General features: G+C 37.9%; 23 protein-coding genes and 1 long non-coding RNA gene across 61 annotated transcripts; 11 read left to right on the top strand and 13 right to left on the bottom strand.

Annotated features, from left to right (window-relative positions):
* Positions 1–1,224: 1,224 nt before the first annotated feature.
* On the top strand, positions 1,225–7,390 carry LOC113731848 (monocopper oxidase-like protein SKU5). Its single transcript, XM_027257330.2, has 9 exons — positions 1,225–1,932; positions 3,304–3,413; positions 3,488–3,758; positions 3,856–3,994; positions 4,542–4,905; positions 5,225–5,590; positions 5,678–5,756; positions 6,353–6,549; positions 6,930–7,390. The coding sequence occupies exons 1-9, from the start codon at positions 1,768–1,770 to the stop codon at positions 7,036–7,038; spliced, it is 1,800 nt and encodes a 599-aa protein (XP_027113131.2). The 5' UTR covers positions 1,225–1,767; the 3' UTR covers positions 7,039–7,390.
* Positions 7,391–8,286: 896 nt separating this feature from the next.
* On the top strand, positions 8,287–13,694 carry LOC113731874 (serine carboxypeptidase 1-like). The gene is made up of 14 exons (XM_027257369.2): positions 8,287–8,508; positions 8,636–8,781; positions 9,354–9,430; positions 9,672–9,794; positions 9,930–10,032; positions 10,107–10,144; positions 10,210–10,311; positions 10,657–10,737; positions 10,820–11,062; positions 11,969–12,034; positions 12,102–12,223; positions 12,743–12,856; positions 13,031–13,076; positions 13,207–13,694. Exons 1-14 carry the CDS (start codon positions 8,357–8,359, stop codon positions 13,288–13,290), a joined length of 1,497 nt encoding a protein of 498 aa, XP_027113170.2. The 5' UTR covers positions 8,287–8,356; the 3' UTR covers positions 13,291–13,694.
* Positions 13,695–13,857: 163 nt separating this feature from the next.
* On the bottom strand, positions 13,858–16,956 carry LOC113731859 (transcription factor bHLH90). The gene is made up of 8 exons (XM_027257341.2): positions 16,576–16,956; positions 16,249–16,431; positions 16,079–16,153; positions 15,636–15,699; positions 14,998–15,549; positions 14,674–14,910; positions 14,356–14,532; positions 13,858–14,172 (listed from the first exon to the last, which is right to left on the bottom strand). The coding sequence occupies exons 1-8, from the start codon at positions 16,791–16,793 to the stop codon at positions 14,080–14,082; spliced, it is 1,599 nt and encodes a 532-aa protein (XP_027113142.2). The 5' UTR covers positions 16,794–16,956; the 3' UTR covers positions 13,858–14,079.
* A 1,130-nt stretch (positions 16,957–18,086) lies between these two features.
* Positions 18,087–22,206, top strand: LOC113731868 (uncharacterized). The gene is made up of 9 exons (XM_027257354.2): positions 18,087–18,650; positions 18,781–18,930; positions 19,653–19,867; positions 19,972–20,042; positions 20,127–20,289; positions 20,549–20,738; positions 20,991–21,149; positions 21,262–21,350; positions 21,547–22,206. The coding sequence occupies exons 1-9, from the start codon at positions 18,191–18,193 to the stop codon at positions 21,640–21,642; spliced, it is 1,593 nt and encodes a 530-aa protein (XP_027113155.1). The 5' UTR covers positions 18,087–18,190; the 3' UTR covers positions 21,643–22,206.
* An 877-nt stretch (positions 22,207–23,083) lies between these two features.
* LOC113731888 (uncharacterized) lies at positions 23,084–23,933 on the top strand. The gene has a single exon (XM_072080888.1). It carries the CDS (start codon positions 23,168–23,170, stop codon positions 23,648–23,650), a length of 483 nt encoding a protein of 160 aa, XP_071936989.1. The 5' UTR covers positions 23,084–23,167; the 3' UTR covers positions 23,651–23,933.
* Positions 23,934–26,619: 2,686 nt separating this feature from the next.
* On the top strand, positions 26,620–34,010 carry LOC113731893 (serine/threonine-protein phosphatase 7 long form homolog). Of its 6 annotated transcripts, none has more exons than XM_072080807.1 (7): positions 26,620–26,777; positions 28,051–28,245; positions 29,143–30,754; positions 30,851–31,021; positions 31,108–31,551; positions 31,655–31,863; positions 33,812–34,010. In XM_072080807.1, the coding sequence occupies exons 1-7, from the start codon at positions 26,686–26,688 to the stop codon at positions 33,828–33,830; spliced, it is 2,742 nt and encodes a 913-aa protein (XP_071936908.1). In that variant the 5' UTR covers positions 26,620–26,685; the 3' UTR covers positions 33,831–34,010. The 6 variants fall into 6 exon arrangements, with proteins under 6 accessions (XP_071936908.1, XP_071936903.1, XP_071936934.1 ...); XM_072080802.1 differs by lacking the exon at positions 33,812–34,010 and adding an exon at positions 32,400–32,595; XM_072080833.1 differs by lacking the exon at positions 33,812–34,010 and adding an exon at positions 32,400–32,595 and having other exon boundaries at positions 26,682–27,131; positions 29,138–30,754.
* LOC113712964 (calmodulin-like protein 3) lies at positions 33,878–34,803 on the top strand. Its single transcript, XM_072080881.1, has one exon. The coding sequence runs from the start codon at positions 33,878–33,880 to the stop codon at positions 34,328–34,330; it is 453 nt and encodes a 150-aa protein (XP_071936982.1). The 3' UTR covers positions 34,331–34,803.
* Positions 34,804–34,932: 129 nt separating this feature from the next.
* LOC140004204 (uncharacterized CRM domain-containing protein At3g25440, chloroplastic-like) lies at positions 34,933–38,412 on the top strand. 3 transcript variants are annotated; one of them, XM_072080842.1, is made up of 4 exons: positions 34,933–35,626; positions 35,740–36,055; positions 36,435–36,842; positions 36,983–38,412. In XM_072080842.1, the coding sequence occupies exons 1-4, from the start codon at positions 35,391–35,393 to the stop codon at positions 37,523–37,525; spliced, it is 1,503 nt and encodes a 500-aa protein (XP_071936943.1). In that variant the 5' UTR covers positions 34,933–35,390; the 3' UTR covers positions 37,526–38,412. The 3 variants fall into 3 exon arrangements, with proteins under 3 accessions (XP_071936943.1, XP_071936945.1, XP_071936950.1); XM_072080844.1 differs by having other exon boundaries at positions 34,934–35,626; positions 35,743–36,055; XM_072080849.1 differs by having other exon boundaries at positions 34,952–35,626; positions 35,765–36,055.
* Positions 38,413–38,793: 381 nt separating this feature from the next.
* LOC113731944 (protein FAR1-RELATED SEQUENCE 3-like) lies at positions 38,794–41,886 on the bottom strand. Of its 2 annotated transcripts, XM_072080861.1 has the most exons (4): positions 41,554–41,886; positions 40,032–40,624; positions 39,460–39,673; positions 38,794–39,096 (listed from the first exon to the last, which is right to left on the bottom strand). In XM_072080861.1, exons 2-3 carry the CDS (start codon positions 40,578–40,580, stop codon positions 39,464–39,466), a joined length of 759 nt encoding a protein of 252 aa, XP_071936962.1. In that variant the 5' UTR covers positions 40,581–40,624; positions 41,554–41,886; the 3' UTR covers positions 38,794–39,096; positions 39,460–39,463. The 2 variants fall into 2 exon arrangements, with proteins under 2 accessions (XP_071936962.1, XP_071936956.1); XM_072080855.1 differs by lacking the exon at positions 38,794–39,096 and having other exon boundaries at positions 39,211–39,673.
* Positions 41,887–42,309: 423 nt separating this feature from the next.
* Positions 42,310–44,877, bottom strand: LOC113731951 (protein FAR1-RELATED SEQUENCE 5). Its single transcript, XM_027257504.2, has 4 exons — positions 44,648–44,877; positions 43,585–44,006; positions 42,919–43,141; positions 42,310–42,719 (listed from the first exon to the last, which is right to left on the bottom strand). Exons 2-3 carry the CDS (start codon positions 43,912–43,914, stop codon positions 42,923–42,925), a joined length of 549 nt encoding a protein of 182 aa, XP_027113305.2. The 5' UTR covers positions 43,915–44,006; positions 44,648–44,877; the 3' UTR covers positions 42,310–42,719; positions 42,919–42,922.
* Positions 44,878–45,480: 603 nt separating this feature from the next.
* Positions 45,481–48,555, bottom strand: LOC113731912 (protein FAR1-RELATED SEQUENCE 5). Of its 7 annotated transcripts, none has more exons than XM_027257461.2 (3): positions 48,352–48,555; positions 46,656–47,158; positions 45,481–45,916 (listed from the first exon to the last, which is right to left on the bottom strand). In XM_027257461.2, coding segments are annotated over exons 1-3 (705 nt in total). In that variant the 5' UTR covers positions 48,353–48,555; the 3' UTR covers positions 45,481–45,715. The 7 variants fall into 7 exon arrangements, with proteins under 7 accessions (XP_027113262.1, XP_027113254.1, XP_027113230.1 ...); XM_027257453.2 differs by having other exon boundaries at positions 46,638–47,158; positions 48,352–48,550; XM_027257429.2 differs by having other exon boundaries at positions 46,638–47,158; positions 48,277–48,542.
* Positions 48,556–54,947: 6,392 nt separating this feature from the next.
* On the bottom strand, positions 54,948–58,625 carry LOC113729799 (uncharacterized). Of its 5 annotated transcripts, XR_003458238.2 has the most exons (8): positions 58,226–58,624; positions 57,996–58,095; positions 57,876–57,917; positions 57,669–57,746; positions 57,176–57,238; positions 57,006–57,098; positions 55,511–55,568; positions 54,948–55,227 (listed from the first exon to the last, which is right to left on the bottom strand). It is a non-coding gene; the product is annotated as an uncharacterized lncRNA (long non-coding RNA). The 5 variants fall into 5 exon arrangements; XR_011840907.1 differs by having other exon boundaries at positions 55,511–55,596; positions 57,996–58,625; XR_011840913.1 differs by having other exon boundaries at positions 58,029–58,624.
* A 2,123-nt stretch (positions 58,626–60,748) lies between these two features.
* On the top strand, positions 60,749–64,031 carry LOC113731972 (probable 3-beta-hydroxysteroid-Delta(8),Delta(7)-isomerase). Its single transcript, XM_027257541.2, has 5 exons — positions 60,749–61,003; positions 61,145–61,340; positions 62,769–62,915; positions 63,004–63,112; positions 63,262–64,031. The coding sequence occupies exons 2-5, from the start codon at positions 61,190–61,192 to the stop codon at positions 63,524–63,526; spliced, it is 672 nt and encodes a 223-aa protein (XP_027113342.1). The 5' UTR covers positions 60,749–61,003; positions 61,145–61,189; the 3' UTR covers positions 63,527–64,031.
* Positions 64,032–65,491: 1,460 nt separating this feature from the next.
* Positions 65,492–67,894, bottom strand: LOC113731960 (uncharacterized). The gene is made up of 2 exons (XM_027257516.2): positions 66,548–67,894; positions 65,492–65,995 (listed from the first exon to the last, which is right to left on the bottom strand). The coding sequence occupies exons 1-2, from the start codon at positions 67,775–67,777 to the stop codon at positions 65,837–65,839; spliced, it is 1,389 nt and encodes a 462-aa protein (XP_027113317.1). The 5' UTR covers positions 67,778–67,894; the 3' UTR covers positions 65,492–65,836.
* Positions 67,895–71,600: 3,706 nt separating this feature from the next.
* LOC113731980 (uncharacterized) lies at positions 71,601–72,713 on the bottom strand. The gene is made up of 2 exons (XM_027257552.2): positions 72,498–72,713; positions 71,601–72,340 (listed from the first exon to the last, which is right to left on the bottom strand). Exons 1-2 carry the CDS (start codon positions 72,503–72,505, stop codon positions 71,755–71,757), a joined length of 594 nt encoding a protein of 197 aa, XP_027113353.1. The 5' UTR covers positions 72,506–72,713; the 3' UTR covers positions 71,601–71,754.
* A 1,169-nt stretch (positions 72,714–73,882) lies between these two features.
* On the bottom strand, positions 73,883–77,908 carry LOC113731987 (putative pentatricopeptide repeat-containing protein At5g59200, chloroplastic). 2 transcript variants are annotated; one of them, XM_027257561.2, is made up of 2 exons: positions 75,634–77,908; positions 73,883–75,485 (listed from the first exon to the last, which is right to left on the bottom strand). In XM_027257561.2, exon 1 carries the CDS (start codon positions 77,761–77,763, stop codon positions 75,856–75,858), a length of 1,908 nt encoding a protein of 635 aa, XP_027113362.1. In that variant the 5' UTR covers positions 77,764–77,908; the 3' UTR covers positions 73,883–75,485; positions 75,634–75,855. The 2 variants fall into 2 exon arrangements, with proteins under 2 accessions (XP_027113362.1, XP_027113369.1); XM_027257568.2 differs by having other exon boundaries at positions 75,644–77,908.
* An 86-nt stretch (positions 77,909–77,994) lies between these two features.
* Positions 77,995–81,907, top strand: LOC113732033 (uncharacterized). 6 transcript variants are annotated; one of them, XM_027257626.2, is made up of 15 exons: positions 78,004–78,235; positions 78,378–78,523; positions 78,625–78,687; positions 78,801–78,902; positions 79,043–79,123; positions 79,200–79,318; positions 79,433–79,534; positions 79,821–79,937; positions 80,075–80,143; positions 80,275–80,341; positions 80,524–80,577; positions 80,695–80,784; positions 81,298–81,357; positions 81,441–81,479; positions 81,623–81,907. In XM_027257626.2, exons 2-15 carry the CDS (start codon positions 78,401–78,403, stop codon positions 81,716–81,718), a joined length of 1,182 nt encoding a protein of 393 aa, XP_027113427.1. In that variant the 5' UTR covers positions 78,004–78,235; positions 78,378–78,400; the 3' UTR covers positions 81,719–81,907. The 6 variants fall into 6 exon arrangements, 5 of the variants coding, with proteins under 5 accessions (XP_071936866.1, XP_071936863.1, XP_027113427.1 ...); XM_072080762.1 differs by having other exon boundaries at positions 78,000–78,235; positions 78,625–78,901; positions 79,041–79,123; XM_027257636.2 differs by lacking the exon at positions 78,625–78,687.
* Positions 81,908–81,986: 79 nt separating this feature from the next.
* On the bottom strand, positions 81,987–85,974 carry LOC113732001 (uncharacterized). 7 transcript variants are annotated; one of them, XM_027257604.2, is made up of 13 exons: positions 85,506–85,947; positions 85,342–85,396; positions 85,169–85,224; positions 84,923–85,023; positions 84,672–84,741; positions 84,203–84,272; positions 83,876–83,932; positions 83,685–83,752; positions 83,500–83,580; positions 83,221–83,298; positions 82,947–83,102; positions 82,386–82,538; positions 81,987–82,201 (listed from the first exon to the last, which is right to left on the bottom strand). In XM_027257604.2, exons 1-13 carry the CDS (start codon positions 85,698–85,700, stop codon positions 82,130–82,132), a joined length of 1,212 nt encoding a protein of 403 aa, XP_027113405.1. In that variant the 5' UTR covers positions 85,701–85,947; the 3' UTR covers positions 81,987–82,129. The 7 variants fall into 7 exon arrangements, with proteins under 7 accessions (XP_027113405.1, XP_071936855.1, XP_027113388.1 ...); XM_072080754.1 differs by lacking the exon at positions 83,500–83,580 and having other exon boundaries at positions 85,506–85,952; XM_027257587.2 differs by having other exon boundaries at positions 82,307–82,538; positions 83,685–83,932; positions 85,506–85,948.
* Positions 85,975–87,396: 1,422 nt separating this feature from the next.
* On the bottom strand, positions 87,397–88,709 carry LOC113732043 (photosystem I reaction center subunit XI, chloroplastic-like). Its single transcript, XM_027257649.2, has 2 exons — positions 88,424–88,709; positions 87,397–88,020 (listed from the first exon to the last, which is right to left on the bottom strand). The coding sequence occupies exons 1-2, from the start codon at positions 88,589–88,591 to the stop codon at positions 87,529–87,531; spliced, it is 660 nt and encodes a 219-aa protein (XP_027113450.1). The 5' UTR covers positions 88,592–88,709; the 3' UTR covers positions 87,397–87,528.
* Positions 88,710–94,385: 5,676 nt separating this feature from the next.
* LOC113732071 (uncharacterized) lies at positions 94,386–98,384 on the top strand. The gene is given in 10 exon segments (XM_027257678.2): positions 94,386–94,782; positions 95,228–95,309; positions 95,728–95,807; positions 96,021–96,123; positions 96,224–96,380; positions 96,843–96,971; positions 97,085–97,145; positions 97,148–97,167; positions 97,638–97,682; positions 97,904–98,384. Coding segments are annotated over 10 exon segments (954 nt in total). The 5' UTR covers positions 94,386–94,634; the 3' UTR covers positions 98,033–98,384.
* A 74-nt stretch (positions 98,385–98,458) lies between these two features.
* On the bottom strand, positions 98,459–101,763 carry LOC113732085 (ubiquitin-like-conjugating enzyme ATG10). Of its 4 annotated transcripts, XR_003458655.2 has the most exons (7): positions 101,405–101,763; positions 101,244–101,297; positions 101,021–101,113; positions 99,457–99,668; positions 99,285–99,384; positions 99,098–99,195; positions 98,459–98,866 (listed from the first exon to the last, which is right to left on the bottom strand). XR_003458655.2 is itself a non-coding variant. In XM_027257700.2 (6 exons), the coding sequence occupies exons 1-6, from the start codon at positions 101,585–101,587 to the stop codon at positions 98,663–98,665; spliced, it is 732 nt and encodes a 243-aa protein (XP_027113501.1). In that variant the 5' UTR covers positions 101,588–101,751; the 3' UTR covers positions 98,459–98,662. The 4 variants fall into 4 exon arrangements, 2 of the variants coding, with proteins under 2 accessions (XP_027113501.1, XP_027113509.1); XR_003458658.2 differs by lacking the exon at positions 101,244–101,297; XM_027257700.2 differs by lacking the exon at positions 99,457–99,668 and having other exon boundaries at positions 101,405–101,751.
* On the top strand, positions 101,756–107,144 carry LOC113732053 (uncharacterized). 4 transcript variants are annotated; one of them, XR_003458639.2, is made up of 7 exons: positions 101,756–102,542; positions 103,468–103,570; positions 104,298–104,537; positions 105,448–105,825; positions 106,175–106,334; positions 106,546–106,727; positions 106,809–107,144. XR_003458639.2 is itself a non-coding variant. In XM_027257669.2 (4 exons), the coding sequence occupies exons 1-4, from the start codon at positions 101,824–101,826 to the stop codon at positions 105,499–105,501; spliced, it is 1,116 nt and encodes a 371-aa protein (XP_027113470.1). In that variant the 5' UTR covers positions 101,756–101,823; the 3' UTR covers positions 105,502–106,048. The 4 variants fall into 4 exon arrangements, 1 of the variants encoding a protein (XP_027113470.1); XR_003458640.2 differs by lacking the exon at positions 106,175–106,334 and having other exon boundaries at positions 106,835–107,144; XR_003458638.2 differs by lacking the exon at positions 106,175–106,334.
* Positions 106,304–110,854, bottom strand: LOC113732126 (TPR repeat-containing protein ZIP4-like). The gene is made up of 5 exons (XM_072080679.1): positions 108,858–110,854; positions 108,155–108,344; positions 108,034–108,066; positions 107,317–107,937; positions 106,304–107,126 (listed from the first exon to the last, which is right to left on the bottom strand). The coding sequence occupies exons 1-5, from the start codon at positions 110,273–110,275 to the stop codon at positions 106,461–106,463; spliced, it is 2,928 nt and encodes a 975-aa protein (XP_071936780.1). The 5' UTR covers positions 110,276–110,854; the 3' UTR covers positions 106,304–106,460.
* A 136-nt stretch (positions 110,855–110,990) lies between these two features.
* On the bottom strand, positions 110,991–115,259 carry LOC113732103 (FRIGIDA-like protein 3). Of its 2 annotated transcripts, none has more exons than XM_072080689.1 (4): positions 114,792–115,259; positions 112,266–113,327; positions 111,974–112,146; positions 110,991–111,603 (listed from the first exon to the last, which is right to left on the bottom strand). In XM_072080689.1, the coding sequence occupies exons 2-4, from the start codon at positions 113,314–113,316 to the stop codon at positions 111,184–111,186; spliced, it is 1,644 nt and encodes a 547-aa protein (XP_071936790.1). In that variant the 5' UTR covers positions 113,317–113,327; positions 114,792–115,259; the 3' UTR covers positions 110,991–111,183. The 2 variants fall into 2 exon arrangements, with proteins under 2 accessions (XP_071936790.1, XP_027113535.2); XM_027257734.2 differs by having other exon boundaries at positions 114,932–115,255.
* Between the last annotated feature and the right edge of the window lie 3,785 nt (positions 115,260–119,044).

The following is a 119,044-nucleotide window of genomic DNA, read 5'->3' as shown; positions in this document are numbered from 1 at the left end:
AGAAAGAAAAGAAGAAAAGCATATTCATGGTAAAGTTTTTGATAATCTGTTTGTACAGCAATGGAAAAGAGAATTAAGATGCTCCAAAAAAATATACACTATATTGGAGGAAGAGGATAGCTCAACAGGGCTGCCAACGATCAAACCTCGTAAAGATACAAAAATCCAACCCACTCCCAGATCCGAAACACTCCTCCTGATATTCGCACATTTTTTGACATTATTGTGCGCTCCATTGGGCCAGAGTTCCAAACTTTTACTTGCTATATCGGGATCGTGTGGCTCATTTTAAACTTTCAAGCCGATTCCGATACGAAATTGCAAGGAATATTTTTTATTAATTAAAAATATAAAATATAACATCTAAATTAATTAAATAGCATGAAACTTCCTAGAAAAAACTTGATCTCAACAAAAAGTAATAGCTTATTACTTAACAATTTGGTATCTTACGGAATTCAGATTTCAAATTTTAGTTTTTATTTTTCATATTTCAATTTTATTAGACACACCTTGAATGTGTTTATTTTGTTTAATGCTACAAAAAAGAATCTTTTCACAGCTCTCTTCCTAATCACCATTTTGACACCTACTTTTCTAATTCCTTCATAGTTGATGACAATGATGTTTAGGGTTACAAGTTGACCAAATTACTCTACTTGAATTCGCATACTCGAACTTGCAAGTAGCTCGATCAACTACTCGATTCGAGTTCAACGTTAACAAGGCTCAAGTTAAGTTCAAGTTGTACGATAATACACACGAGTCGAGTTAGAGTATTATATTCTTAATTTCGTAGGTTCAACGGGTTTAATCGAGCTTTCAATATATATATATTTGTTAGTGTGAATGTCAATTATATCATTGTTTAAAATTATAAATAAAATATTAAATTTTATTAGGTGAGATTGATTAGGTTAAAATAGATTCAATCGAACTTGGTTATATTCTATCAGTCTTGATTTGACTCAAACTCAAGTAAAATGAATTGAAGTCGAGCTAAAGATTCGACAAGTTCAAACTCGAATTCAAAATATTATTTTAACTTAAATTGAACTCCAGCAATGCACTGTTCCAACTTGGCTTAACTCAAATATAGCTCTGCTCGTATCCTCGTTAAACTTTCCTGAACCAGGGTGATGTAGGTAAAAAATTTCTACTGGCATAATCAAAGCACAGCAGCATAAAACAGACGAACGAACAAAGCCTAACGGCTCGGGGGGGTTTGGGGTTTGGGTTTATTAAGGTCTGCGGGAGCCTTCAAAAGTTGCCGGCTTTTGAAGGTTTCTCGCAGGTCAACTTTAGTAACGAAAAAGTCTGAGTTTCTCAGTCATCGGAAAAAGAACAAAGCCTAACGGCTCAAAATTCAAGAAGATAGGGGGCCGGAACTGAGAAGTGAGGACTGGCGTCTGAGGCCAAGAGACGGTCCCGCTAAGCTGTCTCCAACGCCACCACCACGTGCTCCTTTCCACCGCACATTCGCACAAACAACAGGCACACTCACTTCGCTACTACTCCACTGTACTACTACTTGTTACGACATTTGCTGCTTGCATTTCTTCGCCAAACTACGGCTACAGCAATTTGCCACTTTTTGCCACCTCCCAAAAATCCCACCAAGATTCTGTCTTGGGATCGCTAAAACAAAAGCCATTCTAATTCGTCAAAGAAGTCTAAAGAACAGCTCTGCAAAAGTGTTGGCCGAGAAAGAAGAACAGAGGGAAATTCTTAGAGTCTCTCTCTTGTTCTTTTGGACAACCAATTCCCATGTACATTTCCTCCTCCTCCTCCTCCTCCAGCTGCTATTGCTGTATCTTTTGGTTTAATTGGGTTCTCTGCTTGATTAGCTTTAGCTCAGCAACAGATCCTTATGTCTTCTTTGATTGGACTGTCTCTTATGTCACTGCTTCACCTCTTGGAGTTAAACAACAGGTTCTTTATCCCCTTATACTACTGTTTCAGATCTTCTTTTAGTTGTTTTTCAGATAAGGCAGTTGGTAGTATTATTTGTTTTGCAAATGAGTTTAAAGTTCTTGTTTTAGCAAGAATTCAACTTAATTATTTTTTTAGCACAACAATTGGGGAAATTGGAAAATTTTCCCCCTCGTTTTTTCCTTCTTGCATTGTAATTTGTTTTCTTACTTGGAAAGGTTCTTCAAGTGTGGGTGCAGGAGTAATAGTACCGAGTTCTTACTGGTCGTTGATCATTAAAAAGATTGTATAATTTTATCCTCTTGAAAACATCAAGATTGTGTTTATAGTTGTAGCACTATAGTGTTTAATCACCCCTGCTATATTCGGTGGAGAAATAGAGTTCTGGATGTGTTGTTTGAAAGATATATTGCTGAAACTCGCTAACGTTGCCCTTTAGGAGATTAAATGAATCGTTGGACACTGGTTAAAGTAATCAACTTTTTGCTATTTGACTGCCCACTCATGCTCCTGCTGCAATAATTAGTTGCTAGTAAATAATTAGCTAAACACAAGGCATCAAGCTAAACTATCCTAAGAAAAATTTGTTTCACGAGAGAATTGTTTCAGGGCAGGATGTGAAAATTGGTGTGCTTTCGGATGTTAGTCGATTGGCATCTTTCATTAGGTTTCAAAATTCATAATTGAAGTTCATTAATTGTTGGTCTGATAAGGTTGGACATCTTTAACTTTCTTTGAATGTTGGTACTGGTTGCATGGGTGTGCTGGGCTGTCAATAGCAATAGGCTTCGGTTTTGAGTTCGCTTGAATTTCAATGTACACCTTAGGTTTATATTTAAATGGAGCATTCATCCATCCGAGCAACCAAGAAAGGTCTCATAAAAGCTTAATGCATGAGCTTTTCCTTCTCTTCTTTTTATTATTTTGGAAGAAAATAAAAGTAAACAAACATGCAGTCTGGGTGTTAATCATCTAATTTGTACTTCTTTAAGCATAGTATAAAACTTGCAATATGCTATTTCTCGGTAGAGTACTTTGATGATCAGTTGATGTCATTACCTTCGCCCTAACTATATTGGCACAAAGTCTTGCTTCCAATGAAGTTGAATTGCTATCCACATTCATACTTGCTAGTTGGTTATCCTAAATATGCGGAAAAAAGACCCTGTAGATAAGTATTTATTGTTTACTCATTTTTCTTATTCCTTTCATGCCAAAAAATAGTGAGTGAACGATCTGAACTGATAGCTGACTTTGGTTTCCCTGCTATTACACATTATCTTTGGGGACTGCCTTCTTTTGGCTTTCCTTTTTCACTCTTATTTGTCCAAATCTGATGATTGTTTTACTAACATTTAGACCCAATTTTAGGTGATTGGAGTCGAGGGACAGTTTCCTGGACCAATTCTCAATGTCACCACCAACTGGAATGTTGTTGTCAATGTCAAGAATAATCTTGACGAACCTTTGCTTCTCACATGGTATAACATGAAATTATTAAATATATCAAATTAATGACAGTGATTCTGATTCAACTGAATGAATTTAACTGCAGGAATGGTATTCAACAGCGGAAAAATGCTTGGCAAGACGGAGTCTCTGGCACAAACTGTCCCATTCCTGCTGGATGGAATTGGACATATCAGTTTCAGGTCAAAGATCAGATTGGCAGTTTCTTTTATTTCCCTTCCCTATACTTCCAGAGAGCTGCTGGTGGATATGGGGGAATTGTTATCAACAATAGAGATGTTATTGCAGTCCCATTTGAAACACCAGATGGAGATATCACTCTGTTTATTAGTGACTGGTATATCAAAAGCCACAAGGTTGGTGCTAAATTCTAAATCTTTTTCAGCCTCTCTATACAATTAGGTATGCTCTTTTGCTGATTGTTGTTTACTTGGGGGTATTTTTGGGCTATAGGAACTCAGAGAGCAGGTTGAAAGTGGAGTTGGCCTTGGTGGACCTGACGGTATCTTAATTAATGGATTTGGTCCGTACCGCTATGATAGTGCAGTTGTCCCAGATGGTATTGCTTTCCAGACAATATATGTGGATCCAGGTATTTTTCATATCTCTATGTTGTGCAATAATATGTTCAGTGACACATGCTTTGCATTAGTTACAACCTTGACGTAGGGCATCACCCTTACTTACGAGTCACGAACCAATCATTTTGTAATGGAATCATTTGAAGAGCTGGGATCGTTTGAAGAGCAGGACCTTGAAGACTAGTCTTACCTAGATAGTTTCCTCCTCATATGCCACGGGCATTGTGCAGTATCTATGGACATAAAATGCAACTGAAATCATTTATTTAAATGTTGCAACAATGCCCTGGTCCACTCCTGAAGGTGTCCATACGATAGTCCTTTTACATTTCACTTTAGGTGATTCAAGCTTCGAAGCCTCTCTGAAAACCTATAGAATCAACATGCCATGGCGGGTTTATATAAAAGGATATCTATAGGAGTTCCAGAGAGGATGGAGAACATAAAAAGATATTGATTTTTTAATCATCTGCAGAAGTGACATTGTGTTTGTTTTGAGTTATGTTTATTACGTTGAGTTTTTGACGAAGTGTGCATTCTCATCATGCAATGCAACAGGGAAAACATACCGTATACGTGTACACAATATTGGTATATCTACTAGCTTGAATTTCAGAGTCCAGAACCACAACTTGCTTCTTGTGGAGACCGAAGGATCATACACAGTACAACAGAACTACACAAACATGGATATCCATGTTGGTCAGTCGTATTCATTCTTGGTCACGATGGATCAAAATGCTAGCAGTGATTACTACATTGTTGCCAGCCCACGTTTTGTGAATTCCTCTGCTTGGACCAAGGCTATTGGGGTTTCTATCTTGCACTACTCAAATTCACTTGGACCTGCATCAGGTCCTCTTCCAGACCCTCCTAATGAATATGACACGTATTTCTCAATGAATCAAGCAAGATCCATAAGGTTGTAGTGAAACATGGATTTAGATATTAGAATTTTTTCTGAGACTTTGCTTCATTTTAATATTACACTCAATTACTAACCAGCAACGTTTATTGGAAAGGCCCTTCACAATCACCAGCAATGCACATTTTTGCAGCTCTTTTATGCAATGCTTACTAAAACCAGTATCCAGAGGAAATGTTTTTATCCTCCCAACTTTATCTGCTTCATACCTTCTCCATCTTGGCATTCTCTTGTTTATATCTTATGTTGGTACTCTGACTTTCGTCCTTGTTTTATGGTCTTATTGTTCTTGCAATATATCGACAATCTTTTATAGATGGAATGTTTCTGCTGGCGCTGCTCGCCCAAACCCTCAAGGATCTTTCAAATATGGCCAGATCACCGTGACTGATGTGTATGTGATCCTTAATAGGCCTCCTGAGCTTATAGATGGAAAGTGGCGTACAACTCTTAATGGTATTTCTTACTTAGCACCTTCAACACCTCTCAAGCTTGCCCAGCAATTTAACATTCCGGGGGTGTTCAAGCTTGACTTCCCAAATAGACTGATGAATAGACCTGCAAAAGTTGACACATCTGTAATCAACGGCACTTTCAAAGGGTTTATGGAAATAATATTCCAGAACAATGACACAACTGTCCAGAGTTACCACTTGGATGGATATGCTTTCTTTGTTGTAGGGTAAGCATGCAGGTTTGATGAATATGACCTTTTTCTAGTTTTTAGAATACTAAAGATTGAGCAGTATTGTCTTTCCATGAACTGCAGGATGGATAATGGTGTGTGGACGGAGAACAGTAGAAGCACTTACAACAAGTGGGATGGTGTAGCTCGCTGCACTACCCAGGTATTCCTAGTCTGAAAATTTTGACTTTGAAGTGTCTTAGATTTCATGACTTGGCGTATATTAGAGACTCAAGTTCAAAAGCTTTTCCGCTGCTGGATTATAGTTTTACTGTTGCATAAAGAAAATGAAGTCTTTGACAAGGGAACTGGAAAATTGCCACTTTCATTGTTAGGCCGTTGGGGGTTCTGGGCATGGTTATAGCGGGCTTCCAAAGATGCCACGTATCTATACATGCCATGTAGTATTTGGAAAAAAAATCCTCAATGCAGATTTAATAAGTCTTTTGCTTCTGATTATGTCAAGAAATATATATATATATATATATATATATATATATATATAATTTTTTTTTTTTGTTTTTTAGCATTGGCAGTGCATGAGAATTTCTGCCCAGACTTGTTGCATCTGGACTAATTAGTGGTTAAAAGATTTTAATCTTAGTATGAAACTATCCCCCCTGCCACCCCTTATTTGGTTGATATGTGTTTGATAAATATAGTTGCAGTGGCTAAAATTAAAATCTTCCCTGTCCAATATTGGTGTATGACAATTTCTGGATGACTTGGAATTCCGATAAATGGGTGACTTCGGAACAGGTTTTTCCGGGAGCTTGGACAGCCATATTAGTTTCTTTGGACAATGCTGGTATTTGGAATCTTCGTGCACAGAATCTTGACTCGTGGCACCTAGGTCAGGAAGTTTATCTTAGCGTGGTGAATCCAGAGATGGACAAGAACGAGCTTCCTTTGCCAGATAATACAATATATTGTGGTGCACTCTCATCTTTACAGAAGTAAGATGAACACCTTTACGTTTTCCTTGCCTCTGCTTAAATTCCATCACTTTTGTTTTTGGGCCATTGATCTTCAGAAAGGTTAGAGGCTAGTATATTTGGGTATAGAATATAGATAGCTACTGGATAGCCTTGATTTCAGTTCTGGTCTCAAAAGATGTTTACTCTTACAGTGCATGCATTACATCCCTTTTAATTTGCTTGTTTACTTCATCCCGTCTTCTAATCAGAATCCTAGTCACATTGAGCTGGCTGCTCAATGGTTTGAAGAACAATACTGAGTTCAGTTTATCAAGAGAACACATGAGCAGGCATGGTATAGAAACTTATGGCAAATATTTTGCTCTGATAGTACCACCGTCTGCATTTGGGTTTTGCAGAGACCAGGCCCAGAGGGTCAACTTCTCTCGTGCATCTCGCTGTCCTGTGGCAATGAAAACCATTCTGGCTGCAGTTTTTTTGGCACTACTCGGTACCTGCTTCACGTAGTAAGTTTGCAGCAAAGTAGAAGCAAGCAAATCAAGCCCAATAGCACAATGGCTAGCACAGATGCATTCTGCAACTTAACTTCCATGGGAAAAGAGGAGGAATCACACGAGTAGTCGCGCTCTTAACAATTTTTTCTCGAAGAGTTTCTTTTGACTTTATCATATTTACATTTTCAGTTTCTTGTATATCTTGTATAATCCAACCTACCTCTACCTGTGAGCAGCATAATGAGGGATGAGTTTTGAGTGTCATGGCACAGGTTGATTTCTTTGAAAAGGCAAATGAGAGCTGATAAATTGATAATTAATCTTCAGGAACTCTGGAAGAAATATGAAGGTCTTGATTACTGATAGTACTGTTGAGTAATTTACATATATTGACTTATCAGAAGAAAGTACTTAAAACTACCGCTTCCTTCCGTCTTCAGTCCTCCTCCTCCTCATTATTATTTTTCACTTGCTTCACCCGCCATTAAAATGTCGAGCTGGAAGCTCGGTTCGGTCAGTCCAGTCGTTGATTGCGCATGCAGTCATCACAACTTGGACGAAAGTTAAGATGGCGGGAGAGAGTGGGCCCGCCATCATCGTTGGCCTACACATGCTGCCAACTTTAACTTTTGCTACCTTGGGGCTTGGGTTGGGCCCATTCCCCCGCTTCAATCATCGTCACTCACTCATATTGTACTATTAATATTAATAAAGGGGAGCTAGCTGACCAAACTCAACCTCCTGTGGGCCCTCTCTCCCTCTAGTACTGGACACGTCCTCCTTAGTCAGTTGGGCCCTGCCCATTTTTCAGGCCCCTTAAAATAAAAAGGCTATTCGCTCTTTCTTTTTAATTTTACTTTTACTTCAAGTTGGTGGCGGAGAAGGATCCTTCCCCTAAAATTGGGAAAGAAAAGCAAGGCATGTACATTTTCCTGTCTTAAAAGGCAATTACTTCCATCTTTGATGTAAAATGAATAACGAAAGAAAGTTTTTTGTTGGGGGTGGGGGGGGGGGGGGGGGGGTAAATATCTATTCTGTATTGTCCTCCATGCTTCGCTTTGCGCAAAACAATAGCAAAATGGTTTTAAATGTTAAGAGTGCCTTAACTAACTGCCGAATAAAACCCAAACCACTTTATAAAAGCTCAGCTGGTTTTCCAACTATTTTATTCTTCCTAGAAATCTACGTCCGTAATTTTTGTAGTTTAAAAAAGAAAAAGAAAAATCTTCATATTGGACCCACTGGTACGAATTATTTAAGGCACTCAGTACTAGCACCCACTGGTACAAATTGCCCCGGAGATCACCAGACCACGAGCTCCTGAAATCAATATGGCTGGGAATGCTGTCGTCTTCCGCTGCTTCACATTGCTACTCATCTGTGTAGCGGTTAGCTTTGTGAGAACACAATCAGCGCCTGAAAGTGCACTCATAACATCTATTCCTGGTTTCAATGGCACTCTACCTTCTAAACACTATGCAGGGTACGACTCTTTTTCACCATTTCTCTTGTATTGTATTGCAACTGTCAAAGTAAGTTTCTTGAAAATACTTTGATGGGATTATGCTGGTTCTTGGTTTTCTCGAATGGGGTTTTTTTTTTCCTTACAGGTATGTGACAGTTGATGAGAGTTGTGGGAGAAAATTGTATTATTACTTTGTTGTTTCTGAGAGGAATCCGTCACAGGATCCAGTAGTTCTGTGGCTCAATGGTGGTCCTGGTTGTTCGAGCTTTGATGGATTCGTCTATGAACACGGTATTGATTGAATTGTTATATCTTCTTCGAGTTGAGATTAGCACGTCTTAATTACTTACTTTGATAGTTAATTAATTGAAGACTGAATTGAATTCTGACACTGGCAAATAAGCCATGTCTTGTAAAATGCTCATATGGTACTTCTTTTTCTAACTTGACATACTTTTATTGGAAGGCAAGCATATATGATATTTTACGGTCTAATTTCTGTTTCCATTCGTTGATTCTTATGCTCTCTAATTCTGCTTCTTGACCCGGTGAAGTAAAGGGGTGTAGATTTTTCATATTATCTTTTCCCCTGTTTGTAACCATGATGGCTAATGGAACTTCCCTGCAGTTTTCGAATGTAATGGTTATCTGTTATAACGAGACATAAATTGGCACTGTATATATGGGCGATGTAACGATTTAGTTCTGCATATTCCTTGCATACTTTTGGTTTTTATGATCTTAACTATCTGAAGAAAAGAAAAAAGAATAAGGAGACGAACATAAGGAAAAAGGGGAGAAGATGACATTATCTTTATCTTATGTCCGTGACTTGATATCAAGAATTTTCAATTGTCTTTCAGGTCCCTTCAATTTTGAGGCAGGAAAGACCCCCGATAGCCTGCCCACCTTGCATCTCAATCCATACAGCTGGTCGAAGGTTGTGATTCATGTCTCTGAAGCATACATATCCATATATAGGAAATTCAGTGTGTTTAATTCCATAAGACTCAAATAAAAATGATAATGCTTGTTCCTAAAAGGAAGAATACACACACACACACACACATACATATATATATATATATATAGAGAGAGAGAGAGAGAGAGAGAGAGAGTATTTTAGGCATTTCCTTGCATGTTATCAGTTGAGATCAACAAAGATCAGTCTTACTCATCAGGTTTCCAACATCGTGTATTTGGACTCTCCTGCTGGTGTTGGATTTTCTTACTCTGGGAACGAATCTGATTATATAACAGGAGACCTAAAGACTGCTTCTGATTCTCACACATTTCTATTCAAGGTATTAACTTGAAATAATTCCTTTATCTGACAACACTGAATACTCACTCTGTGGTCTTATCCGATTGTTGCTATACAGTTATTCTTTGGTCCACTAAATTTTTCATATTTTAAAAAGTTGTTGCTGTATTGCCAGTGGTTTGAGCTCTATCCAGAGTTCCTCTCTAACCCATTTTATATTGTTGGGGAGTCATATGCTGGAGTATATGTGCCAACTCTGTCTTATGAAGTTGCAAAAGGTATATCTTATGATATCTGAACTGCATACATTTCAAGGATGAAGGCTAATTTGCTCATTCATTATAATCTTCAGGAATAGATGAAGGTGTAAAGCCTGTTCTCAATTTTAAGGTACAACATTCCCCGTACTTAAGACACTGTTATTATTCTTCGTAAAATAATTGCACAGCCTGCAGGGTTATATGGTGGGAAATGGAGTTACAGATGATGAGTTTGATGGCAATGCTCTTGTTCCTTTTGCGCATGGGATGGGCCTAATCTCAGATGACCTATACAAGGTATATATGAGTATAATAGTGCCGATAAGGCCTGTCTAGTGGCTAAAGTTGAGGCCCCAGAATTTAGAGATCTTGGGTTTAAATCCTCGTTCCCCTCCCCACTCCTTAAATCCCATCACTCTCCCGCTAAAAAATAAAAATAAAAAAATAATTGTATCAGCACTGCACATTTTAATTCCCTACTCTTGCAGAAATCTTTCTTTCCTACTAAATATGTCAGGCTGTGGAAATAGATAAAAAAGATCATTATCTGGTTTGTGATAATCTATTTCTGCTTTTCTTATGATATCCTTCTTAGTCTTCCTTTATATTTTTTTTATTAACTTTTTTCTTCTTCTGATGCAGGAAGTTATATCTGAGTGCCGTGGAAACTATTATAACCCTGCAAGTGACAGTTGTGAAAGCAAGCTTGAAAAAGTTGATGAAGTAGGATAGTTACTTTCTATGATTTTGCATAAAGAGTTTGTACTTATTTATTTTGAGGATTCTAATTCTTCTTTTTAATCAGGATCTTGAGGGATTAAACATATATGACATTCTGGAACCATGTTATCATGGTCCAGCTACGATTAAAATGGTAAATGGCAATACTAAGTTGCCAGTGAGCTTCAGGATGTTAGGTGAGACTGAAAGGCCTCTTCCTGTGAGAACAAGAATGTTTGGCCGTGCATGGCCTCTCAGATCTCCAGTGAGAGATGGACTTGTCCCAACTTGGCCCCAGCTTCTCAAAACCACGAGTGTTCTATGCACCGTGAGTGAATCTTACTACTAGTATTTCCCTCTATACTTTTTTTGTGCTGCAGCTTTTTATTGGACCGATAAACATTGGCAGGAAATTCATATCATCTCAAAATGTGACACATTACACCCCGCTAAGATTAGATATTTCAGTATTTTACCACCACTACTTCATGTTTGCAAAGTATTTTTTCTGCTTCCTTCCAGGCATGGCTTATTAATTTCTCAATCATCTAACTATTATAAACAGAGAGTTAGGTGTATTAAAAAATTTTTTTGACCAACAGATAGTTTGGTATATTGAATGCTTCGATAATTGCGAGGTGGTCGAACTTTTATGTTGTTCTAATTGCAAACTCTGATACATTAATATGTGGTATATTTAGGACTTGCAATTACAGTCATCAGCTTAAAATTTCCACTCAGTGAAAGTATTGAAAGAATAGGAGGTGGTCTGGACATATACTGTCCAGCTCAATCTGTTTCCTGCACCATCATCTTCTGCGAAAGCATAAACAAGAGAAGGCATCCAACCTTGACAAGAACCTACTAATTTGATTATTTACTTGTGTAAATCTAGGTAATTATGGTGGCACCAGTTGGCATGGCAATTGCCCTTTGCTTTTCAGGGATGAAAAATGCAAAATCTTGTGTGTTTGTGTGTGTGTGTTTTTGGGGGTTGGGGGGAGGATGAGGAGATGCGGGGGGTGAGGGAGAGTAGGGATGATATCCTGAATCTAGCTTATCAGATTCTAAATGAATATAGCATCCTTCATTTTTCAAAATTTGATTCTTTAATTTCCTAATTAGCCTTCCTAAATTCTAATTCCTATATATTGAGGTGCTTGCATCATTTGTTCCTCAACTAGCTGCCTTGTTTGAGTTATTGACATGATTGATATTGAAATGGAAACTGCAGAACGATGAAGTTGCTACAGCATGGCTAAATAATGAAGTAGTTCGGCAAGCAATTCATGCTGAATCCGTAAGATTTCTTGTCTACCTTCGTCATGCCTTTTGAAGCAGAGATTTATGATCTTGTGCTGCTTTAGGTAAATGTGGCAGACACTTGGGAGTTATGCACAGGCAGAATTCAGTTTCATCATGATGCTGGGAGCATGATCAAGTATCACAAGAACCTAACCTCCAAGGGGTATCGAGCACTTATATTCAGGTATAAAAGCATGAGTACTGTGTCCTAGTATCATTGCTGGTATTTTTATCTTCTCAAGAATAATTGTTGTACTTTAGCCTTGCTTGATCAACTAGCTATCAGCATACATGGTCAAATGCCATTACTTAATGCCGTAACAATAGCTCAAATCCTGAAGCATGTCAATGTACACTTGGTTCTAACCTTCCAGTGTACAAATCTATATATGATGGGTCACAGGATTGAAAAAATTTTGTAAGCGGTGATTAGTTGCAAATAATATCCATAAATTTCTTTTGTAGAAATGAATCCTTAACAAGTGTTACGTTCCTCTCTCTCTCTCTCAATTGCTTGGAAACTCATGGTATTCTGGGCTTGAATGGTTGCAAGACTCCGTCTTGACTAGAAGAGGTCTAATAATTCAGGCTTGTTTCGTATACTTAATGTGATGATGGTGATGCTGCTTTTATCATGTTGGAATCAATGTGCATACCATGTCTACAAATGCGTCAGTGATTAATGGAAATTATGTTGTGGCAGCGGAGATCATGATATGTGCGTTCCATTTACCGGGAGTCAAGCATGGACAAGATCAGTTGGATATAAGATTGTCGACGAGTGGAGGCCTTGGATTGTGAATGATCAGGTTGCTGGGTATGTTCTTGCTGATTAAATTGATTCTTAATGAATTCAAAGTAACTAGAAAATTACTCTCTTTGATTTTTAGCATAAAGGTTATATTTGTCAATCGTCAAAGTGCAGGCATTTGCCATCTTCATTTCTGCTGCCATGTGCAACTCACTGTAACTGCTCTTTTGCACTCTGCAGATTCTTACAGGGTTATGACTATAATCTCACTTTTATCACCATCAAGGTTAGTACAAGCAAAAGCTTTTCGGCCCTGATTGTTGCTGGACTCGCTAAATCAGTCTCTAAAAGAATATATTTCTTCATGTGTTTGAGTCTTCTACGAAAAGATTATTTAGTTCTTCATGATGATGCAGGGTGCTGGACATACCGTCGCAGAGTACAAGCCACGTGAAGCTCTGGAATTTTATACTCGGTGGTTGGATGGGAGGAAAATTTGAAGCTTAGACTGGTCGATAACATGTGAGGAGGGAAGGGAAACTAAAGAATAGTGCATTAGAATGTTTTAGGCTACTCCAAGTTTGCCTTCAACGAGGTCAGAATGAGGTTTGCTTGTATTGATGGTCCCCTCACAGTCAGAGACGAGAGATACAAGGGGGCACAAAGACTGGTAGAACAATGGTTAGGACACCGGAAATGTATTCTTTTATGAAATATGCCCATGGTCTGTGATGCTCCGTTTCTTCCTTGCTTTTCTTAGTGTAACAATAATAACTTGCTTAGTTACATGCTGCTAGTAGAAACAACCAACAAAATACATGGATAAGGCTGCATGTCGAATGAATAATAGAATTTCCTGGTTTTAGCTTGCACAGATACGTATGCAGGCATAGCCACTCCCCAATATTCATATTGCACTTGTGTATGAATCATAGGCCCATCTCGCAAATTTAGCTATTGATTTGTTAGTTCTCGTACACATAATCAAGAATATAAAGTAAATTTGCAGAAGATTTATGTACTATTGACCAGTGGGGTTGCAGGAAGAAAATTTCAGAACTGGTCCAGATATTTAGAGGAAGTATTAACCTGGAGTAACAGCTAATACTTCTGATTTTCAAGCATTGCCTTAAACTAACAATGTTTCTACAATACCCTTATTTGGGCTGATATTTTGGCTAAGTTTACCTTGTATATGGAGTTATTTAGCTACAAAAGTAATGCATCATAGATAATTAAGGACAAGCATGGTGAAGCTCTGTAAATTTCAGTTTCAGTATCCTGTATTCTCAGGCCAGCTGTGTTTTTCCTTGGCCATCTTGAAGAAATAACTCCATTAATGAATTCTTCAGAGTTGTCGCCTGGATTTCCTCGCTGAAAGCCTTTCAGGGGAAAAAAATATATAAAATTAAACATGTTACCATTCCATATATCTCATGAAAGGAGATGAAGGATCAACTAATTGGGTTCTTTCGTTGTTAAATTGTTTGGCTGGATTACCAATGATAAATTAATATTGAGTTAACCATGCTTAGCAATAGATGCAATATTTCAAAAAGTATCACCTCTGCTTTGAGAACGTTCAAGACCAAGCCATTAGAAGTTGTGACATTGGCATCAGTCACTTGAAGTCCAAAAGAATCCATAGCCTGCATTAACCTCAAAAAGCAACCTCTTTTTTGTGTGCATATGATCTTCACCAAGAAATCCCTTGTGCCAATCTGGCTCACTTCAATTTTCACCTACGCTCATCGAAACAATTGCGGAAAGGGATAAACTTAAGCAAACTTGGGATGATAGTCTCAAACTTTTATGATTCCTAAAAAAATACAAGCTGTTTAGAGATCAACATCTATACTTTGAATGTTAAGGGACCTTCTCACCTTCCCTTGTTTTTTGTCATTGGTGCTGGAATGGCGTCTGCTGTCACCTTGCTCAATTGTTGGTTGATAATCAGTTCTTTGAATTTCTCTGCACGACCTTGGGACCTCTTGTTCTGAACTGTACATGTTGGCCTCCTGCTCTGCCAAATCTCGGAGTTTACCTTGATACTCTTCCACACTTTTCTGCAACTCTTGTATGTAATCATATGCATCCGCAAGCGTTGAAGCTTTATCCATCTAAGTAAAACAAAAAGATCATTATGAAAACATGTAGAGCAGGAAAAAGTCTTTGCTTTTGGCGTTTAAAGGATATCACCGCAGAACCTTGGAAATATTGGGAACTAATGAACGAAGAGTTAAGAGACCATGGTTTATCCTGTGCCTTCTATTCCTCTCTGTTATGAGGTTCTTGGAGTGGTAATTGTCTCTTTCTGTCTTGTTTCTGCCTCTCAGATTTTCATTTGTCTCAGCAGCCCATTTAGCACTTCCAAAACCACAACTAGGATCTTTCATTCTTCTTGAATCCAAATTTCCTGGATGTCTTCCACTCGATTTTTCAGGTGAAGTGGAACAAGATGCTGAACCTGAACATACATTAAGCAGTTGGTAATCCTTGGGGAGATCGGAACTGATGGAAGATCCTTCAAAGCTAGGATGATTGCTCGAATTGGGTATAAAGGTAGGATACTGAAGATTAGGGACAGATATCATGTGGCAAACAGATGCTGGCAAGTTATTGAAGCAATCATCAAGAAACGGTCTGTGCGATGGTTCTGCGGCATTTAATTCTGTACGCCGATGAGAAGCCATGGTTTCCAGTTCAACAGGAACGTACTGAGCCAAGATAAAATCAATTATCTGTTGAGTTTCCTGTACCTACAGAATCACAATAACGTAATTTGCAGATTAGAAAGAAGAATTCAGTTTGTTATTGAGAAATGGTAAGCAAGATAAACTCTTACCAGGTTTGTGCTGAAGAGTTCAATCAAACCACCCGCAACCGGTACTAAAACTTGGGTTCCAATCCTGCGGTGCCAGACACAACTATGCTTAAATTCCTATTAGCCTTGTAATTTGTTTTAGTTAGAATTCTAAAAGTTAAGGAGTGTCTAGATCACAAGCATGAAGTCCAATTGCTCCCAAGATGATACCCTGACTTGAAAGCAAATTCACCAATTGCGACTGTTGTCTTTCATCAATCATGCCCAGGTAAAGGGGAAAAAAAATTCTTTATGATGGTGATGTTGGAAAAGAAGTGATATCCTCTGTTGCATTTGACTACGATTAAAGAGCAAGACCTAGAGAGCTGCAGGCTTTTTAGTTTTTACAACAAAAGACCGCGATCATTAGAGAGGAAAAGAGATTAAAGGGCCAAAAGAAAAGAAAAAAAAAGAAAAAAACTCACGCTTCATCCGAAGAAGTGTTGTTGGAATTCACGTGCCACCTTGCTCGATTTGACATTACTACTTCCCCATGAATCCTGCTTTGATTCCCACATATTAGAAGAATGGTTCATCTTAGGCTCTAAACAGGCAGTAATTAGAAAGAAGTAGTTTTTATCTTTGCAAAAAATACCCAGAGTACAGTGGTATTGATAAAGGAAATTTGGCGAGTTTTTCACAAGCCTTGGTTCTTATTGGATGCTTAAAATGTCCATCCCTGCATTGAGCAAACAAATACTGATCTTTGCCACTTTCCTCTTTCACATTCTCGAGCCAATTCCCACCACTGCAACAGCAACCTCTCCATTCAATGAAACTGCAATCAATAAAAAGATCCACAAATCGATAAGCAAGAAGGCTTCTTTTCAAGCAGAACAGAAAAAAGCGTAGAGGGCAACTGGAATTTCTAGAGGATAAGAGTGAAAATTGTAGTACGAATTGCGATAATTTTACATTTAACCTTGAAGGGTCATCTCCCAATTTCCAGACAATACAATAGTCCCATACATTGTTCTTAACAAGGACCCTTAGTCTCTCCAGTGCCTGGTCCAAAGCTGCCATGTCCTTGAACCTTTCGAACACTTCTTTGTATCTATCTGGGGCTTGCCCCTGCTGGCTGGTGCCTCTGATGGTTTTGCTGCTGCAGCTGCTCTTAGTACCCTTCTGTTGTTGAAGCATTTCGGGGGGCTATGTATTAATTGCACTTCCACACGACAATCCTAACCGACTTTACCAATGCATTGTACTCCTCCCTCAGCACCACATCTGTGTCAGAAGAATCAAATACGAGCAGCTTTTTACCCAGAGTAAGGGCCTACGATTATGAGTTACAATTGCCTACTACTTGTATCAGTTGTATGCACCAGCACAACAATTGTATACGCTAACACGATAATTGTACACACAAAATAGCTGTGTACGAAGGACTTGCGCTAAAAGACAAAGAAAGAAAGAAAAAAGAATAAAAGGAAATACGGGGAAAAGAATCGTTCAAAAGTTCAAGAATGGTCCAATAACTGCAATGAAAATGCTGACTCCGTTTTGATACCCCTTTTGTGGAAAGCTTATTACCACTTTGCTTTATTTTGCTGTCTAGCCTGTCTTTCATATTAGTTCTAGCAACTTCACAGTAAATTTTTCTCTTCTTCTTTTTTCCGGTTACTTTCTCCTCTAACAATTTCTGATGTTGCTGCTTACGCTGACCGAATCAAAAAGGAAATTGCTTTGGATAGTTGTTTTATTTGGGCGTGGTAAATGTGGAGATTAGCCAACAACAATATCAGGGTACGGAATATTTGCAGTGTCAGGGGCTCAAGGATCAGGGTATATGATGTTGCCACTTTCATCTCATTATTGTATTCTTCTTTCCTTCTTAACCCTTTGTGATATTTCTCCGTAAGATGATGACTTAGATACTGTATGTAAATATGTAGAAATATTTACAAAGGGCTAAAACTAGAAAAGGAAAAAAAATGGAGATGTAATTGAGCTCAATTTTTGATTGATAAGAGGAGGAAAAAGTAGGAAAGCAATCCATTTCCAGTTAGTTGTAAAAGTGAAAATGATGTTCCAAACTCCATATTGATTTTGTGGAAGCATTAATCTTACAGCTTGATGAAGAAAATAATATCAAAGATGTAACAAACGCGAAAAAATGTAAAACAATAAGTATGTTTTTTCACGGGCAAGTCATACTGTAATTTCGTATAAATTATAAAATTTTACGAGTTTGACATCAAAAATTCACTCTAATAAAGTTTTTATTCACTAGCAAGTGTGAATGTATGTTATTATGTAAAAAATAAATTTGTAATTAGGTAGATAGGTGGTGCAACTAGACGATATAAATTCAATGTGTATAGTTCTAACAGGATATTCATAGTTATTTTGCAATTGATCCTAAGGTATCCCCTAATCCGTTTCAATTCTCATCAAAGTATTTGGCAGCACTCCCGTAAATGTAATAGCCCAAACCCACCAGCAACATAACCAATCATTTCCCGCGATCCTTTGGAAAGCTCCAGGTCCAGCCAGCTGAGACTTCGGTTTTGATTTTATAACGTACGTAACCTTCCATGTTCCATCATCAGCCGGCATCATACCTTTCCGCTTCCCTCACTCCCAACAGTAGCAGTCTTCACTCTGCTGCCTTCAAACACATGGCTTCGATGCCTCTAAGAATCGCCTCAAACTCCTTTTCGAGTCTTCTAAATCTAACATTTGATGGCCCTTGTCGTTTAGCTTCGAATTCAGGTTTTTATGGTCTCCCGGACCAGCCGCTGAATAATATACCTCTGTCTACTTCAGCTTCAGCTAATAGAAGGACTCGTAGATTTCTGTCCCAAGTTCCGCTCCATGCTACCAATGCGCCCAACCGGGAAACTATTAAGTCCCAATCCTCCCTTTCCTTCGACGTCGTCATCATTGGCGCCGGAATCATCGGGTTGACCATCGCCCGACAGTTCCTCCTCTTTTCGGATCTCTCCGTCGCCATACTTGATGCTGCCGTCCCTTGTGCTGGTGCCACTGGAGCTGGTACACCTCTTTTTTTTTTTTTTTCCTTAAGATGATAGAGCATGTGTCGTGTATCTATTTCCGGTGCGGCTTGATGATTGGTTGTAGCTAGCAGTCTCTTTGGTGATGTTAACGTTGAGGGTGGTTCTAGGGCAGGGGTACATATGGAGGATAAACAAGACACCTGGAGCTGAAAAATGGGAACTAGCATCTAGAAGCCATCAATTGTGGGTTAATCTGGCTGAGAGCTTGCAACATCAGGGCTTGAATCCTTTGCAGATTCTTGGATGGATGAAGACTGGTACTAATTTTAACTCCCATCCTTCCCTTCCCCATTGGAAATGACTCCACAATGGTGGCCTGCAGGCATTTTTCTTTATAAAGTCTTTTCTGTTTTTGTGTTTTCTATGACATTTTAATGTTTCTGCTTTAAGTTAATTGTGCTCGATTTCACTCTTTTGCCCATTTCTACTGTATTTTTTCGAGATTACTGAATGCACTGACGACATAATAGGCGTAAAAGTTGAAAGGTGGTATAACAATGTTTGTTGTGGATGGTGGAATTGACTAGCTTTTTGAATCGTCAACTGAATCGAATGATGTGCTGCATTTAGCTGGCATGCCCCATCCAATGAGAATTAGTAGGGTTCAACTCTAAATTAATGAGTTACTATGGTGAAGCTTATTAGTGCTCGCTTGGTCATTTCTCCTATCTAATAAGTTGTTATATTTAGTGAGCATTTGTTGCACTCAACCCTATTTTCTGGATTTCTAAGGTGAAGCTTCTCTGTGCTCACTTGGCTCATTCCTCGTATGTGGCATAGTACATAAATCTAATTGGATCATATTGTTTGTGAATTGGACACTTAGAGGGAACATTACCTGTCTTCACTCGTGCATGAACCAGTTTTCATGAAATATAAAGGAGGATAAGAAAAACTTGTTATGCATTAACAAACATATTGCTTCTTTGAATTATCCTCAAGTGCTAATTATCTATAGAACATTGCTGATGTTTGATAGGAAGTTTATTGGTTGGTAAAACGAAGGAGGAATCTACCTTGTTGAAGGCGAAGGTGAAGCAACTATGTGATGCTGGGTTGGAGGCAGTGTTCTTGTCCAACCAAGATTTGCTGTTGAAAGAACCTGCGCTTGTGCTCGGAAAGGAAGGTACGGCGGCTTATTTACCTGATGACTGCCAATTAGATGCTCGATGTGCAGTTGCATTCCTTGAGAAGGTTCTTTTTTTCTCTCACACTCAGTGCTTCTGTTTTTCCCCCCTTTTTATTTTGGGTTAGACAGCTTCATTGGATTTATTGTGTACTTAATGTTTTATGCGTAGGAGAACAGGCATTTTGCCTCTGAAGGGAGATATGCTGAATTTTATCATGAGCCGGCAACCTATTTGTTGAGGTTTGTTGGTAGAGTACTCTCTATTTTGCAGAACTTTCTCCCAGATTTAACTGATGAGTTTTTAGTTAACCGGAACTTGAACAGATCTGGCAGCAGTGGAGAGGTTGATGCCGTTCAGACTTCGAAGAATACAATTTTCAGCAAGAAGGCTGTTGTTATGGCAGCTGGTTGTTGGACTGGAACTCTGATGCATGAGTTGATTAAGAGTACAAACATTAAATTGGATATCCCCGTAAAGCCTCGAAAGGTCAGAATAAGATATGTGATGCAGATTTAAAAGCTTGGAAACTGAGTGATTAAAAGTAGGTTCTGCTGTAGAATTAGGCACAATGTAAGAGCAGTGGTGGTAGATGTGCATTAACTAGATTTGCAGTGAATGATCTTCAAAGCAAATGCAAATTTTGCTAGCAAAGTTGATTATATAATGTAGCAGTACTGGTGCTTCTTTTTTTTCTTTCCTCCAGAATCTGTTGTGAAGTCAAACATCTTTCTAATGTGTTTGACAGGGCCACCTGCTTGTGGTTGAGAATTTTAATTCCTTCAAACTAAATCATGGTCTCATGGAGGCCGGATATGTTAATCACCAATCTGCATCTCTGCCATCCACTGCTTCTCATAAAAGGCCCCTCTATGATGCCCAGGCTACATCTGTCTCAATGACAGCCACTATGGATACCTCAGGAAACCTAGTTCTCGGTACTTTCAACTTCAACTTCAACTTCATTCTACTTCTTGATTCCTTCTCTCTGTATCTGTCTGTGCCCATCTGCATAGGAGCATTGAATTCCTTTGAGTGTCTTTGTTACAGGTAAAGTAAGTTTATTGATGCTACTGATGGTGCACCCAAAAGATTATACTTAAAAGCTGCATATTCTGATTGATAGTAAGAGAACATCCCTAAGTCAACCAAAATATATAACAACATCCCTGCCTCTTGTGTTGTCCCAGGAAGCAGCCGGCAGCTTTTAGGGTTCAATGTGGACGTAGATGAGTCCATCATCAACCGCATTTGGCAGAGGGCTGCAGAGTTCTTTCCTGCATTGACAGAAAAATCTCTGGATGAGTTGAAGAAAAATAGAGCAGTGAGAGTTGGACTAAGACCTTACAGTAAGTACCAATGAAAAAAAATAATATAGAATTCTTATTATTGTAAATGTGTACAATTAGAATCCCACTGAAAGATGAGTTTTATTATGGACTAATCAATCATGTGTTCTAGTGCCTGATGGGAAACCAGTGATTGGACCTGTTCCTGGATGGTCAAACTTCTATATTGCTGCAGGGCATGAAGGTGAAGGACTAACATTGGTAATTTTCAACTTCTCTCCTTCTGGTGCGATGCATAAAAGCACAATCTAGTATAACATATGAATATGGCTTGTGGATCCTGTAATTCGGGCTATGTCGGATGCAGCTGAAGCTACTTTCCATCTTTTTCTTTTTGTTTTACTTTCTTTTACTGTTATAACAAATGACCTTGTGTCTGTCCAATACTTCTTTTCAGGCTCTAGGGACTGCTGAAATGATTGTTGATATGGTGTTGGGCAATCCTGGGAAGGTTGATCCCAAACCATATGCTGTGGATCGGTGTTGTACATGAATATGAATACGGGGAGAGGGACGCTTTCATTGCTATTTTAATCAGCAGATTTGAAAACTTGATGCTTGTATTGAAGGTTGGCCTTGAAAAGTTCTTGCTTCATTTCACTGGCTCATTGCTTCAAGTGGAGCTGAATTTTGCGTGTAGTTGCACTTGTATGTCTGACTTCTACCACCCCCGCGCGGCCCACAAAAAAAAGAGGTGGTGTAACTTGTATCTCCAAGTATATGTGCCTAGTAGGTTGGATAGAGTCGAACAGGACATATTTGACAGTCTTGTAGACGCTGCAAGTTATGCACCATCTTATGTGCCTCTACTACAACATGATGGTATTTGTTGTATTCTGTTGTATAGGTGCTTAACACTGTAGAACTGAGATTCTTGCTTCTAAGCATCGAATGATAGCCAGGTTTATGGATGTGCGTTGTGCATATGGAGAACAGCAGTTTGTTTGTAATATGTGTGACATGAAGAATGCTAAGCTCTTTTAACTGTGAGCTTTCCGCGTATTAATGCAAGATGACGATCATCAAGAATGAAAACCAGTTTATAACTGAAGGAAAATGCATAAGAATGAGCTTTGGGGAACTGTTGGATGTAATTCTACTTGGCCAAAAATGCTTGGCGGACGCAGGAACGGATTATGCACCGCATAAACCGGTTAGATGAGTATGCCAGTAGGGATCCCTTTTCTGCGGTACATAATTTACAGTAATACTTCTCCTATAACTACAAAGAGTACAAGAGCAAAGAAAACTTTTCACCTCCCTGCTTTTCTTGGCTGTACTGCTTATTACAAGTGGCAATAACGTTTTCTTATTGAACTTTTTCTCGAAAAAATAGTGTTTAATTTATACCTTATTCACGTGCACTGATTTACTTATATCGTTAATATATATATTTTTTATCTAAAATACATTACATAAAAAAATTTTACAGTATATTTTTAAAAAAGTTATTTTAGATACTCCCTCCATCCCACTTTGATAGTCATGTATTCCTTTTTCATTTGTCCCAAATTGTAGTCCACTTTCCAATTGAAGAATGTAGTTGTATTTTAATTTTCCTAAAATACCCTTATTCAATGTAAGTAGTTGTTACTATAAATCTACCTCATTTAATGAGAGTTGATCCTTTTTTTACCATCAATTCAAGTTCCCATAAAATTGTACCATATTTAATATGAGGGTATTTTAGAAAAATAGCAATCTAAATTTATTTTTCTAATAAAATTAACTATTTTTTTTTAAACTGTGTGAAAAAAGAAAAGGACTATCAAAGTTGTGGGACGGAGGGAGTAATTTTCTATCCAGACGCGGCAAGTCGTTTCCAAAAAAAGATGTCGCACGTTCAACAATTTTGGGATTGCAAAAACGATGTCGCACGGTCTGCAATTATGAGGACCATCAAAACGACGTAGTAATAGACGACGCAGAGAAGAATATCAAATTGCGCGCTTTTAACGAAGGTAAATTTCCCATTTTATGAAACCCTCGGACCTTCTTCCAGTCCTCCAACAGCAACAATGGCGATCGCAGCTCTGCAGAGACTCGCTTCTCAGGTCTCCAAAAGCCCCTCCATATCCCTTTGCTCCAGAGCCATAATCAACCGCTCTTCCGCCTCCCTTTCCTCATCCCCCTCAGCTAAGGTTGCGGATCGCATCGTCAAGCTTTCCGTAGTCGATCCGGACGGCATTAAGCGAGAAGTAGTCGGTCTCTCGGGTCAAACTCTCCTAAAAGCTTTGGCTAACCACGGCTTAATCGACCCGGCTTCCCACCGGCTTGAGGAGATTGACGCTTGCTCGGCTGAGTGCGAGGTCCACATCGCTCAGGAGTGGCTCGAGAAGCTGCCGCCTCCTACTTATGACGAGCAGTATGTGCTGAAGAGGAATTCTCGGGTTAGGGTTTTGAACAAACACTCTCGGCTTGGATGTCAGGTGGTTCTCACCCCTGAGCTTCAGGGGATGGTCGTTGCTGTGCCGGAGCCCAAGCCATGGGATATTCCGTAAAGGTCTCTTGGTACATTGACAAATGGAAGGCATTTTCTGTAAGGTTGATTCACGAAATGAAAACTTAATGCTTCTTTTTTCTTTGTGGAAATAATGTGTATGCATATTGGGGGACACTTAAAAGCTGAGATTTTGGTGGAATGTTTTGGACTGATTTGGCAAATTTGGGTAAAAGTTTTCTCCAATTTGATGTATGGAGAATTACTTCAAGTTATGTTTATCGAACGCTTAGTCCTGACAATTGGCTTGTTCATTCTGAAGTTTTCTTCTTTCACTTCCAGTATTCAGTGGCTCTTAGTTTACTTTTTCTTTACTGTTGCATCACAGACTCACAGTTGTATGTCTTCCTATGTTATCTAGAATCTTTTAGAGATTTGCATCTGGCCCGCATTTTCCACTGTTGACGTTAAATGAAAGGAGAGTTTGCCATAGAAGATAAAGTAGTGAAGCTGTCGAGCTTGTGTAGTTTGCTCTGCTTCTGAGAGGTTTTGATGCCTATGTGCTCTGGGCTAGTGATTGACGAGTTTCAGTCAGCTTTTTGTTGCACTGATTACAGTAGCCAGTTGAATGTGAAAAGGGAGATTTTTTTTTTTTTTTTTAGAGTTCACCATTATAATTGCAGGTTACCTTCTTTGGAATTCATTCTATGTATAAGTTTCTTTTTTTCTTTTCTTCCTGATTTTTGGTTGTAGAGGCTCTTCTTCTCTTCTATCTGGGTTTAGTTGTTAGGTGCGTTGATTGTTGGTAAAAGAAAGGAGTGGGGGAAGAGGAGATCAAAGTATGCCATCTCTATTTGCTTGCCAAAGGAAGTTCTATAACAATCTGAGAATCTTATCTTTCACTAGGTATTCATTTGTAATCTGGGTTCTCATGACACATTTTTCTTAGTATTCCTATTTAAGGCTACTGCAACGGTACAATGAGATGTCTATACTGGTTAAATCACCTGGCACCCAATGTATCATCCATTTTTAACTTGATGGAGTAGGGTTTGGTTTAAAGACAATTGATGAACCTTTTTCCTCAATGTGTTATTACAGTGAACCAGTAAGGAACTTGGGTAGCGGGTCACAAGAATGCGGGTTTTCAGCTAAATTTGCTGTATGTTATGCTGCATATGCCTTTGGAAGAAGTTTATGTGTTAAATAGCTCTTTTCTCTCTCTCTCTGTCTCTCTCGCTCTACGCACTACTTTTTCCCTGGATGGATTTGTATGCACTCTTGATTGTGGTTAAAGATACTATTTGTTTTATTTTCTTAAAAAATGTTTGTAACAAGTATGGTGGAGGCAATTTATCCTTATAATTGGTTTAGGGAGAATTTTGAAGATACTTCTCTGCATTGTATTTGACTATTGTTTGTGGTATGGATGGCTTGTCATGAAATTGCATTAAAGTTTTCGAAATTCTCTTCCTCTACTGCTTCCACCCTCTTCTCTGTCTCTTTTGTCTTCTATTTAAGTAGCTTTACCCTGAATATTAGTAGGCTAATCGATGAGTGGGCATATATTTGCTGTGTTTAAAGCTGCAAGTTACATTGTTGCATATGTTGTATATGAGTACTAGCTGCCATTTGAGATTGAGTTAGGCTTTCCGTTTAGCAGATGTGTTTAGTTTGTGAGCTTTCCTGATCTTAAAGATAGTCTCATCCACCTCATCCGATGGAATGTGGTCTTTTTAGCGCTACTAATTCTCTTTATCTTCATTTTCCTTTTTATTTGTCTCTTTATACATATTTTGCTCCTCTCCTTTGCCCTTGGTGACTATTTCTCCCTTGAGCAGTGGTTTATTTTGAGCAGCTCTTCAAAGATGTCCTTGACATTGTGATTTGCGAATTGTCTCTTGTAAACAAGAAGCAGAGCTTCTGCGGTTATCCAACTATCCAGACCGAATGTTCACGCTAGCATAGAAATTAAAGATGACGGGTGGTTGAAGGCTAATGTATGGATATTAGATAGGTTCACACTAGCAGAGATAGGTTTAATATTAAGTCCCGCTTGAACCTCATCTATTGCAGGCTAATGCAGTTGCCAACTTTCAACTCGCAAGAGAGAGCATATGTTCGGGGTGTTCCTGCTTCCCGTTCGTTTTGTTTCGACTTGAGTACTTTCTGGGTCGAATGAAATAGTAAACTCTTTGGATGATGGTATGGCCAACCGGCAGTGCTGTCGCCTTTAAAAAAATAACAAAAAAAGATGTCAATAGTGAAAATGGTAATTTGTGAACATCCCTTCCAGCTCGATTCTTAATTTCCAGTTAGGAGGAGATTAACTACAAAGCTATTAACCTCCCAGTTGGTTGCTACTCTTGAATGGCAATGGCAATCATCATGGAAAGTTCCTCAATTGGAATGGGTTTAAACCATTTCTTTCAAGCGTTTGATTTGGGGAAGCAAATGGGAATCATTGTAAAGATTTTTGTTTGGTACGCACAGACTCATCAATAAGAATGGAAGACAAATTCCAATAGTATTTTTCCTTAGCACAGAAATAAAGAGACGCTGATCTCATTAATAATCACCATACCGTATTATATTGAAGATGTCTATTTTGTTCAAAAGACTTCTCGGATAGAGCCATAGTTGTGTGCTAATAAACATGGAAAAATAGACGGAAGCCATTAAAGTTCATCTCAAACTTTAAATTTATTTTTGTTTCAAATAATAGAGAAACCATATTAAACTGCTCGTGTGTGTTGAGAAAGTCAAAGCACTTTTTATCACATTCTAATATAGTTCATCTTTTAATTATATGCATGTTATTTTTAAATTTTAAATTCAATTTTTAAATTTATGGTGGTAAGATTAAAATGAGAAGTGCAAATATCACAATTAAATTATTATTTAAAAAATTGAATTGGCAGAAAGATGACAAGTGATTGGAACGAAAAGAATGGCTTGGAAGCAATAATTGTCCAAAAATGAAGGCCCAAAGCATGCTAGCGCCTTCCAATTTAATCCCAACAAAAATGGGTCGAACTAAAAAAGCCCATCTGAAACGTAGAGCCCTAATGTCCGCCGTTGTTCTTCGGTTGTTAAATGTATTCCCCCTGTATTCGATGGTGGGGGCTCCTTCCTCTATATATCCTTTCGCCGGAACCAAGTTTTGAACCGCTGGAGCGGCATCAGGCGTAAGCTATGTTTCTCTTTTCTCTGATAAGTAGTCATCTCCCCTTCCCTTGTTTGTTAATTCTTTATTATGCGTTTAGCTTTCTGGAAAAATACCATTCCTAGTGTTTGCCTGGTCTTAGCGAGGGAAAAAGACGAAAAAAAAAAAAAAGAGTTTTTATTTTCTTTTCTCTATTTTGTCATTTGAAAAAAAAAAACCATCAAAACAAAGGGAAGCAAGTCAGCTTCTTGGCTGGATCCGATTGCTAAAAAGCGGGCCAGGCAATTAATTTCAAAAAATCTTGCGATAAGAAAGTCGCCAGTATCACTCGCCTGGATCTGATGCTTAGCTGATTTTTCAGGCCCTTTTTCTACTGGTACATGCTGCTGCTTTACTTTTACTCTCTTTTTTTTCCCCGTTTTTTCTTTTGCTTGGTAATACTTTCTAAGGAGGAATTGGAATTGGGAGTTTTTGGTCTTTTTCTTCTTTTTTTCTGGGAAAAGGTTGGGGGCGCTTAAGCTTGTAGGATAGGTAGTTTGTTCGGGCAAGCGCACTCTGTCCCAAAACTGTATGCAAGTGTTTTGTGGCAATTTCTTCGTTTGCCAAATTAAAAAAAAAGGCGGAACTCTTATTTGAGCTCTGTGATTCCAATTAGCTCGTCCATTAGATCTTTTCTTCAAATAGATCCTATGATCTCAATGGACACATGGTTGGATTACATTTATCCATTCTTTTCCTTAATCATCATTTGTTTCGCTGTTTGATCATTCATTCTGAGATGAGCCAAATAGTTATTGCGATTGGATTCCTTCAAGATGGGAATTTTGCTGCTCTGCTTAACAAACAACTTAAAGCTAACTTGATGGCAAATGTTTCCCACTTCCCACAATCCCCAAAAGAGAAGGTCGGTCGGAAAATGGGAACTTTTAATTGCTCGGTGATGAATCAAACGCGAAGAAGTCATGCCGCCCGCAATGGACTGAATATGAACACTATCGAATCCGTATTATACATACACTGTACTCCACCGCGTACTCCATTATTACAAAGCGCGGTTGTGCTGACTCAGCACAGGGCACCAAAATATTTATTTTTTTGAAAAAACTTTAAAATAGACCAGGCATCATGTTGGGTGGGTTAACAGATTTTTTTTTTGATAATTTTAAAAAATGGCCATTGGGTACTCTTCGCTGATCAACGGCTAGATCATCAATTAGTGCCCTGTAAAGCTCATTTCTCAGAACTTTCCTATCTCTCTCTAAGCTTGCTCTTTTTCTCCTCTCTCTCTCTCACAGAGCTTCTTCGCTGCACCGTACGGGACGCTCTTTCTCCTTTCGACTCTCTCCCCCTCTACCAAAAAGGAACTCTCATTCACATTCACATTCAGTAAGGTCAGCTAGAAAGGGAATCCGTCTGCTCCTCTCGCGTCACCACAAAACACCCCGTCATATTTTCGAGTGTCAGGCACCACAAGGCAAACAAATCTTGAGGCAAGTGGAATACTTGTTTAATTATTATTTGTATGTACTTTATTGATTGCCTTATTTAATTTTATGTAGTTGGTTTTAAACAGAGAATGTATTCTTTGTTATTGTATGGTAAATTTTGTAATATTGTTTTATGTTATGTTGTTCTAGTCCAACCATGTAAATTAACAGTTAATAAATTTAAAATAATATGGTTCATAACAATAAAATAATTTAGAATTAATAATTTATTTAATGTATATGATATTGAAGAACAAATTAATAGAGTATAAATATTTTATTCGTACTTTTTTTTTATAAATAAATAGATGAAATCAACGTAGTATTAACGTAATTTTATAATATTAAAATTTTTAATTGCCCATGTGATTAGTTTAATTAGTTACTAATTTAATGGGCTAACTACAGGATTATAAATAAATTAATTTAGGTGTAATTAATATAGTTTTGACTTGTAAATAAATAAATTAATTACAAGAAATTTATAATATACATAAGTGCAATCATTGTAGTTAATCATTCAATTAAGTGTAATTAATCAGTTAAGACTTCAAGTAGGTGTAATTAATGTAGTTAAAACTGGTAATTAATATAATTATTTGACCTCCTGCTTAGTTAGATTGTTTAGGTCATAATTGAATTGGTAGAATATGGGAGTAAGAAAAAATTAATGCAGGGGTAATTACTGTTGTTTTAAATGTAATTAATTATGCTTAATTAATAGTGCAAATAGGTGTAATCAATGTAGTTAATAATTTAAATAAGTGTAATTAATCTAATTAATTATTTAGATATGTGTAATTATTGTAGTTATTGATTTAACTTGGTGTAATTAATGTAGTTTTAACATGTAATTTTAATTGATAATGAGATTATTAATTTAATGTTATGCTAGATTAGGTGGAACATGTCAAGCGATAACTCCTTGGTAATTCAACTTTATTGGGGAGGCAAAATTATATATGCCGGAGGATCAATGTTTTACGATCCCCCGATGCCGAAAAAGGTTATGTTCCTTAGAGAAAGGGTAGGCTTTAATGAGTTGATAGACAAAGTATACAGCATTATGGGTCTAGACCAGAATCGACATAACATTAGTTTGATATTTCGAAATTGTGTGCAACATGGTGTGTTTGGTGCGATGCCTTTGGTAGATGATAATGGAGTTGATGGAATGTACTTTTTAAAAGCCAAAAGTGGGCATGCCACTGAGATTTACGTGGAGGTGGAGGAGCTCTTAGGTTTGAGACAATGTGATAATCAGACCTTGCCAATAGCAAGTCCACATAGAGATGTCCAACAGGCTCAAAGAGGACGAAAAAGAGGTAGTGAGCACCGTATAGAGAAGGATTGTCCCAGTAGTAGTCACATGCCAACATTGGAGACTCGTGATTCGAACACTAATGCAGCTACAGTGCTTGATGCTGCAACAAATACTGATATTGAGTTGGTAGATGTGGATGTGGACTCTGAACCAGAACCAGAGGCTGATGATTTTGGTGATAATGACCATGAATGTGATACATCTGGGCAGGCAGGCAACTCAGGCGAAGGGGCTACCACTGATGATCACGCAAGTCCTAGTGTAGCACCACATCTACGTTCTAGAAGCACACTTGAACCAGAACCAGAGGCTGATGATTTTGGTGATAATGACCATGAATATGATACATCTGGTCAAGCAGGCAACTCAGGCGAAGGGGCTACCACTCATGAACACGCAGGTCCTAGTGTAGCACCACATCTACGTTCTAGAAGCACACCACCTCCGCATCCCGGTCCGATTGATCCGAGTGTTTTGTATCTGCAGACGCATCACAGATCCACTGCGGTCTTTCATGGCGCGGGCGACGTCCTTGATGTGAGACGTTGTGATAAAAAGTTTTTTGATATCTTTAGACATTCTGACCCTCGAGTATCTCACTACATTGACATAGCTGGTTTTGGTGGGGTACGTAGGGCCGGTTATCTTCAGGTAAACCATGGCTTGATCACCGCGCTAGTTGAGCGCTGGAGACAAGAGACACACACATTTCATCTTCCTGTTATGGGTGAGGCGACTGTCACATTGCAGGATGTTGAGGTACTATGGGGCTTGCCCGTGGATGGGTTGCCGGTTACTTTGATCCACGTTAAACGAAGTCCACTTCAGCGCAAACATCTAGTTCAAGAGGTTTTGGGATTTTGGCCAGAGGATAATTGTTTCAGGGAAGGGCGGCTAAAGATGTCATCTATGTATGCACGACTAGGAACACAATTACCGCCAGATGCTCCGGATGAGATGGTTCGCCAGTATGCTCGAATGTGCATTCTAATTTTATTAGGCGGGTTGCTATTTGCAGACTCATGTGGTAATGTTGTTAGCCTTAACTGGCTCGATTATGTGCGTGATTTAGAGGCCATGAGTAAGTATAGTTGGGGGAGTGCAGTACTAGCCTGTTTATACTCACGTATGTGTCATGCATCGCATGTGGGGCAGAATACCACTGGTGGACCATACTTGTTACTACAGGTAAATAATTACATGCTTATTACATAATACATCATTTCGTACTATTGGAATGTGCATAAGAGTGTTCGTAGCTTCATGATTTTATTAATGTAACAGCTATGGGCGTGGGAGCGGATTCCGACAATTCGTCCTGACGTATCTCTTCAACGATTGACTGGTGATTATCCTAGAGGAGGGAGATGGTCAGCCGAGCGTACTGGGGTTGACCCTCCTAGTCAGGACGTATCATATTATCGAGAGCAACTATCTTTGCTACGGATGGATCAAGTATTTTAGCAATTCCACTCAATTAACAATTAGCTATTATAAATTATAAAATTCATAAACTCCTTACTAGTTTACTCTTTTGACAGTTCATCTGGATGCCATACCCTGATGATGTACTAGCATCTCTGCCCGAATATTGCAGACGAGGCGCACGTATATGGAGGGCGAGGGTCCCGCTGATATTTTGGCACATTGTTGAGTTTTATTTCCCAGATCGAGTCTTGCGTCAGTTTGGAATGAAGCAAAACATTCCCCAGAGCGTTGACACTGATCGGGGGGGATTGCATCAACTTGGTTTGGCCGGATTTGCAGGAAGAAATTGGGCTGAATTTCACAGTGTTTGGATAGGTCATTGGAATGACCGTGCTAATGCTGAAGTTTCAGGAGAGTCGACGCATACATTCAGTCCTTCAAACGACTATCTAAGCTGGTATCATCGTCACACCGTCTTGTATATTACACCTCCCCTTCGCAAGCATCCGCAGTCCGGGCACGTGCACTATGAGGCTTCAGGACAGTTCGAGTATCTGGTGATTTTCTTGTTAACTTTGATATTCGAAGAAGCGTATTTTGTAAAAGTTGTTTTCTATTCTCACCGAAATGCTAACCGTTTGTGTATATTCATGAAAACAGATGGATAGTATGCATCGCATTGCCCACCAATCTTTGGACGGGCTCCAGCATGATGACCCTACACATAGTTTTCATCCGAGTCTAGTGATGATTGCGGATGAAGCATTCGGGTCTATGCAGTACCTTCGGCGATTTGATCGCATGATTTTCGAGCCCACGGAGCGACAGGACAGTGGTGCCTCTATGTCGCACAATATCCCTCACCAAAGGTCAGTTGGACGTCTTCCTAGCCAAACACGGGCATCATCTCGTGGAAGTAGACGTCACGAGCATGGCCTACGTGATGAAGTCAAATAACATTTGCTATTTATTTAATTAAGAAGTATAAATAATTAGATGGATAATTAAAATTAGATGGTTTACATAATTTAAGGTTATCCAAAAAAGATATTAAGAGAAAAATTGACACTCTATCGATATTAAGAGATTTTCCTACAAAAAAACTAATAATGTTCGGAGGTCCTCGTGTTTTTTTTTATTTTTTTTATTTTGCAATGCGGGCTCGCAATTCATGAAATCAAAAATTTTAATGGCTGTCGTGTTGACTCAGCACGATGGCCAGTTGTGATAATTTGAAAAAAATTTCACTTTACCCATAGAACTAACTCAGTTTGGTGGGCATATATTAGTACATGTAGATTCCGACAGTGACAATTGACCAGTTTTTTGCCACCAGTATATAGAGAAATTAATCCACCATTTTGGACCTTTTAAAATATATATGTATATTGACTTTCACTATCAGGTATCAGTTAGACTCCAATGGCTTAGCTGTAGATTGGACCATAAATATGTGGGTTTTTGAAAAGCAGAAGCTGTTGCTGTTTAGATGTCCTGAGATGGGCAGTTTTCTTGCCCTGAAATAAGGTGATCATGCTCTTACTAGTCTGGCTTGTATCAGCAACTTGTGCAATTAATGAATGATTCTCGACATTTCATCAGTTGGAATTATTTGATTAACATAGCCATCACATTAGATTATTGCTTGTGCACCACCATGACTTCTGGAATTATGGATAAGTGAATTCTGCACAGAACTGAAAAGTTCCTAGGCTGATAAATGTATTGATGCCTGACTCAAACAACGAATTGAACACTTGAGAATAATTCCTCTGGACTGCAAACGGTGTGACGTGCTAAACCTGGCAGGCTGCCTTTTGATAAAATATTGGGTTTCAACAATTAAATCTAATTATTTGGGTTTCGTTCTCGCTGCTATTAATGTCACGGTAAAATTGGACAAAATATATAAGCAGATTGACTACTTATCAATATGCTAGTCTTCAAATCCTCAATGGTCTGAGGAGCCTTTGAAAAGGTCTAGATTGATTGGTTTACTTTGACTCTTACAGTGTCAAAGTAAGGTCAGGCAACGAAGAAGTTGTATATTGCCGTCCCGGCTAATTGATTAGAATATAGGTGAAAAAAAAAAATATTCAGACACTTGCGAATTTGACAGGGGTTCTGTATATATCTATGGGTGCCGGGCTGTGTCAGCCCGGAACCTGACACCAAAAAAAAATTTTTTTTTTTTTTAAAGACACGTGGGTGCCCGGCACCCATGTGTCTTTATAAAAAAAAAAAAAAAAAAAAATTTTTGGTGTCACAGGACCCTGTCAGACCCGCAAGTGTCTGACTTTTCTTTTTAACACCTATATTCTAATCAATTAGCCGTCCCGTCCCGGCTAAATTCCAGTATCATCGAGACCACCCTCCTCCCTCGGCCTTCCCACTGATAGGTTTACTTTGACTGCTACAGTCAGCCAGCCTATCTATCCAGAGTGCGTCAATTATGGTACGAGTATTCAATATTCGATTGCATTCTACAGAAACCAAAATCCCCAATTCAATTCCACAACTTTTAACCAGTCATTAGACGACTTTAGTGGGTATCCTCAAGTCCCTTTGCATTCATCACAAAGCCCTGTGCATGCGTGTATATGTATATATATATATCTCTATCTCTAACACAATTTGCCAACCATTTTCCCCGGGAATTTCGACCTTCCCTTTGGCTTTCCCATAATCCTCAAAATTTGTTAGCATCTCCTCTTCCTTGGGATTTCTCTATTTTTTTTCCTAGTGCTTTTTTTTTCCCCTCTATCTGTATAACATGTAAAATTGTTGTCATTATTGTTTCTGTGTTCCTCTTTTAAGCTGCATTCAGCGTACCTAAAGCCATCTGGTATATGTTGATAAACAAAAATTAGCTGGGTTTAAGAAATGGATCCGGGAGAGCTCCGTCGGGTTTTCCAGATGTTCGACCGCAACGGCGACGGAAAAATTACAAAGAAGGAGCTGAATGACTCGCTACAGAACTTGGGAATTTACATCCCAGAAAAAGATCTCATCCAAATGATCGATAAGATTGACGTTAACCGAGACGGATATGTAGATATCGACGAGTTTGGGTCGTTGTACCAAACAATAATGGACGAGAGAGACGAGGAGGAGGACATGAGGGAAGCTTTCAACGTTTTTGATCAAAACGGAGACGGATTTATTACGGTGGAAGAGTTGAGATCGGTGTTGTCGTCGCTCGGGTTGAAACAAGGGAGAACCTTGGAAGACTGCAAGTTGATGATCAAGAAAGTTGACGTGGATGGAGATGGAATGGTAAATTACAGGGAATTCAGGCAGATGATGAAGGGTGGTGGATTTGCTGCCTTAACTTGAGGTCGACCCACCCGGGAAAAAGAATTTTTCTTTCAAAATAGAAAGAAGAGAAAAGGGTTCCTTGAGAAATACCACTATTAATTACGTAATTTAAGTTAATTTGGCTTTGACTTTAATAACTATTGTAGAAGGAGATTTCATGGAGGAACAACCTTTCTTCATTCATATAAAGGAGACCTCCAATGAGTGATGCGCTAATTGCATCTCTCCATCTTCCGCAGATGGAATCGTATTTGTGGCTTTAATACTAATGTGCAAAAGTTTCATGTAATGATTTCGATTTTTCTTTTAGTTAGTTTCTGGGGATGGATCTTCTCTGGCCATTTTCTTCTCTGTTTTTCTTTTTTTTTTTTTTTTTCCTAATAAGTCACTAACATTATTAGTTTTTGTGTTCTGTAATTTGATCTTCTCTTTTGTGAGAGGATTTGTGGACTCTTGTCTTGTATATAGCCGTGAAGACCGTGGCTTGTATATTTTCATCCGGATGAAGCTTTTCAATTGGTGAGAGCACTTTCAAACCTGCTAAGTTTCATGCCTTAATCATACAGTCCCAAGGCTCCCACGCATGTCTTGAGGAGTTGCTTCTTGGAACATTTTGAGCTGCTTGGTAGTACAAAATGTTTTGGGATAGTAATTGCAGCCGGGATAGCAAAAGATCGGTTTCAATAGAACACCAATTATAAGGAAAAGGCTGTGGTGCAAGACCCCACAGCTAGACTATGAGCAATTTCAAAACAAAAAAAAAAAAAAAAAAAGAGTCAATTATCAGCAACAAACAACAGTAATCTACTAGAGATACATACCAATCAATTGACACTTGAAGAACAGCATAGTTAGAATAAACAATAATAGATAGATTTTGGTCTATATTAGTCAATCAATACCGGTTTACAAGAAAAGCGATGAATAGACAAGAAATATCACCTGATCTCAAAAAATTTGTTGAGGAAGTGGAAAGATTGCCAAGAATTAGTTTTTTTTTTCTTTTCTTTTTTCTCCTTCTGTCTTTTCTTTTGAACCTCAAAGTCAAAATTCCGGCGAATGACAGCCCAACTTCCGAATGAAGCCCAATCTACGCAAACATATGCAAAGGCCTAAAAACCCCCCTTTTCCCGCAAAGAAAGATCGGATAGCTCTTCACTGCTTTCTTTCTGTTCCCTTACAATTGTTGGACTCCAAGATGATGGTTAGGAGATTAAATTCTGCTTCAGCAAAACTTAGACATCTATTCTCTAATCAGTCTAATCATTTGTTCTTCTTGCCTTACTTATCTAATTCCATTCTTTCCAAGCCCAGGTAATGACACATATATATTTATATTTTAGTAGTCTGCATTTTTTATTTTTGCAAATTAGGTTTGTTTTATCGCATAATCAATTTCTGGGTTCATATTGAATCTTATTGTATAGTAGTGTCTGTGGCGTCTTGTGCAAGGATTTTGGTAGAGAATCCTTAATTGGGCAAGGTTATGGATTCCAAAAGTGCAATCTTGGAGGTATTTCGTGGATACATTCTGGTCGATCTTTAAGCAGAGCAGATAAAGCTGTTGACAGCAATGGAAATGTTGGTGATGGTGGGGATGGTTTCAGTGAGGTAAAGAAGAAGAGGAAGAAACTCAAGGGAAAAAGGGCTGTGGTGAGGTGGTTGAAGTTCTTCAGGTGGAAAAAGAAGAAAGACTATGAGAGAATGACTGCCGAAGAAAAAATTGTTTACAAATTGAAAAAGGTAAAGACTTTGCCACTCTTATAAAGTACAGTACTGGATATATGTTGCTTACGACAGCTTGCCATTCAGATCCCAAGTTTTTTTTACCCCTGTTTTATTCCCTGTGTATATGGATATGATTTAGAAGGGTTTAGCTCTATATATCTCAGATTCTCAATGGAGGTTCTTTGAATATTTTTTTCATCTGCTTGTGTCTAGCCTAATCAATGTAGCAGAGAGCTGTACTTACTATAACTGATTGTGAAGAGGATGTAATACGAACTGGTGGACCTGTTATAAACACATTCATGATGCACTTTGTCATGCTCTAGTGTGAGATGCATTAACCACGAACGGAATCTCCTGTGCTTTTTTTTTTTTTTTGCATCTTCCATCTTAGGCTCGGAAAAAAGAGGAAAGGCTTGTTGAATCTCTTCAAAAGATTGAGCCCAAGGAGTCATCTGAAACTACACATGATCCCGAGATATTGACTCCAGAAGAACACTTTTACTTTTTGAAGATGGGTCAGAAATGTAAGAATTATGTGCCTGTTGGAAGGCGAGGCATATACCAAGGTGTGATCCTAAATATGCACTTGCATTGGAAAAAGCATCAGACTTTGAAAGTGGTAGTGAAGACATTCTCTCCTGAAGAGGTCAGGGGGATTGCTGCTGAGCTGGCACGATTAAGCGGTGGGATTGTGCTTGACATTGAGGATGACAACACTATTATTATGTATAGGGGAAAAAACTACTCTCAGCCGCCAACAGAGATAATGTCTCCCCGGAGCACTCTCTCTAGGAAGAAGGTTGTACTCCTTTTATTGTGGTTCTGACCCTCTTTTTTTTTTTTAATTTTGTTTGCGGTTCTGGTTTACAATTCTTCATTTTCAGCTCCAGTCTCTTCTCCCTGTCCTTGTTCCACTCTCATTTTTGCTTCTGGATGCAGGCTTTGGATAAATCCAAATATAGGGATGCATTAAGAGCTGTTAGGAGATGTATTCCTAGACTTGAGCAGGACCTTGAGCTTCTTCAAGCACAGGTAGAAAGCAAGGTTGATGCTTCTGCAGAAAATCAATCAACAACTGCTGAAACTGTTGACTCTACGTCGCCCTCAGACCTAACATTGGAGGGATCAGAAAGATTGAAAGAGTTGATATCTAAAAGTGATGAACTCAATGAGGATGATGACTCAATGATGGATTCGGGGTTGAATTCAGATTCTGATGCTTTATCAGATATATTTGAAACTGAGTCTGAGTCAGAGAATGAGGAGAAGTCGGAGCAGCATCTCTATCTAGATGTGTTTGAAAAGTTTCCGCCGCAAAGGAATGTAGAAATAGAAGATTTTGAAGAGCATCTGCGTCAAATATCGGCTGACTCAAGAAGAGAGAAATCATCAGGTCAGGGTGTAAATGTACCTGATCTTGATGAGGTTGATAAGATGGTTATACAAGCAGCATCACTTCTGAAGAACAAGAGGAGACGATGATGACTGGGCTATTTTCTGATGATAATGCAACATACACAGAAGAAGAAATCGTAGCATTCCAGACCTCTGAGTACCTAAACTTTTGGACAATTCAAATTGCACCAGAGACATGAGAAAAAATGCTAAAGCTTCAGACACATCAGGCATTTTGTTTAGCGAGAAGCGGGACTGCAATTGTTTTGATAGGGACATGCAGGCTGGTTTGAGGCGAAAGATCATCACTAGCAAATTGTGTGATGTACTGCCCAGCCGTTTGGACATGCAATCTCATGGACTAGGTTGCTCTCTTTTTTTTGTTTTTTTTTGTTTTTTTTTTGTTTTTTTTGTGGATTCGATAGATTATCCTACACTAGGGGAAGAGAGAGGACCTGAAGAGGTTCCAGGATAACCCAGAGGAAACTGAACTATCACGGGACCAAACGGATGCACCACGCACTTATCTAGATTTTTTGAGCAAAACCACTTTAAACTAGGTACCCTCGTGGACTGGTTTCTCATATTGGAAGGTTTCTCATATTGGACGCTAATAGGACCCACTGGGTGCAATATATATTGATACGTTGTGTTTTCCGAGGGTTGTGAATGATGATTGTATCCCAGGTTGGAAGCTCATCAACTGTTGCTGCCAATCTTACTAAGGTTAAAGTTGGCCACTTGGACTATATGTTTCTTGTGTGAAACATTGAGCTTGGCCTAGCTCACAAAGAGCATCTGATTCTTGGGCAGATTACGCCAACTCCTTGAAGTGGATGGTCTCTTGCAGTGGCTTTGTTAACAATCGATTTGTTAAATCGATATAAAGTTTTATGACTGATTTTGTATTTAGCTTGATAATTTCTTGTGCTAACTAGTCTTGGCAATGGGATGCATTGGACCTTTATTAGCAATTAACTGTCATACTATATTTTTTGTGACTAATGTATCTGACCAAAGGGCAATAATTAGAGCCAGCGTTGTGTGCTCTTTCCTTTAAAAGCCATCATATCTTAGTGGACGGTTGAAGAGGTGTTGCTCTCACGGGTGAGGTTGAGGTCCTAGCTTCAAGTTCCCTTCCCCCACTTCCGGTTTTTAAAATCTCAGCAAATATGTTGATGAGGATCTGAGTGAAACGTTATAGAACTTGTAGCCCGATTAGCTTCAATACGTGTGGTACATTTTCTTCCGTAGAATGTATTCTAGGAGGTTAAATGATGCTAATTAAACCCCTCCAGCGGCAAAGAACATTAAGAAAACAAAAGTTATCAATGACTAAACTCGAGTGGTGCACATGGCCAAAGCTACCAACAATTAGCTGGTGCATGTTGCATTCGTCTCTTTAAAGCCAGTGTACCAGCAAACAACAGAGGGTGAGACATATCAAGCTTCAGTTCCACAACACCGTTTCACAAAGCAAGAAGTAGAAAATACACAGGCAAAGGTATAGTTCTCTGCTATGAGCTATTATCATGTCAACCCAAGGTCAAGGCTTTGAGTTGGGCAGCTCCTCAACCAAGTCTGGTTAATGGGAAGGATTTCTGCTGTATACCAGTAGCAAATGAAGCCACCATAATCACGCATTTGGTGGGCCGCTCCTAACCAGTCACAGGAAAATTGATAACAAACCATAGGTTAGTCATCTCCAGAAACCAGTAGAAAACTTAGGCTATAGATGTTAAACAGCAGGAAAGAGATGAGGAAACAAAGGATAAAAGAGTAAATTTCCCTCTCAATTTGCACTTCACATTTTCCATCAAGCAGAAAACTACTTGAGAAAAACCTAAAGATTAGAGAGTTTATCACATCCAAGTACATGTTGATTAATGCAGATGGTCATGTTAATGGACAATATAGTAACTCAACTGGACCGTCCCAACTATTTCTATTTTTACAAGTTAGATCAGGTAAATTAAATAAAAACAAATGAATAAGGAACAAAAGAATTTCTACAAACAAACCAAGCTACTCTGAATCTTCTAGTTCTTCATTTTCAATAGATTGTACACGCTCAACTACTTCCTGAACACTCTTCGATAAGTGGTCAGTATGATCCTCAATATATTTCAACAATGTCTGCAATTGTTCCTGGTAAACTGCACATCGACGTTTACATCGTTGCCTTTCATTGTAAAGTTCAAGTGTGAGCTCTCGAATCCTTTGATCTTTTTCATCCTGAAAAAACCAAATACTAAATCATGCCATTTGCAATACATGGATCAACTTTTTTATTAAACCTTAAAAACAATGAAACCAACATTTAAACCCCCCCCCCCCCCCCCCAAAAAAAAAAATATTTATGAGGCCCAAAAATGCGATACATCCCTTAGGTTTCCAAATAAAACAACCAAAAAGGATTGCTACAGTCTATCATCAACCTATTCTCCTCAAAACCATGAGTTACAATACTGGAGACAAGGCTAATTAAGCTTAAATAAGCAAGTACACATCTTGATGGCATAACGATGCTTTTCATCCAGTCCTGAAAACAAGGCCAACTCAATAGTTTGTCCGAGAGAGAGAGAGAGAGTACCTGGTTGATCAAATTCTTTCCACAACCTCGCCAAGGAACTTTATTAGGAGACATCAAACTATGATTGTGCTCTTTCACGAACTTAGTGACTACCCACTTAGCTCCATCTTTAAAAGCAACCCTCAGCATGGCAGGACAACCTTCACGAGTGACAGGCGGTGGAGGAAGAACTCTATCTTTTCTCTGCACATATTTCTTTTCACGAAAACCTTCTTTGGAACAAACAAAATCTTGACCAATAACCATGTTATTGATGCGTGACCGGCGGTTATGATGAATGCGGACAGTAAAGCCTGTCTGCCTGCCATAAGCAACATAAAAATCTCGAGCATCATCCCTTGAATTAAACTCCATGCCTATGTGTGGCTCAATCAAATTCTCAGTTAATGGCATAGCCATAAGCTGTCCAACACATTTATCATCTTCGCCTATACACAATTCCATGCTTGTTGAGAGCTCGTCATCAAGAAAAACATTGCCATTACTGTCAATAGGCAAAAAGCTTTTTCTTTCAACAGAATTAAATACTTGACTTGTTGAGTTATCCATAGCGCGCACAAACCTATAGAATCTGCAAGTCCATCATTGTTGTGCTGCAGCATGAGGAAATGACCATCAACAAGTGGCCAAGGAAAAAAGCAAAAGTATAACATAAATTTTCTGAAAATTGGTCACAAGATGCTTGAAAATCTCTCTGTGGTCCGCTTTTATGATTGAGAAACCTCATTCTATTAATGAGACTGCAAAATTAATAAGATCGAGACATATTTTTGACAAATAAATCAACGTTTCGAGAAAGCAAGGGTTAGACACCAGCTCATAAATTTGTGGGAATTGAGTGAGCAAAGTCCATCCTCTTTGACACCATTTGTATGAATGGAGGCTCATTATCCCCAGTAAATGACACACTGACCATACTCCGTCATTCTTAAGTGAAATCATAAAATGGTGCTTTTCCTGTGGGAGTAACAACAGGGATAAATCAGCGGTGGATGGACTCTATAACACCGACCTACTACTGCCATTCGCCAGACTGGTTTTTTCCCTACATATAAGATCTCCCGTATAAATGCCTCTCTTACAATGCCTAATTTATACAAGGTCGTGTGAATAAGTTCACAGATTCAAGCTTAACAATGGAAGCTTGTGGACAATTGCTTCAATTGAAAGCGGGGTTTTCCCTCCAAAACATCAGAAAAACGAACCCTTCGACCGTATCTGAAGTATCTCCACACTCCATTTTGACCCAACAAAGTGATAATGCTTCTCATTCTTCTCACTACCGACACCTTCTTCATTCATTCGCTCATTCATCATATTAACTAAGCCGTAGAAATTTAAGAATTAAAAACAAAAATAAAAAGCGTATAAAAATTAACGATTAAAGAAACTTAAAAAGAATAAACAGTTGAAGAGTCTTAATTAGTGGATTTTAACTCCGTAATATGAGGTTAATGATTCCAAATTCAGGAGAAGTTAATAAAGTCAGTTAAAAAGAAAGGAAAGAGGAAGAAGAACGTACCGAAAACAGAAACCCTAACTACTTGTGAAAGAAAGCTTGGGTTAAACGTTAGCCGGCTCAATCAGATGAATTGCGGTTGGATTTGATTTGATGTTCCCGCTTGCCAGCCGGCAACTGGAAATATTTGCCGCCTATTTTCGGAAGCTCTGGAAATGGAGAAAAATGAGGAGTGCGCCGTACGGAGAGGTCTATCAGGTCTCAAGGATCTCACCCACACGACGTTGAGATCCCCCGGTCACAACTTCGTGACGGGTTTTTTAAACCACAGTCTCCGGGCTTTTTAATTATTTGCGTCGCGGACCATATCTAATTCCCCACGCACTCCACTCTCCCTCTCTCTCTTTTTTTGTTTTTTTTTTTTAACTTTTCATCTCAATCTACTTTAAAAATTTCGGGAGATTTTGATTTTTCTGTCAATCAATGACACTGAATCGAATCATAAAGTCCGATTTAACATTTCTATAATGCTTGAATTTGATATAAATTTTTTTTTATAGCTTCGAGCCAGTACTATTGTGACCGTTTCTTAGTTGAAAATCAACACTTGCAACAAAACTACCAATTGCCTCTCAAGACAACATTCTAAATTTACAAACTTTACTACTACTAGCATATGCTCCCCCAAAAAAAAAAAACAAAATGCGCTTTCTGGTGGAAGAGGCCTCCAGTCTGTTCTTAGATCATCTTCTTCCTGACTTCACAAGATGGCACATTTTATTTAAATAAAAAAAAAAAGGGGGGGGGGGCCATGTAAGGTGCAAACAACAGTTTGGTATCCGGTGTTGGAAATATGATGCCGCATTCAACAGAGGAAGGTTACATAATTTCACCCACCTATAGCATCAAATGAGTATTGAGCCAGCGAATCCCAATCTGATCATTTCGCACAAACAGAAATCGACTTCAGTTTGTTTCTCCAATCTACATTTCTATTACACCAGCCCACAAGCCAGGTCCTTATTCCCAACTCATGCAAAAGAAGCCTCTGACCAGGCTTTCTCCCTCCTTCCTCTTGTACAAATAGGGGAAGGATGCACCCCACATTGCTGAATAGCTTGGCTGTTCTGCCATTCATTTACAGTAACTCTGCCCATATACATTTGATACTGCTTAATGCCCTAATATCCACACCCAACAGCCGCATTTCTTTTCCCAGAAGTAGTATGCTGCAATACATGAAAGAAATAATTTAGCACTCCAGAGAAGAGAAGATGCCATAAAAACAAATTTTCAATTGATATCTCCTCATTATACTACTATTATCTAAACAGTCAATTTTCACTCAGCCAACTACACTTGAAAAATCAAAAGAACCAACTTTAATCTAACATAAAGAAGAGCTCTCTAAAAAAAGTAGTAAATTACGTATCTACTGAAGATGCGCTTGTTGCAGGTTTGATTGTTGTTTAGCTTCTGCCTCCATTTCCATGACATTCTTAACAGCAGCTTCAATCTTGGTTGACAGAAGCCCAGTTTCCTCCTCTACACTTTGCAAGAATGTGATTATCTGTTCATGATAAAGATTACACAGTTTGTCCTGGCGCTCCAACTCCAGTGTCAGTTCCTGTATTTTCCTGTCCTTGTGATCCTACAAACAGAACCACCAAGCAGCTAACTATGAAATGCAACATTTGAAACTCTACAAGGAACTACAATAAGAAAGGCTGATGATCTTAATATTTACAAAATATAACAGGAAGTTTAATCCAAATGAACCAGTTTAAGTAGAAAACATTCTAGAACTCCACAGGTAATGTTGTTTCTTTGAATGAATGATGCAACTTTCTCATCTCCTTGCATAATTTAGTCCTATGACAAAAATATAGTCTACGATGACTAAAACCCAAGAGAACCAGTTACATGCCTAATCCTATTCAGGATTGCAACTAAGTCGATGCCTGTGAGATGTCTCATCATTAAAGAAGTCAAACAGATGCCAGAGCTTCAGCACAGCATCTCTGTCAACTAAACACTGGAATAAATAAGTTGGGAAAGTGACAATTGCTACCTTTCTCTGAGACAAGAACTCACCATGGCAGTACGACAAGTTCGACTAGAAGCAACCAATGGATGAGTGTGGTCCTTCACAAATCTGGTTACCACCCACTTACCAGACTTATTAACCTTTACCAACATCATTGCCTTGCAACCTTCTCTAGTGCTGGAGCGTGGCTTCCGAACTGGACCATATTGGTCCTTCATTTTGACATAGTAACCCTGTTTATTACATGAAAGCCGCCGGGAAAGAATCCTCTTGTCAACCTCTGAACGCCGGCACTGATCAATACGCATGACAAACCCTAGATGCCTTGCATAATCATCGTAAAACTCCTTTGCAGCATCTTCAGAATCAAACTCCATCCCTACATATGGTTCTTGAACTGAGATCTCTTCGCTTGCACCAGGCTGCCTTTCTGCGGAACTGTTCACTGAAGCAGCTGCAGCATCCAAGCCTGCCAGCAGGAAAATCAGTTTAATTACTGGGTAATTGGTAAATCAAACGTACAGCTTAAACAATAGCTTCCACCATTAATCCAAAACTCAACCCCCCCTTCTCAGGCCTCCACCAGTTGGGCAGTATGGCTGGAAGTTGTTCATTGTCCCAGCTATTCACATTATGCTGTGTTTCAAGTTCGATCACATCATCCCACTTCAACCCAAATAAAAGTAGCGGGGGTGGGGGAATTGAATAACAACATGTAATAGTAAAACATCGACGCAAGACATCCCCGAACACAAGGCATAGAAATCCAATTGTTGTAATCAGATAGTTACATAAACGCATTTTTTTATCATATCTGAGCTCAGAAACTGTGAGCGTATAAAATTTTGAATTCTATGCAGATTCGGGTTTAAATACTACACAGCATTACAAACCCAATTGTATTTTCGTCTTAAACAGTAGTACAGTGCATTTTTGTACGAAAAGCAGTGGCTAGATTGACAATTAAATTCTCCAAGATTAAAACAATTAATTGGGGTGAAGTATACAAAAGTTGCAAGCTCAAATTTCAAAATTAACAAGGGGAAAAAAATAGAGAGAAGAAACTGTTAGGGTGGGTGGTGAGCAGAAGGAAGAATGCAAGAAACTTACTGGTTTGGGGTTGGGCGGCGTCAGGCAGCCCCCCAAGCCAAGGCCGCCTATCTGCGCTGGCAGTTGCCAGGTTATCTATCGGTGTAAAGACGGTTACCAATCAATACTAGCGCTGATCTCTCCGGCTTTAATGTCCGACTAAACGGGCAACCGCCAGAAATGGTTTTATCTGTCAGTCGCCGTTGAAGTTTTTGCCTTTAGACTTTGATAAACCTTTCGCGTCAAATCTTGTAGTGACTGTACCTTTTACTCGCGCCCGAAATTACCGTGCTTGTTTCTATGGCCTTGAAGTTACTAGTATTGAGTAGCAATTTGGTTTTTTTTTTTTTTTTTGGTGAAAAATATTTGTTGTCATTTACCCAAAGTTGGAGGAATTCCAAGTCTTTTTCCTTCTTTGGAATTTTTCTAGAATTTTTTCAACTTACTATTCCAGTATTTTATAACTCGACTTCCTCTGCATTGTGAGGATTTTAATCTGCATAGGGAACCCTGAAAAAGAAATCACTCCGTTCTTTATTTTTATTTTTCTTGGAGCTAATACAGCTTTGCCAATTTATTTTGTCAAAGTGACTTCTATTTTTAAATTTTGTATACGGATAAGAAAGCAATTAAACTGAGAAGAAGCCTGCAAGTGCGAAGTCTACATATTCGGAACCAATATTTGCATTAAATGCAGATTTAAGAGCATGGACAACAATCATCTTGTCCGACAGGAATACTGCATCCCAGCTGCGCAGGCAGAGAACAGGCGATTCCAAGTGCTGTTATAACTTTGCTACTAGCATCCACATTCACAATCCTTCACTCTTTTTTTCTCGGATCAAAAGAGAAGCTTAGAGAAAGACAGGTTGCATGCACTACTAGCATTCAATAAGAACAAGTGCAAATCATATCTAGGACATGACGGAATTTACCAAAGTAGATCTACAAAAGGAAGAAAAAGATAACAGGCAACTTGTGTTTGTTGGCCTCACCACAGGAAATCCTGTACAAAGCTAGTATCATCTTTTAAGCTGATCAGATAGCATAGGAACAGAATCAAAAGACATCGAAACAATACTGAAACTATCAATGGCATGATGATTTCTGTATCTCAGCTTCAATCTTCTTCACATTTTCGATAACACCATTAATTTTTGAAGACAGGTGCTCACCTTGCTCCTCAACACTGGCCAAAAAGTTGAGTAACTTGTTTCTGTATGCTGTACAGAGCTGGTCTTGACGCTGCAACTCCAGAGTAAGCTGCTCAATCTTCTTATCCTTGTCAACCTAGACATACATAAGACGCACAAATACTTTTTTAACTTTACATTTGCAAGCATGGATTTCATGTGAAGCACAAAAAAGAAATGAATTTGAAACTCTATCCTCTGGATATATTCCGTGGACTAAGGTCACTGGTAAAAGTCACTACATAGAATCCCTTACTTCTAAAATCCTAATCATATTCTCGTATTTTTTCATGGACAAAACAGCTTGCTAAGCATTTGTTTATTATCAAAAGCTATACAGTGATCAAAAGTAAAACCAAATGGAGGTAACATGGTGACAAATATACGATTCATGTTGATGCTGCAGATACATAAGATCATCATTGGGCTCGAAGAAAGAATAACTTCCAGAGAAACAAATCCCATGTGGTACTTCATATTTGCTTTGCAGGGAACAATTCAAGTTTCTTCAAGAAAAAATTATGCCTCACATCAGAAGTCCTTATGGGCCTCCAAAGGTAAGAGTTTTATCACCAAACTTAATCTAATGCCTATAAAACTTGGGCATAAGCAGTAGCTTGTAGCAAACACAGAGACGCAGGAATTATGCAAATTTGTTAAAATCAGCAAAAGCTCCAGAATCTTTCAAAACTGAAAAACAAAAATGGATAAAGGCAAAAATACATCAGGTATTCTATCCTTCCTAGGACCAAGAACCCATAAAGGCAAGCAATATATCACAAATGGAGTAAAAAAGAGAATAAGAAACAATATGTTACATTTGGAAGAAATCTCACTCCATTACTAACTCCGCGAGCACTGATGATGAGTGGATGGTTATGATCCTTCACAAATCTTGTCACAACCCATTTTCCTGACTTCTCCATCTTAACCAGAATAGTAGCCTTGCAACCTTCACGTGCACTACACCTAGGCCTTTTACCTGATGCGACTGAACCTTGGTTATTAGGAGAAAACCCCTGCTTATTACATCCAAGACGACGAGCAAGAGTTCTACCATCAGTTTCTGAGCGACGGCGCTGCATAATACGCACGACAAACCCCACCTTCCTGGCATAGTCAATGTAAAATTTCCTGGCAGCATCTTCTGATTCAAATTCCATACCTACATAAGGTTCAAGAACTTCACTATCTTTTAACTGACCTGTGTTGCCATCAACATCCATGACATCATTTGCATCCAACTCTTCAGCATTTCCTTCGCCTACAACATCTTCCCCTTCTTTCCCTTCACTGTTGTTCTCTTCCTCCCTGTTCCTATCTTCCTTGTCCAAATCCACTGGATATGAAATAGACCACCAAAAATCAATAAATTAACAATATGATACTAAGAGAGCATACAATGTCAACCAGGTTTTGTGTTGTCACCCACACATTCTGCTAGGTTCTTTGTACTCCACATTAAGGTTACATCGAGTTGCTAGGTTTCCTTCCTCATTTGTTATTGGTCAAACCAGTACACATGGTAAGAAAGGGATAACAAAAGCACTTGTCATTCTATATAGGAACAAGTCTATCAAGCACAAATGCGGAAGACAAACACTGGAAAGTATACTGATATTCCTGAAAGTTAGTACGAATCTAGTCCGAAACCATAAAAGCCAAACAGCTGCAGCTCATTACCCCATTGTTATGGATGCATCAAAGTTATCTAGTTTTTAAAGTCTGTGGGAGTACAGCTACAATCAATAAGTTATAGTGAAAAGGCAACACAATTGAGATGGCTTTACAAAATATGTAAAGCGAGATGGAGAAAAGGGGCAAAAAATATGATGGTCTCTATCGACAAATTGCAGCATATAAATTATCCTTTCTCCATGCGAAAAGTTACAAAATAAGGGAAAAACAAATTTCGATAGAGAATCAAATATAGCCAGGTTGTTAAGAAGATCTTTTTTCCACGTTTCATATTGATTCTCACCTTTTCCATTCTACTTCTCATTCAGGTGCTTCAATTTTTCCCCTCCCGAACTAGAAGTTCAAAATGAAGAAGAAAATAATTCCCGGAATAAAAAATGCATTGCTAGGAATTCCACAAAACTCTAAGTCTTTACCATTGGCAAACTACACCATCCAAGCCCAATTGTTCGAACCCTCGTCTCTCTTCTTGGGTTGAAAAATCTCTCTCTCTCTCTCTCTCTCTCTCTGACTCTAAAAACTGAAAAGAATAGGCTGTGATCATACTAATACCTGATTCAATCCCTAAACCTAAGATGCCTATCTAATATTTTATCAGAAGAGAAATTGAAAACTCAAAAAAAAAAAAAAAAGATACTCTTTTGTGGGATAAATCAACTCAATAAGTAAGGGACACAGTCATGAAAGCAGTAAAACGTACTATCAACGTATATAAATAGGATTAAATAACAGCGCAAAACAAGAAAAAAAGGAGTCTACCATAAGCTATGAGTTCCGCAGGGGACATGACATCTCCACAGAATTAAGGAAAAAAGAGGTACTAGCAGTACTTACTAAGGAATCCTTCAGAAAAGAAGAATTTTTTATTTGGAGGGATTGGGAGCAAAGGGAACGGGAAGCCAGTCCAATGTTCCAAAATCACAAATAATTATGAAGGGCCCTTCGGCGCCTGCTGCCAATCGCCCAGTCGGGCCAGAGCTCCTTTCATGCTGGGTGATGGGTCCGAAATTGGAGTTGGCTACTAACAGTTGATGATATTCTGTAGGTTGGTTGCACGTCCGTGGGCCGCGAGTGGATCTTGACCTCATTATCAGCCTTTCGTTTTCCTTTTTCGGTATTCAATCCTCAAATTCAGTGAGTCATGGATTTTTTTGCTTTTTTTTTCCCTCTTCCTTTTCCGTTTTCATTCTCTTTTCACTCTAAAAAAATAATCTTGCAATTTTTAAACAGACGTGGACTTTGTCAGGAGGGTTCTCTGTTATTTATTTTTTCCCTCTAATATTCATCATTTGTACCGAAAAAAAAAATAGTTCGTTTTGATTGATATAAATAAATTACAATTTATGCACAAAATGTTTAGTGCCTTGCTGACAGGTTTTCTTCTGGAGCATGGCACTCTTTAGTGCAAATAGTTTTGACCCTATACTGGTGGTTTTGGTAGATTTTTCGAAAGTGTTAGCAAAAAATCGACTTCTCCCTCATCTGAAACCAAAGCGGATATTTCTTCTCTCATCAAAATTACGTTAACTCACACTTTGCCAGGCCCCAAATCTCATCAGCTTTCCAATTATACTGCGTACTTACCGCAGAATTTGAAGGGGTGTTTGCTAGACTGACCAGCATCTTTTTAATCTGCTTTGGCAGATTAGCAGCATAATGGGTATCAAATTTCTCATAACTTCGTAGTAATGTGTTCCCCTGAATGCTCTGAGAGGGAAAAAGGGGGCTAATTTCTTAGATTATATGTTAAAAAAAAAATAATCCACCAAATGTACCTCTGTAGTGTTTCTCATTCTATAGCGGCCGTGCTGATTGGGCACGTCCACATAATTAAAAATTCCAACAAAAACTTGTCTGCAAAAAAGTCAGGAGAGCAGCAGGTGTCAGCGCGGACGTGCTGATTGGGCACGTCCGCGGCTGACTTCAGACTGAGCATGTGTCAGACGCGGACGTGCTGACTGCGCACGTCCGCGGCTGACCAAATTACATCCGGAGAGTGCTCGGGCATTGCCTTTTCTCTTTTTCTGGGCAACGTGGCTTGGGAAAATTCCTTTATCAGGCCTTCTTTTTTTTTTTTCTCTCTTTGACTTCCATTTTCTGCTGCTCGAGAGCAGTTTGGCATTTTGCAAAAGGGAAATTAAACGAGTGTTTTAGTGGGAGGGAAGTAAAAAAAAAGTGTTTTTTTTTAAATAAGTAAGATGGTTTTTTGTGACCATAATTGTGAGATTAATATATTAAACTGCAATTAACTCCACATTCAGTGGGTAAATGACAAATTTAGCATGAATAAGATGTTTCAACTAATATTCACTGAAACTCTTTGGAAAAGTTCATTGAATGTATACCTTGTATTGTGCCGGGAATCTTGTAATTAGTGTTTGGAGGAGGTTTTGTTAGTAATGACAAGGGACTTGGCCGTTGCATCAGCCTTTTTTTTTTTTTTTTTTTTGGGTTGTAGATTACAAACAATGGACGCAAGTCTCCCACAATGACAAGTGGTAAAACACCTAAGACATTAGCAAAAGTAAGGGAACGGTTTTTTTGTTTGGTTTGGTTTTTGTTTCTTGGTGAAAGATAAGCACGGACTTAATTGCGGCAATGCCCAAGCCACGTTGCCCAGAAAAAGAGAAAAGGCAATGCAAGCACTCTCCGGATGTAATTTGGTCAGCCGCGGACGTGCGCAGTCAGCACGTCCGCGTCTGACACATGCTCAGTTTGAAGTCAGCCGCGGACGTGCCCAATCAACACGTCTGCGCTGACACCTGTTGCTCCCTGAATTTTTTGCAGACAAGTTTTTGTTGGAATTTTTAATTATGCGGACGTGTCCAGTCAGCACGACCGCTATAGAATGAGAAACACTCCCTGTCAGAGGTATATTTGGCAGATTGGTTTTTTTTTAACATATAATCTAAGAAATTAGCCGAGGGGGGACATGAGCTATTCTTCTTCTTCAAACAGAGTCGAAGACTACCTATAGATTATGATCTTGAATTCCCTGTTCCTAAATTTGCAACATATTCTGATTGAAAATATGCAAATTAGAATGTGTTTGAAATTCTATTTGTACTAGGGTATGGACAATCCAAAAATTGACACATTTTTTCATTTAAATCTAGGAAATGTTAATTACACTCTACTTTTTGTTAATCGCGCTCTTATCAGTTGTACTGCCATATATTCTAATATATGAAAATTATATGATAAAAATAATAGTGCGAGTGCGATTAACAACCAAAGGGAGGGCAGGCGCGGTGAAATTAACATTTCCCTTTAAATCTTGAATAATTTCACCAGCTAATGTGATTTCCGATAGGATGTTGCAATTGCATTACACTTTGGCGTGCACGGTGGTGCGCTAACTTTCTGACTGACTATTGTTTGCCCCTGATTTAACAAGTGTTTGTAATCTCCTCGTTTTGCAATCAATTTTCAGGATGACAGAGACGTTGAAGATTCTGGAATTGACAGCTGAATTGCACGAGAGAAAGGAAAAGATCCCGCAGCTATTCAACAACAGCTAGATACGGTTTTGAAGGACATGGAAGAGTATTCAGAACATCTTTCTGTCCAGAAACATCGATGAGGGTCAACTTGCCCCCAGCAGATGACCATCATATACGTATTTCCTTTATCTCGATGCCTCTCCCCTCTCTTTTAATTTGCAACAATTTCCTTAGCGTGGTTGATTTTTCAAAGTTTTGGGATCCTTAATTAGGGGTGGGCACGGGTCGGGTACCCGTCCCTAACATGATTTGGTTGACCCGACCCTAATATATCGGATCAGCCATCCCTAAAAAAAATTATTTTCAATAAAAAAAATTATTTTCTACTTAATATCAACATGTTTTTCAATAAAAAAACATGTTTTTCCAATTAATATTGGTAGAGATATTGTAATTAAAGTCCATACATCACCATTTTTACACATTTCATCCAATAATCAAATCGATCTCATAAATTTAGTACATATTAGAATATCTAATGGACAAAACGAAGTTTCATAATAATTTTGAGTACATCACTATTTTCACACATTTCATACTTCTACAACACAATAAACACAAGGATAATAAGTATTTGGTAACTTCCCCAAGGATATTATGGTACAAGACCGCATCTCAAATAAGTCAATTGTGAAATCAAGTTCGGAAAAGAATTGAATAGAACTAATTATTTTTGAAAAAAATATAACCAAAATAATGTTAAAAATCTTCCCCAACTTCTTTACATCTTTGGAATAGACCTTATGGTATTAAGGTGATGAAAAAGAAAAATAAATTTCTTACACTAAATAAAAGAGACAAATTTAAGAGATATAATTGCAAATGAATGACACAAATATTTTAATTATCTAGCTAACAGAAATTTGAGACTCCAAACAAAAATCTTTGATTGAATTGATGCAAGATTTGCAGGAAAGATCGATGGAAGTAGAATAAAAATAAAAAAGATGAAAGGGATGAACAATTTTTATAACAGAGTTTCACAATTTTTTTTTTCATTTTGTTCATGCTTCACCGAGAATATTCACTTTCTTCAAAAAAATGAGAAGAGTAGATCATATAGGATTAGAATATGAGGCTGCGAGCCACTTCACTTGCACTTAGGATTAAAAATTACAAAATTATAAAATGATCCCTACTTTTTTAATATTTATAAAATATACCCTGCGGGTCGGGTACCCGCGGGTTTTTATTTTTCTGATCCGTATTCGTACCCGATTTTTCGGGTACCCGACTCTCATCTGCCCCGCTAAGAAACATCGGATCGGGTATCCTATTTTTCGGATCGTATCGGATCGGGTTCATCGGGTTTTCGGATCGACGAATTTTTTTGCCCACCCCTACCCTTTATCAAGTTGTAGGTTGATAAAACCGCCAGTTAACCATCTGAAATGTTTGTAATGACAATCTTAGCAATAGTTGCTGATTTGGAACGTGGATCACTTTCTTCATGGTGTGTTTAACAGTAACTGCAGTGCGAATTTGGGTACGGAGAGTTGAGACACCGCCTAGTAGAGGGAATGAGGAATGGATTGGGTGGTATCGAATCGGGGCGTAAATCTCTCATTTACACTCTCTTTTGATACCAAATTCGAGATCCTCCCGTTTACTTGAAAAAAAAATGCAAAAGATTTCATACCAAATATAGTATACTAGCTCGTAGATTTCATTATCAGTAGCTGACAAGTCATTACTAAATGCTAAGGAATAAAGATAGGGTTAATTAAGAATAATTTATCCATAAAAGTCTTCTAGAAAGCAATTTTCATTTAAAGCTCGGTTTAGAATTGGTGGTTGGTAGGTGTAGGGTTAATTAAGAATAATTTATCCATAAAAGTATTCTAGAAAGCGATTTTCATTTAAAAGCTCGGTTTGGAATTGGTGGTGGGTAGGTTTTATTCTCGTTTTGCTTTTGAATTTCACAAAAAGTTGATTATGAGAAGTGATTATGGAGAACAATCAGAATTAACAAAAGTCACTCTTTAATAGATTTTGAATTTTAGCTTTTTGATTATTAAAAAATCTATAATTTAAAGACAAAAAATAAATAAGAATATCAATAAAAATTAATTATTCAAAATTAGAATCAATTAAAATAATAACCAGACCTATAATTATTCGGAGGATCAATAAGTTACACGCATCACCATCTATCAGTATCAAAAACTAATCAATAAAGAAAGAGACGTTCTACTTGAAAAAATTTGTCCATAATTTTTAGAACTGCCCGTCTCTCCTACGAGTAATTGGTAACATTTTTACCAATAATTGGTCGTTGGATTAGTCAATGACCAGTAAAAAAAAAAAAAAAAAAGGAAAAGCAAAAAGAAGATAACAAGAGATGTCAAGTGCTACACTGATATTATTCATTTTCCAAAATCAGTAGTGGCGCTTTTGTCTTGTTCTTGACATTTTCGGTGCACGTTTGAATGTAAAGATCCTTAAAGCGCACATGGATGGGCGGGATCTGCATGTCATTGGCTGGATCACCTATTCTGACTCCTAAACTTTTACTAGTCACCACTGCTACGTACTAGTGACACTGTAGACTGTGGACCATTTGTAACTCCTACCCAATTTCGATAGGACTAGGAGGTATAATCCGCGCGGTGCGCGGAGGTATAGAAAAAGAGAAGATGCCCAAGACAAACATATGATATGGAAGGAAAATATCGGAGGAGGATATAAAGCAAAAGGCAGAAAAAAGGATGAAAGGCGTATTAACTTGCTAAATTGATCATTTTCTACATCGGAAATATCAAGGCATGATAAGCCAAATCTATAATAATAAAGCATCGAATTTGCCACTACTCATATTAGACTTTGTTAGAGCTACTAATGACCGACAAAGTTGCAGCAAATCACTAACATCTCACGGCAGCCTTTAATTCATAAAGAAGGAGCTATAAATATTTGATACAAGGTAGTCTCCTTACTCCTTTGTAGATGGGCCTCTATATCTTTTTACTGGACGGTGCAATGATGTACTTTCCTCTTATTTTCTGTTGATTCTTGTCCACACATTTTTTTGGTATTTCCATGCAGATGAAGCCAAAAACACATTACCAAGGAATATTTAGACAAAAAGTTTGGCTCCTTTGGTGTTTGCAAATCATATTCATCCCAAAGGAACTGCAATGACTAATTATTAGTTAAAAAGATAGAGAGGACATCAAAGTAACCAAAGAAACTTTTCAAACATTCACTACTAAAGCTTGATGAGTGCAGCAAGTAGGTTAACATCAATTTTGTGGCTAAACACCCATTAGCAAAGCCTGAATTGCTAAACAAATGCAATAACTTGTTGAACATTAAACTTCTAGTGCTTTGAATGGAGAAAAATGAGTAAAAGCAAACCAAGTTGTTTTGTCTTGTTTCATTTCTTGGTTTAATGAAGTGCAGAATAAAAAAAGTAAATGAACAAAAAAACACAGTACAAAATCTGCTATGTGGAGCAACATGAGACCCATATTACAAGACTTGTCAATTTCACAAAGTTGAAACCTCTTGAATTCAACAGGAACATAGACAAAGATAACAAAAAACCCTTTCATTCAAAGGAATCTAGGCTCTAAATTCTTCAATTTATCCATGTCTTCTCTAAAACCTGACGCAGCATGCTCTTGCAAATACACATAATGCTTAAAACTATCATTTTTCCCTTCATTTGCCGAAGAATAGGGCAAAAGAAACAGGGCTCAACACTTCCAAGCAGTTTTTTTAACAAAGGAAAAACTGTAATGCAACCTCCCCAGCCAAAGTCAACTACGGACAGTTCATTTATATGGCTATAGTTCATTTACTGCAAAAAACAGCCAAGAATTTGGCAGTTACAAATAATCATCCACAAAACAAATTGTCATAGAACGGAAAAGCATCATGTTCCATAAATAATTATATACATATACAAAACGTAAGCCATGTACAAACTGAAATGGCAATTGAGCCATATCAATTAGCAACCTAGCTACTACAAAAGTTTCTGCAGTTAAGTTCTTTAACAATGATAAATACATATTAGACATTAACTAAAAACGTCTAATAAAATTGTTATCTAGAAAAAGGCTAAAAAAAAAATAAAAAATTACAATAATCAATTTAACATTGAGCTGCATTCCTAATCAGAAAACATGAATGTGTCACACAGGCAGGACAACAGATTCTTTCCTCTTAGCCGCCCAGTGACACGATCACTCAATTCAACGTTCTGCAGCAAAACTCAAAAGCATAGTCATAAACTGCATAAGTATGAACAAACAATACATTGCTAGTCTGCACACACTACTTATTCACAGTCAAAATCCAAACCCTTAGCTGTCTTACAATAATCAATTTAACAGTAAGCCGCATCCCTAATCAAACCAGATGAATGCCTAACACAAGATCACTTAGTCTAACATTCTACAGCGATAAAAACAGAGACATAAACATAACTACATAAGTATAAATAATCAAACAAAATACAAAATACAAAAACAATCCTAATATACCTCATGTTTAACTTCATAAACATGAAAACCAGCCAAGCTAATCAATCGCCCGGCTTAGCTGCAAAAAGCCAGAACATTCACAAAGCCTAAATCAGGAAAAATCTCTTTTAGAGAAGAAAATAACTGTTAGTCTGCCTAAAAAGGATTAGTCCCACAATACAAACCATAAAAACCATTAACTCATTTCATTTTTTCGTAATCCAAATTCTATTCCTTCAATAAAAGAAGAGAAACACACAGAATTTGAGGTTTACACAAAATCAACAGACAACAAGCACAAAATTTCCTTCACACATCACAATCTCAAACACCAAAAGGAACTCAAAGCAATGACAAAATTTAACCGATTACAATAGTCACAAGTACTAAATTTCTGATGGAATCCACTCATTAATTGCAAATGGCTGATCCTTCAAGCCTCAGAACCACTAAGCACCAAAGCAAAACATAACAAAAAAAAAAAAAGAAAAAGACAGCCTCACATGCACAGAAATGAGAAGAGATGAGAAAACCAAGCAAAAAATGCTAAATCACCCAATTAAAGAATCTCCCCAGGGAAAAAATACAACCAACAAGTCTAGATCAAAGCAACAATTCAAAAGATTAAGCACATAATAAAAATCCCCTCCGAACATAACTCATTCCTGGAAAAATGTCAAGACAATTAATCAACATACAATTTTTGGTACAGAAGGCTCGAAAATTTCACAAATCTTGAGGGAAAATATGTCCACCATGGGAGAATACCAAGAAAATTAATGGTGACTAAGTTTTACCTTTTAACTTTAGCTGCCAGATTTTCGCTAAAGCTAAACACTCAATGGAATTGCTATCAAATATACTGAAATTCTTAACAAAATAGCAGTTTGATGTCTAAACTCCCTTTTCAGGTTTTAATCTAACTAATGAAGTTAGTGAAGTTGCTCAAATCATATGCCAAAATCATGAATATCCACAAACTTAGTATCCAAACATTTCTTGATAAAAACAACTAACCAGTAAACCACAAATCCATTGTCAAAGGCTGAAAAATTAGGAACAAGCTCTCTTATTTATTACAATAGAAACCATGGCATAAAGCAATACAAAAGATATTTTTTAGCATAAAGCACCGAAAAAGGATCCGTGGTTAAGTTTGTCAATAGAAACCAAACTTTTTTATTTTATTTTGTCATTCTCCTACAGACAACTTGTTAAGTTTATTCAGGCCTTTAGTTTCATTAAGGCCCATAAAAATTACACATAATACATTGACAGGTAACCATATCACCATACACGTAGACCAGATAGTATTAACCACAAATCCTAACTTCATGGTATCTAAGATTTGACAGTACCCTTTTTCATTTTGGGGCAGGAAGATGATAGATGATAGATGAAAGGTTGTGTCTTACTGTACCCTTATGTTTAGAGTCCATCAATTCTTAGTGTAATACGTAATAAGAAAACGTAGTACGAAGAATGAAGAATGCAGTACGAAGGTAAAGGAACTGACCACATGAGACATGGAGTAATTGGTTAGATGGCATGTTTGAACATGGACCGCTAAAAGCTTTCTCGCATCCAAAATCTTGTTCGTCGATATTCCCTGCAGTAAAATGTCCTCCAATTGGTGCACTTTGGTGGTGTTAACAGAATTGGCAGAAGGCTAGAACATGAACTTACCTGTAAGTGTCACTTGTGAATCCTCAGGTATATCTACTATTATTTCTATACCTGTAGGCATTACTGCAAGAACGGCCAAAACAGTTGTAATTAATCAAGACTGAACTAACTAATTGGAAGACCAAAAAAGTGCAAAAAACTGAGGCTTGTTTAACACACACACACATCTAAAGTGCTTTCGACCAACAACATGACAATAGGTAATAGTGCCACAAAGCAGGAGTAAAAGGGAACTAAACTCGGTGTATAATCAGTGCAATTGAGAAGTTTTGGCTCAAAAAATGTTTTGTACTTGATGCAATTGTTATGATAATATGAATACTATTCTGTCATCATGGTGTTTGGACTAAAACATGGAAAAGTGACCTTTTACAATGCTAAGAACCAAACAACACAAGAAAATCTCAGAATAGGAACTTGAACTGCTCTTGATTCGTGATGCAGCAATAGAAAAATGAAACAGAATTATTCCCGATGCCACAGAAAAGCTTACCCACAACATCTTCTCAATTGAAGGTGAGCAGAGAAAATGACAAGCTCTTGCTTTCTCCTCATTTATACATTGCTCAACCTAACGCACAGCTCAGCACCCAGAAAAGAAAACAAAATAAAAGGAAGTCAATAAAGAATGACAAATATAGCAAAACTGAAAGACAGAGACAAATAGAATTTGCAAGAAAAACAAGAACAAAAAAATTACCTGACGGAAGAAACTCCTATCAGACCTCGCACGTAAAAGGATCTGCAGAAAAGAGGAGCTTGTTAAAAAAAAATAAAAATAAATAAAAAGAAGAGGGAAATGGAGGAAATATTGAAATACCAATCTAAAGCATATATCTTCAAGTGCTAGTACCCAACATCCAATTCTTGCATCAATAAAGTGGAAATCTTTGAAACCCCACCTCACGGGCTCATCCAAGCTACAGAAATAAAAAATCTAAAAATTAAAAAGAATAACATAATCCTCATAAACAACAAAATAGTAGTAGCAATCAGAAAAGGGCAAAAAAGCAACAAAAAAAAAAGATCCGACAAGAACAGATAGTGTACTCGTTGTCTATTTTCAAAAAAAAAATGCAAGATCTGACAAGAAGAGACGGTAAGATCTGACGAGAACAAGAATGCACGAAAAAAAATGTGGAAGAAAATGATGATTAAAGGAACAGAGAGAGAGAAACGAGGACGGTGGAAAGATCTGGAGAAGAGACGGCGGAAGAAAGAAGCGGCCGAGAGATTCTTGTGTTTTATGCGGCAAACCCTAAGCCGAGAAAGAAAATGGACACACGAAGCGCATCGCGCGAAAAAGATGGGATGATCCACGTGCGCGGCACGTGTGAGGACGACGAAAACCATTCCAGGTCATCAGAGGCCTTCGGCTCTTTATCTACTTATGTTGAGAAGAAAATGAAAGAAAATAATAGAGGCTTCCTTCATTGGAGAGTTTGAGGGGGAGAGAAAACTGAAAAGGAAAGAAATAGGCAAATCTTTAAACTAACCTCCAACAACCCCTTTTTTCTTATTTCTTAATAAAATTCCCAACTAGGCCTTAGAACTAAAAGTAGAAAAAAAAAACGAAAGAAAAATAGATTGGCAAATGCGTCAATTGTTCAACTAGTATTAGTGTCTGTTTGATAACATAAAAAAGTGTTGAAATTGAATTCATTCAGACATTCAGATGTCTTGGGTGTTTGATAAATAAAAATTTTTCTGCTGAACTTATTAAGTGGTGCTAAATTTGTATGTATTTTTTTCAACACAAGAATCGCAACTGAATGCTTAATTTGATAAGAATCAAAAGATTTATTTCAATTACTTTATCTTATCTACCAAATCTATCCTTGTTTGTTAATTACATTCAAAATCATTATCTAATTAAACAATCTAATATTTTCCATCCAAAATCCTTATCTATTAAACAACCTGACATTCTTTGTCTAATGGCTTTCTACTTCTATTTTCTCCATATTTAATGACTTTTTTTTACAATTTCTCCATGCTACTCACATCTGTCTATTCCTTATTTTTTTCCATCTTTCTACTCTTTCATAATTTTGTCATTTTTTCCTTCCAATTTTTTTTATTGCTACCGTACTCACCGATCTCAAATTCATTATTTCCAAGGTAGCGTTAACATTTTTCCATTGAAGTAATTAAATTTCTATATAATTTGGTGTGAATTTAAAACTTGTTTATTGCAGCTTCCTTTTGCTTATATTTGGACTTTTCTTGTCAAATTCTGATTTAAAAATATATTTGCACCGATATTTGGACTTTTCCATAATATATTTTTTCTTTTATATTACTTTGATTTAAAAATAAATATTGTCATTTTCATACCTAACAATTTTAAGCTAATTAAAACATAGGTTCTATTTCCTTTTTGGATTAAAAGATAGAAGGACAAAATTGTACAATTTAGCTTATTAAGCATTAAGTTATAAATATTTATCAAATAGTATAAATATGTTCAGCATTAAGATTCAGATATTCATATATCTCTTTTCAGTGCTTAATATTTAGCAAATTAATTGTTTCAGTATTCAGAATTCAGATTCAGTTTTATCAAATGGAGCCTTAGTCTATTAGATTAAACCTTTATCCATTCTATTCCGCCACGAATCTCCCTAACCACATCAGAGAAAAAGTATAGGCTTCGTTTGAATTTTTCATTTTTTTAAAAAACAAGTTTTTTATTTACAATAATACAGTTATATACAAAAAAAAATTATTCGAAAAATATCACATTCATACAATATATTAAAAGTAATTCTAAATATATAAAAAAATTAAAAAATTAAAATTTACACTATTTTCTTCTTCCCATCTATCACCACCATCGACTATCACTACTATCACCATCCTCTCTTTCCTCCTCCTCCCTTTCTATTCTCGCCCCCTCTTTCTCCTTCCTCTCTTTCCTCTTCCCCTACCTTTTCTCTCCCTTTCCCATCACATCCACTATTTTCCTTCCCAATCTAGCTACGACCAGGTTGCAACCAGATGCCTCGATTTGGTCCAAACTAAATTAAGGAAGGGGAGGAGATGTGCAGGAAAGGGGAAGGGGAGGACGAAGGAGGAGGGAGAAAAAGAAAGATAGGGAAGAAGAAGAGGGAGGTGGTGGTGGTTACGATGGGTGGGTGGTAGTATTAAACTTTTTTTAAAATATTCTAAAAGTTTTTGAACTTTAAAAATATTTCAAATTACATCTCAAAAACACCTTAAAAATCATCACTAAAAACATTCAAGATAAAAGTTCTTTATATATATTGTTATAATAAAATATTTCAAAACATTCTAAAAAACAACTAATCCAAACTATTTCCTCTTAACTCGGGGTTTTATGACTTGCCCATCTTTTTCTTGTCTTTCCCAACGCCCAATCTATGTGCCTAAGTGTGAAAGGAAGAAAAAGATCTTACAAGCAACAGCCTGTTGCTGGCTGTTATCAATTAATAATAATTATCCACAGTAGCGGAATCAAATACTAACTCTACTAATCGGGGCGAGAGGAAGATGGACTAAATGACACGAAGGAGGGAGTATAATTAAGAGTTTTTGGATTGAATATCTCCCACTTACACTGAAAAGGAAAGGCCGTGATACGGTGAAAGAAGCTGTAGATCTCTCGCTGGAAAAATGAAAAAAACATAAAGTTTGATCCATTCTTAAAAGCGTGAAATATTTTTAGGCTTCCAGCACAAACGGTCCTCTTCTTCTCGTCACTGACCTGTCAACCCTTTCTATTAAATCTCCATATCTCAACCCAATTTCTACTAGACCTGTTAAAACTCAACCCAACCCTCGATATTGCCGTTGCCGAGGCCGACGGTATTCTTTTCTCCCTTTCTTTCTTGCATGTATTTATTGTTAAGACTATGTGCACATATTTAGATGACTGGCGAAGGAACTTCTTGTTTCGCTCAGCTACTGACACTAACTGGTATTAGTCTACTGTTGTGACAATTGCAGATTATTTCTGAAAGCATTTGTTGATTTGGGAAAGTAAAACAGAAGATGGCAAATGTGGGAGAAGTTGAACACCCATATGTTCCAAGGGATTTGAAGTTGCCTGGTTTTGTACCTGCGTTCCTCCCCCCTTCCACTATTGTTGGTGCTTATCTGCTTGCTTCCCTACTCGCTGTGTCCATTGTCTGGATCGGTTCTGGTAATTGATTGTTCTCTCACCAGTCGCCGTTGCTATCTTTTTTAGTAGTATCTCATATATAGTTGTTCTACTTCTTCCATTAGTTGATTGTATTCTTGTCTGCCTTGTATTGCTTGTTATATTCGGGCAGTAAGGAAAATCGGAAGTGAAGATCAGTTAGCAACTTATGATAATCCGAATCTGAAGCATCTAAACGATTCAAAATGAGTACTAAATCCATCTCCCCTTGTATTGGGTTATTCTGTTTTTGTTTTTTTCGTCTGCTTTGTCAAGCATACTTGTTGACTGGTAATTAAAATTGCTGAAGTGACTTAATTTGCTGAAAACATGTGACAAGTTCTTTTCTAGAAGTCAAAGTTCAAAACTTTGATAAGTTGATGCAGTCTTTTACATTCCTTCATATATTTCTTGTTGCTGCAAGCCCACCAGTAGAATTTATGTGAGATCTCTGTAGGTTAGGATGTAGAAATGTGGTCATGTTGATAAGAGGTTGCTTGCCTGGGTAGTCCAACAATGAAAAGTCTTGCTTGTTCCAATCTAATGCAGTTAATCTGTTTGCCACACAATATTTATTTATCTGAGATCCTGAATTATATCATAATTCATATGGTAAATGAATTGTTTTAATCTCTTCGTGGGAGCCTTAAGGTGAATCAATGTAAATTCACTCTCAACAATGTCTTATATATGTTAATTGTGAGCAGGGACACATTGACATAAGTTCACCTACAGCAACAGTATGTGCTCCCTTGCAAAGACTTTTTGGGGTTTGCATAGCTCCCAACTATCCTTGAATGTATTGGACTTCGCCTGAGTGGTCCATAATGTGACTTAGTAAATGAATTACTTGAAATTCATTTGAGATTGGAATTCTGAGATTGAAACCATCATTGAATGTATGGGGTTTGCCTGATTTGTCTATAGTATAACTCAATTATGAATGATTAAGAACTCACTTGAGACTGGAGTTCTGAAACTAAGCAAAATAATCACTAATCCCCTTGTTTTTCACTTGATTCTTTACAGCACGACTTACATCACAGGTCATAAGCCGTTACCCAGATCTTTGCCTTTATTATCTATACCTGTATTGAATAAATTGTGATTGCTTGATTGATGTCTGGATAATAATCAAATACTCTCCTCAAATCTGATTTTTTAAATTGTTATGATTTCATTCAACAAGTAGTTGAACCATTTAATCATCTTTGCCTAATTGCAATTTCCTATACAAGTCAAAGGTTTAGTTATTTATGTACTGTGTTGACCATAGAGTAGGAAATTGTTGGATCACATCCATATTGGGCTTTCTTGTTTTAGGATTCTGCTTATAAGGAGGTTTTTACATCTAACTCCTAGCTATCCTTTGCCAACGTGGAAATTCATTGATCATTGCTTTAATATTTTACCATCCTCAATTAATGGTAGGACGGATCCACAAGATATCAAAGCTTGATAGAATACTCATGTGCTGGTGGATCTTCACGGGGCTAACCCACATGGTCCTTGAAGGTTATTTTGTATTTACTCCAGACTTTTACAAGAAGACAACCCCAGTTTACCTTGCTGAAGTCTGTAAGTTTTTAGCTTAATCTGTTATTCAAATCGGAATCCTTTCTTTGAGATTGTAAGAGAGTAATTGCTTTAAAATGGAAAATGGCAGGGAAGGAGTATAGCAAAGGTGATTCAAGATATGCTGCGCGTGACTCTGGAGTTGTTTCTATTGAAGGAGTTACCGCAGTATTAGAGGGTCCCTTTTGTCTTCTCACCCTGTATGTATGCTTGGGTTCACTTAGTATCATCCAAGAGGATACAATCATTAGTCTATATTTCTAAATTTTTTTATTTTGTGCTTACGAAAATCTCATCTTCACGAATGCTCTATATTTTCCAGCATAACATTGTGGTTTAATTTTGGCAGGTTTGCTATAGCTGCAAAAAAGTCATACAGGTATGTGATTCAGCTGGCCATTTCTTTGGGGCAGCTGTATGGCACCATTGTATATTTCTTGACATCCTACTTGGATGGGGATAATTTTGCTGCAAGCTGGTTTTACTATTATGCATACTACGTCCTTGCAAATGCCTTTTGGGTTTTAATCCCAACAGCAATATCGGTCCACTGTTGGAAGAGGATATGTGAAGCAATCAAGGATCAGGACCTGAAAAAGACCAAAACCAGCTAAGGTTGGAATAACAATTTTCAACTCAAAGCATCTAGATCTTGAACCATCTTTAATCGATTCTATTTGAGATGGACATTCAATGACATCTTCATGAAGGATATTTGCAAAAAATGACAGAAAAAATTGAATGAAGTTGACAGTATCTGTAATGCATTCAGTTTATGAAAGCCATTTGATGGGTTCAGTTATCACTGGCTAATTTGTTTCTTCGTTCTCTTGTTTCTTTCTGTAACTTATGAGTGTCTTGGTTAATGGGCCTCGTAAAAGTCTTGGCATTGGTTTTGTCATTGGTTAAATAGGCAGAACTTCATCATCTGTGATTTACGCTTGATTTGGTAGGAAACTATTTGTGGAAGCCGAATATTTTGCACTTAACCAACACTCTAGTCTGAGCAACTGTTCTCTGGGATTCATGTTTAGAAGGGTATAGTACTGCAAGCCCTTCAGCTTTTTGTACTCGCTATTATTACCATACGTACCAATGAAGTACCTGATCCAGATATCATTCTTGTATTGCCTTCCAGTTTTATCCTTCTGGTAATTAGGAGGATAAAAAATGGATGAATCATATTTATACATTGAGGTGAATGCCCGACAATTTATTTAAATTTAAATTTAAAATTCAAAATTTACTTATATATTATACATCTAATCCTCTTATAATATACATTATCAATGTATATAAAATTAAATTATAAAAAATCGGTTTCTCACTCTCAAAGACGTGTACCAGAACAGCAGGAAAAAGGAATATCATACTTAGTGTGATATTTGGAATTTGATTAAAAATAATCACAAAAAAAAATGCCGAGTCTCTTGAATTCTTCATAGGTTCCATGAAGCTAAACAGTAAATTCACGCTACGCAGTGTGATTTTACAGTTTGACGAACGACATTTATTTCAATACTACCAAAAAAAAAAAAAGAGCAACAGACACTTAACTCAGTAAGTACTAAACAAGTTACACATCTTCCTAATCCAGAGCTCTTATTTCTGAACAAAAAAACAAACGGACAGACATATCAGGAGCTGCTATTGGTGATGGCATCAGCATCAACTTTACTGTGCGTTCTGCTGTTGACATAGGTGCAAGAATTTGTGCATTACACCAAATGCATAGCCTATGCGATGCTTACACGTACATCTGCTATGGCAAGAGTGTTTCACCAGCTTAATCTGGATGACATGAATGATAGAAATTAACTAGCTCCCAAAGCCTGAAGCCCAGAACCGTCTACTCAATAGTTGGCTTCCATCCTTGAATCTCTTGGTATATATTAGCATCCACCTTCATTGTCTTGTCCACTAGGCGTTGAGAAGAGGTACCAACTTTGAAAACCATAATCCATCAACGTCTAGGCAGCTCAGTCTTGTGGTTGCACTCCTCTTGGTCGTCAAGGCTGCATTGGTGATGCTTGGCAAATGATACGAACACAAATACATCAATAGTGAAGAATGAATTTACTCTGAAATGCTTACCTAGTGGTTTCACTTTCTTTCCTTCCCTGCAACCAATCACTTGGAGGATTATACATAGTTTCCCCCACATCCATAACAATAACAGATCCTGCAAGGGCACGTATACCAAAGGAGAAAAAGTGACAGTGAAATAAGACTTAATTTGCTGTTTCTGATATCTCCCTGTCAGTTCTACCGATTCAGTTAAACCCACCAAAGGGCTAACAAACTCACCAATTCACCGTTCTAATCTGCAGAGACATACTAGAGAGTAGTCACAAGGCAATCTACTACACCACAAGAAGACAATTTCCATCCATCACTTCAAGTCGCCCATTTAAGATGCCTTTCAGCCTTCAAAAGATTTACACTCGGGCCAAAACGGAAAGCCCAAAGCATGACAAGAATATCAAAAAATCATGCCAGAGTATAATATTAGTTGTTGCATGATATTTAGTAAATTTGGGTTTGAAAAGAGTACTGCTCCAAGAAAATACAAGAATCAATTGCCAACAAACAAGAAAATACTATTGAAGGAAAAAACTTTAACGTAAATATACAAGTCGCAACACCCCCAATCCCTCAAAGAAAACAAGAAACATGAATGAATTTATATGCTAACCAGAGGAGGATTTGCAAAAGATTACACAATGCAGAAATGTCATTGCTCAAACAAGCGCTATGACTGCAAATAAAGCAGAAAACCAGATACAAAAATGCCCCCAAATCCCCCTTATTTTACGTATGTATTTAAGCGGGTTGTATAAGAAGAGAGGAAGAATGAAATGGAAAAGTTTTCTTGGTTAGCAATACTTGCTCAGGTGCACTGAACACAGCAAATCACTTCTTCCTCACCACCCATACTTTCCTTGTGTTTGAGCTTTGGTGAGGAAGCCTCTGGCACGTCGCTCTGAAAGTTCCATCTCTTTCTGCTTCATATCGAAGAACAAGGACCCAATCTGATGCTTCCTCTTGTGCAGCTTTGAAGGCTTTCCTTTGGTTGAAGTAGGCTGCAGCCAAAGAAAACAACTTGCATCAGCAAAGGATAGAGAATTAAAGCGGAGAGAAGATTCTATGATGCTAAGAAAGAAAGGAAATGTAAATGAAAATAGCTTCTGACTCCTACAGCTGGTTTCACAAGAACATGTAGCTTCTCAATCTCACAATACAACCTTGGAGATAATTCTGGATGTTACACTCATGAAAATATATCAATAATCCCCCCCCCCCCCCAAAAAACAAAAAGGGCAAAAAAAACACAAAAAATCAGAATGGGACCTTTTCTCAAGTATTACATGAACTTACAAATTGTAGAGTCAAGTTACTACCTCCAGCTTCATACAATTATACACAAGTAATATGCGACAAAATTATGTCTCTTTCAACCAAAAAACCAAAACACTATAATGGACAGACCGATTATACACCACATGCATTTCATATTAAAGAAGACACTACGTGTGCTTTGTAAAGGGCGAAAAAGAAGAGACATGTCAACAAGCCAGAATCACAAAATTATTCAAACGACTTGATTATAGTGCAGAAGTACAACTTCTATTTACCTGGTAAGCTGGCCCAAAAGCAATTCCAGTTAATTTGACCTGGTCCTCCCTAGGCCGATCCTTCATCAACTCATCCTGTTTCACCTCAACTATTTCCTCGGGTGCATTATTCCTGCCTCTCTTACCAGACACTCTCCATGCATTCTCAGCAAATCCAGACACCTCTGGCCCAACAGCTGCAGTAGGAACGTCAGCCCAGTTATTCTCGTACTGCCCATAATTCGCATAACTGCCATAATCACCATTGTAATTCACGGAATCCCCATTTCCTCCATCCCAGTTCTGATAATCACCTGCAACACCACTACCACCATTATTTTCGTAGGCACCATAACCAGCATGATTGGCATAATTCTCACTCCCGTGACCCCAACTCGAATAATCTCCGCCTCCATTTGCATATCCTGACGAGTTACTAAGATCTCCACCTGAGCTCATCGACATCTGATCGTTACTTGATTGGCCCTCATAATAGCCTATACTGCTAGTACTAACACCAGCTTCACTCCCACTAGCAGCATTCACCACTTTTGAGTCCTTCAAGCCCGGCACGTCAGCGTCAATGGTTGACCTCCTACCCGACCCTGAAGCCGAAGGAAGAGCACCCAAAGTGGCAGAGTGTCTGGGCGCGGGGATACTCGATAGAAAAGACTTGACTGAAGCAGTCTGGACTACCGGTTGTTTCTTTTGCTCCTGCTCCTCGTCGTCATCATCGTCTTCATCATCATCTTCATTGCCGACATTAGTGGATGAATATACGGGAGGCGGTTTAAATTGAACCACCCTCTTTCCAGCAGATTGTGCAGGAGGCGGAGCTCGAGCATCAGGATTGAGGGTTTTGGTGGGCTGCGGAAGAGAAGAGAAAAGAGATGACGTGGAAGATGATTTGGGTTGAGGAAGCGAAGCGAACAAAGATGACGATGGTTTTGGAAGCGATGCCAAATGTCCCGAACTTTCCGGAGTTATTAGCAATTGCTGCCCATCCTCCTCTTCTTGAAGTACATTAGATTTATGTGGATTCAGGGTTGAGGAAGACGACGAGACAGGGGGCTTTGGAGGGTGAGATTGGGGTGGGGGAAGTGGAAAGGAGATGGATGACGAAGAAGAAGATGATGAAGATTTTGGGGGCGGCAGCGAGGAGAGGAATCCAGCGGATTTGGGATTTGAGAGCTGTGGTTTATCTTCTTGTTCTTCATCGGAAGAGGCGTAGCTCGCTAGCAAAGAGTCCATGACCAGAAGCAAAAGGGGAGCAAAGCCCTAATTTCAGAACAGGGAGAGTAAAAAGGATCTTCCTTTCTTTTTTTTGGGGGGGAAAGTGGAGGGGGGTAAGGGTGACGGGTTCCGACTAATGAACCGAGGTGGAATTAATGACGGCGACGGCCTTAACCCGACCCAACTGAGTCAAACAGTAATCAACAATGGCTTCATCTTTTTGCGCCTGTGGGGCAAAACTGCAAAAGTAGGTAGGAAACCAGGGGCTTAGAAATAACACCTACAAGATTTGGGCAAATTTTGGAAAAAAAAAAGATTTGGACCTAGAGAGATTCAATAATTATAAATTAGAATTTTACCCGTGCCTTAACACGCTCTCTTTTCTTATTTATTATGAATTTATACAAATATAAATAATTTAAATATGAAAATTAATAACAATCCTGTGTGCCCACTCTTGTTAACTTTGAAAGATTAATGTATTCTAAATGTTCAATTATTTATTAATTTTTTAAAAATTATTTACATACTTTCACAATAATATGATAGTATATATCAAATAATATATCTCATATCAAAAACTCGGTAGATATTCTTTTATTATAAATATTCTTTTAGATAATTTAAATTTTTATAATGGCCATAAATCTAGAACTATATATTCACATTTAATTAAGTAAAAAAGATCCAGCAATCCAGTTTTTTTTTCATAAATAAATATTTAGTTTCCAATAATATTGGTAAATATGTCGATGTAACAGTTAATTCTCTTTTTTTGTACTAAATTAATTAAAAATTAAGGGAAGAGATGATAAATAATTTGTATACAAATCAACGATATGGTGGTGAAAGGAAATAATTTATGGAATATGTAAGATTTTAAGAATTGTGATTTGAAAAAGGTTTTACTATAATTCTATGTAATAATTTCATAGAAAACATTAAGTTAAAATTAGTTATTTTTTAAAGTTATTTTAGATATCATAAAGATAAAATTAGTTACTTTAAAATTAGGGATAGTTTTTAAACATATAATATAATATTCAATATCGGTAAAATCCGAATGACCCATAACCCATTATTTTTCTTCAATTAGACATGCCACATAAGAATGAGAAACAACTCTAATTAAAATAGTTATTTTCACACACACACACACACACACACACACACACACACACACACACACATATATAGATTACATTTGTTCAAAAAGTAAATTAATCCTTGTGTTGCAGACAAATGATTACCCTCGAAGGATTAATACTAATTCGACGTACAAAATTGGATGTTCATCTGTAGTTACGGTACATGCTTTTATTTTTTTATTTCTCTGTAATTATTTTTTTTATTTCTATGTAAGTGTTTGGACAGAGTATTTTTCAAAATATTATTTAAAATAATTACTATAACATTTTTTTTTTTGTGATGTAATGTACGCAAGATAAAAAAATGGTTGGACATATAAAAAATTTGATTAGAATATATATTCTTATGATACAAGTGATATGTTATTTGAAAAAATTTAGCTATCCAAACTACATCGATACTAAAGAAATTTAAGTTTAATGACAAAGAAATATGTTTCTTTTCTAAATCACTGTTTTACAACATATGGAAATTGCTGTTTTGCTATCAATGACACCACCATCTACCGCAATGAATCAGCAATCTTGTCCATTAACGTATAAGATTTGACTGTTTTATGGTTCCTCATGGAAATGGATAATTTTGTCTTCAATTTCTTTAGTTTGCTTTCAAGTGACTTTTATCTGATTTCTGTAAATCCTTTCGTTTCCTTGAAAATTCCCACCATCCCAATATACTGCACATCCTTCGGAAGGGAACTCCAGATTTCATAATCATTGTGATGTCTCCTCCTTGAACCTATTGAGCAAGAAAATAACATATGAATAATAGGACTGCAAAGTTGTCTGAAGACAGAGACGTACTACTTAGCTAATCCGCTCACATCACATCACAGCGAGATTTCACGCCCTGGTAACTGGTAAGACTTAGGATCCGAGATCTCCTCCCCAAACTCTTTTTCTTTTTGCTATGAGACCAAAACCTTACCGGTATGTATCAAAAGAACAAGGCATTGTCAGGCCAAAACCAGCCAGTAATACTGATGCATGGTTGACGGATCAGCAAAAGAAAGCACGACACGAAGTCACAAGTAGATTCATTACTGTATGGCAAATGGAGCTCTCCAAGTCGAGGCCCTAAGAAATGCTATACCAGTTGTTACAAACCCTAAGTGTTATGCAAGAAAAACAGGGCATGCTCATCATTTCAGCAGCAAATGAAGGTAACTTTGTTTTCCACATTTTATTCAAATGCGTAAACCATGAACAGCCCATTTCTTATTTTAGCAGCAAAAGCATACTTCTCATTTCCAAAGCATGATAACTAACGCACAATGTCCATATGAATGCTGATGCGCCATGCTCTAAAGATATACCATATCCTGGATGACTTCAAGTGTCTGTATAGAGTACCTTAGCATTTTCTGGTTACAGTTACTGAATTGCTTAAAACCAAGCATTTCAAGATTTCTCTCTCTCATTCTCATAAGAAATAAAAAGAGATGGATGGTTGAAGATCTCAATGTTAAGTCACTGTTAACATGCGAAACAGCAATCTTGCAACTAAACGTGTATGTCAAACAACACACTATTGGAAGCAAAAATTGACCCAAAAAAAAAATGCAATCAACAATACCATCAGAAGATAACTGTTCACAACAGTTGTAGAAAGCAGCATCCAAGATTTTAGTATTTCATAGTTAAATATGACCAGATTAGAGTAGATCTCTAATCTTACTATAAGACTTGCAAGGCAACTGTGTGAATCACAACCAGCTCCTGGGAAATAAAGGGAAGAATAACTGATCAAAAGAGATTTGTCACAGATAATGTAGATTCCTTCCCCAGATGTATAATTTCATGTAAGACATCCGAATCCAATTTCACCTGAGGAATACTCATTGAGTAAGGTAGAAATAATAAATTCGGAAAATACATGGTGAAGCATTGGATATCTTCATAGGAAGCACCAACTTTCTTGCATCTATTGGACAGATTGCAGATAAAATTAGTAAAGCAACCAGATCACTGCCCATCCTTCTTTCAAATTACGGTAGCTTAAATTTTCAAATGCTCCTCAATCCTTCGTCAGCAAACAATTGAAGTAGATCAAAATTTCATCTAAATAAAGGTGATTTGTTTCGCATAAAGTAACCGTAAGTGTCTGCAATCATTTGCTCTTGAAATGTAGGACAGGATAGAGCTTAAGTTTGTTCTCCCTTAACATACTTGAGTTCAGATGCACCAAAGCTTCATGCTTTCACTGAAGAATCACCTTTCTTTGACTTCAAAGACTGCAGCATGTGATATGATAAACTCGGCTGTTGGTATATCTAAATTCAACCATAAAACAGATGGCCTTTGCAAAAGACCTAATAGGTTGGATAAAGATGCTGGTTTTCTATCGTGTCAAAGCCTAATGTAGCCAAAAGAAAAGAGTAAGAATTCTCACAGGAAACTATCATTTGCAGTCTACTCCTAATTTGTGACAATGCTGAAGTTTTACGCGAGCTGTTAAAGTTTCCACAAAAACTAATTTAAACCTCATAAGTAGTAATCATCCTCCTCTTTGTTCCCGAATTTATTCCTGTCCCAAGTGAATGAACTCCAAGAAAATCTAGGTATGAATCACAAACTTGATTTGGCCAAAACAATGCAATCCACAATGTAGAAAAGATAATAACTTGATAATTAGGCTCCAAATCTAAATGGTTTGACAGAAAAGTGATGCAACCTCAACTCTACCAAAAACATTGAAAGAACAAAACTTTTTTCTAATTGCACTGGAAATAACAGATTACCTCAAGCTTAAACACATCGAAGCATCCGAATAGTACACAATAACCAGAAAATACAATAAAGTCATAAACTTGGAGATAAAAAAAAAAGACAGGTCACTAGTTTAAGCTAATGCAGAAAAGCGTACAGAGCAGTTGAAATGTAAACCAACAGAGCAGACGACACCAGAACAATCAAAGCAGTAACAGCATGAACTGTAGATTTACTCCCACAAGACAACATCCCCAGCCTTATTTCAATCACATTCACCATGGAAAGCATCAAGAACAAGCACCCCATTACTGATCCAATTGCAGAGCCCAACATCCCAAATCTCAGGACCCTCAAACTGATGTGGGCTCTAAAGGCCTCATCAACATCTTTACTATTCAAAAGATTGATGGCTAGCTTGAGGCCTTGAGCTATGAGGGATGAGAAGAGGAAGAAACTAAAGGACACGACCTCAAATACAAGGAGTTTCTTGGCCACATCGATGCCGGCATCACAAGCTGAATTTTCAAGGCTGTGCTGGTGTGGGGTGGTTAAAGATAGCCCCACAAATACTGCTATTGTGAAGAGTGAATTAACATTGACTAGGCCATCAAGGGCTGTCACGTGGACACTGGTGGTGGAGGAGGAGGCGTAGCTGGAGGTGGGGTCTGAGGTGGTTCTTCTGGGTTCTTGAGAGTAATAGTCTTTCGGATATGTCTCAGATCTGTCAAAATCATGTAAAGATACCAAATTTAAAATTTATAACCACATCAGAAGCTACAATACTCGAATTTAACAAAGTAGCTTGTGAATGCAAAAAGATGATCTTTCAAAAAAAAAAAGGGCAAAAAGATGATGGGGAAAACCGAGAAGGATATTACTCTTCCATGATCGAGTTGCTGTATTGGACTCCTTGATGCTCCTAAAAGCAAATGATAAAAAGTTTGTATCGAATGAGGTTAGGTCTACTCTTGAAGTTGCTTGGCGGTTTTGCGAATGTGTTTCCCGGAGGGGAAGGGAAAGTAGCAGACGGAACTGGAGAGCTGAGGGGACAAAGATACTTTGCTGTATTCTTTTCGACGTTTGGTTTTTATGGTTTTGGGCGCGTATTCGCGTTAGCTATCCGTAAAGAGCACGTCTTCTTGTAAAGGCTGTAATAATTTCAGCAGAAGATCTCCCATTTCACAATATTTATTAGGGTTAATTCCACTTTATCCTCCCAAACTTTGGATAATTATCCACCTCAGTCCCTAAACTTTAAAATGGGACACTTAAGTCCCTAAATTTATAAATACCTCATACTTAAGTCCCTAAACTTATAAAATGGAACACTTAAATCCTTAAACCCTTATAAAATGGGACACTTCAATCACCAACGGCATTCATAATTTGTTAACAATTTTCCTTAAGTGAGAGGTATTTATACATTTAGGGACTTAAGTGTCCAATTTTAAAGTTTAGGGACTGAAGTGAGTAATCGTCCAAAATTTGGGGGGACAAAGTGGTATTAACCCTATTTATTAATGATACTTGATATATACTTTTTTGACTGACGATACCAATAAGTAATAACAGTTACTAGTACTATGAGAGAGAGTAAAGTGTTGATTTTTGTACAAGAAATGAAAATTTGTTTCAAAGGATGTTCTATTTTTATCTTAAGGATTAGTAGATTTTAGGTTTTCGAGATTTTCTTTTTGAATGTCTAGTTAATATAATAATTTCTCTAGCCTTAGACATGACTCATGTCTCTTTGTGTTTCATGTTCATGTTCATGTTGACGTTCTAGTTTAGATAAATAAATACCGGGAAAATTTAAAAAAAAAATCAGTTAGAATTGGTAAGACAATTAGTAGTGTTTTACGTAATTTCTAAAATTACAATGAAAAATAAAAACTAACAAGTTAGAGTCGTTGGGAAGGGAGGAGCCGAAATTAGAAGTAACTAGTAGTTGCATGTGGTTGAAATGGAAAAGCTTTAAAACTTGTTCCATGTATAGAACAATTTCCAAACAAATAAAGAAGTTACCCTTCAAACGAGGTAAAATTTACGTCTATCACAATTTGATCCAATTAAAGCACTACTTAGTAGTGCCTTCAAGCAAGGGAAAAGGAAAAAAAAAAAAGGAAGTTTCAATTAATTCCAGTCCGCACAATTTGCCGAAGTCCACAAACTTAACGATTGTTTGGATTGCATTTTTCTAGATTTTTTGTAGAAAAATACTATAGGGATTTGATATATGTAAGGTAAAAAGGTGATTAAGAAATGTGTTCCCGGAAACGTAGCAATTTTTCTTTAGAAAATTGCTGTCCAAACAAGGCCTTAGGCAACTAATTACTCCATCTTCAAATGACACTGAAGGGTGAAGAGCTAAAGCTTGCTGACTAATTGAAACCTAAACCAAAATCCCAGGTACCACCGCAGTAATAAAAAATGCACACTGCTTGGAACTGTCAATCGACTCCGACAAGACAAAGATCCACATCCACTATAGGGAGCATCAAGAACCCGCACAGCGCACCCGATTAGAGACCCAACTGCTGATGCCAACATCCCATGTCTCATATAGATTCTCAAGGCTCATCTATATCATTGCTGTATAGAAGATACATGGCCAGATTCAGGCCTTGAGCTACGAGGATGAAGAAGAGGAAGAAGCCGAAGGAGATTACTTTATCTATATCTACGTCAACGTCGGCATCGCAAGCCGAACCCCCCAAGACTCTGCTGGCCGGCGGCGGCCTAAGATAGCGCACAACACTGCAACCACGAAGATGTAGTTGACATTTATTATGCCATCAAGGGCTGTCACTTGGATGCTGCTGGTGCTGCAGGATGACCTGGAGGATGAAAGGGAAGAGGTGGCAGATCCTCTGTTTGCATCATTTCCGTGAAGCAAGAAAACAATCGCCTAATAGCATATTACAGAATCAGCTGGGCCATTAGCAGCATCCTAAACCGTGAGTATGTCTGCTGTAAGACAAACTGTCCAGCAAAAGACGGAAAGGGAGAATGCCGTCGCGGTTCCATGAGTTCATTACTGCTTCTTGATTGGTGGAAAGTAAATGGGAAGTCTATACTAATTCATTGCAGCTGTGCTTGTTACGGTTGATTTGTTGAACTTCATTTAAATCTGTCTCTAGACTGAAAGTTAAGTGATGAAAGTTGGAAGAGGGTGAATTCGTGACGAACGGTGTTTTTGTGTGAAGATATATTGGAAAACCTTGACCCTGGAAAATTCAGTATGGTTGATGTGTTATAGAAACAGCAGTTAAGATGCGATGATGTCCACGTCTGTGCCTCTGAAACCCTTGTAACCAATAAAATCGTGGGAACAACAGGTTCTGACCAAAAATGATTTTTTGTGAAATCGCTTAAGCACTCCTGTAAGGAAATTTTCTACCCATGTTTCGTTCTGCCTCTAGGACACAAATGTAATATGACAAACTCTTTCTTATACACGAGAATATCAAGTTAGGCATTAATAGGATTCAAGCAACAGAAAAAGGCAAAGAAAAGCAAAGAAAAGACAAAAAAAAAAAGAAGAAGAAGAGGACGAGAGAGAGCATGTATGATATATCATATATACATAAACTGGAATTATAACATCAAAATAGATGAAAAATTGACTGCAGCTTACCGAGGCAGGCAAGTATTGGTGTAGATTCCGAGTTGTATTATCATTCAATCTTCCATGTCTAACTCAAAAGTAACAAATATTCATTTTTGTGGTTTAACTAGCATAAAGGTTGTGATATTGCCAATATCCAAACCTATTAGCTTGCAGTTTACTACAATGCTGCACCTCGTTTGCAGCCCATATGACAGACGATAGATATCTTCGCAACTCCCAAACACAAGCAAAATACCTGGCAATAGTACCCCCAAAAAAAATTAGCAAAGAAGGGAAAAGGAAGATTAAAAATGGAAACAAAGGTCCAGTATGCATTATCATAAAATCAATAATCGAATGCTTAATGGACCAAGCAACAAACAGATAAGCATCCAAACTCTTACGACAGGTTACATTAGCTGTAATGGAACTGCATCATCTTCTTCCACCTCCCTCACATCCTCAATTACTCCTCAAGTACATCTAGTCACGTGGCCAATGATGTGCTACTAATCATCCAAGAGGGTGGCTAGAAGGTTTTAACTGAAACAGAAAGAGACAGATACAACCACCAAGTCTACAAGTGTGACCAGAAAATTTCCCTCTCCTTTCTTTTTCATTTTTTGTCACCAATAATCACCACAAGAACAGATACCATTTTCAAAATGGTGAAACCTATTGCGATCTCTCAAGACAATATTTCTCCCAGTTATTTCTGTAATGAGCTTGATAGCAGAATGGCAGTCACTGCAAACCCTCAAATTTTTTACAACCCTTATTGTGGTATGTGGCTTGGTGGAAATCAATCCATAGCATATTGCAAGCCTCTCGCTGTGTATGGCTAAAGCCCACTTTTTCTCTTGATCCCCAATATCCTGTGAAATCACCTCTGTATCTGGAGAATAACCCTTTAACCTCAACATCTGGTTCAAGTCCTCAAGTTTTTTGTAGATTTCTTCCCTTTTCGGGTGTCTAGTGTCTCCCAGAAGGAACTCATGAATCTCATTTTCCACTTCAATAGAACTGCAACCTGGTTCCTTTCGTACACCTCCATCCTGCAACTTTACCCTTGCTTGTGCCGCTGCTTCCCATTTTCCCTGAGCGGCATAGAAATTGGAGAGAAGAATAAAGGTAGCTGAATCGGCATCTCCAATGTCAACTAGAACTTGTGCAACTCTTTCTCCTATATCAAAATGCTTATGAATTCTGCAAGCGCTCAACAGTGATCCCCATATTATATGGTCTGAGGTTATTTTCATACTCCAGATGAACTTGTAAGCATCCTCGAGATGACCAACTCGGCCAAGAAGATCGACCATGCATCCACAGTGCTCAATTTCGGGTTCAATTCCGTGTTTTGTTTCCATGCTGTCAAAGATGTCAAATGCCAAATCCACCAAACCACCATGACTACATGCAGTCAAAACACCAATGAAGGTAATGTTGGTTGGTCTGATCCCTTTGGTTATCATTCCTTGAAACATCTCAACAGCCTTTCCACTTTTCCCATTCAACGCACACCCCATAATCAATGAATTGTAAGTGGTGACATCTCTTTCTCGCAAAACATTGAAGATTCTCTCAGCTTCATCAATATCCCCACACCGTGAATACATGGTGATCAAAGCCGAGCCAACTAAATGATTAACATCAATATCATGCATCTCCAGGTAAGAATGAACCCATTTACCAAGTTCTAATGCTCCCAACTGTGCGCATGCAGATAAGATGCAAACACAGGTAACTTCATTTGGTCTCACACCCTCCCTCTGCATACGCCTGAAAAACTTCAAAGCCTTGCTCATTTCCCCATTCCTTACCAATCCATCGATTATTGCAGTCCAACAAACCGCGTCCTTAATCCTCACCAAATTAAAAACATCAACCGCCTTCTCGGCCAATCCATGATCGCTATAACACGAAATCATTACAGTCGCGGCGACCACATCTCTCTCAGGCATTTCACCAAACACCCTCTTCGCATCTTGAAATTCGCGGCATTTCCCATAAAGTTCTATTAACCTTAACTTGACAGAGCGGTTTGAGCACAACCCAAGTTTGGTAGCCTGGCCGTGAATCTCCCTACCAAATTTCAATTCCATTTGAAACCCGCATGCCTTGAGTACGGAACTGATTACATAGTTGTCCGGTAAAATGAGATCCTCAACCATTTGACAGTAAATTCTAATGCTGTCAAGATATAATCCAGATAACACGACGCCATCAATGAGGACAGTGTAAAGATAGACGTTGGGTTCCCGGATATGGTGGAAAATCTCGAAAGCATAGTTAATTGAATTGGTTTTGGAACACATGCGAAGCAGCTCGAATACGATAAAGGGGTCATTCTGGTGGCCATTTTTAAGGATATTAGCGTGGATTGGAGGAATTTCTTTGAAAGTTCTGCATTTCCGTAACAAAGATATGCTACTAATGTTCTTACTGGCATTATCCTGGGAATCATTAGAAAGGGTGTTTGAGTATGGCGGGGCAGGGAAGGTTAGCGCGCTCGCTTGCAGCGTTAAACAACTCATTACCCAAAGGATGCAACTTCTCCTTTATTCCCAAATTTGAACCATAATAAGAGTAATACTCGTGCTATCTTGAGGAAATGGGAAAGGGGACAAATAAATTAGAAGATGAAATTTTTGTTAAAGGTATAGTTCGGAAAGCATGAATAACGTAATGACCAAATCATCCTTCCGGCTGTAACTCGTAGAAAAGTTGCAACCATAAAAAACAAGGGAAGGGTGCCGATTTTACCAGTACTCGTCTCTCCAGAGAGTCCTGTATCCATCAAATGGCAATCGCTTTCGCTTTCCGTCGTCGCCCAAAACTTTTCTACCTCTTCAAGCAAATTTCCATTATCTCCTCCTTCATATCCATTGACTTCCACCCGTACTTACCTCCACAACTTATACCTTCTGTTTCTAGCAATATGCAGCAGCAGCATACCACCACTTGTACAAATCTTCCTCAACCCAAAGCCGTCAGCATGCTATGCTAGTCAGTAATTCATTCTTGCATTCACTTGTTATGATTAATCACATCACTCGTATGGTCTTATGCATGGTTGTTTGCTGTGTTCTGAAATCACAGATTTTGTCATGACAATTTCCCTTTTTTTTTTCTTGGGTTATTGGTCAAGGTTTTGATTAGATAGCTGGAAGGATGGTGGATACAAAGAGGCGGAGATCATTAATGATTTGCAGCTGCCTTACTTCAGCCTTTATTCTTTCTGCAGTTCTTCTTGTTGGGAGCGCGTTGCTTCTCACAAATTATAATCATAAACAAGTCAGTTTTTGATACTATTATTCGCTGTATTTGTATTTCATGGTATATGAGAATGATTTTATCAAGAAAGTCACCAATTTTTGCGGCTTTCCGCTGAGCAGAGTCATGTTGGATTGCAAACTATTGGTGTTGTCAATACTACAACCTTTCAAACCCCCTGTGAGGTTTGTGAAGAATTTTCCTCCTCAATCTTCGCGCCTCTTAGGGAAAAAGGAACTATTATTTTTTGTTGCTTTTTCTTAATTGGTTTTCTTGCGAATGTGGATGTACGGTATAGAATCAATGCATGCCTGATGGAAGTGAGACATTGCCTAGAGGTATTGTTACTAGAACTTCTGATTTGGAAATGCGGCAGCTATGGGGCCCTTCCAAAAAAAAGGTGGGGATTTCCCTTGCGTATTGAATAGCTTGCTTTTCTTTACCGCTCCAAATCATACTTGTAGAATTCGGTTTTTATCTGTGTTTAGGTTACTTCGCTTTGCTTTATCTGACCCTGCAATGCTCTTTATCCCTCTCTAGAATTCAAAGTCACCAATGAACTTGCTGGCCATTGCAGTTGGACTAAAGCAGAAAGGAAATGTAGATCAAATTGTTAAGAAGGTGAGGCTAAATCTTCTTGGTTAAAGTAAATCAAGTTTTAGTTTGTGTCTTACCATCAACTATATCTGATTTGCAGTTTCCCCCAGCTCAATTTGTCGTTATGCTTTTCCATTATGACGGCAAAGTGGATGGTTGGAAAGACTTAGAATGGAGTAGTAGTGCCATCCATGTTTCTGCTATTAACCAAACTAAATGGTACTATTAGTTATCACTTATATGTAACTAACCCTGCTAGTTTTGCCTCATGTAAGATACACAGATTGTTGGTTTTAAGCAACAAGGTGTTTTTACTCTGTCTCCATTCCTCAGGTGGTTTGCGAAGCGTTTCCTTCATCCAGATGTTGTTTCTGAGTATGCATATATCTTTCTGTGGGATGAAGATATTGGAGTTGAAAATTTTCGTGTTGGAAGGTAATCTTATTTTCAACTCTATAAATAGTAAAGCACACAAACATATCCAGTAATCGATAGGCCTGAAGATGATATGTATGACTTGCTTCGTAAGTTTGATACTATAGCTTTTGGCAAATTTAAATCATACCACTAGATTCTGACTGAACTTTATTGATATATTGTTACCAAAGAGTACCTGAGGAACAAAGCAAATATCTGATAAGTATTTGGACTTGTTAGAATGGTGACAACAATCTATGATTAATATTTGTAACTGATAGTCATTACTTCTAACGTGATGCAGATATCTATCAATAATTAAAGAAGAAGGGCTTCAAATATCACAACCAGCAATTGATCCTGATAAGTCGGAGGTCCATCACAAAATCACATCCAGGGAAAAGAGATTAAAAGTGCATCGGTACTACATTTCAGTACTAAAAAGTTATTAGATTGGAATTTAGTGGCATACTGGCATGTATCTTGTCTATGCTTGGATTATATGTATCTTTCCTGTCTTCAATCAACATATGCTCACTGGTTTTATTCTGTGAGCAGAAGGGCTGTTAACTTAAGAGGGACTGGGAGAAGGTGTTACGAAAATAGCACAGAGCCTCCCTGCACTGGGTATGGTATAGTGCATCAGAGATATTCTGCAGTATTATTTATCATTGAAAAATTTTCAGATATTGAAACAGGTTCCTATACATCCATTAGTTATAAAAGAGGAAATATGAACACTTCTTATACATTGGCAGGTGGGTGGAAATGATGGCTCCTGTTTTTTCACGTGCATCCTGGCGTTGTGCGTGGTACATGATTCAGGTATGGCATTTGTAGATATATCAAGTCATCCAGAAATCAGTGTGTGGCAGCATAACCATTGAATTTTGTTGATTATGCCATCTAGATTAGTTTTGAATTATTATTAGCAGAATTACTCTTGCATGTTCATGATCGTGTTATGCCATAGAAATACGACCTTTTCTTACTGTTGTTTTCAACAGAACGACTTAATTCATGCATGGGGGTTGGATTTCCAGCTTGGTTACTGTGCACAGGTTTGTCACTGTATAACAGATAACTTCCTCTTCTTTTCCTCTTTTTTTCCTCTGGTCTCCCATATTATTGTCTCACACTCATTGATATCTCAAACTTGCTAGCTATTCCTTTGGTAGGGAAACCGAACTGCAAACATTGGGATTGTTGACTCAGAGTACGTTGTCCACTATGGTCTTCCTACCCTAGGGGGTTCAGCAGTAAATAAGGTACAATATAGCTGGTCATTTGTATTTTTTTAGTTCTTTGAAAAGATTTTTAATCTTAAATCTGTGCTTATTAGTGCCTACATTTTGCACATGAATGCAACTCTTTTAGTCTCAAAGTAAAAGAATGATAAAACCAAACCTGTCATCACAAGGTAATAATTAAAAATCCAAGGCATGTAAACCATACAGCAGTGCAACTTAGCCATTCATGGCAAAGCATCTATCTTTGGATATTGAATATGTATAAAATGGAAAAGGTTCAAAGTTTGATCTCATACTATGGAATTTAGACATTCTTTAATTAATTGAACATTGCCACTGTGCTTTGCAAGAAAATGGACCAGCATTTTTCTGTTTGATATTATGAAATATTATTTGTTTGCAAGATTTGAATAAAGTGGAAGTATGGGAGAACGGATTTGTGGTGGGAACAAACTCTGTAGGAACTGTAATATCATTACCTGCAGGTCTCTCTTGTCTTGAGAAAATTGAGTTGTTCTTGAACATTTGCAGACAAGTGAAGTACAGGGCCAAGCTTCGAAACATGGTACCTCACCTGACAAAGGATCCATGGTATGTTTGTGGACATTTATGAAAGGGCCAGTGGTACCTTTCTTAAACTTTCATACATCCTAAATGTACTGCAAATATTTCAGGTTCCGTCTACATCTCATCCTTCTGATGATAGAGATGCAGTAAGTATCTTTTAACATCTTTCTAGAAGAAGCTCTGCTAGTTCCTCACCTTGTGCTGCCCCTAAATTGCGGTCATAATTTTTTGGCTGTGAGCTATATTCGTATCTATTGTACACAAACGTCCATTTATCCAACTTTTGCAGGTTCGAAAGCGATCTTACGCCGAGTTAGAAATTTTCAAGAACAGATGGAAAAAGGCAGTGAGAGAAGACAAATGCTGGAGTAATCCGTTTCAGTAGCCTGCAAAGCAGAGCAGGGGACTTCGTCTAATGGATGCTGATAGTTCAAGGGAAATATACACATGGAAAATTAACACTATAAGCTTGTACCTAAATTATATGTATTGATTATAACATCACTGATGACAGGAAAATTATTTATTCGTTATAGCATCACTAATAAAACGCAAAGAACGAATAGGAAAATCAGACACGGGGTTTTTGTTGGATCTTGACATCCACGGCTTGAAGTGTATACGGGGTTTTTCTGCACTCTTTGAAGCAGACAGACAGGGATAATAATTTTCTCAAATTAATTCTTCATCAAGTTACATATCTACATTTATGGTTCCAGATACAGGAGTCAGATCACTTTATGGAGTTCCCGGAAGATTAAACAACGCAGCTTCAGAAATCCTGCAAAATAAGACTTTACCGGCCAACAACTTGAGCAATAAGTTGCGCCACCTCTTCCCCGCTATCCTCCTGTACATGGTGCCCTGCCTGCAAAGGCAATGGAGTAACTGCATTTTTTAGTCTTCCGGTCCGGAGTGAGACAGAACATGGAGATCATAACTAAACATGCTCATGTTTAAAAAGACCATTTACTTTCTTCTGAACTGCTCTAATTGGCCAAGCAGTATTGCAATTTTGGGCGTAATGTTGCTAGTCCACTGCATGAAATTACCATTGGAAGTCTTATAAGTCGGTGCTTCGATTCTATGCAGAATTCCTCGACTCCGTTGTAGCTTAGCCAGCGGTCTCGTTCGCCCCAAATGATTGTTGTGTTAACTTGCCAGTTTTCGTCCATTAGTATCCTTCTCATCTCTTCAATGTAGGGCTAGGACGCACAAAGGAAAATAAATAAAACTTTTGGAACACAAAATTCGATCAAAATAGTCATTGCATCACAAATCTAATTGTTTTTCCCGAGGAGCTGAAATCAATGCAAGAAACATGAAGCCTTCGAAACAGAAAAATGTTTTTCCAGTTAGCGCTCAAAATAAACAATGACAGATGACCTAGATCAAGAACTAGAGAATATGAAAAGGTCTAATTTATTCTCAAGGCGCTTAATTTAGATGTCCCTTGCTTTTAAGTATTGTGAAATAGAGATCTCTTTATTTATGCATTCCAAGAAGTGGATAAACTGTTACATGCATTAAGAAGTAGCAAACCCAACAAATTTCCATATACTAAGAGCTGCTGGCCATTTCCATATTTTAATTTGTGAGAAAAAAGAGTGCACCTTAAGTTCTTTCTTCATGGCCCTGCTAATTGCATTTAGTGCAAATCCTGCAGAACCAGACGTGAGGTAAGGTCTCCTATAAACCATTGCGACGTCTTCTTTTATTACGTATGGGCCACAGCTTGTCAGGGCCTTATCACTGGCTCTTAGAGGATCCTGTTGACAGAGAAGTTGCAGTCACTGAAGTGAAACCAAGAAGCTGATGTTTGCATAGACTGTAACATGGGCTCGGCTGGAATGATAACAGTCTCACTAACTTTTGTGGTATCCATACCTGAGAAAAAATTTCCCCCAACAGAAAGTTGCTGAATATGGATAATGTGGACGGGAGATTGGCATGCTTGGCTGTGAGCTTTAGAAAGCAGAAACAAGAATTCATGAGAGACCTGCTAAGATCCATGAACTAATAATGATGATTGGTCTATGGACATCCTACTGTACATAGAGATACACGGACAGAGATGCATAATTGCAGATTCTCTTTGTGTTCTTAGGACACAATGACAGAAGGAAACATTAGAAATCAACAGTAGATTGGCAAATATTTCCATACTGGAGGGTTGAGAAGTATGAGATCAGTAATCTTTTCTTGACGACTGCTAGCATATTTGACCACAACAGGCGAAAAGTAGCCCTACAAAGGAAGTCCATAAACCAAAATTTCAAACCAAATGCACAGAATTTGATATAGAATTTCTGCTGAGCATTGGTCATACAAATTCTTCAAAAGTTAAGTACCTGGACAACTAGTGTGGCTTTACCCTTGGTGGTTTCATCTATAATAGATTCCAAGGATGTCGTATATTCTGCAACCATACAAGGCATACAATAGTTTGAGCAGACAGAATCCATCTTCAATGTTACCAAGTTCAATTTCTTTGTAAGGACAAAAATAAGTGATTTTCTCCCTGGGTTCTGAATGCAAGTACCATCCAGAGTGTAGTCAAAACCATATCTAGGTTGGGGCTTATCAGAAAATCCAAATCCTGCAAGTCCAAGGAGCATAACAATTTTGTCAAACTTTAGCTCATAATCAAGATATTCTGTAATAACTTTATTGGCTTAGCAAGCAAAAAAGCATTGGAATAGGCAATGCGGTTGATTCAACTAGGATGCAGCATTTATCATAGTACTAATATAAAACCAATTTCGGAAAAACAATACAACTGCAGGAAGCTTAGAAGAAGACAATATTCAAAATTCAAGAAAGTAAATCCTCAACCTGTTTGTACTGAAAGCAAAGACGTGAAGCTTACCAAGCCAATCAAATGCAATAGCATGATATTTCTTTGAAAGTATTGGAAGGACTTTGCGGTAGGAATATGCCTGTATCAGAAAAAAGTGAGCATGGACGTCAAGATTACGTGAGGATTTTAATATCAATCTACTTGTTATAAGGAAGTAATTGCATCAGTTGAGAACTCTTTCCACCAAAAAACACTAGGATTGACTGAAAAAGTTGATTTCAGAGAAACTGGTAACTATTCCTCCGACTAATATTTTCACAGTTTATAGCAAGAAAACTGCTACCTATAAAGTAAGATGAGGCAGTGGGTTAAGAAACAAATTCAGGCCTGGAATTTGCATTTTCCTTCAGTCTCATTCTTGGGGGCACTTATATAGGTTACATAACATTTGGATGGTCTGTAGTACTTGTACAAGACAAGCATTTGGATGATCTATAGTTTTCTAGAGTGTACAGAATGAGTGTCATTGAACACTAACCTGTGAAGGAAAACCATGAATTAACACAATGGGATGATTGTCAGCACTTCCGCTGTCAACGCAAAACCATCTATTGTACAAAATCATATACAGAGAGAGCATGTTTCAATCGGTAATCCCTGCAAACAATCCATCCAATAAAACAATATTCTGCATAAGATCGAGAGCTATTCCCGTTACAGTGCTTAGCCATGTTGTTTTTGCCTCCTTACCACACACTTTTGTACAAACTAGAGACTTTTCGAAGTTACCTGAAAAGATCAGATGAGGTTTGTGAACCACCTCCCATTGCAAGACCAAAGATGGGATCCTTGGCCTTGTCACCAGTACCCCCAACAGGATGTGCTTTTACCTGTATCAGCAACAAGCATTACCAGGTTTTGAAATTTGAAGGGGTACTAAAGATTCTAACTCTAAACGTGATGGCCGGGATTATTATGCCAATTTCCGACAGGAAGAAGAGATTAGAAACATGCTGACTTTAAAAGAGAGCATACAATCTTTCCTTGCTCGAACCATTCATCAGCTGGACTTGGCTCATCCGAATATTTTCCTATGCAGAAGAAAACAATAGCCAATTCCTACTAGAACCATTAGTTTAGTTCAATATAGCTTTTTGATTGATATTCACGAAAGAGGGGATGCATCCAGAGTCAATTTTAGATTTTACCTCCACTAAAAGAAAAGCCATCTCCTACTGAAACAGGAGCATCCAAGTAATAATCCTGAACGAGCATTGACAAACAAACTAAATGAATAAATAGGAACTCTTGAACCATGCATAATAAAATGCCAAATGAAGCACGGGACAAATGCTGTACTGTACGGCTGTACCTCGTTGCTCTCATCATTGCTTGACCGGCAAAAAAGTAGGGAATGCTTCTGCTTCTTCTTCTTGAGGATACCTTGGGGCATTATTGTTGGTTTGAGAAACTGGTCTGAAGGGGATGCAATGGGAGAAAGACGGAGCAGTTGCAGGCTGCAGAGAGAAAGCAGAGAAGAAGAAGAAGAGCAGAGCTGCAGAGCCATGAAAAGATGCAGGGAAATTCCAGAAGTCCAAGCAAAGAAATTACTAAAGAGTAGGGGATTTGATTAATGATAGGAAGCGAGTGCTTCAGAGTTCAGAGTTAATATTGGCGGCTGTGACAGTTATATCTTTCGGGCAAAGTTTTTGCCTGCTACAAGCTGTGCCAAAAATCGGTAGTATGACTGGATATGGTGAAGCCAACAGCCCAACCAATCTCTTGGACTTTGATCATCAAGACACCTTTAAAGTTTCGGCCGAAGTTGAAGGTCAAGGTTTAGTTCTTGCCTCCCACCAGCCACTAGGTGTGGTTTTCCCTTCCTTTCCCTTAGATTAGATTAGGAGTGTGCATCGAAATCGATAATTCGAAAATTTGAATTCGGAATTTTTCGAAATTTTGATATCTGATAATTCGACTGAATTTGATTTCGAATTTACCAATTCCGAATTCGAATTCGTACCGAATTCAATTTGGAATTAGGTAAATTTCGATTTCACCGAATTCGGAAAAAATTATATATTATTATATAATATAAAATTATATTATATTATATTATATAAATTTTATATAATATTATATAGTATAAATTTTATATTACATGTATAAAAAATATATTTATATATTAAAAACGAATTTGAAATCAAAATCGGAATTCGAATTCCGATTTCGAATTGTGAATTCGAAATCGAAAATTCCGATTTGAAAAAACTCCATTATCGAATTCGAACCAAATTCGAAATATATGAATTCGGAAAACCCGAATTCGATTCCGATTTTCAATTTACCGATTTCGAAAATTCCGAATTCAATTCGAATTCGATTGATAAATTGGAATTTTTCGATTTTGCACACCCCTAGATTAGACTAGAATAAATTATATAAACTATTATTTTTATGAGCCAAAAAAAAAAAGACTGGATATGGTGAAGGTTCTTCTTCTTCCTTTTTTTTTTTTTTTTTGTTAATAGATAGGAGATTTCTGGTTCTCAATTGTTTAGAAACAGCAACATCATAGTACTGGCGAAAGACCTAACGTAATTGTTAAACAACAGGAGGGGTAGCATTATTTGGTTTATTCGTTGATCGAGTCAGTTTGTCAAATTGAATTACAATCATTTGCCCTTTTGATCCTTTATCTCATGCAAGGCCAGAATCAATTCAAATTTATCATAAAAGAGTTCCATGGTACAATAAAAGGTTTATGAGTCACATCGTTTCTGTCTAAGGAAAAAACAACGAACATTTCCTATCGTTTGCCAAATATAAATATTTTTTTAGAAGAAATTTGGATGGATTCAGTTTCGATTATCATCACGGATCAGAACATATCAAATATAAAAATGATATGCGTTGATATTTCCCCTAACTGTTGTTGTCCGCCAGTAAGTTTTGCCCGTCCGTGTAACCTTTAGAGTATCTCTTAAATATTAAAAAAAAAAAAAAAAAAATCTTTCGCGTCACTCTACTTAATTTTGTGAAAGTTCATACTACAAACTACATAAATTTACTTCCATAGCATTGTAAAACAATAATACCAACAAAGGACTCAACATAAGTTGATTAATTTAGTAAGGTAAATAAATACCTTTATGAGCAACATATAATATTATTAAGAGTATATCTCGATCCATGGTTGATCTTCAACTATGAATCTTCAGAGTGTATTTTCTTGTTGATCTTGGCATGTAGATTACACTCGATTTAAAAGATCAAGAACGGCGATATTCATCAGGCATCATCAATGTCAATTGTACAAATGATTAATCCCTTAATATAAATATACAACTTTCATTTTCCATCGAGGAATCAAAATAGTTACTAACATCAAAAAATTACTTAATATAGTAAGGAAGGTCAAGGACATAGAGAAGGAAGTAAGCCCAGATGACACCAGAGATCCCACCAAAGAAGAACCCTCCACTGAACTTAGCCCATCCCTCAGCAGTCTGCAACTGGTCAGGCTCCTTCTTCCTGCCGGTCAAGGTCAGTCCCGGGGCAGTTGAGGGCTCACCCTCGTTGAAGGATGCGATGCCATACATTGTCAAGCAAATGCTGAGGATGATGACAAGCCCAGCAGCTGCAAGTGAACCGGCTGGACCTTTGATGTCGGTGTTCCTCAACGGGCCTGTAATCACGAACGGGCCAACCAAGAGGTACCCATGGGCTAGGCCGACCTCAATTCCCCTGAGAAGCGGGCTCACCGCTGTCCTGTAACCTGGGAGGTTGGAGAGGAACCAAGCGACTATGGGGCTTGATGTCACCGGGGTCTCAAGGCTTCCGATGAACGGATCGCCATTCAGGGGCTGAATTACTTGATAAGTTGGCTGCAATGCAATATGTGGACGAGGTTCAACATGACACCATCAAATCAAAATCCTTAATCAAAGCCCAAAATGGCAAAGTGTAATTAGACAATTAGCTTTTAATTCAATATCATTGGTACCATAAAAAATAAAGAAGGTGACATGCTACTACTATTGGCAATCTTAACGAGCAAAAATTATGGTTCAGTTTTCATCGATTTTCCTATATTCAATTGGGTCTTCATCTTATATCAGGATAATGTAGAATACTACATAGATAAAGTAAATATGGGGAAAAAAAAAAAGGAGCAAAAGATGAACTTTCTGCTGATGGGCTCCGAACAATACTCTCTGAACTTTTTAACCCATTGATTTGTTTGCAGGCTAAGATTAAGAAACCAAGCACAAAATGAAGATTCTTTACCTTCTCCGATTGGATAGCTTTGATGGTGAAGCAAGACTTCCTCCTTGAGGGTAAGACTCTGAATGGAGCTGCAGAGATGCCCTTTGGGGTAGCCAACCTAGTTGTCAGGGATGAAGCAAGGCTGCTCTGGAGCTGGCTGGCCATGGTGGTGGATGCAGCAGTTGCCATTTGGAGCTTTTCTTAGATTCCCTGTATCCAGAACAAGAATATAACTGAGCAGCGAGCAGAGCAAAAGGGGTTTCGTAATTTCTGACTGGGAATTGAATATCTTTTGCTCACAGATGCGTGGTTCCAAGTGATGAATAGCTTTACATGGATGATTTTCATTGGACAAATGGGGTTTGGAACCTTATCCCTTATCCACATTCTCAACTATTGAAGGGCTGACTTGGTTGCATGTGGGCTGTGTTCATTCACTGATTCACTTAGCTTTCAATTCTTTTTCATTTTCTTTCTTTTTTTCCTATAATTTGTTTGTCCCAAATTTGTCCCTTTTTAAGACCAAAAAAAATCTTTAGAAAAAATGGAGGGGGGGGGGGGGGGAGGAGGAAAAAAAAAAGAAACCTAACAATTGAGCACTTCGTACTGAATAGGCTAAAAAACCTTTTAACAATTTAAAAAAGATACATTTTGATATCTATTACTTCTAAAATTCAACAATTAGCGAATGAAAGGTGCTTGACTTAAACTAATTTTATATGATTTTTTTCCTAGTTTTCCAAGATGTGGTATGCTGACCATCCCCTATTAACTTTCTCAGTTAAAAAGGAATGCTTAATTTCACCGTTTCATCCTAGGACTTTGTCAAAAACTACTTGCCATCTCTAGTTCATAGGATATATCTTTATTAGTCTTTTTTTTTTCACTAATAATTCGGCAAATGTCATATTGAAGGGATTAATAAAATGGTTATTTACACTGTTAGCCTCCTCGAGTTTCAAGTAAAATGATATATTTTGAAATTGAGAAATGTTAGTTGCATTTTACTCTTTTTTTTTTTTGTTGAAACTTTTACTTATGTTATTGTTTAACTTGTTTTTCAAATTGAGTCATTCATTTAGTGGCCTAGAGTTTAGGAATTTGCTGTACGTTAGAGTCTTTCAGTTATGACTTAGTCAGCAGATTCAGTGGCTTAGTGGTCTAGTCTTTAGGAGTGGTGGGGTTGTGGAGAAGGTGCCAGATATGGGACCTGATCTTAAGGGATTTCAGTTGTGTGTTTTGCCTATTTAAAGGCTCCAAAGCTTATGATTAAATATGACTTTTTGGCCACAGACTACTGTTATCTTTGCTATTTCTTATCAGTGGTATCAGAGCTACAAGATTCCTGAGAGTGAAACACCTGAAATTATCTACTCTTCCCCGCTACCCTATCCAAATGGCCAATGACTCAAATTTTGTGCAAGCCGCCATCCCTCGCTTTGATGGTCACTATGACCACTGGAGCATGCTCATGGAAAATTTTTTACGGTCCAAAGAATATTGGTCAGTAGTTGAATCTGGAATTCAAGAACCACCAGCAGGTGCAACCGTGACAGATGCTCAGCAAACAGACATTGAAGCTAGAAAGCTCAAAGACTTGAAAGCGAAGAACTATCTCTTCCAGGCTATTGATCGTCCCATCTTGGAGACTATTCTTTGCAAAGATACATCCAAGGATATTTGGGATTCAATGAAGAAAAAATATCAAGGCTCTTCTAGAGTGAAGCGTGCACAGCTTCAAGCCTTGAGGAGGAATTTTGAAGTTTTGCAGATGAAGGATGCGGAATCTGTTACAAGCTTTATTGGAAGGACGATGGAAATCGCAAATAAAATGAGATGCTATGGAGAAGAGATTAAAGATGTTAACATAGTAGAAAAAATTCTGCGTTCTATGACGCGAGAATTTAACTATGTTGTTTGCTCAATTGAAGAGTCAAACGACATAGATGACCTCTCTCTTGATGAATTGCAGAGCTCCTGGTTAGTCCATGAACAGAAGATGAATCGAAGCTGGACAACAGAGGAACAAGCTTTAAAAGCTTCTACCAACACTCGCTCCAACAGCTCAAGAGGAAGAGGTAGAGGCCGAGGAAGAGGAAGGGGAGATCGAGATCATGACAAATCTAGAGTAGAGTGCTTTAGATGTCACAAATATGGTCATTATGCTTCTGAATGTGTCACTGAACTGCCAAAGTATAAAGAAAGAGAGGAGAACTCAAATTTTGCAGAAGAAACGAATGAACCAGAAACTTTGTTGATGGCTGCCCATGAAGGAAAAAAGATTGAGTCGAATATTTGGTATGTCGATACAGGCTGCAGCAATCACATGAGTAGAAGTAAGTCTTCTTTTTCGAATCTAGATGAAAGCCTTCACTCTACTGTCAGTTTTGGTGACTTCTCTACTGTGAAAATGATGGGAAAATGTGATGTTAAGATACATACTAAGAATGGCCTTGTGAAAACAATTTCTAATGTGTTGTATGTTCCTGATTTGAAAAGTAATTTGTTGAGTGCTGGTCAGTTGCAAGAAAAGGGGTATGTCATTACAATTAAGAAAGGCACATGTGAAATTTATGATCCTGATAGAAGAAGTTCTATTGCAACTGTCCAGATGAGTTCTAACAGATTATTTCCAATAGAAATTGAAAGCATTCAATCTTGTTTGATGGCTGAGGTAAAGGACCCCTCATGGTTGTGGCACTTTCGTTATGGCCACTTAAGTTTTGGTGGACTGAGGGCTCTACAACAGAAAACCATGGTGACAGGGCTTCCGGAAATTACTGTTCCCTCCCTAGTCTGTGAAGACTGTGTTGTCAGCAAACAACACCGTTCTCAGTTTCCCAAAGGAAAGTCTTGGAGAGCAAAGGATGTGTTAGAGCTGGTGCATTCAGATATTTGTGGCCCAATAAACCCATCGTCTAATGGAGGTAAAAGATACTTAATTACCTTCATTGATGATTTTTCACGGAAAACATGGGTTTATTTTTTACAGGAAAAATCAGAAGCTTTTACTATGTTTAAAAGGTTCAAAGCTCTTGTGGAAAATGAAGCAGACAAGACTATTAAGTCTCTTCGAACAGATCGGGGTGGCGAGTATTGCTCAAAAGAATTTGAAGGTTTTTGCATGCAACATGGCATTTGAAGAGAACTTACAGCTGCACATACACCACAACAAAATGGTGTATCAGAGCGGAAGAACAGAACAATTCTTAATATGGTGAGAACTCTATTAACAAGGGGAAGAGTTCCAAGGACTTTTTGGCCGGAGGCTGTAAACTGGAGTATTCATGTTTTAAACAGAAGTCCAACTTTTGCCGTTCAAAACAAGACTCCTGAAGAGGCTTGGAGTGGAAGAAGACCAGCTGTAGATCACTTTAGAATCTTTGGTTGCCTTGCTTATGCCCACATCCCGGATGCGAAAAGAAAAAAACTTGATGACAAAGCTGAGAAATGCATCTTTCTTGGCGTAAGTGAATCCTCCAAAGCCTATAAATTATTCAACCCACTGACGAAGAAGATTGTGACCAGCAGGGATGTTGTTTTTGAAGAAGAGAGCACCTGGGATTAGGATGGGCAGCAGCCTAAACAAGTCTTTTATGATGATGATGCTAAACAGGAGCAAGTTCCAGCACTTGACATGCCACAAAACTCTTCAGATACAACTCAAACAACTACTGGAATTTCACAACCAGTTGTTGAAGTAAATGAAGAAGGAGCCCAGTCAGTTGGTCGAGTTAGAAGAAGGCCTGCTTGGATGGAAGATTATGAGATAACTGGGTTAAGTAATCCAATTACTCATTTTGCTTTGTTCGCAGATTGTGATCCTACAACTTTTGAGAGTGCCGTCAAAGAAGAAAAATGGCAAAAGGCAATGGACGATGAAATCAATTCAATTGAGAAGAATGACACTTGGAAGTTGTGTGATCTTCCTAAGGGGCACAAAACCATTGGTGTCAAATGGGTCTTCAAGACAAAGCTAAACAAAGATGGTGGTGTTGACAAGTACAAAGCACGCCTGGTGGCAAAAGGATACAAGCAGCAGTACGGGGTTGATTATACAGAAGTATTTTCTCCAGTTGCAAGACATGACACGATCCGATTGGTGGTTGCATTAGCAGCGCAAAATTCTTGGCCTATCTTCCAGCTAGATGTCAAATCAGCATTCTTGCATGGGTATTTGGAGGAGCAGGTATTTATTGAGCAACCCCCTGGCTATATTAAAGTTGGGAATGAGAATAAAGTGTTCAGACTGAAAAAGGCTCTTTATGGACTAAAGCAAGCCCCGAGGGCTTGGTATAGTCGAATTGAGACTTATTTTCTTAAAGTTGGTTTTATAAAATGTCCTTATGAACATACAATGTTTGTTAAGATTGAAGATGGGGGGAAGCTTCTCATAGTTTGCCTGTATGTTGATGAGCTTATATTTACTGGAAATTGTGATACCATGTTTGGTGAATTCAAGAAATCCATGATGAATGAATTTGAAATGACTGATCTTGATTGGATGCATTATTTTCTTGGCATAGAAGTAATGCAATCAGATGATGGAATTGTCTTATCTCAAACGAAATATGTGGGAGAAATTTTGAATAGATTTCATATGAAGGATTGCAATTCCGTAAGTACTCCAATTGAATGTGGCATGAAGCCACACAAAGATCATGATGTAAAGAAGGTTGATAGCACACTCTACAAGCAAATTGTGGGCAGTTTAATGTATCTTACTGCAACAAGGCCAGATATAATGTACTCTGTGAGTTTAATCAGCAGATATATGGAAAGTCCCACGGAGTTGCATTTGTTAGCTGCCAAGAGAATCCTTCGTTATTTACAAGGAACTCGAAACCTGGGGATATGCTACAGGAAGGGTGAAAAATCTAACTTGGTGGGTTATACTGATAGTGATTATGCAGGAGATCAAGATGATGGAAGGAGTACTTCTGGCTATGTTTTTATGCTTGGAACAGGTGCAATCTCCTGGTCATCAAAGAAGCAATCAATTGTCACCTTATCCAGTACAGAAGCTGAATTTGTTGCAGCTACGGCTTGTGCTTGCCAAGCCATATGGCTAAGAAGAATACTTGAGGAATTGCAGTTCAAGCAATGTGGAGCTACTATAATACTATGTGATAACAGCTCTACAATCAAGTTATCAAAGAATCCAGTGCTCTACGGAAGAAGCAAGCACATTGATGTGAAACTTTATTTTTTGAGAGATCTTTGCAAAGATGGAACTGTTGATTTGATACATTGTAAGAGTGATGATCAAGTTGCTGATATATTCACCAAGGCGCTCAAGAGAGAATCGTTTGTGAAACTCAGAGGATTACTAGGTCTCTACAACCTAGGTTCAGTCAAGGTTGTAAACTGATGTTTACTAACATCAGTTTAAGGGAGGGATTGTTGAAACTTTTACTTATGTTATTGTTTAACTTGTTTTTCAAATTGAGTCATTCATTTAGTGGCCTAGAGTTTAGGAATTTGCTGTACGTTAGAGTCTTTCAGTTATGACTTAGTCAGCAGATTCAGTGGCTTAGTGGTCTAGTCTTTAGGAGTGGTGGGGTTGTGGAGAAGGTGCCAGATATGGGACCTGATCTTAAGGGATTTCAGTTGTGTGTTTTGCCTATTTAAAGGCTCCAAAGCTTATGATTAAATATGACTTTTTGGCCACAGACTACTGTTATCTTTGCTATTTCTTATCATTTTTATCATTGTGACACTCCACCAATTATCTTTTTTTTATTATACAGTCTAATAAATGAAAACCATACAATAAAAATATAATCAATTAATTCGAGAATGCCATAGCAAATTGATGTATATGTTTTATTACAGAGTTACTGTACATGTAAAAATGTAGAGGTGAAGAAATAGAAGACAAATTAGAAAGCAAGAAACTAGAGCGTAGCCGCAAATTTGTTTCCCTTGAAATCGTTTCAATCTCACGACGCTTAGCCGATTTCTCCATATAGCAGTTCTTCCAAGTAGCTGAGTTTGAACCGAAATCGTGCCAAGCCCAGCAACATGACTCGCCAGCCGAACGCGAGGGCAACCAATTGTCTTGAGCTACCCCGCTAGACCCTATCCGAAGAATTTGTCTTCCCTATTCCTTACCCTTTTTCCTCCAAGCTCCCTCCGCCCGCAAACAGGCCCACGACTACCCCAGCGCCTCCTCAAGAAATGCAAAAACCTTTGTGATGTTGTCTGCAAAAGCAGCTATGTACTAAGGAAGATGGCACACAATATTCTGAAGCTGCCGTTTACACAAAAAAAATTTCTGAAGCTGCCCATATCACTCAATTCTGGTTCTTTGATTAATTTAAGAAGGAGGAGCCTTTTCTTTTCGTCGAAACTACTCTGTCCTCTTCCACATTTCTCCGGTACTTTCTTGTTTTATGCTTTCCTCCCAACCCCTTTCAATCACTCTTGCGCTACCCCACTTCGTCTTTTTCAATAATGCTATTTCTGATTTATGTTCTATGCTCTAATAACTATTGATTTTTCTGCAATAGCGATAAGCTGGCTTCAACTTATTTCGTCTTTCACCAATAATTGTTTTAAAAATTCAAACTTTTCTGCAATGCTTAACTAGTATAGGGAAGTGTTCTGTTATTAGTTGTTTCGGACCGCAGTTAAGACCTTCCTCTGGAATCCCAACTGCCGTTTGGCACTGCTTGGCTTGATTTTAGTGTTTCGTTATAGCGTGTCATTTTGACATTATAATTGGGGCTAGGACTTCTGGAGGATAGCTTTAGTTGTCTGTAATTCATGTTTCAGTTAGTTTGTTCTCTTGGTTCTGAGCGCTTCTCTAATTGTTTGGATCAGTAAAATGGTCCAATGCCCACATGCATTGTCGCGTCAGAGGCTTTGCTGCTGTGAAGTCGGGAAAGATTCAACCACAGAAAAAGTATCCTCTCGCTCTCTCGCCCTATCATCTTTGTTTATGAAAATCCTGCCAATATCATGTTATAACTTGAAAAGTCTTGTTGATCAAACAAGAACTAGTTTGTACTTCTCTATATACGGTTGTCTTCCAATTTAAATACTTAAAACCTCCCCCCGATTTTTCTGCCGCTAGAAGCAGCTCTTAACAAATTATTGTAATAAACAGAAAGGACCACCCTTAGACATTTGGCTTCACAGATGCCCTTGATTCCCTGAAATTGAATGATCTGAAGGCTCATGCTTAACACCTTTTTTATGTGTTGGGTTTTGTTTACTATTATCTAAACGAAAAGCCAAGTTATTTTTGCTAAACATGCATGTATGAGTCTTAAAATCCTTTTCATACACTTTTCTTTATAGCTTCATTTCTCCATTTTCAGGAAAAAGAGATTGGATGAAATATGTCTCGAAAGATTTCAACAATACAGTCGGACATTCATACAGTCATGGATCCTGCAAGGTTTGTTGCTTCCTTCAGCTGCCTTTTCTATGCTTTACTGTAAATTATGAAATTGCATTTTCTTCTCATGATATTTTGTTTCCGTTCTCCTTAGGTTTCAATGAATATTCTTTTGTTCAATTTGGCTGTTTTCAAAATTTTGCAATCGTTTTTACACCTAGATTTTGATCTTGTCAACTGACTATTCCTCACACTTGATTTTGCCATTTACAGGCAAAGTATTTGTTGATGGAAAAGTTGTATATAAAGCTGGAACTCCCATCCCTGATAAAGCTGTTGTAGTGATCAAGGCAGAAATTCCTAAATATGTATGTAGGTGATTACTCCCAAACAAGGCATCTTTTTGCTTCTGTACCATGTGGTAACTTTTCAAATGCCATATTACTTATTTTACCTTTTCTTACCATGATATTCAGAGCTGGACACAAGTTGGAGGCTGCCATTGAACAACTTGGTGTTGATGTCAGCGGGAAAGTAGCTCTTGATTCCGGATTGTCTACTGGAGGGTTTACAGATTGCTTACTTCAGTATGGTGCTTCTTATGTTTATGGAGTAGATGTTGGATATGGACAGGTTTTCTTTCTAAAAATCAGATTTTTTGCTATTCTAGGTCTTATGCATAAAATATATACGAAATTACTGAATAGAGTGCTAATACATAAAATTTCCTTGCATCATGTTGTTATGCTCTGACGTAAACCTGAAGTCCACTATAAAGTGACTTGTGCATTGATGGGTGAATAGAGGAGATTTGTGGGTATATGATAGTTTCAATTTTCACTTAATCACAATAATCCAGTCAAGATGAAGGCTTGTTGTTCTGTGAAAGAATAGTAGAATAGAAAGATTACAAAGCTATATCATTAATGAATGGTAAACTGTGATGAAAAATTGTGCAAAATACCTCTATATTTCTCCTTTTTTTAGGTTTATCCATAAGCTAATGGCTCCAAGTTTGATGCCGCGATAGCTTTTTTTTTGGTGTGTCTCTTTGCTGATTGTTTGATTGGTTGAAGTTCGTTGTTTTTGTATTAGGTAGCAGAGAAAATCCGCCAGGATGCGCGGGTGTCTGTGATAGAGCGGACAAATTTAAGATATCTTTCGGAACTCCCACAAAAGGTTGATTTAGTGACTTTGGACCTCTCGTTTATATCCATACTCTTGGTAAGCTTGTTCTATTGCTGCATGACTTAAATCATGATGTTTGACTGTGTATTGGGTATAGATTTCCCAGGTTTGATACATGTTCAATTCATAATTTTGTTTCCTTTCTCCAGGTGATGCCTGCTGTGGTCAATGTGATGAAGGAAGAAGCTACTCTAGTTACTCTAATTAAACCTTTGAAGCTCGTAGATCCCAAGTATGCGAATCTTGATTTTGTTTCTGCTTGATGTTGTGTGATACATGTCTCTGTATTTATTTATTATTATTATTTTTGGAATCAGTTGATTGAATTTTGTGTCTATTGAAAAAATAGATCACAATTTGATGAATGGGGTCTATGATATATACTAGAGCTTTGATGAAGTGGTTCTGCATGGTAGGAGTTGTCCTGTTCATTTTTCCTCTCTTATCTTAAATCTGGATGAAAATGGAAGACATTTGAGCTTCATGTGATCATATCAGTGTTAGCGTGATCCCTTTCCAGGAACTTTACAGCCTTGCTATCTCTTGATCCCTTACCTATGTATTACTGGTAGCTCTATTTATGTAAAGTCCAGCATCATCATTCCTACCCTATTTGAGTTTCGGCCATCTTTATGCAAATGTTTTGCTAGTCTATCTTGTTTGGTATTTGTTTCTGATTTTGGAGATTCAACTGTCCTTCAGGTTGGAAGTGGTGGCATTGTGAGAGATCCAGCAGTGCATCAAGAGGTACGTGTTAACTGAGGGATAAAATTGTGCAATCAATCAAATTGGAGCTGAAATTTTCCTTTATTTTTATTTCTTCTACCATTTTGTGAACTTGTCTATTAGCTTCTTTTGAATAATGGCTGAAGTCTTTTTCATTTCTTCATATTTGCAAGTTCTCATTGTTGAGCAAATACAGTAGTTGATCGCCCTGGTTCTGAGTTGCTGCGTCGTATCTTGTACAGGTGCTTGACAAAATCATAAAGGGTGTGGAAGATTATGGCTTCAGTTGCAAGGGTTGGATTGAGTCTCCCTTAAAGGGTGCGGAAGGTAATGTAGAATTTTTAGCTTGTTTTTGTCGAACCGCGGTGTAATTCTGATCCTTCCGAGCAGAGAAGCAACGCGAGGACTCAGCGTCTAATGGGCTCTGCCTTATTGACTTGCATGACTGCATTTTTCATATGGGTCTGCCATTCGCAATACAACCTCATCTTGCTTAACAAGTCTGGGAATAGGCAATTACATGAGGTCCCATAGGTTGATTTTTTCCCGTGTTTCATTGTGGGGCTTGTAGTTCAGTAGATCTGTTAGAATTATCAAATTCGAGTCTGCTTTTGGAGCACTGAACGCAGCTTCATTCTCGCAGACAAATCCCATTGTTTTGCAATATCAGTACAGTTGGCCTGTCTCCCTGGAAATCGATTTATTACCTTTTTCTTGGCAAAAGATTGAATGCTCCTATTATTGGGTAATTTTTTGCTGGACAACATCAAACTATGATTCAAAATTTAAACCAAGGATGGGAAGTGTAATCATTGTATAACGATGTCTATGTAACTACCACTGCATTCATGTCATTTTTGGAACAACTTGAATCAGCGGAAATCCATTTTGGGGCCTTTCCTTTGTGTTGGAAAGGAACAAATGTAACAAAAGGGAATGTAGTCTGGTTAAGAAGATCAAACTGTACGATTAGCTATACAGGATAATTAGTCATATAACGTTTAATTACCAATGGAACTTAGCATTTCAAAGGGTATTTTAAGACCAAAGACTTGGCCAGCTACGGAGAACCATGAGACCAGATACTTGGCAACTGCAACTCCACCATCATCCACCGCAGGTTCATGGCTAAAGAGCATCTTCATCCACTCGCTGGTTCCACAAGGATGTAATGTATACCATGGACAATTCAAGTAAGGGTGATCCTGCACTTAGTCTTATATTATGAGCTACCACAAAGAAGATATAAGAATAGTCTTCAAAAGAATGAAGTTTTTTTAAGAATCTCTTTCCGTTCAATTCACCTTTATTTGGAGAGAAGCTACTCATACCAAGAATGTACATGAAACTAGAAAGCATCAAACACATAATTCTTGAAAACATGTCTCCCATAAAACTATTCATACTTCAAGAATTGGAGAAAGAAGATTGATCACCTCCTGAGTAATAAATGTCCATTTAGATAGCATTAGGAGTTTGGCAGAGATAGCAGGAATGCTCTTCTCAACATCATCTAAGACCAGTGTTCGTCCATCTACATGCCCAAAGACAATCCTTAAGATCCTAAAAACTCAAAAGTTTCTGAACTTGTTTGTAGCTCAAAATTTGTAAGAATGAACTAACCACTGCAGTAGGCACGGAAGTATAGCACTGGAACTCTATATGAAGCATTGTAGACAACGTGGAAGTCATAGTGATGGCTTGCGTCATCATGATTTTGCAACTGACGGAGTTGAAATGAAAATTTTAGTGCACAAACAATAAAGTAAATGAATGCGAACAGCACAAATGATACATCTTTTGTAGAAGTGGCAGTCCTCGCTGCTCCTTCAATGAAGCTGAGAAACACTTGAACCAATTCCTCAAGCTATATGTAAATAAGAAGCACGTTGAAATGAAAAGTTTAGTGCACAAAACAATAAAGTAAATGAATGTGAACAGCACAAATGATACATCCCTCACTGTTCCTTCAATGAAGCTGAGAAACACTTGAACCAATTCCTCAAGCTATATGAAAAAAAGAAGCACGTTTACCGCATGGGTTATTTACACCAGTAATGCCATTTGAGTTCAAATTAAAAAAAAAATTTGATAATTTTATTCTATTTCCATAAATATAAAATTTGACTTATTGACTTTGAAGTTTGACCACGAATGTCGATTTCCAAGAAATCTATTCTCCTTTATCCCCTTGGCTATTTACATTTCTCCTGCTTCTTCTTTTGCAATTCCCACAACGCTCTCATAGGCACAATCAAACACACATTACATCCATGTGGTGCACCACAAATCCACGATAACTAATCCCAATAACTGAGTGATTATTGACACACTATTTTGTTTAGAACAGCTGGGAAAACTTTGGACCTTTCATTGGATTTGATGGTTGTGAAGAATACGAGGTTAGGATCATATGTTGAATTTACAGGAAACATACTTTAGGTGCCATTGCCATATACCACCTGATCCAAATCAAGAATAAGGATGAAAAGAATGTTTATAGGTGGAAAAGTTTTCGAGCAGTGAAAGTGTGTTGTGGTTCAATTGTCATTGTTTATAAGGTTAAAGCAGCTGTCAAGATGCATACTTGAATCTTCATATGCTTTGGAAAGATTGTGCCAGATGATGCCTGATGTGTTTGAGCATATTAGTGTGAGTAGCAAAAGAAGAAGAAGAAAAGTAATGCGAAAGCAAAAGGAGAAGTCAACTTCTTCAATATTGACTCTAAAGTTGAAATCTTCTTCTATTCTTATGGAACCCTATTTAAAGCATCAAATTTCTTTAATTTGAATAATCTAGCAATTTATTGCAAATAACCCTTTGCCACATCATGTTTGATAATTACGGAATAGTCATGACAACGAAAATTGAAATCACTGAACAAACAACAAGATCTTCCTAGTTTATAGAGTGTAACTGAAGTTTTTGGACCATTTGTTACGGAATGCCAAAGATACCACAAAATAACTAATGTAAAAACCGCATAATGTTAATGAGGAAAGTAGTATTGTAAAATATCATCTCCAAGAGGAGATAACAATATTCAGCTGGAAATAGTGCTAATATTTACTTTTAAAATGAGAATTAAGTGTTGAGTGGAGCAAACTCTGTAAACAGGTCAATGAACATCCTTCTTTTACACCCTCATTACAGCTTACAGCCGGAAAAATCAACAAAAAGGGAATAGAAGATCCAACACAAACATGCTATCTATGAGCAACAATGCACTGTGAAATTATGAATTATGAGCAAAACTTAAACCCAAAGACATTTTTTCTCTAAAAAGATCAGAGCCCAAAATATTAAAAAAAGAAAAACAGAGAAACATTCAGTTTTACCAACAAGGTCTATGTGCATACCATGGTGGCACCATCAATGAAGTCATCCTCTTGGGAGCGGGAGCAACTAAGTTCCTCTTCTCCCTCTTTGTCATCTCCTCCGTAACAAGACTCCTACCAGAGGAATAATAAAAGAACAACGAAAGTATACATAATGCCGGTACTGTTACGATTAAGGAAATGCTTTTAATAAGTCTGTGAAAAGCATCAAAATTTACTCAAGTGCAAATAAAGCGAAGTATACCGCAGCAGGTGTTGGGAACATAATGACATTTTCTACTGATAAGTAACCCTCATCCTAAACAAGAATTCAGGATAGAATACACAATTATTTGCATGGTAATGGACACAAATAAAAAGAAAAAGAAAAGGAAAACAAGAAAAGCTCCGGAATTGGTGTGAGACCTTAGAGGTGGAAGATAGGTAAGGTGATTTTGGACGAGCAACCCATGAACACTGGGGAAGGGCAGCGTTGAATTTGTTCCATCGCTCAGCAAAAGCACTCGCGGCTGTGTGGAATTCATGCTGCGAAATAGTTCCATCCCAACAAGATATATCGATTTTTCCCTGATTTGATAGAGTCGCCATCAGACAAGTGCTAGAAATCTGCTGAGAAGGTTCTTCCGAATTGGCTTTTATATTCGGAGAGTATGCTCCTTCCAAACGACGCCGTTATCGATTTTCTTAGTATTTGCTTCTGAAGTCCTCGAAAATGAAAGTGCCTTTGCGTAAATAGGTAAAAGGCGCCATCGTATGTCTCTCTCCTTCCTTCTTATCGTCTTAGCGTCTTTCCTCCCCTCCTCTCTCGGCTGCTTTTTGACAAAATGGAGACTTTATCCGTAGGACTCTCAACTTCTCCGCCTTCATTAAACTACCCCAATATCCAAACTTTTACTTCCAAACCGATTCTTCGAATCCCCAATTCAACTTCTCAGTCCCGCCATTTTATGCAAACTGTTTCCCCTCCCACTAAAGCACCTCGTCAAGTACCCCAGACTGAATTTCGGAATTGTAAGCTAACCAAAACTTTAACCACTCTTTGTAATGGGGATATGTTAAGGTTTCATTTGGATGCCATGCTTCTTAAATCCCATGTTTCCTTTCTATCAATGGGATTCTTTTTCCCTCTTTCTTGTTTTGCTTCTGAAGCTGCTGTACCAACAACTCAAGAAGTCTCTAACAAAATTAACTTGGAAGCTGTTGTGGTTTCAGTGGATGATTTCTTCAATAAAAATCCATTCTTTGTTGCTGGGGTTGTCTTTATTTGGCTTGTTGTAGTCCCATTGGGCCAAGAATATTTTCGGAAGTATAAGTTTATCTCTGCCATTGATGCTTTCAGGAAACTCCGGGATGACCCCAATTATCAGCTGTTGGATATCAGGGATGAGAAGAGTTTGAATTTCCTGAATTCACCTAATTTGAAGATTTTAAATAAGAGTGTGCTGCACGTGGCGTTTTCCGAAGGAGATGAAGAAGGTTTTTTGAGGGAAGTTTTGGAAAAATTTAAGGAGCCAGATAAAACCACTGTTTGTGTTCTGGACAAGTAAGTTTTGGCAACTTTTACTGTGGAGCTCTTCTTGAGTTATCTGAAATCTATGTCGTAAATATCATAGACGTTTTGAGGTATTGTAGTGAATCAGTGCTGCTTTATTCAAGACGGCAATTACGACAATACTAAATTGTTGAGATTTCCTTTTAACAAACAAACTGATTGAGTCATGATTTTAGCATGTTTGGCTAAAACCTCCAATTATAGTGGAAGAGATGTGTAAGATCTTGTTCTGCGTAGCTTGGTTCATTCTGTTTCTTGCAACCAAGAACAAAAAAGGGGATACTCTATGATGAATATTTATGTAAGCAGATGCCCCATCTTCTTCGTTTTACCCTTTCCCAATCCAATGATGAATAAAGATGAAAAAAATGCCCCTACAGGCTGTTAGAGATATCATTGTTTGATCATATGAAAATCGACTAAATTGCAGACACAAAAAATAACTAATGTCATATTCTGCACATATCTTAGGTTTCTTAAGTTAGTTCTGTTACTAATGGAGACAATTATCCCGACTAGTTCTGTTCATCTAGTCAAAGGTAGTTAAAACATTCGTAATGGATAAGAAAAGGTTAGAGGTAAAAATTGCCCTTGACGAAGCATTTTTCCTCTTTCTTTATTGTATTCTCCTTGTTTTTGTGCTGCTCAATTTGTTAACCCACTATCCAAGTTATAGAATATCCATTTCGTGTTTCTCTTTTGCTTCTATTTGAAACTCCAGACAGTCCAAACCCTGATATATTTTGCCTGTTCAACCTTTCCCTTGCTCATACATTCCATGATCCTCGAGAATAATTAATATTGCAGTCTCGGTAAATGGGTCTTATTCCTGCCACTTAGCAGATAATAATATATACAGAGTTGTGCTAAAGCATTTGACCAGTATCTGTTTTACTCTCTTTTGTGTGGAAGGTAGTTTTGATGGTAACTCCATGAAAGTGGCTGAGTTATTAGCCAAAAATGGACTTAAGGAAGCTTATGCAATAAGAGGTGGAATTAGAGGCAACAAAGGATGGCAGGTACTTTTATCTACTTACTTTGACATATTTTGAATGAGATCAAGTGTGATTTTGCTCCACCATAGTATGCATACTATTCCAATAACGGTTGTTCCTTACTATTCTGTTATGTACTTATTTAGCATATGAGAAAAATGCCTGTTATATTCCTCGTATATGTGGTAGTGACAGAAGAAAAAGTTGGAAGTGATGAAATGGGACTTCAATTGGTAGTTTTTAGAGTCTAATTGTTATATGTTGGCATAAGGATTTCAGGCTGGTCTTGCATTACCGGAATACTTAGATGGAAGCCTGCATGATATGCAGCTTTTTGGTCTAGAAATTGAATGTTGCTTCTGAATTTGGAAAACTGCATATAAGTATCTATACAAGGAAGAGAGGTGGCAATTGGGTTAAACATTTTGTGTCATTTTTTGAACTTCCAGTTTTGCCCTTAAAAATATTAATTTTTACCTTAACCACCCAATCACATATGCTAATATAATCTCCCATAGCTCCCTTAAATATTGTAACTACCAAATTAACTATAACTGCATTAAAGAAAAAAATGCTAATAAAAATTGCAATAGTTTTATGAAGAATTTATATAAAATTTAATTTTGTAAAAACAAGATTAATATATTCATAAAAATTAATAATTATTTCTAAACTGCACACACATTGGGTGTGCCCTTAAAAGTAGTTTAACATTATTCTATAGCTAGTTTACATGTTGAGTTTCCTGCAGGAGATACAAGAAACTCTGCTCCCTCCATCTGTGCACATCTACCCCAAGAAGAAGGCCAAAGTTTCACAGCAACCTAGTGGTAATGGTGGAGTAAACAGCCAAACTGAAGGTAGCTCATCATCTGTTACCGGTCTGCTTGCCAACGAACCTGAAAAGATCAGCGATGAGTCTGTAATCAGTTCTTCTGAACTGACCTCTGGGACAAAATGTGGCCCTAGATCATCATCTCCATACCCAAATGTATGAACTCTCTCTCTCTCTCTCTCTCTCTGTATGTGCACGCGAAAACGTGTGCAACCTCTACTTTTGTTATTTGGTTATCTGTGATGCCGTTGCTGGTATGCAAATCCAGGTATGAGTGCATACACTTGTTCAGTTTGTGCCATTCTATTTTCTGGGGTTTGTTTCTTGTGCTGGCCAGGAAAGGGTTGCGGCTTGAGGAACTGGTATTAATTGTCAAGAAAAATAGAATTTTGAGCTAAAATCTGTTCAGATCCTTGTACCTGGGAATGAATTACTCTGTCTCCTGGTTTGTTTATCGGTGAGAAAAGGAGGTTTTTTAAACGTTTCAAATGTTTTTCCTTTGTAATTGTTAATTTCTTTGATGGTGTATGGGTCAGACAGCTCCAACGCTTCGAAAATCCTGTGATGGAAGGATTAGGAATGTTATCCTCTTTTGCAGCTCCTTCTTAATCCTTTCAACCAAACAGTGAGTTGAAGTCCCATCCCTTCTTTAATCCTTTTCATCCCCGCCCTTCCCTTCTTTGTCTGTATCAGACAGGCTCTTTTGGTTTCCTTTTTCTCATTAGTCTTTATGCCTTCTTTTTGTTCCTTTAGCCATCCCCACTCTGCCCATATGTTTCCTTCTTTCTGTGGAATGGCAAGTAACATTTTGGTCAAGGCATCTTATACAGAATTCAAGATTGATCCAAAAGCTAGGTTCTTTGAGCTTGTTTGTCTTTTCTGGTTAACTTTTGGATTCCATTTGATGATGGCTCTGCCATGCAATTAGCTTTGATTTGTTAGGTTAAGAGTTTAACTTGAGTTGTTTTGATACAGCAGATTAGTCATTTCTATTTTATACATGCATGCTTTTGTTGCGTTAGTCATTTTCTCTCACGTAAGTGACTAACAGTTTACATGCATGCAGTATCCAGATTTGAAACCACCATCATCCCCAACACCATCAAAGCCAGAAATATGATGCAAAGCCTCACTGACTTAAATGCTGAAACTTCGTCATTGCTTGGGTAGTTTTTTCTGAGCGGTTGCTTCAACTTGTGGCATTCCATAAATTTCTGAAGAGAGTGCAGAGTTTGGTTTGATCCATAGAGGGAAGCCTACTTCTGGATTTTTTCAATTTTATTACTATCACAGAGTAGCGACCAATTGTTTTCTCAAGATAAGAGAATGATCGAAGGCAGTTATTGGAAAAGGAATCCTAATTGCCAAGCTAGACACTTCGATGATCATGTAGTGCTGTTTGGAAGTATGTGTGCAACATGGAATTTATGAACACAAGTACCAGGTAGGAATTTTTTTTGTTTTTGGTATTACTGATGTTGTTATCTTTTGAGTGTTGCTTGTCTTCATAATATTAAACAATTAATATAAACAGCTTGGTATGATACGCTGTCCCAGTCTTGATCTTGGTCATATGCAACCACTGTGTTACAGAATAGAAAATATGTTTAATTCGAATTTCTATGATCAATAGTATATTATACGGGCGTTTGCATTTTTCCTGATAATTATCTTTTCTTCTTGTCATAGAAAAGGAAAAAATTCTACCTAATTTTATAACATTATTATAGAGATTATATGGTATAATGACAACGATCTGTCGAAGTTAAATCAAATCAAACTGTTGCCAACAGATACACTAGAATGTGGTAATGGAAGGTTGAGTGATATATCCAGTTGTTCACTAACCAATTAAGGCTTTGCTGGGGAAATATAGCAGCTACAAATGGAAATACTAGCAAACAAACCCTGTCTTCCCGTAATAGAGAAACAAGAACCTTGAAGACATTGCAGGTACATTTCTGAACAATATGCAAGGGAGATAAACAAAAATTTGAATTATATACAAGCTATTCTATGCTGGAAGTAAAAGACTAAATTGGTTACTATTAATCAACTGTCCACAAAGAAAATCTAACGTCACGACACCATTATTGGCCTGTTTTCACCATTTCCGAGTTCAAGGAATTTCTTCTCATAGCCAGAAACAAAATCTTCCATGCAGGACCTATAAGTTTGCATACCTGGAACCTTCTTCGCCAATTCCAACCCAATATTCATCCACTTCTGTGCCACTTCAGTCTGTCCCAACCTCAGAGGAAGTGCTGCTCGGTTCCATGCTGTCATGGAAAGCCATTTTGCCTCTTCAGTGGGATACTCCCCTTCCTTCAAACCCACCATTATTCGGTATGCTTGTTTGTATATGCTAATTACTGCATCATCTGTATCACCCTTAAAAATAGTGCTTACAGAAATTAATTTCCTCAGAATTAAAGCCACATATTGGTAATCAGGAGAAGGGGAAGCAAGGAGAGCAGAAAGGCAAGAATTCAGGGCAAAACCAGCTACTTCAGGGTTGGATCGTGGTCCCTGTGAGGCATCAAGACCGATCTGAAGAAGATGCAAAGGATTGCAAGATTTAGAACTAGCAAAGCTTTTTATCAAAAGCATCTGCTTTTGTCCCATGTCACTTAGCCTTGAATATAGATCGTAGGCACTCCAAGTGTGCATAAAAATGAAGTCAGACTCTGTGCTGGTTTCTTTATGTTCATCTTGCAAAGAGATTGCCGAGCTTGATAATAAAATCTGCAATTAACAAATAAACACTTTGTTACAATCAAACATTTGGTACCGGTGAATACAACTTTCACAACCATGCTCCTCCAGAGCGAACTTTAACTTAATTTGACAGCAAACTTCTGATCTCTGATCAGAAGTTAAAGTTTTACTGGTAAATTTGAAGCCATGAATGATGATTGATTATGTGTTTGGTTACCTTTCCAGCTCTATCTGACAGTTCAATGGCTGCTTTAACTTCAGTTTCTAGCAGCGTGCTATTTGTCTGCTTTTCATCAGCAATAATTGCAGAAACACACAATATCAATGATTTACAGACCATTAAGTTGTAATCCTCTATGTCTGCATCAAATTTGATGCTATAGAACTCTGATGCCAATCTGAAAAACTGTGCTGATATTCCGTAACTTTTTTCTTTCCCTATTTGCACCCCAAAATTCCACGCATTCACTGCAAACCAATTCTTTTCCCGTTTTCCAACCTCACCTATTCCAAAAAAGCAGTCAGCTCCAATCTCAGATACCCTATCAAGAGCGCGTTTAATGTATTGTAGAATATCAGATGCATGGCCAGTCTCTTTTGTAAGAATTGTTACTAAGGTCCGAAAAACTACAACTTCCATGGCTGGCATTGGCTTTCCTAAGGAGTAGAAGTTTAGGAGATGGGACAAAGAAGCAACTGCAACAGGAAGAGATTGGCAGGCAACAGCTTCATGTGCCGAAAGTGAGAGGAAATCAGGACTGAAGTCAAGACAGCTTGTCATCGCTTGCACCTGAGCTATTGCATTACAGTGATCCTTCCTTTGCAGGTAAATTTTAAACTGCAAAATGAGAAGCATATGAATGCTGTAAGAAAATATTAACATCACAAGAAGATTAACCTAATCTTCTGCTCTTTTAGGGAAGAGATCTCACACCTTAAGGAAGGCACTAGCTATATCAGGTTGAAGCTGCAAAATTAGATAGACGTTAGGATATTGAGCTACACAACACAGAGATTTTCTGAATTTGGTGAATCATATCCAAATATGTATAGACCTTTTCTGCTTCAGTAATGTACTCTTCAGCTTGATCTAGTTGTGAAAGGCCTAAGTGACAGAGACAGAGAACTCTAAAGCCCTTTGCTCTGAGCATTCTGTTCCCTAAGTCATAAGGGACATAGAGCATAGACTTTTCAAACAGCTCAGCACTGATCTGAAAATCTTTGGATCGAAAATGTTCTGCAGCACTGCAAAGCAATTTCAGGAAAGAGAAAGAAAAAAAAGGTTAAAAAATCTAATTGATAGAGTGAAATCCACAAGTTGTCACCATCTCAAAATTGTTCAGTTGTTCAATGAAGCTGTGCCTCCTGTCATCAAGTGCCAAGGGTGCAAGTGCAACAACAAAAACTCATACCATCTTTGGGCAGTGCCATGTAATATGAGTGTTCTTCAGAATTGGAGTATTGATGAATGAATGAAGCTTATGATAAGCAACAAAAACAGGAAGCTGGCTGTAGGGAGGGAGGATCAATTTGTCTTTAAAACCTCACCAATTCAGTATGCACACAGTGGCCTCGATTAAAAAAAAAAAAAAACTGGATAAAATTCACAGGGCAGGACTTGCATGTTCCTTCAATAGGAGAGCAGTTATATCAAAATGCTATTTCAATCATATAGTAGTATCAAACTTTAGACATCTACTTAACTTGCATACTTTACAATGTGGAAACATAAAGCTGGAAAAATGTATGGATTTTTACCAGTTCCAAAGAAGAGCATGTATCGCAGTCCTCTCTTTAGATGCCTCTTCTCCAGCGAAAAGTGCCACAACCCTCTCATCAGACACCAGTTCTGCCGCCACTTTTGCCCTCACTCTTGAACCTTCCCCACTGCCGCCTCCACTATCTCCAACCACCCTGTTTACCACTCTAAAAGCTGATCCAGCACTGACGTGGCACCTTCCTAATAGCCCCAAAAACACGCTTTTTGCGGTATCGGCACCAGCCGTGCCAGCTGCCTGAAAGAATGATTCAACTGCAGACACCCAAACCCCCTCTGGAATCCCCTTATTTATTACCATGCCTTTCAGCTCCTTCTCTGCTTCCCCATATCTTGCTAATCCCAACCACGCCTTCATGGCCAACACGCTCAAACTTGGGTGCTGGTCCCCGCCACCATCCCTCAAAACTCTCACGCACTTGAGAACATTATCAAATTCATCCCTCTGCAAATGAGCAGCGGCTATGAAGCGCAGCGCTTTTGCCCTCAAATCCTTCAGTGCTAAAGTCTCCTCTGTTGTCTTCGCAATCCTCAACCCCTTTTCACACAACTCCAGTGCTTCATTCATCAATTTCAACGCTTCATTCACTCCAGAAACTTCATTTTTCGACAAAATAACTTTTCCGAACATCAAATACTGAGATGCTAATGCTTTGTAGTTCTCTGAAATTCCAAACAGTGCATTTTTTGACCGACTAAGTAACATGATGGACAAATTCCTATCAGAAACTTCCCAAGCAGTCCGGGACCTAGCTAGATTTAGATTTAACACAAGCTTGCGCTCATCGTAATCTGAAATTGAACTAATTTCAACTTTGGACACGAGATCCGTAGCTTTTTCGAAGCAACTACTCGCGAGGTCGAATTTGTTGAGATCGTGCCAAACGAGACCGGTCTTGTAGAAGAAGGAGGCGCACTTGAATGCCGGGGAAGGAATACCGACGACGTCAGCTGCGAGGAAGAGGAGGTCAGCGGAGACTTGACGGAGCTTAGCGTGCTCTTCGGAGGATTTGATGCCGCTGGCGGCGAAGGCGTTGGAGAGATCGACGCAGGCATTCCAGAGTCGGTAGCTGAGTTTCCAGATGCTGAGACAAACTGAGTTCGGGAAGGGCGCGAGCTGTGTCAGCTGAGTCAGGGCAGAACGGAGGTCGGAGGAGAGAGCTTCCGGTAAGATGGTGGAAGGAGAATGCAGTTCGAGTTGTTTAATTGATGACTCGATTTGTGAAAGTGTGTGAGAGTGAGGTCCGGACTCTTGATCGTGGCTTCGTCTGAGCTCCGGCGAGGAGATCTCTGCTATTCTCATTTTTTTAGTCCAGCAAATGATTCGTTGATTACTCGGGTCAAATTTGGGAGGGAAAGAAGAATTCAAAATGAACCATTTGAATGAACAGAACTTCATTCATTTATTTTGGGTTTTTGGCGGGGCGGGGCCCCGGGAGGGCGGGTTTGTTGGTTAGCAGAGCACCCGCGAATTTGGAAAATCCCAATTTAGGCCCAAAAAAAAAAAAAAATAATAATAATAAAGCAGGTGTTTTATCAGTAGTACTATGATAATTAATCACTGGAGTTGGACAAAGTCCTCCTTTTTTATAATTTTGGATTCCAAGGTGTGGTCAATAGGATCTTGAATTATTGAATGGGAAAAACACAAGGGGATTCAGCAAGACCGTAATACTACACAGTCTACACCTCCTATTTTTGATAGAGTAACCGGAGCCTGCCAGAAACTACCATAAAGTTAATGGTAATCGAGACCCCCTTCCGAGGTTTCCATTCAACCTAAGCCCATTCTTCGTGAAACAGTTTCAAGATCTGTGATAGTGCTGCAATCAATAGTCGAAGCCAAAAATTGCAATCAATAGTCGAAGGCTCGCCGTAGCATATGACAGCTTCCGACTAGTCCTTGATATCATCAGCTCGAAAGCGGAGTAAAACAACACCAGAAGGACAAGACAAGGTCATCATCTAAGGATTCAACCAACCTAAGAAAAGGGAAACAACCGCCAACTTCTGTAGACCTTGCTTGTGTAAGCATCAAACCGGAACAACAAGGTGGAAAGAAATATACCAAAATTGAAAAGCAATAGACTAATTACTGCATACATATACACAAATAAGAAAACAGTAGTGCATATATTAGAGGATTAAAGTATCAGATTTTACAACAGATTAAAATTAACCAGGTTGAGTTTTTTTTTTTTTTTTTTCCAATATTAAACTTGCTCACGTGGTGCAGTACAACAGACAGAAAGGGTTAACACTAACAGTTAAAAGGATCACGATCAACGTTTTCATCTTTCCTACTGATTAGTGCAGGTACGGAGCCACCTGGTACTGGTATCCAGCTCCGAAGAAGTTGCCATGACTATGGGGGAGGCTGTAAGCAGCAGTACCCAGAACTGGGGCGACGTGGTTGTCAGTTGGTCCAGAGTAACAGTATGGTCTGTCATAGATGTACTGTGGGTACCTATCAGTCATCCTAGCATAGGAGTTCTTGTCGGCGGCAACATTAGCAACTCGTGGCCCATATCCAGCACCATTAGCACGAGGCCTTTTGGATTGAGGTTTTGCAACTTCTGTGGCTCTTTTCTTATCTGCCTTTGCCTTCTCCAGCTGCACGACCCTTTTTTGGAGACCATCCAGACGGTAAAGGTCCTCAAGCTTGTGCTCCTCGACGCACTTAATCACAGCCTTAAGTGCAGAAAGCTCCTTTTCATTGACATCGCACTGAAACAATTGACAATGCATTATCCAAGTGAATACTTCCACTCCCTCATCAGAAAAAGGATCTTTGTGGAAGTTTCAGCCTTAACGCACGATAGGTTAAGATAGTGTCATGAAAAAAATACTAGCAACTTCAAACTAGACCATATGAAAGTACAAAATAAATGACGCTAATTCTTATACAAAGCTATGATCAACAAGTTTTAGATGATATATGCACCACAAGAAAGTTCATTGATTTGAATATCACCATCCTGGGAAAGACCCAAACATGAATATATGTCAAGAGTAAATGCTTTTGCAAGCCACAGAAAAACACGTCAGAAGCAATAGTCCTTCTTGTAGATGTTGAGGATTAGGGATATAAACAAACCTGTGCAGAAGGTGATGTGTTTCCCAGTTTACTAGGTGAAGACAATTTTGCTGCGTCGCTCAGGTAAGATTTCAGTAATATAACAGGTGAAAACTGCTCTGTCAGGTCAAATGCAAAAGCCAGATTAACAGCATCAATTTGTCTCCCATTTTTCACCAAAACATCAATGACACCTGAAAGAAAACAGAATAAACTGAACTACAAACTCATATTCATTTGGAAGCAAATCAAATTGCTAACCATAACTCAGAAAAATCTTATAACTATCAAATAGCGTTCACAAGAAGCCAACCTGGCATTTTGTCAGACAATCCAAGGGAACGACACAGATCAGCTGTCTGGCGACGACGAGAAACCATAGGTATTAGCTTGGATAAGCTCTCCTGGTCAAAATCAGAATTGATACCAAAAGTAGCTAGAAGTTGTAAGAATGCATGAGCCTCTAAGGAGTTCCCACTGCTGGCATCAACATCAAGATCATCTAACTTCGGCTTCCACTCTTCAGCAATAACTTTTGCCCGTTCCTTGGCATCAGATGAGATCATACCTGAGATGAGTTCCTGATCCAAATTTGTGAATGAAGTGCTAAGGCATTCCATCAGCATGATACAGCTTCGACGAAGGCCTAGGAGGTTTGAGTCCTTTTTGGCATCTGAGCTAGGCATTTCCATGCTGTAGAAACCATTGAGTGAGTCCAGAACCAGCGAGGCTGGATCATTTGCAGCCTTTAGTGCATTTGGAATTTCCTCCCTCATAACAGCAAGGTTTTTACGGTTGTCTGATATAAATTTGTGCAGGCCTTCTGAATTCATCTCCTGACACAACTTGACAAGCTCTGGATACAACTTCACCACTGCATTCTCAATTTCAGAAGGTGCCGTCAACTGTCTTATGTTGCTCTCAGCAGCCATAGCATCAGGAGGTTTATCCTCCTTATCTGGTGCCCCACCATGGTCCTTGCTATTATCAAAAGCAGGTTCATCAGAAGATAACTTCCTATGCTTCTCCAGAGCAGAAGTAATCGCACAGACAGCAGCATCTCTCTTCTGCTGGAGTCTCGCCAATGAAGCCTGCTCCTTGGCCACAACAGTAGCTTGACGCCTCTCCAACATCTCTTTAGATTCAACTATTTTTGTTTCAAACTCCCTTTCTTGGTCTTCCAACTCAGTGAAACGCCTCTTCAAAGACTTCTCAAGCCCATGAAAATGCTCTTCAAGTTGTTTCCATTTCCAGTTGAGGGTAATTGCACGATGACTCTCAAGCTCAGCAAATGCTTTTTGCAATTGCTGTATTTTGGAGCTTGTAGAATCCATGAGTGTAGCAACTGAACCAGCATCTTCCATGGTAGATAAGGCTGTTCACCACAAACATAATAGCATTCACTAAGGGATATTCACATCAAAAAATTACAGTAATAGAGCTTACCATCAGATAAAAGACATTTAAAGCACCCAAAAATAATGAGTTAATTAAGGTTGCAAAATCAGGTAGCAACAACCAAATATCATATGTACTTTATATGATGTCCATGTTATGCAGAGTGAGGTTTCAAGAATATATAGTAAAGCAGCTTAAAAATTATCAGTTCAAGAAGATTCAAGAACAAAAAATCAGTACGAAATGGTGTATAGACAAGAATATTGCTCCACAAAACCATACTCTTTATTACTCTGAATGCCTCCACTTGAAGATAAACAATCAATACAATTCTCACAGATAGCAAATGTAAACAATCACAAACATGTCTCCCGAAACCACAAGCAATGCCTTCTCTCTGTCTCGATGATGGATTTAAGCCTTAGGACAACAACCCTATCAGTCCTGTTGTTAGCAGATCTGTTATATATCAATCAAAACTGCTAACTTTAAGTCCAGTTACTGCAGAATTTTCATCTTCAGCAAAGCAACCAATCATTGTAAGCAATTCCTGAGTGAATAAAACACCATCTATTGGTTGTTTCATTGAAAAATGAAAATCTCATGAACGGATTACCAACAAATCTGTTTCCAAGATTTCACTCCCGAACCCTTGAAAATTGTAATGTTAAATCATACACTGTTGAAAAGACGCCCCCATCTATGGTTAACACGTAACAAGAAAAACAGGTAGTAATTGAGTGTCATTGTGGTGGGGGAGGGGAGGCTCAGAAGGTCAAAATCAACAAATTGCTTCAACCATCAGGGCATAAAATGAAGTGAAGTTATATAGCAGTAAGCCTCTGGTTCTAACTAAAAAGAAGAAGTTATGCCTCTCATTTTCATTAAAGAAAGAAAAAAAAAACAAATAATTTCTTTCAAAAACTTTAACCCTCCAAAAAAAAAAAAGTCAGGCATATCCTGTGATTCAAAAACTCGCACAATATTCCCCCCCCCCCCCAAAAAAAAAACAAAACACAGAGGTAATGAAAATAGTGACATATCTGTATGAGGACGGTACAAAAAATAAGACGGACAAGCAACATGTGGGTTAATTTCTGACAGAATACATACTGAGGATTCTGTTCCGGCAGAGGTCAACCACCTAAAATTTGAGCACCTATTATGTTGTGGATAAGCACGTAAATTAGTAAACTGTTTTGCTACATTACTGAAGCTAATTACTAATCGACCTCACTGATCACTTAAAAGAATTACTACCATTTCGCATACCCACGTGAAAACATGTTGAAAAATCCCGGAAAACGCGTTAACAACAGACCCAAAAAAAAAAAAAACAAAGAAGAAAAAAACTCAGATCAGTCGAACCCACCAGAAATTTTAAATTAAAAAGAATGAAAAAGAAGCAAGATTCACAATCAACGGAAAGCGACGAGATTACCAGCACAAATCAGCTCGAGTAAGAAGACTAAAGCAGTAAATCTCGGATAGTGAGTGGAGCGCAAATTACTCGAAGAGTTGCAGACGTAGGACAGTTGATCTGGAAGGTAAAGAAAGGAGAGAGATGGAAGGTGGACTTACCAGATCGGGGGAGTGACAGGTGGAAGGAGGGGATTGGGTGAGAAGAGGAATGGAGACGGAGAATCAGACCATTTTGGAAGCTGGGACTGGGAGGAGATGCGGATTGGGAATTTTGAGGGTTTGTTTGGATGCGGGTTTTGTTTTGTTGAGGGAAATGAGAATCCCTAGATACTCGTACGTGTACAATACAGCCCCTTCCCAAACCCAACCCAGCTCAGCTTACCTAATCAACCAATCAGTCAGTCTGGACTCTGTAGAGTGAAGGAGATAATAAAGAGGAAGGAAAGTGGCATTGGATGGATGGGAATGACCAACGAACAGTTGTATTTTATTTTATGACAGCCACCCGACACTGAACTCAGGCACGCACACCTTTGCCTTTTCTTTGAGCGCTCTAGATTTTGCTACTGCCGCATTACCTGTCCCGTGGAAAAAAAAAAAAAGTGATATATTTCCACTGCTTTTCTCTCCGGCTGCTTTTTATTAGTATTAGAGGAAACTTTCTTATAGGCTCCTAAACTATTTGCTTTGCACGGTTTTGGCCTCTCTCAATCATAAATTATCGCAAATAAGCCCTTGAATTAAAAAAACTACTCCACTTAGTTTAAGCCTTCAAGAACTTCCATCAATTTTGAGCATTAAAAACCAACTATATTAAGCCAACTAATAACATGGAGTCCTTCATCTTCTGCCTTTTCTAGTCTTACTATGATGAAATAATCAGTCAACGAGACCTTTTAGACTATTTTTGTGGATTGACTTTTTTCGTTTAGTCATTTTGACCCCAGATTCCTTCACCTCTAGCGGGCAAAATTGGCAAAAATATCCTTAAAGTAAACTTTGTTTAAAGAGTTTATTTGTGACAGTTTATAATCGAGGGGGCAAAAACTGTGCAAAAGACAATTGTTTGAGAGTTTGGATATAATTTAGAAGCCGTTCACAAAGTTTCCTCTTATTATTATTTGGCCATAAGGTTGCAGAATTCTCTTCATTGTGAGTAGATGGTTTGGTTTAATTTTTGACCCGAATTCATGGAGTGTCGGAAGTCATTTTTGGAAATTAAAGTACGCATTGCCCTAAAGCTTAAGGTTCGCCATCACTAAGAAAGATTTGTTAACATCATTAAGTTGAATACTTTACATAGTTAGAGGTCATTATAGAGAATAATGGAGTGAAAGGACTACCAGATGTGGGAAAGTCATTCAAATTTATATACACATGGGACCAGAATTGTAGGAATTGTGACTCGAAAAAATGGACAAAAGTTAGCTAGAAAGGTAACACTGGGGGTGACGATAAATGGAGATGTAAGTGTTAGTTGACATTTTGGGCCGTTGCTCCTTCGATCGATCACAAATTCAAATTGGTTTCAAGTATCAACGCCGTTATAACAAAGAAATCACAATAATAAATATCTCAATAAACAACGCTGGTCCTTGTGCTCATAATTTGGTACGTAAACGAGTTTTATAGAAAATAAATAGCCGATTTGGACCATAGTTAGGGTCCATTCGGTGTTGCAATAGTTTATTGAAAAGTATTTTTTTAATAAAAATATTTATTAAATGTTTAAGTGTTTTTAAATATATAGTTTGGAGACATAATTCAATAAGTTTTTATTTGTATTTGATAATATGCAATTCAAAACTTTTTAAAAGTGTTTATCTCTTTATTTGGCTCATAATACAGGCTAACATGATTAAATTTGATATTTTATTTTTTAAATCACAAAAGCTACTGTAAAAGCCTCAAATTTGAGTTTTTGTTAAAAGTGCTTTTAACACAAAAAGTTCAACTCAACTCCTAATTTTGTGAGATGATGTTCATCAAACACTGTAAAAATACTTTTTATCACATAAAAGTTTTTTTTTTTTTTAATCAAAAGAACCGCAACCCCAAACAACCGGATTTAAGACATCCATGCGTTATTCAATTTTTGTACCGCACAATTCCAGTCCCCCCAATGGAGACCTTACGCTTGGGTTGCATTAAAAGGCCAGCAATAATTCTTCCTCCTAACAAGGCCGTCAAGTCCTTGAAAGTAGTGGGCACAACGTAAATTTCCCTAAGATGTTGGCAAATACAGCCCACCGTGGTGGGCTAGACTTCGGTCCATGATAACAAAATGACAGGCCCACAAACTGTTCGGATGGGTGGGGACAAGCTAGATGACAACCCCCATTTTCTAGTTGGGATAATTGCAGAAACCTCCCCTGAGGTTTCTGACACTTGCACTAACCTCCCCTCTAGGTTTAGAAATGGCATTCAGCACCCCTGAACATAAACAATTCGTTGCAGAAACCTCCCCTGAGGCTTGATGTCCCATTAAAAAATTATTTGTAGAAGTGAGATAAGAAATTTCTTACGATTTTGCCCTGATCTTGCTTGACAATTAGTATTAACAAGGAAGGAGTATAGGCATTAAGAATCAATCAAGTTCAGGGAATATAAATGCAACATATTTTTCATTCCAATATCTAGTTTGGTTTAACGAATGTTTTGGAATTAAATGAAATTAAATTTCAAAATTACTCATGATATAACAATTCTTATAAAACAAAAGAATTACACATACGACAAATTAACATCTCCATAATTATAACTACAATAGTTATTAACTTTTTTGATAAAATATAAGAAAATCATAAATCATAACAAAAATTAATACTAGAAAATAAATATAGTGGTTGTATTAATAAGGAGTGGATTACCAAAAAGAGAAAGTTTTTAAACTAACTTTCTAAAGGGTTGCGATTTTTGAATCTCTTCCCAAAGAGTGAAAAACGCATCGAAGGAATGCGTTCTTCCAAATAAAAATGCAACTTTCAAAAATTTGTTTAAATATGAAATATTGGTTAAATAACGCATAACATACCAGCTCTTTATGAGAAACTGACAGGTTTTGTAGTATGTTTTATACTAGCTCTTTATGGAAAACATACCAGCTCTTTATGAAAAAAATTGGTTAAATAGCGCCCAAAGGAAAACTAGTATATTTTGTATTTAACATAAATTAAATATGTAAAAGTTAAAAAAACATTTGCCCATAACATACCAGCTCTTTATGGGAAACTAGCAAGTTTTATATTTAATGCGCTATTTAACCAATTTTGTTGGCCTGTGAAGCTAATTAACCAATTAGCGAATTGACTAATTAGTTAATTAGATAAATAAAAATTAGTTAATTAGTTAATTAATTAATTAATTAGATAATTAGTTAGTTAATTAGTTAAGCAGTTAATTAGTTTATTAGTTTAACATGTAAATAGTTTGTTAGTTTCGAACAGACAACAGCTTTAGTTAATTAGTTAATTAGATAAACAGAAATTAGTTAATTAGTTAATTAATTAATTAGATAATTAGTTAATAGTTAATTATATAATTAGTTAATAAGTGAAACTATGTAGAAATAGTTTGATTAGTTAATTAGATAAATAGAAATTAGTTAATTAGTTAATTAATTTAACTATGCAGAAATAGTTTGATTAGTTTAATTTGTTTAACAAATTAAACGTTGGTTTTGATGAAAGTAACCAAACCTTTCATTTAGTAAAGTCAAATACAATTGGAGGTACTCTAATAAATTCACACATTTTTACCTTTTAAATTAGTTCCAACTTTTTCTAGGAGAGGTTAATGCTATTTCAAAATTGATAGGGAAAGTCAATGCAAATATCAGAAATCTCAGGGGAAGTTTCTGCAATTTTCCCTTTCTAGTTTCTAGTCATCCAACTGCACCCATCTTTATTTCTGCCTTCTTTTTGTTGCCGTGCCCCATGCGGCAGGCACAGTCAGGACAGAGTCCTATCATATTATTGAAACTCTGGTCTCTCTTTTGAAAATTTCCTGCTTCCATACTTCAATCCATCTGTCTATGGTCGTTAATGACTCTCTATTTTTATTTTCGTTTAAAGGAGACTTTAAATTTTATACTAAAATAGAAAGGAAAAGGGAGAGAACTTGAAAGTTGCACTAATAAAAGAATAAATCTTACATATACTGATAATGTGTATATTATCACCGTTTGATTCATGAAATGTGTGTAAAAATTAAATTTTAAAATCAAAATTTACGTAATTATTATTCATCTAGCGCAATGTATATACTGATAAT

The sequence above is a fragment of the Coffea arabica genome, chromosome 1c, assembly GCF_036785885.1.
Source record: "Coffea arabica cultivar ET-39 chromosome 1c, Coffea Arabica ET-39 HiFi, whole genome shotgun sequence".
In the NCBI taxonomy this organism is placed as follows: Eukaryota; Viridiplantae; Streptophyta; class Magnoliopsida; order Gentianales; family Rubiaceae; genus Coffea; species Coffea arabica.
Note: the sequence above shows the minus strand (reverse complement) of the source record. Positions and strands in the feature narration are given on the sequence as shown.

Excerpts from the sequence above, each read along its gene's own strand:
- LOC113731874 (XM_027257369.2), top strand. The coding sequence starts at position 8,357 with ATGGCTGGGAATGCTGTCGTCTTCCGCTGCTTCACATTGCTACTCATC. Across the intron at positions 11,063-11,968 it reads CCACGAGTGTTCTATGCACC|AACGATGAAGTTGCTACAGC; the intron begins GTGAGTGAATCT and ends TGGAAACTGCAG. Across the intron at positions 12,857-13,030 it reads GTGAATGATCAGGTTGCTGG|ATTCTTACAGGGTTATGACT; the intron begins GTATGTTCTTGC and ends TGCACTCTGCAG.
- LOC113731848 (XM_027257330.2), top strand. The coding sequence starts at position 1,768 with ATGTACATTTCCTCCTCCTCCTCCTCCTCCAGCTGCTATTGCTGTATC. Across the intron at positions 4,906-5,224 it reads AATCAAGCAAGATCCATAAG|ATGGAATGTTTCTGCTGGCG; the intron begins GTTGTAGTGAAA and ends AATCTTTTATAG. Across the intron at positions 6,550-6,929 it reads GCACTCTCATCTTTACAGAA|AGACCAGGCCCAGAGGGTCA; the intron begins GTAAGATGAACA and ends TGGGTTTTGCAG.
- LOC113731888 (XM_072080888.1), top strand. The coding sequence starts at position 23,168 with ATGGCGATCGCAGCTCTGCAGAGACTCGCTTCTCAGGTCTCCAAAAGC.
- LOC140004204 (XM_072080842.1), top strand. The coding sequence starts at position 35,391 with ATGAAGCCCAATCTACGCAAACATATGCAAAGGCCTAAAAACCCCCCT. Across the intron at positions 35,627-35,739 it reads TCCATTCTTTCCAAGCCCAG|TAGTGTCTGTGGCGTCTTGT; the intron begins GTAATGACACAT and ends CTTATTGTATAG. Across the intron at positions 36,056-36,434 it reads TTGTTTACAAATTGAAAAAG|GCTCGGAAAAAAGAGGAAAG; the intron begins GTAAAGACTTTG and ends CTTCCATCTTAG.
- LOC113731972 (XM_027257541.2), top strand. The coding sequence starts at position 61,190 with ATGGCAAATGTGGGAGAAGTTGAACACCCATATGTTCCAAGGGATTTG. Across the intron at positions 61,341-62,768 it reads CATTGTCTGGATCGGTTCTG|GACGGATCCACAAGATATCA; the intron begins GTAATTGATTGT and ends AATTAATGGTAG. Across the intron at positions 63,113-63,261 it reads CCCTTTTGTCTTCTCACCCT|GTTTGCTATAGCTGCAAAAA; the intron begins GTATGTATGCTT and ends TAATTTTGGCAG.
- LOC113731859 (XM_027257341.2), bottom strand. The coding sequence starts at position 16,793 with ATGCTTCAACAACAGAAGGGTACTAAGAGCAGCTGCAGCAGCAAAACC. Across the intron at positions 15,700-16,078 it reads AACACTTCTTCGGATGAAGC|GATTGGAACCCAAGTTTTAG; the intron begins GTGAGTTTTTTT and ends CTGGCACCGCAG. Across the intron at positions 14,911-14,997 it reads TAGTTCCCAATATTTCCAAG|ATGGATAAAGCTTCAACGCT; the intron begins GTTCTGCGGTGA and ends TGTTTTACTTAG.
- LOC113731960 (XM_027257516.2), bottom strand. The coding sequence starts at position 67,777 with ATGGACTCTTTGCTAGCGAGCTACGCCTCTTCCGATGAAGAACAAGAA. Across the intron at positions 65,996-66,547 it reads CTTTTGGGCCAGCTTACCAG|CCTACTTCAACCAAAGGAAA; the intron begins GTAAATAGAAGT and ends CTTTGGCTGCAG.
- LOC113732001 (XM_027257579.2), bottom strand. The coding sequence starts at position 85,700 with ATGGCTCTGCAGCTCTGCTCTTCTTCTTCTTCTCTGCTTTCTCTCTGC. Across the intron at positions 85,024-85,168 it reads GGTTCGAGCAAGGAAAGATT|GTAAAAGCACATCCTGTTGG; the intron begins GTATGCTCTCTT and ends TTGCTGATACAG. Across the intron at positions 83,103-83,220 it reads TGGGGGAAATTTTTTCTCAG|GATCCTCTAAGAGCCAGTGA; the intron begins GTATGGATACCA and ends CTCTGTCAACAG.
- LOC113731868 (XM_027257354.2), top strand. The coding sequence starts at position 18,191 with ATGTTCCATCATCAGCCGGCATCATACCTTTCCGCTTCCCTCACTCCC. Across the intron at positions 21,150-21,261 it reads AGTTGGACTAAGACCTTACA|TGCCTGATGGGAAACCAGTG; the intron begins GTAAGTACCAAT and ends CATGTGTTCTAG. Across the intron at positions 21,351-21,546 it reads AAGGTGAAGGACTAACATTG|GCTCTAGGGACTGCTGAAAT; the intron begins GTAATTTTCAAC and ends ACTTCTTTTCAG.
- LOC113731944 (XM_072080861.1), bottom strand. The coding sequence starts at position 40,580 with ATGGATAACTCAACAAGTCAAGTATTTAATTCTGTTGAAAGAAAAAGC. Across the intron at positions 39,674-40,031 it reads GAAAGAATTTGATCAACCAG|GATGAAAAAGATCAAAGGAT; the intron begins GTACTCTCTCTC and ends TGGTTTTTTCAG.
- LOC113731987 (XM_027257561.2), bottom strand. The coding sequence starts at position 77,763 with ATGAGTTGTTTAACGCTGCAAGCGAGCGCGCTAACCTTCCCTGCCCCG.
- LOC113731951 (XM_027257504.2), bottom strand. The coding sequence starts at position 43,914 with ATGGAGTTTGATTCTGAAGATGCTGCAAAGGAGTTTTACGATGATTAT. Across the intron at positions 43,142-43,584 it reads GAACTTGTCGTACTGCCATG|GATCACAAGGACAGGAAAAT; the intron begins GTGAGTTCTTGT and ends TTCTGTTTGTAG.
- LOC113732053 (XM_027257669.2), top strand. The coding sequence starts at position 101,824 with ATGGAGACTTTATCCGTAGGACTCTCAACTTCTCCGCCTTCATTAAAC. Across the intron at positions 102,543-103,467 it reads ACTGTTTGTGTTCTGGACAA|TTTTGATGGTAACTCCATGA; the intron begins GTAAGTTTTGGC and ends TGTGGAAGGTAG. Across the intron at positions 103,571-104,297 it reads GAGGCAACAAAGGATGGCAG|GAGATACAAGAAACTCTGCT; the intron begins GTACTTTTATCT and ends AGTTTCCTGCAG.
- LOC113731912 (XM_027257429.2), bottom strand. The coding sequence starts at position 48,304 with ATGTCCCCTGCGGAACTCATAGCTTATG. Across the intron at positions 47,159-48,276 it reads TGCGGAACTCATAGCTTATG|TGGATTTGGACAAGGAAGAT; the intron begins GTAGACTCCTTT and ends TTTCATATCCAG. Across the intron at positions 45,917-46,637 it reads GAGTGAGATTTCTTCCAAAT|GTTGACAAGGATAAGAAGAT; the intron begins GTAACATATTGT and ends ATGTATGTCTAG.
- LOC113732126 (XM_072080679.1), bottom strand. The coding sequence starts at position 110,275 with ATGAAGTTCTGTTCATTCAAATGGTTCATTTTGAATTCTTCTTTCCCT. Across the intron at positions 107,938-108,033 it reads TAGCTAGTGCCTTCCTTAAG|TTTAAAATTTACCTGCAAAG; the intron begins GTGTGAGATCTC and ends CTCATTTTGCAG. Across the intron at positions 107,127-107,316 it reads TGTCAGATAGAGCTGGAAAG|ATTTTATTATCAAGCTCGGC; the intron begins GTAACCAAACAC and ends TGTTAATTGCAG.
- LOC113732085 (XM_027257700.2), bottom strand. The coding sequence starts at position 101,587 with ATGGCGACTCTATCAAATCAGGGAAAAATCGATATATCTTGTTGGGAT. Across the intron at positions 101,298-101,404 it reads ACCTATCTTCCACCTCTAAG|GATGAGGGTTACTTATCAGT; the intron begins GTCTCACACCAA and ends ATTCTTGTTTAG. Across the intron at positions 99,196-99,284 it reads CTTCCGTGCCTACTGCAGTG|ATGGACGAACACTGGTCTTA; the intron begins GTTAGTTCATTC and ends TTGGGCATGTAG.
- LOC113732033 (XM_072080762.1), top strand. The coding sequence starts at position 78,401 with ATGGTGGATACAAAGAGGCGGAGATCATTAATGATTTGCAGCTGCCTT. Across the intron at positions 79,319-79,432 it reads GCTATTAACCAAACTAAATG|GTGGTTTGCGAAGCGTTTCC; the intron begins GTACTATTAGTT and ends TCCATTCCTCAG. Across the intron at positions 80,342-80,523 it reads GTGCGTGGTACATGATTCAG|AACGACTTAATTCATGCATG; the intron begins GTATGGCATTTG and ends TGTTTTCAACAG.
- LOC113712964 (XM_072080881.1), top strand. The coding sequence starts at position 33,878 with ATGGATCCGGGAGAGCTCCGTCGGGTTTTCCAGATGTTCGACCGCAAC.
- LOC113732103 (XM_072080689.1), bottom strand. The coding sequence starts at position 113,316 with ATGGAAGATGCTGGTTCAGTTGCTACACTCATGGATTCTACAAGCTCC. Across the intron at positions 112,147-112,265 it reads ATTGTCTGACAAAATGCCAG|GTGTCATTGATGTTTTGGTG; the intron begins GTTGGCTTCTTG and ends GTTTTCTTTCAG. Across the intron at positions 111,604-111,973 it reads ACACATCACCTTCTGCACAG|TGCGATGTCAATGAAAAGGA; the intron begins GTTTGTTTATAT and ends CAATTGTTTCAG.
- LOC113732043 (XM_027257649.2), bottom strand. The coding sequence starts at position 88,591 with ATGGCAACTGCTGCATCCACCACCATGGCCAGCCAGCTCCAGAGCAGC. Across the intron at positions 88,021-88,423 it reads AAGCTATCCAATCGGAGAAG|CCAACTTATCAAGTAATTCA; the intron begins GTAAAGAATCTT and ends ATTGCATTGCAG.
- LOC113731893 (XM_072080802.1), top strand. The coding sequence starts at position 26,686 with ATGTATTCCCCCTGTATTCGATGGTGGGGGCTCCTTCCTCTATATATC. Across the intron at positions 31,022-31,107 it reads CTTTGCTACGGATGGATCAA|TTCATCTGGATGCCATACCC; the intron begins GTATTTTAGCAA and ends CTCTTTTGACAG. Across the intron at positions 31,864-32,399 it reads CACAATATCCCTCACCAAAG|GTATCAGTTAGACTCCAATG; the intron begins GTCAGTTGGACG and ends TTTCACTATCAG.